The sequence below is a fragment of the Gossypium arboreum genome, chromosome 5 (genome assembly GCF_025698485.1).
Source record: "Gossypium arboreum isolate Shixiya-1 chromosome 5, ASM2569848v2, whole genome shotgun sequence".
In the NCBI taxonomy this organism is placed as follows: Eukaryota; Viridiplantae; Streptophyta; class Magnoliopsida; order Malvales; family Malvaceae; genus Gossypium; species Gossypium arboreum.
In genome coordinates, this window is record NC_069074.1 from 5317814 (window position 1) to 5461053 (window position 143240).

The 143240-nt window shown below is 31.7% G+C and overlaps 13 protein-coding genes, 4 long non-coding RNA genes and 1 other non-coding gene across 24 annotated transcripts in view; 8 read left to right on the plus strand and 10 right to left on the minus strand.

Moving 5' to 3' along the window:
* The window catches only part of LOC108450673 (uncharacterized), a 771-nt gene extending 283 nt beyond the window's left edge, over positions 1-488 (plus strand). Inside the window, exons 1-2 of the long non-coding RNA XR_001866259.2 lie at positions 1-26; positions 117-488. The exon at positions 1-26 is cut by the window's left edge and continues 283 nt beyond it. This is a non-coding gene — a long non-coding RNA (uncharacterized LOC108450673). The remainder of the gene's footprint in view (positions 27-116) is intronic.
* Positions 489-4045: 3557 nt separating this feature from the next.
* LOC128293141 (MLO-like protein 6) lies at positions 4046-4777 on the minus strand. The gene is made up of 2 exons (XM_053028666.1): positions 4705-4777; positions 4046-4621 (listed from the first exon to the last, which is right to left on the minus strand). The coding sequence occupies exon 2, from the start codon at positions 4619-4621 to the stop codon at positions 4175-4177; it is 447 nt and encodes a 148-aa protein (XP_052884626.1). The 5' UTR covers positions 4705-4777; the 3' UTR covers positions 4046-4174.
* An 80-nt stretch (positions 4778-4857) lies between these two features.
* LOC108452201 (MLO-like protein 6) lies at positions 4858-8862 on the minus strand. Its single transcript, XM_017749969.2, is given in 15 exon segments — positions 4858-4929; positions 5037-5072; positions 5289-5462; positions 5559-5599; positions 5692-5741; positions 5827-5921; positions 6019-6093; positions 6578-6612; positions 6615-6638; positions 6641-6664; positions 7013-7073; positions 7252-7368; positions 7925-8184; positions 8273-8330; positions 8412-8862. Coding segments are annotated over 15 exon segments (1254 nt in total). The 5' UTR covers positions 8544-8862.
* A 19682-nt stretch (positions 8863-28544) lies between these two features.
* Positions 28545-33021, plus strand: LOC108450752 (MLO-like protein 3). The gene is made up of 15 exons (XM_017748509.2): positions 28545-28809; positions 28907-28964; positions 29067-29299; positions 29380-29496; positions 29589-29649; positions 30738-30826; positions 30914-30988; positions 31099-31187; positions 31269-31318; positions 31474-31514; positions 31595-31768; positions 31856-31891; positions 31987-32054; positions 32315-32375; positions 32478-33021. Exons 1-15 carry the CDS (start codon positions 28678-28680, stop codon positions 32793-32795), a joined length of 1602 nt encoding a protein of 533 aa, XP_017603998.1. The 5' UTR covers positions 28545-28677; the 3' UTR covers positions 32796-33021.
* Positions 33022-39285: 6264 nt separating this feature from the next.
* On the minus strand, positions 39286-41379 carry LOC128292804 (uncharacterized). The gene is made up of 2 exons (XR_008282730.1): positions 41240-41379; positions 39286-39525 (listed from the first exon to the last, which is right to left on the minus strand). It is a non-coding gene; the product is annotated as an uncharacterized LOC128292804 (long non-coding RNA).
* A 10635-nt stretch (positions 41380-52014) lies between these two features.
* Positions 52015-57511, plus strand: LOC108450340 (auxin response factor 4). 2 transcript variants are annotated; one of them, XM_017747909.2, is made up of 12 exons: positions 52015-52934; positions 53042-53098; positions 53640-53822; positions 53910-53994; positions 54076-54166; positions 54329-54493; positions 54889-55008; positions 55120-55195; positions 55781-55943; positions 56035-56768; positions 56851-57041; positions 57200-57511. In XM_017747909.2, the coding sequence occupies exons 1-12, from the start codon at positions 52560-52562 to the stop codon at positions 57402-57404; spliced, it is 2445 nt and encodes an 814-aa protein (XP_017603398.1). In that variant the 5' UTR covers positions 52015-52559; the 3' UTR covers positions 57405-57511. The 2 variants fall into 2 exon arrangements, with proteins under 2 accessions (XP_017603398.1, XP_017603400.1); XM_017747911.2 differs by lacking the exon at positions 57200-57511 and having other exon boundaries at positions 56035-56748; positions 56851-57027.
* Positions 57512-60599: 3088 nt separating this feature from the next.
* Positions 60600-76393, minus strand: LOC108453265 (tRNA ligase 1). 2 transcript variants are annotated; one of them, XM_017751272.2, is made up of 27 exons: positions 76036-76393; positions 75624-75926; positions 75470-75520; positions 74925-75007; positions 74250-74349; positions 73550-73628; positions 72911-73034; positions 72254-72360; positions 71328-71456; positions 70553-70617; positions 70262-70411; positions 69623-69783; positions 69468-69499; positions 68452-68627; positions 68014-68093; positions 67555-67620; positions 67164-67453; positions 66050-66157; positions 65460-65557; positions 64289-64349; positions 63075-63151; positions 62922-62993; positions 62769-62845; positions 62159-62239; positions 61757-61859; positions 61463-61621; positions 60600-61373 (listed from the first exon to the last, which is right to left on the minus strand). In XM_017751272.2, the coding sequence occupies exons 1-27, from the start codon at positions 76150-76152 to the stop codon at positions 60981-60983; spliced, it is 3342 nt and encodes a 1113-aa protein (XP_017606761.2). In that variant the 5' UTR covers positions 76153-76393; the 3' UTR covers positions 60600-60980. The 2 variants fall into 2 exon arrangements, with proteins under 2 accessions (XP_017606761.2, XP_052884093.1); XM_053028133.1 differs by lacking the exon at positions 76036-76393 and having other exon boundaries at positions 75470-75515; positions 75624-75742.
* A 1496-nt stretch (positions 76394-77889) lies between these two features.
* Positions 77890-80434, plus strand: LOC108452613 (uncharacterized). The gene is made up of 10 exons (XM_017750413.2): positions 77890-78096; positions 78195-78225; positions 78311-78459; positions 78548-78639; positions 78754-78761; positions 78856-78927; positions 79033-79200; positions 79352-79447; positions 79705-79827; positions 79971-80434. Exons 1-10 carry the CDS (start codon positions 78077-78079, stop codon positions 80067-80069), a joined length of 858 nt encoding a protein of 285 aa, XP_017605902.1. The 5' UTR covers positions 77890-78076; the 3' UTR covers positions 80070-80434.
* A 409-nt stretch (positions 80435-80843) lies between these two features.
* LOC108452153 (tetraspanin-3) lies at positions 80844-82703 on the minus strand. The gene is made up of 2 exons (XM_017749909.2): positions 81978-82703; positions 80844-81374 (listed from the first exon to the last, which is right to left on the minus strand). Exons 1-2 carry the CDS (start codon positions 82488-82490, stop codon positions 81024-81026), a joined length of 864 nt encoding a protein of 287 aa, XP_017605398.1. The 5' UTR covers positions 82491-82703; the 3' UTR covers positions 80844-81023.
* A 3723-nt stretch (positions 82704-86426) lies between these two features.
* On the plus strand, positions 86427-89346 carry LOC108450756 (interactor of constitutive active ROPs 3). 2 transcript variants are annotated; one of them, XM_053027482.1, is made up of 4 exons: positions 86427-86689; positions 86808-86957; positions 87031-87202; positions 87490-89346. In XM_053027482.1, exon 4 carries the CDS (start codon positions 87643-87645, stop codon positions 89116-89118), a length of 1476 nt encoding a protein of 491 aa, XP_052883442.1. In that variant the 5' UTR covers positions 86427-86689; positions 86808-86957; positions 87031-87202; positions 87490-87642; the 3' UTR covers positions 89119-89346. The 2 variants fall into 2 exon arrangements, with proteins under 2 accessions (XP_052883442.1, XP_017604006.2); XM_017748517.2 differs by lacking the exon at positions 86808-86957 and having other exon boundaries at positions 86431-86689.
* Positions 89347-94143: 4797 nt separating this feature from the next.
* On the minus strand, positions 94144-96109 carry LOC108450522 (dof zinc finger protein DOF2.1-like). The gene is made up of 2 exons (XM_017748186.2): positions 95896-96109; positions 94144-95287 (listed from the first exon to the last, which is right to left on the minus strand). The coding sequence occupies exons 1-2, from the start codon at positions 95920-95922 to the stop codon at positions 94529-94531; spliced, it is 786 nt and encodes a 261-aa protein (XP_017603675.1). The 5' UTR covers positions 95923-96109; the 3' UTR covers positions 94144-94528.
* Positions 96110-107391: 11282 nt separating this feature from the next.
* Positions 107392-109689, minus strand: LOC108450433 (NEDD8-specific protease 1). 2 transcript variants are annotated; one of them, XM_017748056.2, is made up of 2 exons: positions 109372-109689; positions 107392-108401 (listed from the first exon to the last, which is right to left on the minus strand). In XM_017748056.2, the coding sequence occupies exon 2, from the start codon at positions 108369-108371 to the stop codon at positions 107685-107687; it is 687 nt and encodes a 228-aa protein (XP_017603545.1). In that variant the 5' UTR covers positions 108372-108401; positions 109372-109689; the 3' UTR covers positions 107392-107684. The 2 variants fall into 2 exon arrangements, with proteins under 2 accessions (XP_017603545.1, XP_017603544.1); XM_017748055.2 differs by having other exon boundaries at positions 107392-108386; positions 109372-109675.
* Positions 109690-110443: 754 nt separating this feature from the next.
* On the plus strand, positions 110444-112799 carry LOC108453687 (F-box/WD-40 repeat-containing protein At5g21040). Its single transcript, XM_017751948.2, has one exon. It carries the CDS (start codon positions 110982-110984, stop codon positions 112623-112625), a length of 1644 nt encoding a protein of 547 aa, XP_017607437.1. The 5' UTR covers positions 110444-110981; the 3' UTR covers positions 112626-112799.
* A 345-nt stretch (positions 112800-113144) lies between these two features.
* LOC108452037 (uncharacterized) lies at positions 113145-114650 on the minus strand. The gene is made up of 5 exons (XM_017749767.2): positions 114266-114650; positions 114087-114151; positions 113931-113991; positions 113579-113725; positions 113145-113441 (listed from the first exon to the last, which is right to left on the minus strand). Exons 1-5 carry the CDS (start codon positions 114528-114530, stop codon positions 113314-113316), a joined length of 666 nt encoding a protein of 221 aa, XP_017605256.1. The 5' UTR covers positions 114531-114650; the 3' UTR covers positions 113145-113313.
* A 110-nt stretch (positions 114651-114760) lies between these two features.
* LOC108452036 (xyloglucan endotransglucosylase/hydrolase protein 9-like) lies at positions 114761-116160 on the minus strand. The gene is made up of 4 exons (XM_017749765.2): positions 115765-116160; positions 115555-115655; positions 115296-115483; positions 114761-115214 (listed from the first exon to the last, which is right to left on the minus strand). The coding sequence occupies exons 1-4, from the start codon at positions 115940-115942 to the stop codon at positions 114815-114817; spliced, it is 867 nt and encodes a 288-aa protein (XP_017605254.2). The 5' UTR covers positions 115943-116160; the 3' UTR covers positions 114761-114814.
* A 12853-nt stretch (positions 116161-129013) lies between these two features.
* Positions 129014-129778, minus strand: LOC108450643 (uncharacterized). 2 transcript variants are annotated; one of them, XR_001866258.2, is made up of 2 exons: positions 129505-129778; positions 129014-129315 (listed from the first exon to the last, which is right to left on the minus strand). It is a non-coding gene; the product is annotated as an uncharacterized LOC108450643 (long non-coding RNA). The 2 variants fall into 2 exon arrangements; XR_008283476.1 differs by having other exon boundaries at positions 129014-129326.
* Positions 129779-131042: 1264 nt separating this feature from the next.
* Positions 131043-131116, plus strand: TRNAN-GUU (transfer RNA asparagine (anticodon GUU)). Its single transcript has one exon. It is a non-coding gene; the product is annotated as a tRNA-Asn (tRNA).
* An 8369-nt stretch (positions 131117-139485) lies between these two features.
* On the plus strand, positions 139486-142015 carry LOC128293306 (uncharacterized). Of its 2 annotated transcripts, XR_008283478.1 has the most exons (3): positions 139486-139572; positions 140037-140123; positions 141746-142015. It is a non-coding gene; the product is annotated as an uncharacterized LOC128293306 (long non-coding RNA). The 2 variants fall into 2 exon arrangements; XR_008283477.1 differs by lacking the exon at positions 141746-142015 and having other exon boundaries at positions 140037-140273.
* The last annotated feature ends 1225 nt before the right edge of the window (positions 142016-143240 follow it).

The window sequence follows — 143240 nt, forward strand, 5'->3', positions numbered from 1 at the left end:
AATTAATATTTAATAAGCAAGAACAGGTAAGTCGCGTTTTTGTTTTTCATGCTTTTCATTACTAAATTGTAATAACTCTCTGTCATGGATATTGAGAGCTGAAATATTTGCTGCAGAAGAGAGTCTGAAAATGAAGATTTGAGAAGATGTGGAAGGAGAAGTCAAAGGTTGGTGCCTTAATTGTAGTTGTTTCTATTATTAATTTTGTTGTGTATAGGTATTTGAACTTTGGAGAGCTGCTTCGGTTGGCATTTTGCTCTTGCTACTGGAAACCAATATATAAGAGTATATTTTAGTTTGAACCTTGACCTTGCGTTGTTCTCGCATGATACTACTAATCATCCTATACTGCACATTAATGGTTTAATTTTATAGATATATATGTGCAAGAACGACATTAAAGACTATTTTTAATTTGAAACCTTGACCTTGTTATGTAAGTTTGTAGCATTGACAAAAGCATGAAGCTGCTGCTGTTTCATTTAGAATGTGAAATTAGTTGCATTGTTGTCTATTCTGCGCAAGTCTCCTCAGTCTCCCTTTTAAACACGAAACAAGAGCAGAATACATACCATGATGATTCGTAGCTGGAACCATAGGAATTAAGGTACTCTGAGCTTGATTTTTTTTCCAGCTAAGGGAAAACGATAAACTTTGAGAAAATTTAGGGACTGTTGGTGAATTTGCCCATAAATATGATGATAAATTATAAAAAATTTTATAAACCCGTTGAAGCAAACTTTGCAAACCCCTGTTTAAGGTTTGAATTTGTATACAAACACAGCGTGGCCGCCTTGTTTGTCTATTGGCTTGCATCGTTCCTAAACTGTTGTCCGTGTTATTGACAAATGAACTACAGTTTGATTCACCTAATCCAATGGATGCTTCATTTGAAGATAACCAACTCGACATTTTTTCTTCTTTTGCTCCTCGTGGAATCAGTGCACCTGGGAATGGAAATGATGCATCTGGGTACTTGGTGAGTTTGTGAATTAGCATGTTCATTTTTGGTATTTCCAAGTCAGGCAAGCAGTAGTTAATTACTACCTGTGAAAGCTAGCATAAAGAAACAGAACACGAGAAACAGTGCAAGCATGTACAAGTAGTTGTTATTAACAAGAAACACAAAGCTTTAGAGTAATTAAGAGAAAGGACGTCCATGCAAGGGGCGGAGGCGACGCTTGGTGCATTCACGAGCATCCTCTGGCTGCGGATAAACAAAGTGAGCAATTGTGACGGAAACAATTATGACACTCAAACACAACACCGCGTAACACTGCCGACCCAGCTTTCCGATCCATCTCTCCCCCATCTTCTCCATGGCGCAGCAAATGATTCTGATTAATATATCAACCCTGCATATATGTATACTAATATACACAAGTAAGAATAGCTGGTTTTGTAAGAGAGGGAAAATTAAAGAAAACATGGGGTATATCAGCCGCTGGATATTGGATATAGTGTTGTAAAACTGTGGGAGGGAGGGATGATAATTATTAAGGCGAGGATTGTCGTTTACTGGCACCCTGATAAAATATGTTCACTGTTAAAGCGCTGCCAGACTTTAAAAACCGACTGCACCTGGGCCTGGTTTTAGCACATTTATGCATTTTAGTCTCATCCTGCAGCCTTTTTATAGAAATTTGCTCTTATAGGTTTAAAATAAATAAATTTGAACCCAAAAAAATAGTTCAACTTTAATTTAAGTTACGTATGGATTACAGTATTTGAATGGGATTGGATGACTTGATTGGATTATCAGTTCAAAAAATTGTATTAGATTAATTTAATCGCGAATCAATAAGGTTCAAAGAAATCAACACTTGAATTATGTATTTTTAATTTTTAATTTTTTAATAATTTTTAATTTATTTATTTTAATAAGTAAATTAAATCGGGCTATTTCAATCATTGGTCCAATTTTAAAAACAATGATAGATTGTCTCTAGATTGTTTTGATTTAATTCACGTATTATGTAAGTCCTTTTTCAAATATATTCTAGTTTAGCTTTAGATATATATTTCGCTTATTACGATTAATTCAAATATGTATTATTTATAGTTATACTTGTACTTGTAACTTAAAAAATTGCTAACTAAATTATAGGCTTAATTTGGATGAGCGGTGTGTTTACTTCCGATGAGGTTAAAAATAGCGGTGGCTGTGAGATTAGTTACTGTAGCGGTAAGATTGGATATTGTAGCAGTGAGATTAGAAACAATGGTGGAGTGTCAGTTTAGATTTAAACGCAGCTGTAGCGGTAATGTGAAAATATAAAATGACTAATAAGGATATTAAATTAGAAATGATATATAATAGAATTTTTTTAAATTATTTTACTTTTACAAAATTATTAAAAATAGGTAAATTTATAAATTCATTTAATAAAATATGTTTATTAAAATGTTTATTTTAATTCATCAATATTAATTTTATAATGGTAATATATATAACTACTATTTAAAAAAATCAGCAATACAAATATATATTAAATGAAAGGTTAAAATTGTAAAAAACTATGTTGATTGGGGTTACTTTTTTTTCATTGGAGTTGAAATCTCCGGCTAATTTTCAACCTTCCAGTGTGGTTGAAATGCATTCTCACTGGACTTTCATGTTTTATCAAATAGCAGTACAGTGAGGTTGGTAGCAGTAACTGCACCTCACAGACAATAACTGCTGAACCAAAGGCAACCTTAGTCACACAATTTTAATTTTCTTTTTAGAAAAAAACCCCAACTACTCAACTCTCTCAAACCAACTTTTAGCTTTGCCAACAAAGGGTCATGCCTTCGAGTGGGTTGCTAGTCGTGGCCTCTTCACTACTATATATATATATATATATATATATATATATATATATTTAATTTCAGTCCATATTATCGTAATTTTTGTTCATGTTTTTATGATTCTTGTTTTATTCACTTTGTTTTTCTGAAAGCAATAGTTGGTTTAGTTTCAACTTTAGTTTTAGTTTATGATTTTTAGTCGTGTTCTGACATATATATGAGATCTATCAAGTTATGGCTATTACTAGATTTATTGAGAACTATTTTTTGAGGGTCTTATCATGATAGAGCATAAGGATCGTGTTCGTAAAATTGGAATATGAGATGATAATGAAAATGATAGGCCATTTGAGACTTGACCTTTTGTGCATCAATGATGCGGTCAATCTCTTGGAAGTGATTCCTTGGTTAATCGGAGTTAATCGTCATGATAGTTTAATTATGGTGGAACTTGGATGCAATTTTAAATGATTTGATCAAAGCGATACATTTTTATTTGTTTTTTAATTCTTCTAATAGTATTGTCAATTTATCTATCTTTTCTTTTGATGAGATATTTATTTTGCTGCATGGTATCTGTGCATTAATTTATATAGTGTTTTATAGTTTATAATACATGTCATGTCTTTATATTCTTATTGTTGATGGTTACTTTTAATAATTATATTTTATTTAAAAATTTAAATTTAAGTTTCAACATTGAAGGTTTAATTTGACTCAATTCAGGGACAAAGCCAAAAATAAAAAATAAAAATTAGGAGGGCGAAATAAAATTTTAATTTTTAATAGTCTATATCTTTATAATTTTTAAATGATTAAATCAAATGTTTATAATTTTAGGGGGTAAAGTGTAATTTTACCTTTACTAATTTAAAATTTTAAAAAATTTTAAAGGACCTAAATAGCAATTTTCCATTTTAAGGGGGTCGGGCCCTTCCAGTCACCTAAATTCGCCTCTTACTCAATTCGGATTATTTTCTTATTTAATAATATATTTTTAATATATTGTGTAGTTTATTTTGTATGAAAAATAAATTAGTGATAATATGATGTAAGTAATAAAAAGTATGTTACTTTATCTATATTTAAATTTTATTTAAAAATAAATTATAAAAAATAATATAACTAAGTAAATCTAAATAGAATTAGGTTGAACATTTATAAGTAGGAGTGAATTTAAGCATAATCCATATTTCAAGTTATTATTCAAATAAATTTAATAATAATGTTATTATTAAACATAATAAATTTAAAATTATTTAAATCTCTAAGCCTCTTCATACACAAGAAAACAAATTATACAAAAGAAGATTTTGTTAAAAAGTCTTGAAAAAATTGAAATAAAATTAAATGCTACACATGAAGATTCAAAATGTAGATATTGTCATATATTGGTTCTTCTATCAAAAGAGAATTCTTTGGGCAAAATGTTGATGGCATGGTGTTCAGGTTCATGTTCTTCACTTGAACTCGCCTCAGTTATATCTCTATCAGTGCCTCCTTGTACTGGCTCCGCCATGTTAGGGTTGTGAGACGTTGAACCATCATCGTAATAAGGGTGGTGGGAGGTGTATGGAGAATCCGTTTCTGATGACTCGATATCAAAACTCGACCTCCTTGGAGATGTATGGACGCTGTCCATTTCGCCCCGGTAGTGTTTCAAGAGGTGAATTGGGGACGTGTGGTGCGATGGGGTGTTGGGTATGCTAGAGAATGGGGTCGCTGTAACCGAACCCTTGTTTCTAACGTGTTTCCTAGCTGTGTGGTGCCAATTTCTAAGAGCTGTCGCTACTCTTTCATTGAATATGGTGGGTTTCATGTTCGAACCCATCTGATCATAGCCAAAAAAAAAAAAAAATTACTTGGAATGTTGAAAATAATGTTTGTATGTAATGGTAAATATATGTTTATTACCTGTGTAACAAGGGCATAAAGAGGAAGAGTGACATAGCTGCAAAGAATTTGAACGATGACCCTATTTAAGAAAAAAAAAAGTTAGAAATACATTAGAGCTTTAATTCCAATAATTTTAAATAATGAATGAGAAATTTTTTATAATATTGTTTTTTACCCCATTGAAATTGAGATGACTAAATCTTCCACGTGCTCATGAAAGCAAGAGTGTATCCCAAATTCATACTGTAAAATTCAGCAATTAAGACAATAAATTTCATTACAAAATAATAATATATATGAAAAATCAATCCTCATTCATATAGTAAACAGTAAAATACATTATTACGTACCCAGGTATATACAAAGAATGCAAGTTGAAAGGCATTCTGTAAAACAGTAAACAGAAAATTAATGTGGGAGTTAAAAGAATTATTCAATAATTACATAAGAAAGAAAAGTGGTATAATAACCTCACTATTTAATATATATATATATATATATATGTTTGATATATCACTATTTACATAGCATTTTAATTTTTTTAAAATTATTGTATTGTAATATCCTAGTATTATAGGTTGGTGTTAAAAAAGAAATAATACCTGAAAAAGAACGAAGTTGATGAGAAAGAGGATGAGGCTGGGGCGGTTGAACCAGAAAAGATGGTCGCCCAATTCAACCACTGGCACTCCTTTCACCACCTCTCCTCTCTCTTGAATTCTTAGCCCCATTTTTGTTATTATCACTTGCAGCTTTGTCCCCACTAACAGGACCACCTGCACGGTTATCACCAAGTCACAACCCTTCATCCATCTCTCTCACTCTTTAAATGTTGATCATAACACATAAGTAATTAACTAATGGGTGCTTACGATCAAAGGGAGAAATGGAAGCCACAGATAGGAATACCATCCTGTACCACAAATAGAATAAATCAATCAAAATAAAGAATCCGAAATCCCTTTTTCTTTATTATATTCTTTTATATAAATATATAAGACTTACCATGAGTGTTGAAGAGTAGGAAGAGTACAGCTAAAAACCATATTGGAGGACTGGAGAATTGATTGAAAAATTGGAGTCAATTTAAGTAAGTAAAAATAGAGAAAACAATTGGAGTATATGGATAAAATTAATTACCTGATGCCAACAACAACACTGAAATCTTCTTCCAGTGATCTATTGATGTATTTTTGAAAATTAAAATGGTTTTGGCTTTGGGGTGCCAAGTGTGCCTGTGAAAACATAAATAAATTTGAAGATTGCTTTTTAGTGTGGAATACTTTGAATAGTGGAAATAATTTATATATAAGAAATGAAGGAATTAAATACCATGATAAATCCATGTCGGAGGGTCAAGTAATCAACTTTAGGGACTGACCTAATAAATTGTCTAAAGAAACAAACCTGAAAAAGGAAAGTAATAAATTACTGTTAGAATATGAGTTGGAAATAACGAAAATAAATTTTATCAATATGAAATGATTTTTCAAAAATGTCATATTTTTATTTTAAAACAATTTTATTTCAATAAAAAATTCCATCCACAGTATGTGGCTGTAACAGATGCAGCAAATATTGAATTCAGAGAGGAGGAAATTCCAGAAATTTTATTGACCATAATTGGGCAGTTTAATAATTCAAACTTAGTTTCCGATATATAGGAAATGTTTTAATTATATTTTTACATTTTCTCAAATAATGTTTTATACTTTTAATTTATCCATTTCTTATTTTTATTTAAATAAGTTGTTAACTTTAACTTATCAGTAAATTATTAGTTAATCTTGCATTTGATTTTTTTTAGATTCAACTCAAAGAATAATAATTTATTCGGATTTTTAAAAAAATGAAATAACATAAGATTTTTTTATTAAAAAAAGTTGCTTACAATCCACAGTAGAATGGGATTTTTGGTCCAAAACTCAAATGTCTTCTTCCAAACGATGTTTCCTTGCAAATCTGAACCGCTCTGGATCTGTTCAATAATCCATCACTAATTAATTGGTGTTACAAAGTAATTTGAATGAACAAAATAATAATCCATTTTAGATTATCATCTTATTTATGAAAAGAAAACTCTAAATAAATATTACTTATTGATTTCTACATATATATTATTATTATTATTATCGGTATTTATCTCTCTAACTAACCACTTAATTTAAAAATACTGGTTACGTAATCTATCTCTTCAGATAATAACAATAAAGTCATGCACATTGTACCAAATTCCTGTATATGCAGAAATGCATGGATGGATGAGGTTCTAGTAGAATATACTTAATTAAAATTTAGACTTCACTGGATTAGAATTTATACTAACCATGTGAGTACTGGTATTCAATTGTTCTAGTTTCCCTTTCCCATCTCTTCCACTTTCTCATCTGTATCAAAAAAGAAAAATTATATACAAAGAATTCATCCCTAAGTTTAGAATTTAAATTTGCTATCCTATATATATTCACGCTACAATGTTTAAATTTTGGAAAAATTATTAATTTATATAGTAAATATTTGATTCAATTATTATCAGAAATCAATTAAATTATAAATTGAGTATACCTTAGCTCTGCCCAACAAAAGCGTAAGAATACAGTAAATGACATGAAAAACGGCCAGCACAAAAATGAAATAATGGAGTTGATCCAGAGCTTCATATGAAATGAATTGTACTTTTCCCTGCAATATATACAAATTAACACATATTAACACATGACTTTTATTTACTTTTTCATACAACTTTTATTTCTTATTTTCCTTTTATCAATTAAAGATAGTTTTAGTATGATATTAACTAGAATATTCACATCGCTTTTGTATCAAGAGTTAGAACGTAAGATTGATATTATTGCATAAATTTCAAACCCCTTAAAGTAGTTTACCAACCTCTGATAATTCTTAGATACTTTCGGGGAAAAAAAAAAAAGGGGAATCTCAACATGAAAATTCAGAGAACTTCCCATCTTGTGCACCAAGAAATGTAATTAACTATCAAATCAGGCGATATTATGATTTTTTATTGTATACATTAATTACTCAATCGGATTATGTTATCACTTGATTGAATAATATAATGTATAGATGTATATGAATAATAAATAACGTATAAATTCAATACCATAACGTGGATTTTTTCCGGGGGGGTTGGTTTGCGTAAGCTTGTGCAAAACAAACTCTTCATAGTCATGGGGACGTAATTAAAGAAGAAAGATTTGGGATGGATATGCATGTATACCTTATCCGCGCATTTGTCCTCTGACTTTCCGGCCAAAGAACGCCGGAAAACTCGAACAGAATCCGATATCATAAGAAGTCTCCGGCGATGTTCGTTGTTATCTGATGTATCTTCTTCCGAAGGTGGTTCCTCTGCGATCTCTTGTCGATCATTATGGCATGGATGCCAAGTAGATCCAACTTTCTCAGATACGCATATGCTTGTTATTGAACCTTCTCCTACCGTTAGGAGAAATGATATAAATCCCAGCAACATAAGCTCTATCACCCAAACCCATGAAATGATTAGTTTTTGATCATCTTTAACTTAAGCTTTAAACTAGTGTCTAAAAACGGATGCTAGTTTTACCTGACTTAATCTTTTCCAGAGCTTCATAAAGTGCTCGTTTATGTTTCTTCTTTAACCACTGCCAAAGCAAACAAATGATTAATTAAAAAACCAGCTGAAAATCAACTTTAAAAGCAATTTATATATATAGGGTTGATACCTTTCCAATCATATGGATTATATGTTCGATGATTATTGAAATCAAAACCAAACCAAAACAAACAACGGCAACAGCCCATGTTGGTGTTTCTTCCAATGATCTTGTACTACTAGCTTCACCTTCTCCGGACATGTTTTTGCTTTTTCTTCTTTTTCTAAAACCAGCTCAAATGTTCTTCATATGTCACCTTGATTGAATGAATTGTTTCTCAAGGAAAATATATATAGTTTTGGAAACAATGTTGAAGAAGCTAATATATATAATATAATGTCAATACTAAATCGGGTGTAACCTTTGAATAAAATGCAAGGTTTTAAATGAAATTGACCGTCATTTTATTTGTTTAATGTTAAGAGAATAAAAAAGAAGAGAAGAAGAAATCAAACAAAGTTGCAGAGGAAAGAAGAATACAAGGGATAAGTACTAGATGACTTTGACATCCAACCGGCGTAAACATAATTATAAGCGAAGGAGAGGAAAGAAGAAACATGATCAAAATAGAAAAAAGTCAAAAAAAACATGATAAATATATAATTGATTATGACTTGATCCAATTGAATACATGCATTTAAGCTAACAGTATTCGTGGACTAAATTAAAAATAAATTAAAGCTTTATTACTTTAATCACATTTAAATATCATTATCACTCGAGTCAATATTTCCCTCAGGTTTAAAAATTTACATTTATTTTTCCTAAAAAGTAAAACAAAATTACGCTTCGTAAATGAAAATCAACATAAAAATCTATTTTCACTTTTATTTTTCCACTTCTTCAACAACCGAGAAATAAAAATTAAATTTTAAATAATTAAAGTAAAATATAGTTTTTAGGTTACCTATCATTCAATAATTAAATTTAAATATAATTATTTGTAATTATACGTGTGTCATGTTTAGAAAATCATTTTAATTAATAAATTTTATTGAATTGAGTACAATTACAACGCTTAATTACTTGCATGTAGTAAATAACCATGATGAACTTAATTTTTTAAATCTTAATTTATTTTTAATTATATAATTGTTTAATTATAATTTTATAATTAAATAAGACATTTAAGATGTAATTACAGCAAAACAAGTTTAGAGAATTGGAATTCATTGTAATTATAAAATTATGCAATTACTACACTAATATTCCATTTTTTCATATCTAAACACAGAAAGTTTTCTTAGCATGTATTTACTTGAATTAGAGTTAAAATACCCAAAAAAAAAACTAATCCTTAAATTTTTTTTCATTTCTTCCAAATCAATATTGGTAAAATAATAAAATGCCTTTTTTTTACGAATTTGTACTTATTCTTTTATTTCTAAAATTAAGTATCTAAAAAGAATTCAACTAAACATGATTTTTAGGATATTTTATTTTTCAAAAATATGAAAACAAAAATAGCCTATATTTTCTAAAACTAAATACTACCTGAAGTATTTCTCTCTTTTTTAATATTAGCCCTTAAAATACCTATATCTTTCCTACCAATTTATTTTAAATCAAGGGAGCTAAAGGTTTTCTATAGGTCAAGTAGAGTTTGATCAAATATCAGTTATCACTGAAAAACTCAATCTGAAGTTTTGATGCCCCATTTATTGTAGAATCGCTTGGTGGTGGTGCGCAAAGTGGAATATACATTATCACCTGCAATTTTTTTTTCCTCCTAACGCCATGGGATGGTTCAAAGGCGACCTCCTCCAAATGGTTTCGTCAATTTCAATATTGACGGGGTTGTGGGGGTATAGGAGGAGTCATGTTCGACACAAAAGGGCAGATTTTGCTTTATTTCCCTAACACCTTGGGGACTCTGGAGTCTGCAATGGTGGTTTTTTTATGCAGTTAGAGGGTTCTAACCATTTTTAAGGCATCAAGGTGGTTTAATTCTAATAAAGTGATCATTGAATTGGACGAGATCAACGTGGTCCGACAGGTGGAGAATATGATTCATGATTTTAATATCCTGTCACCTGTTATGGACCATGAACTCAAAGATAAGTGGTTTATGTCCGATCGACAAACTGAAAAGCCTCTTCTCTGGAAAAAGCAGCTACTGAGGGTAATTGTCATATTGTATCAGTTCTTTAACTCTAGGGGAAGTTAGTAGGGTGCTAGCAGAGTTTTGGTGCTGCATGTGGTGGTAAATGCAATGCCTCCATTAGCTGAACATTCATAATCAACCAGTGTAACTTTCGTGGGAGGTAGAGCTTTACTTGTACCTTTCAAAAAAAAAAAGTTTGGATGCCCAAACAATACCGAAACATTCAAAAACTAATATTTTAATAGGTTAAAAATATTCCCTGAACAAAAGTTAGACCTTCTGATCATTTGCATGCCCCGGCAGGGTATTGATTTTCAATTTCAACGGACGATTATGTAATATGATTGATAATTTGGTATTATAACCAATTATTTATTGTTAATACAAACATGATTGTTATTTGAATGGATCAATTATGAAATTTTATTTGCTATGTTATCTGCGACATGGTCATAACTCATGATCATTTCCAGATTTTTTTAAGAAAGCCTTTTTTTCCTTTTAATCATCACACCTATATGCTGCATGGATGCATAAATGTTGGCAAGTTGGTTAGTAATTATAGGTTTTCTGTACTTATATTAATTACTTGATAAATTATTAAAATATTTGAATTTACCTTAAATCTCATATTCACAGCGTAAATGGAAATTAAGTTCCCTCTAAGGAAAACAAAATTGAAGAGTATGGAAAGACCGGCAAGTGAAAACCGAAGGCTATGGATAATATATATATATACTGCCAATTTATGGGGGAAAAAATTCAGTTAGGTAGAAAACTTAGTCAACCATGAAATATTGGAAGGATGCTCAAGCAAGCTGCATAAATAATTCATTAATAAAAGAATATTTGCTAAATCCATAGAAAATCTCAGGGATGGAATGGAATATAAATAACTTTTCTAAGTTAAGTCTGTTTTTCTAAAATTAGGAAATTTATTGATAATAATAATTAATCTCTTTACTCTAAATGTTTTTTAAAGAGATAAATAATATTAACAAAGATTAAATTTTCGATTACATAATTAATCACGTTTGCGTTTTGATGGATGTATAAATTAAATTGGATTAAACTAAGATTTTGCTTTCTATTTCTGAAACCTACCTTACTTTCATTATTATATGATGAACTTTTGGTAGCTCCGAGGTATTAGTTTAGTCAGGTTTCAAACAGAACTGAACACTTGAAACAGTTGTGACAGAAACCACTTAGTAGGATGTCTAAAGTGTAGTACAACGTAAATCTTAAAAAATATAAAGTAAACTAAACAAGACAAAAAATAGAATCAATAATGTGGAGACAAGACCTGATCTTTTCTAAAACAAACCAAAAAGAGCAGAGTTTTTCCTGCTTTTAATTTAAATATGTTGATCTCAAAACGTGGAAGAGAATAGTGTCCAACATTCGGTGGCTAAAAATATATGTTAAATGTGTGAAGTTGTTTGAAGGACACATCCATATTTATGGGAACATTAATAAAAGGTTAAAAAGATGTTGTTAGGACTAGTTCTATTGATGATTTTAATATTACTAATATTAGTAATAATGAGGAATCAACTCATGAAATCCATCCCTCCACAATCATTATATATACAACTGGTTTTATGTTTTGATTAAATTATAGATTAAAAATTAAATATTACAATATGTTTATAAATTCTATATTCTTTATATATCTAGAATTTAATTTTTTATTTTAAAGATTTAATCTTTTATTTTGATAATTTTAAAATTTAAGTTCATTTGTTAACACCGTTAAAATTTTTATGTTAAATTTATTGATATAACATTTTGAAATTAAAAAAAACACTCCAGTGATATTAATGTAATAAAAATGGCATTATAATGGGTTTGAAATCAATTAAAAATTTAACAATGTTAACAATTTTAAAAATTCACCTCAACATTTTAATCAAAATAAAATATTTAAACTAATTAAGTTAAAGTACAAATTATATCAAAATTAAAATATATAAATTAAATCTCAAATTTAAACGAAATATAAATATCAAAATGAAATTTAACCATGCTTATATCTATTCTAGAAGTCCATTATATAAAAGGAAGTCCCTATGCTTTCCTTAAAAGACAGATGTCTATTTTTTTAAGAAGGAAAAATAATGGTTAAATTTAAGTTCTAATCTATTTATTTTAATGATTATATAAGAATAGTTTGTAATACCCCATATCCGTACACGAGACCAAGATAGGATACGAGGCATTACCAAGATTTTCAGAATAATTTCAATTAATTTATATTATTTAGTATTCATTTTCATGTTTCTTGTAATATCCTTTTCAAATATTCAATTCAAACATCATATAAAATACGATACAATATTTAAATTGTCATACTTACATGCTCATTCAAGATATACGAACCTACCTGACTAAATTGCAGAAATACCAAAATTTAGGGGCATATTGGTAATTTACTATTTTCCCAAATTTCACCCAATCTTAAATTGATAATTTCATTCAATTTATTAATTTAGATAATAAAACAATTCATTCCCTTCAATTTAGTCATCTTTGACATTTTTACAAAATTACCCCCTAAAGTTTTACTTTTATTCAATTTAGTCCATGAGCTTAAAACATGCAAATTAGCCATGCTAACTGAATATTCATATATATTTTCCTCCTCCTCCTCTCCATTCCACATCCTTAATGTACATATCATGCTTACAAGTAACGTTATCAATAATTTCACTATTGACTTATATGTATATTTAAAGCTATCCATCTGTGTCATAGTCACTAAATTATTTATATCTGGAGCTATGGAACTCCAAATTAAGATCTGATATTTTTTCCTGAAACTAGGCTCATATATATTCTTACCATAAAATTTTCAGAATTTTTGGTTTAGCCAATAAGTACAGTTTATTCTTTAAATTTTCCTCTGATCTGCTGTCTAATAGTTCTGACCCTTCTTCACTAAAAATTAATTATCTCCTCGTACAGAATTCGAATGATGTTCCTGTTTATTTCAATTGAAAATAGACTCATTAAGGATTCTAAACATATAAATTTAAGCCCCTAATTATTTTTATCCAATTTTTAATTATTTTCTAAAGTCAGAACAGGGGAACCCGAAATCATTCTGACCTTGTCTCACAAAAGTTATTGTATCTCATGATTTACAATTCCATTGCTTACATAATTTCTTTTATAAGAAACTAGACTCAATAAGCTTTAATTTCATATTTTATTCATCCTCTAATTAAATTTCTACAATTTTTGGTGATTTTTTAAAGTTAAACTACTGCTGCTACCCAAAACAGTTTTAGTTCAAAATGTTGACTTTCATTTTACCCCAAATTTCACAATTCATACAATTCAGTCCTTGCTCAATTAATCCCTCAATTAAGATAATTTTCTCAATTAATACTTTCTCTAGACATTATAATTCATTTCATAACTATTGAAATTCATAATTTCCACATGAAACTCTAACTTCAAACTCTTTTACAATTAGGTCCAAAACATTCACTTTCTATTCAATTCTTTCAATGAAATCAGAATATAAACAATTTAACACTCTAATTCCATGCTAAATCATCATATACTTCCAGCACTCATCCATAACAACTTCAAAAATTAGACATGGAATCAAAAACTAATGAAATAGTAAGTTGGACCCAATTGTAAAAGTCCAAAAACATAAAAATTTCAAGGAGAAAGCAAGAATTAAACTTACATGAAGATAGAGTATGAAAACCAGCTTGAACCCTCCTCCATGGCTGTTTTTCAACTGATGAATATGAAGAGAAATGAAGAGAATTCTAAATATTCCAATTTAGTCCCATTTTTATTTAGCCAATTTTGGCAATTTTCTAATTTTGCCCTTATTTCACCCATTTCCTGCTTTTTCTCAGCTATTGGCGCCCAAAATATCTCCTTTGGGCTTATTTGCACTTTAGGTACTTCATCATTTGACAATTGAGCTATTTAATCCTTTTAGTAACTTTTACACCCTTTTCAATTTAGTCCTTTTTATTTAATTAACCACCCAAACGTCAAAATTTTCTAACTAAATTTTATTACTACCTCACCAACACTCCATAAATATTTCTAAAAATATTTATGACTCGATTTATAAATTCGAGGTCTCGATACCTCATTCGCAACCCAATTTACCTAATTAATTCTTTTAAATCAGCAAATTCACTAATTCAAAAATGCTTTTATATTCACATTTGACTCATAGGTATTAATTTATTAAATTTTTAACTCACCCATCGGATTTGGTGATCTCAAATCTCTATTCCCGATACCACTGAAAATTAGGCTGTTACAACTCTTCCCCTCTTTAGGGATTTTCGTCTCCGAAAATCTTACCAGAAAAGAGGTTAAGGTTTCAGCATAATTCCTCCATCCTGTAATGTTGCCTAAGAACCTTACACTGTACTCGATTACTTTTAATTTTCTGAATGTCACTATACAATATCAATTAAGTAATCATCACTAGCAAAGTAAACAAAACTTCATTACTCAGAGCATACATATCTACATTTACTCCTCTTAAAGGTTAATCGATAGCTACTCACAATCTTTCAATAGCTCAATTCATCATTATTGTCTTAAATTCAAATTTTTCTGTAATATTCGACACTTTAAACTCTTGGAATCAGGGAGTATGTAGCAATTTTTTTTCCAGACTATCCATCTATTTACTCATGAATACATAAAATTCATTTCCAAACTCGAGGATCGATTTACATGCATATATCTCAATTTACCTTCCAACTGAATAACTTGTTCTGATTAAAACATTTTATTCCATCTTAACTGTCAAACAATAATAACCTTTCAAACAATATCCTCTTCAAGTTGTTAGAACAACTCAATCACATAATCTTTCACAATTTTCGTAACATGCTATTCAAAAAGCTTTACTAACGGCATTAGTTCAAACAAAACACCACATCTCGATTTAAGTCATTGACCTTAATCAATATTACCTAATAAAAGAAAATCAATATAAAAATTTAGCTTGAACAGTCACAATCCACACTTTGTCGATGCCAATCTTCTTAAGAAAACTCGAAGAATTCCTGATAACACATTCTTTAGCTATCATACCTGGATAAGTTGATTGTCCTCTTCTTTAACTGTGGCATCACTTAATTTGGATGATTTTCAAAATAGTCTATCATCTCTTCCAGAACCGTTTTTTACTTGCTAAACCATTCTTCTCTAACCACATTATTAATTATTCCACTTTTTGAACTCTTTTGTTTCACACTTGTGAACTTATTCAATATAAATTTCATAAACTTTATTATATAATACCATAATGATAGGGGTGAAGATTGTAAAGCCTCGACTTTTAGCTCTTATATATATACACACATCTAACATATCATTTATCAACAACATAACATCATATAAATACCAAACAACATAGGCGCGCTCATCACAAGATAAACTTTTATTTCATTTCATACATCATCACATCCATATCATGAACTCTTTTCATACCTTTCCAAGTTTCAACTCATCATAAACACATTCTTACTCAGACCCATTAGTGTCACTTTCAACACTTTCTGAAATAACTCAATTAAAAAGTATTTCTGTCTATAAGTAAAATAAAAATTTGATCGGATTATACACATCACTCTATCACAGATTTATATGGCATGTATCTCTAAACAGTTTACACTATTTTCTTTTGATCATGAATTTCATTATTTCTATAATTCTATAGTTTCTTTCTGCACATATTTACCTAGTTTATCATTTATTCCATTTTCTATCATTTCATTTCACATTTTATTTTCAATTCAATATTTCACATTTGCCTCTCAGAGTTTTTACCAATAGGAATAGAAGATAATATCATATGAATCTTATTATCAAGTGTTTTATCACATATATTAGCTTGGAAAACCAAAGAAAGATAGAGTAGTACCACTTGTGAATCAATCAGACTTGCGATAATTTCTGTCTATTAGCATATTTATCTAACCTTTTCATATATTGATTATACCATCCAAACATTAACAATTGCATATGCCTCTAAAAATATCAGTACATATAAGATACCCACATAATATCCCAAAAATTTACTATAATATACCCAATTATAACTGTTATATTCAAATATTTTTGCAATTTATTCACCAATCTATTGACTAGTATAGTCATCAATAATTTCACATCATTCAGTTCACTCAAGAAACTAATTCAGAAGGAATTTTCAGTTAACCATTCTGTAAAAACCATATTTGTACAAATCGATTTTCCTATAAATAACTTCATTATTTAACAGTGGTACTGTATATCCCAGCTAGTTTTAAAAAAAAATTGATGTTTCTATTCAGAACTCATTTTTACCTATTAACTCACTCTCAGTTCCGACTGTATTATTAATTGTTCAACCATTGAACTTTTCACTTTCCACTTCTGAACTTAATCAATATAAATCTCATGAATTTCATTGTATATAACTGTACTAGTAAAAGGGTATAGATCGCTAAGTCTCATTATTTAATTTTCATATATTTACTCATATAACATTTATCATTCTCAAGTACTATAAAACATTTATTTGTACTTTTACGAGTTCTGCTTCATCATAACTAACATTTTTACTCAGGGATAATCATTTACCTTGTAACGAAAATTGTTTACTTTTTACTTAACAGAGGCTCAGTAGACTAGATAGAACACTTCGGCTATACAGGACTTATACAGAGGTGCATTATTATGCACTAATGAACAGAAAGCACTGAAGTGCTATACAGAGAGCACAAATGTGCTAATCAGAGAGCACTGGCGTGCTAATAATCAAAGAGCACTGGCTTGCTAATATTCAGAGAGCACTAACGTGCTAATAATCAGAGAGCACTGGCGTGCTAATATTCAGAGAGCACTGGCGTGCTAATAATCAGAGAGCATGCTGAGGTCCCTTAACATCCTAGTAGTTCTAATCTTGTCTACTTGGGCAAATTATTTTATACATGCATATCACTTTTACACCTTTCGCATAATATTTTTACATGTTTTACAATTTAATCCTTGTACCAATAATTCATATACTTATATCTTCTCAGATCTTCAATACATGTAATATATTTCAAAATTCACTATTCATTCATAATTCTCTAATAATCCTTATCATGTACTTCATATATTACTTTTATATATTTTGTAATTTAGTCATCAACACAATATTTCATGTAGTAATATAATTTGCTTTTAATAATACATATAACATAATATTCATCATTGACATGTATTATAAAACATTTATTCATACTTTTTTTTTTGGTACCGATTCATCATAATCAACTTTGTACTCGTATACTTGAGTTTCGCTTTTAGCATTTTCAAAATTAGCTTGGTTGAAAAAAATATATCTTTCTATAAGTAAAACAAATTTAATTAGAGTCGAGAGATATCACACTATCATATATTTTAACGACATGTGTTTTTAGACTTCACATATACTACGTTTGGTCCGAGAACCGACTAAACCGTAGCTCTGATACCATTAAATATAATACCCCATACCCGTACCTGAGACCGGGATAGGATACGAGGTATTACCAAGATTTTCAGAATAATTTCAATTAATTTATATTATTTAGTATTTATTTTCATGTTTCATGTAACATCCTTTTCAAATATTCAATTCAAATATCATATAAAATACGATACAATATTTAAATTGTCATATTTACATGCTCATTCAAGATATACGAACCTACCTGACTAAATTGCAGAAATACCAAGATTTAGGGGCATATTGGTAATTTACTATTTTTCCAAATTTCACAATTCATACAATTCAGTCCTTGCTCAATTAACCCCTCAATTAAGATAATTTTCTCAATTAATACTTTTTCTAGACATTATAAGTCATTTCATAACTATTGAAATTCAGAATTTCCACATGAAACTCTAACTTCAAACTCTTTTACAATTAGGTCCCAAACATTCACTTTCTATTCAATTCTTTCAATAAAATCAGAATATAAGCAATTTAAAGCTCTAATTCCATGCTAAATCATCATATACTTCCAGCACTCATCCATAACAACTTCAAAAATTAGACATGGAATCAAAAACTAATGAAATAGTAAGTTGGACCCAATTGTAAAAGTCCAAAAACATAAAAATTTCAAGGAGAAAGCAAGAATTAAACTTACATGAAGCTAGAGTATGAAAACCAGTTTGAACCCTCCTCCATGGTTGTTTTTCAACTGATGAATGAATAGAAATGAAGAGAATTCTAGATATTCCAATTTAGTCCCATTTTTATTTAGCCAATTTTGGCAATTTTCCAATTTTGCCCTTATTTCACCCATTTCTTGCTTTTTCTCAGCTATTGCCGCCCAAAATATCTCCTTTGGGCATATTTGCACTTTAGGTACACCCCTATCCCGTAACCGTGCCAGAATAGGTAAGGGGCATTACCGGACTTGTAAACTCGTGTCAGAACAGTAAAATTTTGAACTTTTTCTTGAAATAAAGATCATTCATTTAAATAAGTACTAAGCACAGCCAGGGATAAAATTTAAACTTCTCTAAGTAAACATTCAAAAGATGCCATTTTCGCATGGCTTATATACATTAACCAAAATATTCTTCCGCCACTAGTCTATTCTATACATGCCATAAGATAATCCAAAACATAGCAGTACCAAGCAGTGGATAGTGATAGTGTGACAAGTTGCTGACAATCCCTGAGCAAAAGGCCAAATTCAACAATCTATAAAATAGAGAAACATAACAACAGAGTAAGCTTTTATAAGCTTAGTAAGTCTTAAAGCAAATTTAAAAAAACTATTGAACTCAAATATAACCAATTTGTTTGTTTGATTCATATATATAACATTTCATTTCATATCTATAGTTACCCTCATCGGTCAAGTCAAAATGTATATCTCCCAATATCCTATAATATTTCTCCATAACTGTATACTCACATATTCATATGGCATTTTCATATTTGCTTTCCACTTTACAATCATGATTTAATTCTGATGGGTCTAACATGTACAAGTATTTATCACATACCTGACCAACCAAATTAAAGTCAATCTTACGAATTCTCATATAACCTCTTTCTAGGTATACTGCCCTTTTTGGCCGAATATACACAATTACGTAATACACAATAAGCAGATAAATTCTCACTTGATAGTGATCTCTTATAAACATAGGTACATTACATATTTTCACCTAACTTTTCACATTGACCAAATGCGCAATAATCATAGAAACAGTCTTATTGTTTTACTCACATATGCATCACATAACAACCTTGTGATTTAATTCAAATCAAGCTTAAATATAAGCTCAGAATACATACCTGTCCAACTTAACGCATTGAACGTATTTATTAACAATTGTTACTGTGAAGTCATATAATCTTACGCTTTACTCGAATCATCAGCGAGACCTTTAGCTCGGATAATCCCCACACGTAGTCATCGGGTCTTACCCGGACATAATCTCCACACGTAGTCATCGGGTCTTACCAGGAATATATTTCCAAGTTTCATGTACATTTAATCCCATGTTACAACATTCACATCGACTATCATATTTGTAATTCATTTGCCTCATCAAATATCTACTAATACACACCTTTCACAATTTGTTATTCGGCCACAATATATATACACATCTCATACATATTTCACATTAGCCATTTGGCTTTACCACATATGCATTGCTCATACATATTTCACATTAGCCATTCGGCTTTACCACATATATATATCTTGTACATCAATTTCATCATAACAAAATTGACTAGGTATACTAGTCATTTACGGCTTATAGCCTCACTTTAATACGGATTCGGTACTTTGATTAAAATTTTAATTGATAGTTTATAAGCAACTCAAACAGTTTTATCAATGTTTACTACTTAATCACAAATTCACTACAAGCTGTTTTTCCCGAGTAATAGTCATTAAATTATTCGTAACTGGAGCTACAAAACTCAAAATGAATTGCCGTTAATTTTCCCTAAAAATAGACTCATACATATTTTATCCATAAAATGTTCAGAATTTTTGGTCCCGCCAATCAATACTAGATTTTTCTTAAAGTTTCCCCTGTATCACTATTTGACTATACTGACCACTCTTCACTACGAATCAAATTCCTCATTGTATAGAAATTAAAATATGTTCTTGTTTATTTCATTTGAAACTAGACTCATTAAGGAGTCTAAGCATATAAAGTTTGTTTTATAACAATTTTTGTACAATTTATAATTGTTTTCTAAAAATAGAATAGGGGATTTTGGAGTCATTCTGACACTGTCTCACACAACTTTAAATATCTCATTATCAGCAATTCCTTTGCTTACACAGTTTCTTTTATAAGAAACTAGACTCATTAAGCTTTAATTACATAATTTATTCAGCCCCTAATTCAACTCCAACAATTTATGGTGATTTTCTAAATTCAAGTTACTGCTGCTATCCTAAGCAGAGTTATTACAATTTATTCTTAAATTTCCAAAGTTCAAACACTTAAGAACTTACCTTGAATTTGATCGACTTAGTACAAATTGGCTATTCAACTACTTTCTCTTTTCCCCTATCCGAAGTTGGTGTCCTTTGTTCTTGAGCTAGATTTAAACAAATTCAAATCATTACTAATCCATAATTCATGCACCTTATTTCGGGTATATCAAAACTCATTCAAAACAAGAAGTATGATTATTCACTTATCATTACATTCGGAATTCATATACTCTTTAATAGAAAACCACATCAAATATTAACATCTTATCATATTTCATCTAAATAAAAAAAATTCCGATAATTTTATTCACATAGTACATACAGTACTTTCATTTTTCGCTATTTAAACACATATAAAATTAAACATAAATTTTCTAATGACTATATGCCACATAGCTCTTAAATAAATTTAGCCGAACGTCTCTATATTTACAAAGCACATACATAAGGCATATACATATATATAACTATCATAAGAACCTTAGTCTTAACTAAATTATTAGTTTCATTTAAAAAAAAAAATCATTCAACCAAGTATTCAAATATAGCTTAACACCAAACTCACATTCGGCACTCTATTAACGCAACATAACCATTTTCACCTTGTTAACACATAATCGGCAAGGTTAAATCCCATATACACAACTTAAGTCCATCCTTTAACAATCATAATTCACTCTAAGGCTGAAAGCTACCTAAATATCACTCTCAAGTCTCTTTTTACCATTTAACAACCTTAAAAGCTTACTTAATAGTCAATTTAAAATTAAAAAAAAACAACATCCAAAATTTAACACAATGCCACATAGCCGAATACCACTTGTAGTAATGAAATTCATCTTTAACACAAAATTACTAAGCCTCACTTAATAATTAACTATTTAGAACTCTCAAACATCAAATACTTCAAATTTTATGCAATCCACACCATAGCCGAAATGCTTAATGTAAGAAATTGAGTTAAATTTGAGCTAAATTTAAGCTCCCAATCATAAACTAAACTTATAACTTTACACACTCAATAATTTTAACATTATCAAGTCCATTCAACACTTATCCAGCAACTTTTAACTTTAAAAACAAATCCCTAGCTCAAAAACACATGAACCGAACTTAATACGCCACTTAGACCAAAATTAGCAAATGGGTTTCGGCTAGATAAAGAAGTGAAGCTCGTATTCATCAAAGTTTAACAAAATTACAATGAAATTACCTTAGAAATTGGCCTCCAAAAGACCGAACATTCCCAAGTCACTTTCCCCTTTTTCTTTCTTTAGTTTCGGCTAGAACCCAAAAACAATGAAGTCTCTCCTATGTTCTTATCACTCACTATCTTTTATTAATCATTTTACTTAATATAAAATACATATACACATAAATTAAGTGCAATCATGGTCGGCCACTAAAATTAAAATGGTGCATTTGACATGCAAATCCCATCTTTTAAATCATGCAAATATTTGGCCCTTTTAATTAACCTCATACATTTTCAATGTTTCACATATAAGCCCCTTTAATAAAATGCACATCTAAATGACAAAATCAATACACCAAAATTTCACACATGTAATTTCACATATAATAGACATGAAATTTAACATTTAATTATTTTTGCGGCTCGGTTTAGTGGTCCCGAAACCACTTCTCGACTAGGGTCAGATTAGGGATGTTACAAGGTCCTTCCTCATTTGACAATTGAGCTATTTAATCCTTTTAGCAACTTTTACACCCTTTTCAATTTAGTCCTTTTTATTTAATTAACCACCCAAACGTCAAAATTTTCTGACTAAATTTTATTACTACCTCACCAACACTCCATAAATATTTCTAAAAATATTTATGGCTCGATTTATGAAGTCGAGGTCTCGATACCTCATTCGCAACCCAATTTACCTAATTAATTCTTTTAAATCACCAAATTCACTAATTCAAAAATACTTTTATATTCACATTTGACTCATAGGTATTAATTTATTAAATTTTTAACTCACCCGTCGGATTTGGTGATCTCAAATCTCTATTCCCGATACCACTAAAAATTAGACTGTTACATGGTTAAATTTTAATTTCTATCCTTATATTTTGTTCAAATTTGATATTTAATTTCTATACTTTAATTTTGAGCTTAATATAACATTTGATACTTGAACTTGACACTTTTTCCTAATTTGGTACCTAAACTTTTTTTGTCCAATTTGGTATCCAAACTTGACACTTTTTTCCTAATTTGGTACCTAAACTTTTTTTTGTCCAATTTGGTACCTAATCTTTTTTTTGTTTGATTTGGTACTTGTCAAACGTTTTACAAATTACTCCAATATATTAACAATGTTATTTTTTTATGAGGTAGCAAAATAATCAATATATAATCGACATGTGATAAATGATATGATATTTTTGTACTTTATATGTTCAATTTAATTAACTAATTAATTAATTAATTAATTAAAATAATGAATTTCTTATAATTTGGGGTTTTAAAAATCTTTTTTATTTAATATTAATTCATTAAACATAGCTCAATACTTATTTTTAACATGAATTTCCTCTAATACTGGCAATAGATTTGTAGCATAAGAAAAAAATTAACATTGCTAGTGTTTTGCATAATTTGTAAAATGTTTAATAATTTTATATACCAATTTGAACCTAAAAAAGCTTAACTACCAAATTAGGAAAAATGCCAAGTTCAGTACTAAATTTCATGTACCAAATTGATATTTAATTATTATTATAAAATCTTTAAAAAGTAGAGGAATTAGAACTGTAATTTAGTCATTATTTAAAAGAAAAGAAAAAATGGACAAATGTCTAAATTATATCAAAATTAAATTATACAAGTTAAATATTAAATTTAAAAAAATATAAGGATGAAAATTAAAATTAGCGACTCTTATATAATAATTAAAAATAGAAAGAATAGAAGTGCAATTGTTATAAAAAGAAATGGACAGGTATTCCTTTCATATTTAATATGAAATGTAAGCTGGATTTTAACCCTGAACAAGTCTAATCCATAATTATATTTTCTTATTCTTGCTCGGTCGCTGTCCTGGTTTAATAAGTTGAAGATGAGTAGTTAACTAGTGAAGGTGAGTTTAGACATCTATCCCTTCCATTGAATTATAAATTAAGAGAAACAAGATTTAAAATATTCGGTCATCTTAGCACCTTCATTGACTAATATGATCAATACTATGAATAGACCGTTATAAGGTTTGATGTTGAAAATTCTAACTTTCATTCTAATTAATGCATTGTGTTGTTTTCCTCTACCGTTTATATTTGAATGAGTTGGAAAGGTTAGTTTCGTCAGACTAAAATTATTTATTGTAGTAGTGTGATTGGATAATATAGTGGTGAGATTAAAATTAATGGTGAAATATGTGATTTGACCGATAATGTTGAAGTGATAAAAAAATATGATCATCAAAATATTAAATTAAAACTTTACTTGTGTTAGTGAAAATCAATTAAATTAAATAATACATATATAAATTATTAAAATAATGTTTCGTTGAATAATAAATAATTTTATGTTTATAATAAAATATATATCATTGACTTGGTTGCGAGATCCAAGTGTATGACATTACATTATGTTATCGGAGCAACTCAAACCCTTCAAATTATTTCACCAAGTAATTGTCAATCAATCACTACTCTTTCAAATATAAGCATAAAACATAATTAATCGATGTTAAGCAATCTCATTTAAAGTGTTTTGGATTCAAACAAAGGTCAAGTATTGAGTTAAGATTTAAATCTAAATTTAGAAATGTACCTCGAGACATGAAAGACTATGTCTTGAGAAATATTTCCCTTATTTTTGTATTTTTTTTTTGAAATTCAGATGTCTTGAGACTTGACCTTTAATATCTTGTTATAGGTCTTGAAACTTAGCTCCCTTGTTTCGGACATCTAATCTCGATATTTAGGTATCTCAAGACACTTCAATGTTTACTTGTCTAGAGATAAAAGAGCACTTTTCTCAAAACATATATTATATGTTATATTAAACAATAATTAAAATTTCATTTAAAGTATAAAACAAAATTAATTATAAAAAAAAAATAAAGATGAAAGGGGCTTAAATAATAATTACACCAAAGCAAGAGAAAAAGGAGAAGCAATAAATTGGAGTAAGAAGATGATAAATGAAGGGAGTTGGAAAGATTATTTATGCTCCATTCCATCCCTCACGTATCCTTCATATTCTATGGATTTATCAAATATTCTTTCATTAACAAAAGAATTAAAATTTGGCAAGTAAACGGCATATAAAAATGAGCGGATCATAGCCCACAGACCCAGAGATATTGGAATCTGGATCACCAGTCTAACTGATATTCGGGCTGCTCCTTTTCCTTGGTCGGCTTTGTGTCTGGGTCATTCGTTGAGTGTTCCTTTTTTCTATAAACCAAGAGACTTCCCTTTTTAAGTGAGAAATCTCAAACTTTATCTTTTATTCAACTTTAAAATATTTTAAATTATATTATATCAATTAAGTTTTTTATTATTAAAAATGTTAAAAGATATGCTAAATCTTATAGCTAAATTTAAAATGAAAAAATTAAATAAATAGAACATTGTCGCATAACATTTAAAAGTAAAAACTAAAAATAAAAAATAGAGTGAACGATAAAATTTTTAAAAGCTTCAAAAACCTTAAAATTAATATTTTTAAAATATTTTTATAATATTTATTTTAATTTATGCCACATAAGATATAATCTATCATTTAATAATTAACAATTAAATTAACAATTTTAATAATGAGAAGAGCTAATTAACATACCTTGACAGTTTAATAATGTAATTAGAATTATTTAAAAGTCAAATTTAGAATGACGGTAACAGTTTACAATTAAATTTTTTTTTTTTAAATTGCTTTTGGAAATGTTGACAAGAGAACGCAGCTAAAATAAAGAAATTTTGAAACAATTAATGCAAAATTGATTACAAATAATTTATAACATTATTAAATTCTAACATTTTACATATTTATTCAAATGGTATCTTTTCTCTCAAAAGTGCTTATTGATATATTCAGGAAAGGTCGTGGCAACCAAAAGATACGTAGTGGAGTATACCATGAAAGTTTCAGGGACACCAACGAGTCAGATTCATTTTATGACTTGTTTTAAAATAGAGGCTGCTCACTAACGTGGAGTGTGTTAAGCGAAAGATAGAGTATGATAGCTCTTGTGGTATGTGTGATTATCATTCTGAAGATAAACTACATTTAATCAAAGACTATCCACAGCTAAATAAATTTGGATGCAAGTTATCCCGGATGGATCTAGTGGGAGCTTTTTTGTAGGGGACCTTCTTTAGTAATAAAAGTCCAATTTGCAGAGTCCTGCTAAATCAGTTGTCGGTGAGGTAAATTGGTCCTATTTATTTGGTTTACTAACCTGGTGAATTTGAAAAAATCATAACATTTCTTTTTCAGGGTGTCTTCTGGAATACAAGTAAGATGGTTAAGATTTCATATATATATATATATATGGGCAAAACAATTTCTTCTTTTTTACAGGGAGCACATAACTAGAGGGGAGGAACAAATTTCAATAACTGATGTACTAGAAAGCTGGATCAGTCTCTGTTCTGATGGAGCAGTTCAAATTGTCATTAGAAATGTTGCAGCGATGGGTGTCATAAGGAATGGAAATGGACAGTGGATCATAGAATATAACAGATATTTGGACAAATGCTCAATATTTAATGCTGAATTCTAGGGTAGCCTTTGATGGTTTGGCTCTCATCCAAATCAAGAATTTTGATGGTGTGATGGTGCAAACAGATAGCTTGGAGGTGATCAAGGCCTTTCAAAACTCCTCGCTATCAAGCTCAAACTTTACCCCATTAGACACATTTATCACTTGTTGGTAAAATTAGGACTTTGGATCATTCAACATTTTCCGAGGGACTGCAATAAAACTACTAACTGCTTAACCAAAATGACTTTTGATACAAACCAAGGACTAAAGATTTTTTAGGAGATTCCAAGGGAGGTGTTCGCACTTTCTCCTAGTGCTCAAGCCAATGATAGTCTTGCTCAAAGAGTTATTATGTAGTTAGTTTGCTTTGGTTGTTTTACTTTACCAAAAACAATATCAGTTGAATCTACTGATTCACAATTGATTGCACCTAATTATAGTTGAATATAGTTTATATATGAACCCTGATGGCTTAAACAAATACATAATTGAGATTACTTTTCTCATATTATTTTAAGCATTTTTTTTAATCTACAAAAATACATAAACTTTGAACCTCAAACATCATATTTTTTATTGTCTCTCCTCTCAACTGTATCATTTTCAATCAAAGTTGTATTTAGATTCAGTATCATTTTTGAATAAATTTATTATATAATATTTTTCAGTATATATTATAAGCTAATATACATGATTTCATAATTAATTTAAATAAAAATGATTTTTGAAATGCAGTTGAAATCAATTTTAACTTTACCTAATGTTCCAAGGTGTGAACAAATCTAAGTAAGGTGCAATTATTGTTTATTATGGGTCAGAGGTGGTGACTGCTGCTGCAAAATATATAAAACCACCAAATACACACTAATTCAGAACTTGCATGATTTGTTATTCAATAAAATTACACGTCTCGTTATTCTAGATTATTGTTAATATATTTTAGAATACCCTCCAAAATTGAAAACTCTAACATAGTGGACGAGTTTATCTGGTGAAGGTTTGTATAGAAAGATGAAATGGGTTTTAAATTAAAAGAGGGAAACATGCAAATTAGGTCAAGTCAACATTTTAAATATCTTAATTAATGAAAATTAAACCAAAAAAATATAGAATAGGCAATCTTGACAAAATGCAACATAACATACTTGAGATATGGAGTAGTATATAATAAGACTTGGAAGTGATGAACTTAGATATTTGCTTTTGATAATTTCAACTCAAGATGATGAATTTTTACAGTCCGAAATTAAATCTAAATTATTATTTTAATACTAAATTTGATTATAAAATATAAGTAATATAGAATTTTTATTATTTTTAAAATAAATTAAATTGATAAAAGAAGTTTAAATATTGGAGTTGGCCCAGTCCAGGCATATATATATGGACAACACAACCTACAACTAACGTTGACTTGGTTGCTCCCAAAACCCGCCAGTTTCCTCCAGCTTTGTAGCGTTGAAAAGTGAATACTTGATTCTTTTTGGGTTAAAATCTGCCATCAGTCCCTGTTTTTGTTCAAAATTTGGAATTCAATCTTTGTATTTTTATTTTCAGTAATCTAGTCTCTAACTATTTAGATTTCAAATTTTAGATCAAATCGTTAACACTACTAAAATTATTACGTTAATTTTGTTAGCGTGACATTTTGAAATAAAAAAATTGCTTTCTCAATAGCCATGTAAGTAAAAAGATAAGGTTGCAATGAATTTAAATTTAACAAAATAATTTTAATAATTAGATCTGAATTTGAAATCTAAAAAATAAAAAGACTAGATTCCTAATTTTTAAGAGTAGAGGGACTTATGGCACTTTTTTTTTTTTCTCCTTCTTCGATTGTCCTGGTCCACTTAATTACTTTGAAATTAATTATGGGTGGTGTCCTCATTTATTTCTCTTGACAGATAGTGCCCTTATTTCTAATGCGTTAATTAATGGTGCTATCTGTTCTCTATTACTACTATCCTCGATGCTCATCGAATCGTTGATGTGAAAAACCAACGAGTACCATGGCTGCCGGGGAAGAAGCCTCCACTTCTCGCTCTCTCCAAGAGACTCCCACTTGGGCCGTCGCTACCGTTTGCTTCGTCTTCATCTCCCTTTCCATTATCATCGAATACTTGATTCATCGCATCTCAAATGTAGGCAAATTAACTTCTTCATCTACATCAAAAAACAAAACCCTCCTCCGTACCACATATATAGTAATTATACACTTGTTTAAACCATGTTTCGCAGTGGCTCAAGCGACGTAGGAAAATTGCACTCTTTGATGCCGTCGAGAAGCTTAAATCCGGTAAACTAAAACCACACAAATATATTTTGATAAATTGATCATCTTGGATTCATATTTATATATATACATATATATATTTGTGGGCTTGGTTTGTGGTTGCAGTGCTCATGGTGCTGGGTTTCATGTCACTTATATTAACAGTGAGTCGGAGCTTCATCTCCAAAATTTGTATACCCAATAAAGTTGCAAATTCTATGCTTCCATGCCGGAAAACCCTTGATTCTATTAGAACTACCCAAGACTTGGGATACGACCAAATATGGAGCGTCCATGGATTGCATGAAAGAATATTGGATGATGATGAAAATGTTTCTCCAGAGTACTGTGATTCCAAGGTTCCTTCTTTAATATTGAAATTAGATAGTTATTTTTCTGACTGATTTAGATGTTTTAATAGATTAAATGGAATTGGCAGGGAAAGACGTCTCTAATATCAGAGGAGGGGGCGAACCAGCTGAGCATCTTCATCTTTGTGTTAGCGGCAATGCAAATTGTGTATACGGTGCTCACTATGGCTTTGGGAAGGGCTAAGGTTGGTCATTATTTCAAAATTATATTTAATTAATTAATCCTACTTCTAAACTTATCCTAATTAATTAAATATTTTTCGTTAATTAATGTTAGATGAGGCGTTGGAAAACCTGGGAGAAGGAGACGCGAACGGTGGAATATCAAGCTGCCAACGGTAAACTATTTCCACCTTTATCCCGTAATTATGATATTATATTCTTAATTGTTATGATTAAATTTTTGTATACTGATTATATTGCTAAATTCTATAAAATTATAAGAAAAATATCAAAATTAATTAATTTTAAACTAGAAGCTATTAATTACGAGAAAAGGAAAAGAAGGTAGAATCTATATGATTGAATTGTATAAGCTTATATTTTCTTTTCCTAATTAAAAAAAAAAGATATTTAATTATGTGGCTCCTTAATTAGTAATATTGTAGTGGGCAGTCAAAATCAAAATTAATTCTCTCCTGTTTTTTTCTATCAATAGAAAATTATTTAACACGCTTTTATTCTGAATTTTTTTATAGCCTATAATAAAATTTGAGAATTTATAATATACGCTATATAAATGTAGATGTATTTTGGGCGAAGCATTTGATGATTTTAATTTCAACTCCTCTTTATACTTAATTTCTTTAACAAAATATATTTCAATTTTTCAAATTTTTATAAATTTTCCTCATTACCTAAATAATTTAGCTTTAGCTATCCAGATAAGTATTTTATATATTTTTTTTGTGTATTTTTTCCATAAAATCATTTTAACACCACCTTTCCTATTGTCGGAATTAAATTATTATTATTTATTTTTGGAAAGCAATTTTATATTCAAATTGAAAAAACTTGTGGGTCAAATTTTGATTCATAATTAAAAGGAATGAACCGAGCATTGAGAATCACGGGGCTAAAAATTCCAATATAATATATATTTTAAAAATTAAATAATTTCCTAATTTCAATAGTGATCATGTTGTTGTCTTATATCTACTTAGAAGCACAAAATTATTTTAAAAGGATGGATTATGGATATTATATCCAAAAATAATAATTAATTTTCAACGTTTAAAATCTTCCTCTATGTTACAAAATTACAGCATATTTCTGTAAACAAAATAATTGAGACATTGTCTTCAATTTCCAACATAAATTCTCATCTTTTTAATTACATGTTTAGATTTGTATTAATATTCTTTATTTTATGTTAAATAATTTTTTCCCATATTATTACATTAATAACCAAACATAAATGTATTAGATCCTAATCGTTTTCGAATCACAAGACAAACGACTTTTGCACAACGCCATATAAATCAATGTACAGACGCATCAAACCTTTTGTGGACTGTAAGTTTCATTTTCTTTTTAAATGCATCAATTTGGGGATATATATATATATATATATAATGGTGATAAAAAGTTATATTGGTGCAGAAATGCTTCTTTCAACAGTTCTTTAATTCGGTGGCGAAAGTTGATTACCTTACTCTACGCCATGGTTTCGTCGCTGTTAGTACTATCCTTTCTCCCATCTAAACTGCACTGGATTTGGTATCATTAATTACATTTATTAGTTAAATTATTGGGTTCATATAAATACGTTTGTATACAATTTGCAGACTCATTTATCAGTAGGTAGTTCTTTCAATTTCCAAAAATACATACAACGATCACTGGAAGATGATTTCAAAATTATAGTTGGCATCAGGTACTGAAATTGTTTAATATAAAAATAAATGAATGTTAATTCCATTAATATTTTGTGGTTTAATTTCATGGAGCAATGCAGCCCTTTTATGTGGTTCTTGGTTGTTATCTTCCTACTGGTCGACGTACACGGTGAGTAGGTTTTCCTATTTACTTCAATTTAGAGTTTAAATATTCATGGGTTTGGCAAAAATATCCGATTCTACTGTGTAGAACTGACAGACTTGATTTTCTTAATCTCTATTTTAAGTAATGTGTTGTTTCAAACGATGTTTGAATTTGAACAGGTTGGAATGTGTATCTATGGGTTTCATTTCTGCCATTGACAGTAAGCAAAGCATTAATTAAAAGATTTTTAGTGTTCTTAAACAATTCTCAATTTTGACAATTTTCTCAACATGGGTTCAGATAGTGCTGATTATGGGAACCAAACTGCAAGTAATATTGGCAAAAATGGCACACAGAGTGGAAGATCAGAACAGTGTAATCCAAGGAGCCCCTTTGGTGCAACCCAACGACAACTTCTTCTGGTTTAATAACCCCAAGTTTGTTTTGACCCTTCTGCATTACACTCTCTTTATGGTACAAGTTTATCTGAAATTTGTTGTTTATTATACTATTTGTTGATTGAATTTAACACCTGATTTTTGCATTACTTCCAATTCTCAGAATGCATTTGAGGTTGCCTTTTTCGTCTGGGTCACGGTACTTAATACTTGTTATTAACCTCTTTCATTTTTTTTTTCAAGAAATAATCTCCACGTTTACATCTGTATATGTACATTTATCTTACTTTGCAGACACAATATGGAATAAAGTCCTGCTACCATGAAAACAGAGAAATAATCGCCATTAGGGTGGTGTTAGCGTAAGCTCAATTCCTTGTTCTTTTCATTTTTTTAAAATTTTTATTATAAAAAAGTTAATTAAATAGAGACAAATATTATTCAAACTTTTCATTTGTATCTTAAGCATATTTAAATATTAAATATAATGGTTCTTTTTGTAATAAAATATAATCGTATCTAATAATTATCCTTATTCCAAAAATATAAATAGCTAAATTCTTTGAATATCCAGATATAAAAATCATACGAGTTTAAATATTTGAAATATGTCATTTTACAGTGTGACGGTTCAGGTCATATGCAGTTACGTTACTCTTCCCCTCTATGCTCTTGTGACACAAGTAAGGTTTATGCATATTCTTCATATTACCTATAATCAGATATAATCATGATAAAAGCAAAATCAGCTGTGGATTAATTTCATTTTTTTCATATATTCATAGATGGGATCAAATTTCAAGAAAGCTGTGTTGGAAGAGCAAACAACCAATGCAATAAAACAATGGCACGCCGGTGTGAAGCTGAAACGGAAAAAACAACGCCTATCTTCGCAGGCTGCTGCCGATGATTTTCCGGAAAACAGCACCACCATTTCCACAGTGGATTCATCTTCTCATCAGCCTCCAACACTGGCTTCTTTCGAAATCGGTAGCGCTCTGGAGATACAAGAAGCTGGCCCTGCTATGCCTACTTCCGTGGCAGTGGAAATACAAATGGCTTCCATGGAGAAGAAATTAGAGAGAGGTTACCGGGTTATCTGACCAATTACGAAGCCTTCTTTATTATTTTTTTGTTTATTTAATCTGTATAGGAATTATTAGTAGATAATCCTTTGCAACATGATTCAATTAAGATACCAGGTACTTGTTCATATCAGAAAATAGGGAAATAACATTTAGGTGGTTCTATTAACTTTTGTTCAAGGTTAAAATTTGACATGGTGACTGAGCATTGAATTTTTTTTATTTAAGTTTATTATTTCCTTTATAGATTTTTATAATTTATTTTTATCATTATAATATTGAGAGATGAAAAATCAGGATAACAATATTAGTAGCAGAGTTTAAATTTTTGCTAATAACTTCTTGACCTAGTGCTAAGTGTATTTGTGTTATAATATGATAACTTGAGTTTAACCCCTAGCAATTTTACCTCTACCCCTAATAAACTTTTCTGTTTTTTTCTCTAAGTTATTTGTTTCTTATCTTTTGTTTCGCTCAGTAGCGGTACCAGCCTTTGGGCTAGCTATCACCTGCTTTTTTTTCCCTTCCTACCAATTCTCTCTTTCTTTCTTTTTCTCATTCACTCCACGTGTCTTTTCTCTTTTTCAGTTTGCAAATCTATTTTGTGGGTAACTTTCTTGTCTTTACAAGTTATGATGAATAGATAATGATGCTTTTTGTTTGCAAAAACTCCACTAGCCACGAGTAGTTTTTTTGGAAAGTGAGTGACTCTTCGTCAGTTTCTTAATTTGTTTTTATTTTGAGAATATTTCAGAATAATAAATGAATTCATGAGTCGATTTGGACTCATGTTGTCTAAGTTTTATATATTTTTTTGTTTGTTTTTCCATTGTTCAATAAGTCTTTAGTTATAGATAATAAGTTTTCAGTTTTAGAATTTTTTTTGTCTGTTCTTGTAGCATGGTTTTTAGTCTTGTTTATACATGTAATATTAGTTTTACAATTGATTTTAGAAATAGTTTTATTGTCGTTCTCTATAGTTTGGTGAATGCTCGATTCTTTTGTCGATTTTTGCTCGCCGCTTTGAACCATTCGGGGTTGATTTTCTTATTATCTTAAGTGCTTGCAATCACTCCAGATATGTCGTGCTTGAGTTAGGACAAAGTCAATTGTCAACATGTTAGAATATTTTATTGATGCTGATGCTAAGGCTAAAGCCTTTGCTATGTTGATGGAGCTTGTCCTTCCTCATCTACAACAAGTGTTCATTATTATTATTTCTTGAATTATATAATTTCATTCATTGAATGGATTAACGAATTTACCTTTAAAAAAAGTAATTCTTGAATATAAATTTGTTTGATAAACATGTGTTTTAAATTATATTATTTGAGGTTTTTTTGTCTATTATGTTTTTGGTTAAACTGTGATATTAGTCCCTCTACTTTGATAAAATTTAAGATTTGATCCTTGCATATAAAAAGTTAAAATTAATTCCTCTTACTTTTCTAATTAAAATCTCTATCCAATCATTAATTCTTAGTATATCCCATCAAAATTTATCAATTTAGCACGTTGAAGACATGACTAACAAAAATAAACATGTTAAGTTAACAAATTTTGATAGAAATTACTAAGGACAATAACAATTGCACAAAGATACAAGGACTAATAGCATATTTTAACCTATATTTTTTTATATAAAATCATAAAAATTAACATGAACTTGAAGTACACTAACTTTTAGACTTTCCATTTTACCATTTTAACCCATGCTTCATTTAGTTCTTTATAATTTTTTAATAAATATAATTTTACCTCATATTTCAAACATTATTTATTTAATAATTGTAGATTAATAATTGTAGAATATATAAAATAAACCATTTTATATGATACAGACAATGATTTGTGACTGTAATTATGATAGTGATTGTGAGGTAAATGAAAATTTGATACTACTTTAATGATATGAAAACATGCTAAATTTAACTATCGCAGCAATTATGTACGAATAAAGCAATTGTTGGGAGGTGCAACTATGTTTGAATTTCTATTACAACATGTAGTATCGAAACATAAAACATGTTTGATGCCACCTAGTTACCTACCTACCCCATCTATTAATCCATGAAAAATCACAATCAAGAGCTTGGGTGGCTCCATTCGCCAATTGAATCCATTTGTAGGGCTAAGATGGATTATCAATTTAGAATGACAAAGATTTAACATTGTAAGAACCATTTAATCCATACAGTAACTGTAAGCATGACATGTTGAGACAGCGACCATACAGTTGAGACAGAGACAGAGACAGAGATAGAGACAGAAACAGAAAAAGAAAAAACGAAGTAGAGGCCCATTTGGCTTGGTTCAAAAAAGAAAGAAAGAAAAAAAAATACCGGCCTGAACTGAAATCCATTGGCTTGGATCATATCAGCTTGTTTCCTCAGTTATTTTTTTAAAAAAATTAATTTGAAAAATTATATGTAATATATTTTTAAAAATTCTCATTAATAGAAATAAAATATTTATTTTATGATATAAAAAAATTAAAAAAAATGAAAATTAGGTTTGATTAAATAATGGAAAACATGTGGGTCCATCCAATTGGGCTTGGGGTGGTCTACAACAAAAGGATTTGGGGGCAGAGAGAAAATATTGGTGCCCACTTCGGCCCAATTATTATTTCAACCCATTAATAATTGAACTAAACGACACATTTTAGATATTTTGGCCATATTTCCACTCTTTTACCTTTTTAAAGTGTTTTTGACACATTTTATAAAAAAATAAAATAAAATAAGACGATCCATTATATTTAAACATAAAATATAATATTATTGTATATAGATCAAATGTTGCGAAATATTTACATGTTTTAGGCCTCCAACTTTGACAAAGAGTTTCCCTCTTATTGTCGTTTCTTGTGAATCTGAGATTTTTCTTCTTCTTTCTTCTGGGGTAGTGATTAGGCCTTCCCGATTTTAATGAATCTTGCTCTCTTCCTATCGTAATTTTTGTCATGAAAAATGTCAGTTATAAAAAATTTATGAAATATAAAAAGAAAAAGGAATCTTACTTAAAGTTGATGGGGTTTGCATGTAAAATGAGACGAAGGGAAAAAAAGGTGCACCATTTTCGAATTGAAAGCGAAGGGTAAATAAAAGGCATCTAGTTTCGACACACAAATTTGGCGTATGTGGAAGCAATTACGTGCGACAAACAATAGTGCATGGGATTTGTAAAGTCATTGTAGGCAACTCATTGGGTTCTGAGTGTGAAATTGACATATGGTAATACTAGGAGTGATGAAATCAAAAATCATGATTTTCACTTCTGTTAGTTTTAAATTTATATTTCTGATTAATGCATTCATATTCATATTCATATTCTTATTCATGTTATATTTGAATTGCTTTATATTTCTGCCAGTTTTAATAAATTATTACTGCTTTAATGGTAAAATTATTCTTATACTTATTTTGTTAGTTTTAACCTATTAGGCACTTAAAAAATTTTAATTTCAAAATATACTAAGGACTTGTGATTAAATAATCCACATTTATTTTTAACTCCCAAAAACCTTCAATGGTCTCGTTTAATTGAAGCTTTAATAAAAATTAATTACTCCATTGTCTACTCATCATATTCAACCCAAAAAACTCATAAAATTTATTCAACAAATTTCGTTCCTCCTCTTTTTTTCTTATATAATCTCTTTCACATGATAAACTTCACTTTTTAGGAAACATAAATATAAAATCTCAAAAAAAAAAAAATTCAAGACCACCCTCATGAAGAATTTATTCAAATTTTTTTATATACTTAAGAAACCAAAGGAATAAATTACTATAAAAATGTCATTTAAAAAAAAATCACCGCATTAGGCTTTTTTTTGAAAAATGACGGGACTAGCCGATTTTACAATTGGAAATATTTTCTACGGGCATTTTACAAGGGAAATTCCTTTTTTTTTTCTAAAATTATAGAAATAGGCCGACCTTTTAATTATTTACCGGACTAGGCCGTTTTCTCTGAAATCACGTCCACGTCAGCGCGACTTTATTGTCCACGTCAGCAAAATGCTTCCCCGAGGGAGCGTTTTTGCCTGTTTTTTCAATTAGTTGTTTTAGGGTTTACGGTTAGCGGTTTAAGATTTATAGTTAGTGGTTTAGGATTTTAGGGTTAATTCATAAAATTAACTATTAATTTTAAATACTAAATGCTAAATTAGAGTTTAGGGTTTATGGTTAGTTAATTAAATTAGGGTTATTCGATTAAATGAGCGTCAATTGATTAATTTAGGGTTAATTGATACATAATGGTTTACACATACTATTTTAATATTAGAAAAATAATTCGATTACTTTAGCGTTTCGATTAATCATTTGATTAAATGAGCGTTAATTGATTAATTTAGGTTAATTAAGTAGACGTTTCTGAACAAATAGTGTCAAAAACGCTTCAAGCAGGATGCACTGTCAGCAAAATTTTGGAAAAAAGCTCCCACGTGGACGCGCTTTTGCTACAATAGTTCGTAGAAAAATAATTCTGAGTAGACGTTTCTGAACAAATAGTGTCAAAAACGCTTCAAGCAGGATGCACTATCAGCAAAATTTCGGAAAAAAGCTCCCACGTGAACGCGCTTTTTCTACAGTAGTTCGTAGAAAAATAATTCTGAGTAGACGTTTCTGAACAAATAGTGTCAAAAACGCTTTAAGCAGGATGCACTGTCAGCAAAATTTCGGAAAAAAGCTCCCACATGGACGCGCTTTTGCTACAGTAGTTCGTAGAAAAACTGAGGCTATAAATGAGCCAAATTTTATTCTCAAGTTGCATAACTTACAGCAAAAAAAAAAAATTGAGAGACAAAGAAGAATAGAAATCTAAGATGAGTGAACGTATTAATGCTGTTATTTATTATGATGGTGAGGTCTGTAACACAGAGAACGGTGTTGTTTTTTATCGGAGAACAATGAGGCGGTTTTAACGAACATAGATTTGACAAAACTTCGTAAAAGAATTAAGCGTAAAATCTTTGGAATGACGCCAATGAAAGTTTTGTGTATTAAGTATCGATTTTGTGCTTCTGTTGATCCGGTGACACATGACTCATTCGACATCAAAGGTGCTCGGAGCTTGGAGGCAATGGTGCAGACTCATCTCGATAGTGGATCACCCTATCTTGAGTTATATGTACAATTTTCATCGCCAAATGATGCATTTGGAACTTCAACATTTACTACTGGTGGAGAGGAATACATGACCCCTGCCCAGCACTCCGTTAGTGGGTGGCAAAACACGGAAGTGCCTGTATTTGGTAGCAGTATGGAACACCCGACCCCTGCACGACACTCCGTTAGTGGATGGGACATGCATCTCAGTGGGTCGATGTTTGATGCTGGAAATACGTACTGGGGAATGACGTCAACTTCAAGTGGTTGGCAATCCACATCTGATTGGAGACGTTGTGAAACGTCCACAATGAGGGATGATTTACTCCCCACGATGTCTACCAGTGAGGGGACCTCTTACGTTGCACATGATGATCGGTCAGATGATGAGTCCGATGCGGATCCACCTCGAGAGGCTGGCCCCGATGGTGCAGAAATTGCATTATTTTCTGAACCAGAGACTGTTCCAACCATACCTGAAGATGTCGAAGGGGGTTCAGATGATGAAGAAGAAGATGCGCGATTCAAGGCGTACTCGCCTCCAGTCCACATGCATAATGTCGATTTATCTCAAGATGATGCGTTGGAGTTTCCAGATCTACCACATAGAAGGCGTGATCGTACAAGTTCCTCATTGGATTCGAGTGAATTAGAAGTTGGTAAAGAGTTTTCAAATAAAGATAGTTTTCTTGGTACATTAAAACAACATAGCATCATGAACGAGGTTAACTACAATGTGATCAAGTCTAAACCCGATAAGTTTGAGGCTAAGTGTGCAGTGCAAGATGGTACATGTTCATGGAAAATCATGGCTTCATTGAGGAAAAGGACAGGCTTGTGGGAGATAAAAAAGTATAAAGGTCCACATACATATACTGCCAGTATAGTACCACTAACTGTTTAGGGTTTTTTAATAGTACTATTATTGTAACACTCCCTAACCCTAAACCATAACCGGAAGAGAGTTATGGAGCATTACCGGAGTTTACAGAATAATTACACACAATTCCATTATTTTCTTATGTTCATGTCAAAGTTGTCTTCTTGAGCAATAGTCACTAAAATATTTATATCTGGAGCTACGAAGCTCCAAATTAAGTTCTGTTAATTTTCCTTGAAACTAGACTCATATACCTTTCTACCATAAAATTTTCAGAATTTTTGGTTTAGCCAATTAGTACAGTTTATTCCTCAAAATTACCCCTAGTCTGCTATTTGACAGCTTCGACCTTTCTTTACTAAAATTTAATTATCTCATAGCACAGGACTCAGGTGATGTTCCTGTTTATTTATCTTGAAAATAGACTCATTAAGGATTCTAAGAATATAAATTATAGCTCATAATTATTTTTATACAATTTTTAATGATTTTCCCAATTCAAAATAGGGAATTCCGAAATCAATCTGATATTGTCTCATAAAAATTCAAATTCATACCAAATTATTCAAATCCTATTTTATACCATAACCAAACCCTAAATTTATTTATTTCATCCTTACATTTACAATTTCAAAATGACACGCACATAAGACATCCTAAGTACATGCCATTACCCATAATTAACACACTTTACCTCATTGAATTTGAGATCGGCCTGGGATGCTGATTCAACGTTCTATCTTTACTTAACCTGCGCACGGAAACAAACCGTACGCTGAGTATGGAATACTCAGTGATATTTCCATAATCCGAACACTTAATAATATAACAATTAAACTTAAAATCACAATAACAATTATAAGTATTCATTTATTTATTTTATAGATAAATTTCATTTACTTACCATAAAAATTCTATACAAGTCATATAACAAACACAATAACATATCTGTTCAATTCTTTTCATTTACTTACCGTATAATTTCTATACAATATATTCACAATTCATTTGTATTCACACTTTACTTCTTAACAATATACCATTTAATTCATTCTAACATCAATCATCATCCATTTGAACTTCACTCATTTCATGAACCTTTTGGTTCATGTTTTCAATCTCATATCTCAATTTCAATTCTCAATTCAATTTCTCATTTCATTCCAATAGCTCAGTCAATCAAATTCACTCGATTTATCTTTTCACTTATTTACCCCTATTAACAAGACTCGGACTCGATAGATCTGGATTCCTCCCAAACACACCAGAATATCCAACCCAAACACACCCGGAATATTATAAATCCTCCATAACACACCAGTATATCATATCCTCCCAAACACACCAATAAGGCATTAAATGCCTCTTCGGATAAACCGAAGTATATAATAACAGAAACATTTTCTCGGCCGAACTACAAATCTCCTCATCATATCACAAACCCAATGGCATGCCATTTGTATCCAATCTGGTCCGATACTATTAATAGGATATTTGATTCACTTTCTCAATTTAATAAATCTTTCATCAATATACCATTCTAATAATCACATATATTCACACATTTTCACAATTTCATACATTTTCATTCAATTCAACAAATATATTTCAATTATTCACATTAATTCATAATCAATACAACTCAATTCACTTTTCAATATCAAACATTCAATTATCACAAATCTCATATATTCATATCAATTCCTCATATTTCCAATCAATATAATTTTTAATATAACATTCATTCAATATTCAAATTTTTACATAGATCATATATATATATTATAATTTCAATCAATATAAATTTGATAAATTCATCACATACCAAAATCAATCCATTTCAATTGTAAAACATCATAATTCTAACACTAACAATTGTCATATGTATATAAATATAACAAATAATGACTGAGTTCGGATCATAGAAATACAAATCGTATTTTTCGAGCTTTTCCAAGCTTTTCCTCGTCGACTTTGCTATTTTCTTACTGAGCCGAAACTTCTAGAGACAACGTTAGCTACGGAAATTAAAACAATTCATATTCATTAATTCACTACTAATTTATATCTAATTAATTGAATTTTCTATTCAATTTTCTACTTTAATTTCAATTTAATCTTAACTAATTTTCACTTACGTTTCTAATTCAATTCACATTCTATTTCTATTCAATTTTCATCCATACTCTCATTTAAATATTAAATTTCCAGCATATTTTCCTAATTTCAAAATTTCATCAATTTAGTCCCTACAACATAAAACTTATAACTTACTTTACAATTTGATCCTATTATCAATTCTAGCTTGAAATTCACTCAATTAAACCCTTAATTCACTATTTTATTCAACATGAACTATACTTGAAAATCTATAAACTCTCAAAATATCTACTTAATTTTAATAAAACCTTGTTTTAAAGCTTCTAAAACATCAAATTTAAGAGGAAATGACTTAATTGACTTACCAAATTAAACTTCAAGCTTCAAACCTTAAATTTTCCCTTTTTTTATTTCTTTTCTTTCTTTCCTTCCTTCCCTCTCTGTTTCGTTTCTACTATTCTGTTTCTTCCCTTCTTCTCTTTTTTTATTTTCTTTTGTTTTATATACATATATATATATAATATTATTTATACTTAAATAATAAGTAATACTTATTTATTATTTATACATGTGTATATTATTAATACATGTGTATCTATTTAAAACCATACATTTGTCACTTTTCTTTTTTTTTAATTTATTTAATAATAATAGTTAATAATAATTTATAATTTATAATTCAACAATAATCTAGAAAAATCTTTAGATTTTTCATTGTTTGCCCTCAACTATACTAAATGGTCTATTTTCCATTTTGGTCCTTTTATTTTCTTTTAATCTACAATTCAACTTTTATCCTTTATTCAATTTAGTCATTTTCCTAATTACTCTTAATTAAGCTAAATTCACTTAATTAAACTCTAATTAACCATTCTACTAACTTCATATATATATATATATATATATATATATTTTATATTTACTAATCAATTTTTTTAAAATGGAGACCCGAAAATACATTTTTCGATAACCTTAAAGTTCGGGTCGTTACAATTATTGTGTACTGTTGATATTTTTAACCTACTTCGTTGACAGGTGTTTCGAGAGATCATCCCAAGATGAATTCAGAAATGATAGCTACCTTAATACTACTGACAGTGAAAGCGGATCCTAGAACTACAGTACCTGTCATAATTTCCAATATTCGTAGCCAGTTGAGGTACACACCCTCTTACCGCAAGGCTTGGGTAGCTAAGCAGAAGGCGTTAGAAAAGATATATGGTGGGTGGGACGCTTCATATAACGAACTCTGGCAGTGGTGTCATGTGCTGGAGAGATATGTCCCAGGTTGCATAACAGACCTTCAAACCGAACCTGCGTATTACAACGACTAATTGCTCCGTGGATGCCAAGTATTTAAGCGTTTATTTTGGAGCTTTAAACAATACCGAGATGCATTTCCATATTGTAAGCCGTTGGTACAAATTGACGGTACCTTTATGTACGGTAGATATACCCATCGGCTATTGCTAGCTGTGGCACAGGATGGCAATGGAAGAATCCTTCCAATTGCGTTTGCAATAACACCAGGGGAGTCAGCTGATGACTGAGATTTCTTTCTTTCTAGGCTAAGGAAGCATGTTTGCCCCCAACCTAATATCTGTGTCATATCAGATCGGGGCACCGAAATACTAGCCGCAATTGCGCGACAGGGAAGCATGTGGCATCACACACACCATCGGTATTGCCTAAGGTACGTTGCGTCCAACTACCACGGGCAATTTCATTCTACAACTGAAAAATGACAAGTAACCAACATAGGTATGTAATATCTATTAATATAATTTCGTTTGTAATACTGAATTTATTTTAACTGGAAATGTGGTATGTAATTTTCGCTATCAACTTATATTGGTAGGGTATGAGATAAGTAAGGATCATTTCCATGAAATGTTGGCGATTCTGCTTTCGGATAACGAAGAAGGAGCAAACTACCTATGTAATATACCTTTCGAACAGTGGACAGAAGCATACGACTGTGGCCTACGATATGATCATATGACCTCAAACCTGGCCGAATGTATAAATTCTATTCTGAAAGGAACACGCCATTTACCAATAACATTAGTTGTTCGAGATACATATTTTCGTTTAGCGGCACTATTCCCGAAATGAGCAGCAAGTTATACAGGCCAAATCCAATGAGGACATGTATGGTGAGCAAAGGTATTGCAAGAAATTAACAAGGCGAAGGAGCGGGCGAACACCATGCACACAGTGTGTCATGATCGAGACAATCTATAGTTTCGTGTGACGGAGTTTGACAGACCGCAGGAAGGTATTATTGGCGGGCAATATCGTGTACACTTGAGAAATAGAACTTGCGACTGTGGGAGGTTTGACGCACTTCGTTATCCATGCAGTCATGTAATTGCAGCTTGTCAGAATCTGCATATAGATCCTATGAGATACGTCGACGAAGTGTACAGAATACAAACTATGTACAACATGTGGAGACATGTATTCCCACCTGTCCCGGATGAACGTAAGTGGCCGCCTGTATCGCTTGCTCCGTTTAAGCTGTTACTGGATAGAGAATTATGTTACAAACCAAAGGGTTGACCTTGCTCGACTAGAATACGTACCGATATGGATATCCGAGAAACAGTCGATCAACAGAAATTATGCGGATACTGTAGGAACCCAGGACATACAAGTAGATCATGTCCTAATCGAAATAGTTGATAGTTGTCATAAAAAATTATGTTGTATTATTTATATTTTATTAAATGAAATGTATCAAACTTTTACTTTTATTTTACAGGATTGCCCCTAAAGTTTTACTTTTATTCAATTTAGTCTTTTATTGGAATATTTCAAACTTTTATTCTATCAAACGAAACAATACCTTCTATTTTAATAAAAATATAGTAATTTATTTTATTTTACGTGATAACTATGTCGATCAAATACAAGTAAGACATCGAGACATGGTGAGGCGTAATTAATTAGCTCAAATATTACCTCAATTTTTGTTGGAATACATGTATTGATGGATTATAGTTATTAGTTATATATTTAGAATTTTTTATGAATATTTTATAATATTTATGATTTTTTAAAATTTTGAAAAAAATATTTTATTAATTTTATTAATTTTGTATAATTATATATATATATATATATATTTTAATTATCTATAAGAATGACGAATTCATCAAATTGATAAATATGTAAACCTTCAAGGTTAGCATTTATGAATGATAAAAAATTTATCATCCTCCTTTTCTTCACAAATATGATGTTTATCATTCAATCGAGTATTTTTGTTTGATTTTATTGAGATAAAAAATAGGGTTAATGTAGGGTTGATGAGAGAGGTCAAATGAGGTAAATATAGAAATAGTTTTTAAGACATATATAATCAAATAAAGAAATATAAATATAAATAAAAATTAAACAATATAAAAAGTTTGTACAATTGGGTTTTTAAGACATATAATTTACAATTGCCTTATTCAAAAGAAATTTTATTTTATTCAAATTAAACAATATAAAAAGTTTGTACACATATATTAAAAAAATTCAATGTCCGTGGCGGTTAGAATCAGTGCCACACGGGGGTCGTTGACGGGTCCGTGCTGGATTCCTCCTTGGTTCGGCTTCCGACGGCGGTTGCGGTTCATCCAGCAGGGGATCTGGTTGTGGGTGTTGAGAGCTTGACCCACCTTGATAGAATAATGACTGCGATGGTGTTTGCATCACCCATGGAGGAGGTGTTTGAACCCCGTAAGGTGATGGGGATTGGTAGGAAGAAGAGCCCCCCGATGGCGTCTCCTGCGATCCCTCATGCGACGACGGCCTATAGATTGGCAGTTGACTCGGACTAATCGGGACCGGAGATGAACCGGGCCATGGATTCCAACCTGCCACAGGACTAGGAAAAGGAAACATAAAAGGGTTAGGATACATATAAGGGATAGGATACGTACCTGGCATAGGACTAGGAAAAGGCTGTGATATGGGTGTCGTCTGTTGAACTGTTGGGCCCGGTGATTGTGGCGGCGCTGTTGATGAGCTTGCTGATTGTATGGGCGCTGTTGATGGGCCTGCTGATTGTGTGGGCGCTGTTGATGGGCCTGCGTCGTCGTCCATTCTTCTTAGATTTAAAGGGCCCCGTCGTTTCATTTGAACACGAATTTGTCGTCGCCTCTCCTCTTTCGACAATAAATATGGCTTGCCATGGATCCTAAACCATGGCATGTATTCTGGTACGCATGCTAACTTTGGAACGATAATCAGTTCCCTAGTAGGTATATAATCATACCGATTTTCCCACTTTTATATAGCCTGACCAGTATCTTGGCCAATCCATATTCAATAGCCGTAAGTCGACTTTATGCTCTTCATCAAACACCTCGGGTGCCACGGGAATCGGTTGTCGAAATCCAAATTGTTGCAATACTCTGTCTGATTGGTGGATCTCGACCGTAGCATAGTTCACCAATGGGACCTTCACATGCCAAGCATTCGAATTTTAAACGTATTCATCCGGAATTACTGCCCGAATTGTCGAATCGTCGTATGGTGTCCATTCAAACTATATGAACATGATAAAAATATTACTTATATACATAATACTAAATACTAAATATGAAACGACTATTTTATTAATTATATATAATTTATTTAATACTTACTTGTGTATCCGATCGTTGGTCTAATAGAAGCCGTATATCTTCGAGAGAGTTGGGTATTCCGACATAACTCGCCTAACGGTTCCACCTAATTAAATAATTTTTTAGCATACAACAATTATATACTAAATCTACGTAATAATTGTAAAATATAATACAAAATTTACCTCGTTATTAGTGGAAATGTATATGGATGGTCCACTTGAGGACGTAAAAATGGAAAGCGAAACCGTGCCCATGATTGCAGTAGTGATAGACAACCTCTTATTTTGGCTTTGTTCGGTAGCGTCGCACCGCACATTTCCTTGTACAACTTTGCCAACACGGTAGACCCCCAACTCAATTTGCCGACTGCTCTAAAATCTACGAGTTTCAACAGCCATCTCAGATGTACAAGGTTTCATGACAAGTCCGGCATCAGATAACCTCCAATAATCTCGAGAATGTATGTAATGACCCGAATTTTACCGATACTGAAAAAGTGTAATTTCGGATCTCTGTTTATCAAAAATGGATTACTAAATATTTATTAAAAATATTTACGAAGTAAAATGAGTGGTTAATTAGAGTTTAATTAAGTGAATTTAGCTTAATTAAGAGTGATTAGGAAAAAGGATTAAGTTGAATGAAGTGTAAAAGTTTAATTACAGAATTAAAGAAGATAAGGGGGACTAAATAGGCAATTAAGCCTATTCTAAAGAATGAGGCGGCAAAACATAAAAATCTTTGATTTTTTATGTTGTTTAAGTTATAAATATATTATTAATGTTATTATTTTATTATATTACAAATTAAATTAATTATATTATTATATTTTGAAATAAATTAAGAAAAGACAAATGTATGGTGCATATGGATATGGTGACATGTGTAATATAAATATACATACAATTGTAAAATACATGTATATTTACTTATCATATAAGTATATTATTAAATTATATATTAGTATTAAGTAAAAGATATTTATATAATAAATAGATTAAAGAAAGACAAATATAAGGATATAAGTGGATACAAATATTAAATAAATTTTAGTTATTTAGTAGATTTTTATTGTTATTATATTATATATATAAAACAAATGGAATAAAAGAAAAAAAAAGAAGATAGAAAAGAAACAGAATGAAACGAAACAGAGAGCAGGGGAGAAAAAGAAAGAAAGAAAAGAAAGAAAGGGAGAAAAGGGAAAATTTAAGGTTTGAAGCTTTAAGCTTTAATAGGTAAGTCAATCAAGCCCTTTTACTTAATTTTGATGTTTTAGAAGTTTCAGAACAAAGTTTTGATGAAATTAAGTTGATATTTTGAAAGTTATTAGATTTCTAGATATTGTCCATGATAAATAAAATGATGAGTTAAGGGCTAAATTAATAGAAATTTAAGTTAGAAATGATATAAGGATTGAATTGTAAAGTGATTCATAAGTTTTATGCTTTAAGGACAAAATTGAAAGAATTTTGAAATTATGGTTTTATGATGAAAAATAGATAATTATGTCTAAGTTTGGTTAAAAATTGAGTAGAAGTAAAGTATGAATTAAGATAAAAATGTAAGTGAATTTAGTTAGGATTAAATTGAAATTAAAAGTAGAAAATCAACATTTTGCACTAAGACTATTTTGGACAGCAGCAGTAGTCTAAGTTTGAAAAATCACCAAAAATTTTATAAATTGAATTATAGGATGAATAAAATATTGAATTAAAGCTTATTGAGTCTAGTTTCTTACAGAAGAAACAGTATAAGCAATTGAATTGTAAATTATGAGATATAATGAATTTTGTGAGACAAGGTCAGAACATATTCGGGTTCCCCTGTTCTGAATTTTAAAAATCACCAAAAATTGGATAAAAATAATTAGAGGCTTAAAGTTATATGTTTAGAATCCCTAATGAGTCTATTTTCAGGAGAAATCAATGGAAACATTATCCGAGTTTTGTACTGTAAGATAATTAATTTTTAGTGAAGAAGGGTTGAAACTGTCAAACAGCAGAACATGGATAACTTTAAAGAATAAACTGTACTTATTGGCTAAACCAAAAATTATGAAAATTTTATGGTAAGAAGATATATGAGTCTAGTTTTAGGGAAAATTATTGGATCTTAATTTGGAGTTTTATAACTCCAGATATAAATAATTTAGTGACTATGACACAGATAAATAGCTTAAATATCCATAAAATTAAATAATAAAATTATAGATAATGTTACTTACAAATGAGTTATATACATTAAGGATGTGGAATGGATAGGAGGAGGAGGAAAATATATATAAATATTCAGTTAGCATGGCTAATTTGCATGTGTTAAGCTCATGGACTAAATTGAATAAAAGTAAAACTTTAGGGACAATTTTGTAAAAATGTCAAAAATGACTAAATTGAAGGGAATGAATTGTTTTATTATCTAAATTAATAAATTGAATGAAATTATCAATTTAAGATTGGGTAAATTTTGGGAAAATGGTAAATTACCAATATGCCCTTAAATCTTGGTATTTCTGCAATTTAGTCAGGTAGGTTCGTATATCCTGAATGAGCATATAAATATGACAATTTAAGTATTGTATCATATTTTATATGATATTTTGAATTGAATATATGAAAAGGATGTTACATGAAACATGAAAATGAATACTAAATAATATAAATTAATTGAAATTATTCTGAAAATCTCGGTAATGCCTCGTATCCTATCCCGATCTCAGGTACGGGTATGGGGTATTACAATGTATGCCCGAGTATATTGTATTCTTTCGAGTTCTGTCGAATCATTATCCGGCTCCAGGAATGTGTCTCATAACCAGCCCATCTGGATCCGACCTCCGTTAATATAATTCGGTATAGCACCCAAAAGCTCGTAGCATACGGCGCTCCAATCGCTAGATGATGCGGATCCGGTGATTGCGTACCCATCCACCGACAATCCCAATTGCAAATGCACGTCTTGCAGAGTGATAGTACATTCTCCGCATGGAAGATGAAAAGTATGCGTCTCGGGTCTCCACCTCTCTATCAACGCACTGATTAGTTTCGGGTCCAACTTGCACCCCCGACCTATCGTGGCCACATGCCAGAATCTCGCTTCAGGCAAGTAATTCTAGATCAAGGGCGATGGAGGATTAGGCATATTACGAATGTAACATTCTAACACCCGATCTACAGACTATTGTAAAAAATTATAAAACAAAAATTAATTAAAATTGCATAAATTAATTAATGCAAACATCATAACTGAAAATTAAATTTGCATAAATGAAAATTAAATTTGAATAAATAAATTAAAGTATCACTCACCATTTTCATTTGCTCAACGGAGATGTACTTATTATCAAGACGGATTAGCTCTTTGGCCATTGCTAGCACGATGGTATTTTTTTAATTTAAAAAAATTAAATTTAAAAAAAATTTTAAACAGAGAAATTTGGTAAAATTTTGATGGAATTTTAAGAAATTTTCACTAAAAATTGATATATTTTTTAAGGGAATATTGAAAGAAAATCGAGATTAAACAAAGAATTGTGTGAAAAATAAAGGAGGGGATTGAAAATTTGAGAGAATTAGAGAATTTGAAAGTGATTTGTGTGAAAAAATGAATTAGGAGGGCCATTTTATAGTTTTTTTTTTTTATCTGACCGTTGAACGGGCAAAAACGCTCCCCAGGGAAGCGTTTTGTCCACGTCAGCAAAGCGCGCCCTGAAGGACACGATTTCTGTTGACATGGACAAAACGCTTCCCTAGGAGAGCATTTTGCTGATGTGGACAATAAAGTAGCGCTGACGTGGACGCGATTTCGGGGAAAAGGGCCTAGTCCGGTAAATAATTAAAAAGTCGGCCTATTTCCATAATTTTAGAAAAAAAAGAGATTTTCCTTGTAAAATGCCCTATTTTCTGCACAATATATTTTTTTAAATTTTTTCTAGTGCTACTTCTTGTGAAAATAAAATTTACAAAACATGTCTTTATATAGACCCCAAATCTCATTTTTTTTTATTTTTAGGAATGTGAAATATGAGTATATATAGACTCATAATTCATTTGTAGCTTGTTCTTAGATAATGTGAGATTAGTTACTTTTTAAACTAACAACATAAGATTAAAAGCTACACTTAATTTTAAAAATTAAAGACAAACATTTATACAACATTAAACTCTAACAAAATAAAACATTATAAACTTTTATACAAATATTATTGTTATGGAACAAGATCAATAAAAAAGAAAGACAAACTTACACATATAATAACACATAATATTTTATATATAGATATTAAAGTGTAAAAATTAATAGAAATAATATAGTGACATATATTTTAATTTTTTAAATATGTTAGATATAGTTATAATTTTTCAATAATTATAGATATTATTGTATTAACCCATAGAGAAATGTAAATATTAAAATAAAAACTAAAATAATATCTATATTTAACATATTCAAATACAAGTCAATATGTTATTATAAGGATTTAAAAGAATATACTTCATAATTATCGTTATTATTATAAATTATAAGTGAAAATTTAATATAAAATATTAAATAAAATATAAAAAGTCGATTAATTTTTTTTGTTATAACAAAATATTAATATAGCATATGAATTTTATAGAGAAAGAGCGGATTATAATTGATTAAAAAACATGAGATAATATGAATGGCTTAAATTGGTAAATAAAGTGGGAATAGAAGGATGGATTGGGTAGGAAAAATTGAGGCGAGCGAGTGGACAGTGGTGGGGGCCATGAAGCAGCGCCAAAGGCGCAGGCTATGTGATGCCATCACTCTCACTTCCTCCATCCCTTCTCGCGTGCATTTTACTTTTTCTTCTTCTTTTCCACTCAATTTTATTATTATGGGAATTATTTCAGAGAAAAAAACAACCTATAAGATTCTTTTATGCCAGAATTCGCTTTCATTAATATACCTTCACATGGTCGTTAGGATTTATGTAATCCATTTAAAAAAAATAAAATTTTCAAAATAATTTACAATTTGATGAATCAAAATTATAACAGTTTAAAAATTAAATTAAAATAAAATACATCATAAAATACTAAAAAATGATATTTGCTCATTCTAAATCTTAACCTTTACCGAGAAAATAAGGTCACGCGCTGAAGAATGTAGTGGGGAAAATAAGAAGACAGGATTGAGGAAAAAAAAAAAAGATAGATGATAAGACTAGAGATTAATCCCAAAAACAAAAAAAAAAGTGAAGGAGCAGCAGTTGCAGTCTGTCTGACTGACTCACTGAGCCCTAACAACTAACAACACGCCCACGATAGTTGCTGCCAAAAGCTCCTTCTTTGGTCCCATGTTTCTTTCCTCTTCCAGCTACTCCTTTCTTTCTATTTATTTTTACTTATTTATTATCCATTTTACAATTATTCGGGCTTAGCTTCAACCTATTTGAATCGCCTTCGTCACTGTGGATTTCGTATATTTTTAATAATATTTCTTTTTTCCCCCTCAATTCTAGTTTATATGAGAATCAACTTTAATATCTACTTTACATATTTAATTATTTTTAGTCTCACACTTTTTTAAATAAAAAATCAAACCCAAACACTAAAAAATATGATTCACAAATAAAATATATAATAAATAAATTGGATTTAGATATTTAAAATGTAACTTTAGCTTTCACACTATCATCTACACCTTAAACGGTGTAGAGAGATACTATATTAAGGTGATACTTTGTCCTAAAATAAATAAGTTGTAGTCAATTTAGTATTATTTTAAAAATATTTTATGACAAAAAATATTTTAAATAAAAGTATTATTAAATAATATATTTTTAAATTTTATAAAAGTAAGAAATAAAGTTTTTGAACTTTTACTCAATAAAAAATACTTTTAAAAATAATATTAAATTAAGTCTAAAAATATGTAATGATTTCATTCTCGTCACACCTAAAATCTACTAACTTATATTTTTTAAAACAATTTGAAAATTTGAAGTTTACAGTTTCTTTTATTAACAAAATCAATCGCTCTATTGATTTTACTTTAGTATTCATATGCTACATTCTAATACATTGTCTTGGATTTATCAATATTTCAGATTTTCTATATGTATTCTTATGTGTATTTTGTTAACCTAGTTTCAACATCACATACATTTAAATTAATTATACGTAAATTTATAATTTAAAATTATTTTTAAAAAAATAAAAATAAAAACGTAAAAATATTGTATCTCAATGTATATGAATACAAGTTAGTAATAATGTGTTGATATTTTGAAAGGAGATTTAGAATTAGTGATAGTAAATTTTATATTGGAATATTATTATATTTAAAGGTGTGAATTGTCTAAATTTATTTAAAAGTTATTATTGTGATTGAAAATATAGAATTAAAAAGAAGGGTTAAATGTAGAAGAAGGAATGATAACTACTAGACAGGTTATTAATAATCATCAGTAATTATTAATATTGAACCCCTCTGCCCACCTAAACAGATATTTCATTGGAGGAATATAGATAGATATTTTATTTGTTAACCCCTCCACTAAACACAGTTTTCCCTTCTCTTTTCATTGGATATCTTGTTAAGTTCGAAAGCCAAAAGCCACTACCCCATATTGCCTTTTTCTTGCCTTTTCTTTGCTGTGCTTACTACTATAAGCAATTGTCTATGTTTGCTGTGCTGCTCCCCCTTATCACTACCTGCTAATGGGAGGGAGGAATTTTGCTTTGAATTCCTTCTTCTTCTTCTTATTTCAAATAGCCTTTTCTTCTTTCTTCTCTGTCCCTCCATTTTCAAAAACATGACTGTCTTGTTCTTTTCCTATTCTTCATCTTATAGCTTTGCGGGTACCCCTTAAAAGGAATATCAGAATTTTCTTCCCAATGATTTTGACTTCATTTCCTAGTTTTTTTTCCTCTAGTTATTCAGCTTTCTTGGGTACCTTTTACTCTCATTCTAGTTTTTCTTTTTTTTCGTAAATTTTCCTGTTATTATTCCGTTTGGTGGAGGTAGTTGGTAATTCGGTTGAACTTGCACTGTGGAGAAGAAAAAATAAAGTAAAACTTGGGGGGTGTTCATGGAAATTGATCTGAACCATGCATTAAACGAGGTGGAGAAGACTGTACTTTGCAATGGCAGCTGTGAAAAAGCTAGTGCTTGCGTTTACTGTTTGTCGTCGTCGTCGTCATCATCATCGTCATCATCATCTTCTTCTTCTTCTACTTCATGTACTTCAAACTCAGGTTCACCTCCTTGTTCATCTTCCATTGACTTGGAGCTTTGGCATGCTTGTGCTGGTCCTCTCACATCACTTCCAAAGAAGGGAAATGTGGTTGTATACTTCCCTCAAGGTCACTTGGAACAACTTGCCCTTGCTTTTCCTTTCTCTCCCTTGGACACCTTTGATCTTCCTTCCCAAATCTTTTGCAAAGTGATGAATGTCCAGCTTCTGGTAACTAATTCAATTTTTCTTTTTTAATTTGACTTGTACTATAAGTTAGCTTTCTCCTAAAGAAAGATTGATTCATTTGAAGTCTCCTTTTGTTTTCTGTCGTTAAGGCCAATAAGGAGAATGATGAGGTCTATACGCAAGTTACTTTACTTCCTCAACCGGAGGTATTATTATAATTCTTAACTTAAACCATACCTGATTGAGTCCTTTACATTGGTTTAGAATATACTAGTATAAAAATCTGTGATTTCTTTGGTATTATTTTTATGAGGAAATGGGAGTTTCACAGTGCAAATGTTTAGAATTTAGTGACTTTAATGAATGAATGAATGAATTCCTGTCTCCATACACTAGTTTTCCTATTACGAGGCACTTCAAATTTATGGTTTTGGTGATTTCCAGTTTGGGATTTTCTATTTTTGCATGGGATAAAAAATAAATTTACAAGATCAATGTTGTTTCTACAATAATTTTTTATAGAAAAATTTAAAAACAACAGAAGTTTGAAAAAGTTTTGGTGTATCAAATAAATGAATAATTAAGACTCTTTTGTTAAGTGATATAACTTTTCGGAAACAAGAGAGATAACTCATGAGTATGAATAGTGACATAAGACTTCAATAATAATTAATTGACTTAACTTTTGGATTACCTATAACTTTTCACTTATAACTAAGATTATAAATATTTTGAAAATGTTATCAGTTGAGAGGGCATAATTTGGGGAGCAAGCAGCTGGATGAGGTAGAGGCGGATGAGCATGCCGATGGGTCGCCTTCGAAACCAACCTCTCACATGTTTTGCAAGACACTAACAGCTTCTGACACTAGCATCCATGGAGGGTTCTCTGCTCCTCGTAGAGCTGCTGAAGACTGTTTTCCTCGGCTGGTGCAAATTTATACTTATAAATCCTCGATGTAATATTCACCATGAACCTCGCTCTTGTAGACATAATGGTGTTTGCCTTGATTTCAGGATTATAAACAGACAAGGCCCTCACAGGAGCTTGTTGTTAAAGACCTCCATGGAGTTGAGTGGAGGTTTCGCCATATATATAGGGGTAACCTTAGTAGAGAGTATGGCATTTCTGATAGTGTTTAGAAAGAACCAGTGATAAGAGCTTAATCTTTATTATGTGTAGGTCAACCAAGGCGACATCTCCTTACTACCGGCTGGAGTGTTTTTGTGAGTCAAAAGAATCTTATTGCTGGGGATGCAGTGCTCTTTCTGAGGTGTGTATAGCTTTTACCAATATACAAAGTTTTGGAGAGCACAACTTCATATTTGTAATTAGAAATTGATCATAAACTGGAATATTCTATCCTACTTGAGAATCATAATAGTGCACCTATGTCTTCCCATTGCCTAGTTATTCATTGATCTCCACATTGTAGGGGCGAAGATGGGGAGCTGAGGTTGGGAATTAGAAGAGCTGTTCGACCAAGAACTGGTCTTCCAGATTCAATTATTGCGCAACATAATTCATATCCAAAGGTTCTTTCTGCAGTGGCTAATGCATTATCCACCAAAAGCGTGTTTCAAGTCTGCTACTGTCCAAGGTACGTATCGGCTGGTATTTAGCCAAAAAAAATAAAGAAAAGAAATAAGCTGGTAAGTGATGTAAACCACAAAAAAAAGTAAAATTCACCTAACAAAATCTAGAATTAATAGTATTTTTTATTAGGTTATAAATGTTAATGCAAATGGTCTTTACAGTAAGTAAATGTTTCATTTGAACATATGAAGGTCATTTTCAAACTGATTGCAAAGCATCTTTTAATGTTAGATTTTAGATTATAAGTAGCTCTTGCAAGTTGCATTCAAGGAGCATTCTGAATGTTGGAATGTAATTAAGATGTTGTGTTGCAGAGCTTGTTAGTCTATTTAAAATTCCGAGTGTTATGCATTTGATGTGAAATGAAATGGTATGTTTGTTCAAATTGCTGTAATGCAGGGCCAGTCATGCCGAGTTCGTCATACCCTTCCAAAAGTATATTAAAAGCATCACAAATCCAATGTGCACTGGGGCAAGATTCAGAATGAAGTGTGAAATGGATGATTTGCCAGAGAGAAGGTCTTGTTTAATCAAACCGCAGATCATGACAAAGATCAATTGCTTTCTTTGTTTCTTTTCCCTTTTAATGGTTTAATTTTGAGAATATAATATAGTGCTACTCTTTTATAGGTGCAACGGTGTAGTGACAGGAATAGGGGACTCAGATCCTTATAAATGGCCTAACTCAAAGTGGAGATGCTTAATGGTGAGCCCCTAATATTGGGCTCATGTAACTATTGCTTTTATAGTTTAACTCGTGTAGTCACATATTGCTCCGACACATATCCAAACATGGGAATAGAGATATTCATCCAAGGGCTTTCCAAATACATGGAAATCTTGGAAAAAATATTCAACATACCCATGTTTACCCTGTGTTAAACACAGCTGAGTCCTAGTGACATAGGTTTCACAACTAGGCAAGTTAATATGCATGTTATTTTCATCAAGGTACTTCACATATGTGCATAAACTTTTGTGCTTCACATGATGAATGTTGATAAACTATTTTTCCGAATGAAATGAAAAATGGTTGATGAAACAAAACAACTAGGAAGGTGCCCTGAGTCAACTAATTGTTCAATAAAATATAACTCAGTAGCTTCATGCTGAGAGTTCCTTTACCTGTCATAGCAAAAACCTCTTTTTAATATCCAACTTCTCTTACTTGAGTTCATTTCAGGATATCTATATCATCAGACATTGAAGCCTTTACTTTTAATATTTATACATGTGCAAAAATATTATTGAGAGGATCTTGTATCACACGCTTGAGTATGACATATAACAGGTTAGGTGGGATGATGATATCGCAAGTGATCACCAAGAGAGAGTTTCACCTTGGGAAATTGATCCTTCTGTTTTTCCCCCACCCTTAATTATTCCATCTCCATTCAAGTTAAAGAAACTGCGGACAGGTCTGCAGACTGCTGCACTTGACACCCCTGTCACTGGTATAAATCTTTCCGTTAGAATCGTATTATTGTTTATTTTTAAAACAAAACTTGATAAATGTACTTGTCCATCAAATGTTCTTTTCTTCAGGAGGGGTTGGATATTTGGACTTTGAGGAATCGACAAGATCCTCTAAGGTCTTGCAAGGTCAAGAAAATGTAGGTTTCATATCACCTGTATATGGATGTGGTACAGTGAACCATCCCCTCCATTTCGAGATGCAATCTATGGCACATCAAAGTCTTGCATCGACAGGACTTGGAAAGAGTAACATTAGTGATTTTATGAGGGCTCACTCCTCTTCTCACACAGGCTTTGCGGAAACAAATAGGTTTCCGAAGGTCTTGCAAGGTCAAGAAATTTGCTCATTGAGGTCCCTCACACACAAGGCTGATCTCAACCTTGGTGTTTGGGCAAAAACCAATCATGGTTGCAATTCTTTCAACATGAATCAAGCACCCAACACCAACTTCTATCCAGAAGGACTTCGAAATATATATTTTCCTTATAATGAGTTTTACAGAGCTGGCCAGGAACCTAAAATGTGTTCTTATGCATCTACACTTCCAAGGGGCAATGTTTTGTTCAATGCTTCCTCAATTAAGCCGGGGGTTAGTGTGGACGACATCAGGAAACCAAACCCTCCGAATGACCATAAGCCAATGGAGAATATCCCTAGTCCCGGTTTTGGAAAAAAATTGAGGAATCAACAGGATGAGTGCTACAAAGGAAATGTGTCTGGATGTAAACTCTTTGGATTCTCCTTGACTGCGGAATCACCTACTCTGAACTCACAAAATTCTGGTAAGCGGAGTTGTACAAAGGTAAGTATGTTACAGCCGAAGTTGAATTGTAACTGCATTTCCTACTTCTGTCCTACTGATACTGTAACATGACTGACTACAGGTTCACAAGCAAGGCAGCTTGGTTGGAAGAGCCATTGATCTCTCAAGACTCTATGGATATAAAGACTTGATAACTGAACTAGAACATCTTTTCGGTATGGAAGGTCTTTTAAGTGCTCCTGATAAAGGGTGGCGGGTTTTGTACACTGACAGGGACAATGATGTAATGGTAGTTGGAGACGACCCGTGGCAGTAAGTCTCACTCTCCCTCCCTGCTATCAACTATGAAGTTTGTTGCATGATAGCGTTTATCATGTTTACAAAGTTTCAAATGCACATAGAAATTATTACTGGGCTTGTGCTGTGTGAAAAATATGTTACCTATGATGAGTTTGACTTGCTGTTTGCAGTGAATTTTGTGATGTGGTATCCAAGATCCACATATACACAGGAGAAGAAGTGGAGAAGATGACCATAGGAATGGGTAGTGATGAGACTCAAAGCTGTTTGGAAGAAGCAGCAGTGATAATGGAAGCATCAAAGTCGTCCTCGGTGGGGCAGCCAGATTCCTCTCCCACTGTAATGAGGGGTATGAAGATCAGTGCTTGCTTTTAGTGTTATTGAATCCTGAAACTATATATCAAGTATTTGGTGTAGTCGAATTAATATATGATTATTGAAAGCTAAAAAGTGGGCTCTTTGGCCATATGGTGTTTGACAAATGAATGTGGTGTTTTACTACTCATCAACAATGTCTGCCACAAAAATTCATCGTGCATTGTCGCTCATGGGTCATTTCAGAATGCCAGAAATTTGGAGATAATCCACGTGCATATCAAGTTGATGTGCTTCTCATTTACATTGTCATGTCGTATTTATATTATGTTCAAGCAAAAACTTATTTATCATACATTTTCAAGCTGGTTTTAAGTTGTAAAATAATTTGAAAATAATTTTAATTTTTTTTTTTGAAAAAAAAGGCATACGATTGGGAAAATCGATTTAAGATATTCCCCGAGGGAGTCTGAAGCCATATTTTTAACAATGGCTTACAAATTGTTATTATCCATGAATGTGTTTTATTTTAAAATACTTATATATATATTATTCACATAGGCATGAATATTTGAAAATAAATAACAAGAATTCATGTAAAATAAATACTAACAACTTTTTTAAAAGAAACCTAGATTCCGGTTATAAATCTACCATTAATGAAACTATCCTATTTTTATATTGGTAGGCATCTCGAAGAAGAAACCCAATCCTGCACTCATTTGCATCCATTACCAATAAAATTTATTGACGATGAATTATGCCCGCCATTGATTCATTAGATCGGTTTGCCTTTAAATTTTTATAAATCGATTCTCAGTGGATTTAATAAATTTTAACAATTTCAAATATATATATATATATATATATATATATATTTATAGATTAACATTAAGTGACTTTAATTACAGAGATATGATATATTTTAACAATTTTTTCACTGAATGTTATTATAATTCTAAATGTATCACACATATTTAAAATTAACATACAAAGATATGACAGTTCAAATATGTGCAAAATTTAGAGAAAAAATGACTATACATTTTTATTTTGAACACATATTTGTATATCAATTGTAGAGTTGGTACTTAGGTGTTTGTCTTTGTTGTTATGTCTAATATCTATGAAAATATGTTATTTTAATTCCTAATGTATGATACATATTTAAAATGAACATATAAAGATATAATTGTTCAAGTAAATACAAAAATAAAAATAAAAAAGATTATGTATTATTGTTTTGAACATATATTTATATTCGACACTTTACTTTTAATCAATTCTAAAAGAGAACATAAGTGACAAGTTGATAAAGTAATGTTCATAAAAATAAGGGCAATAAGCTAAAAAAAGGGTTCTTGTATGTTACCATTGGCTTCATACATGCTCTCCTATCACCATTGATGTTGAGCTACAAAAGATCCGAAACATCAAACCCACAAAATCACCTTTGCAATTTTACTCAATTGCTTATTCCAATGCTATGCAGTGATACGAGTTACCAACCCCAATTCTCTATATTTCTCTATAAGAGAATCACAAATACAATAAGTTTTAAAAGGAAAAGCTAACAAAAATTTATTAATAAACGCGTAACACTTTTTTAATTCTTATTATAGAATTGAAAGAATTCTATTGCTATACAAATCATGTAAAATATAAAATGAATTCACGATATAAAAAATAATTGAGACAGAATATGAGATAAAAATTAATATGAACACGACATGAATATATTAATATATAAAAATTTATATGAAATAGATTACTAACATATAAATAATTGTATAAATTTATAGCCCTGTGAACACAAAATATATAGCACAAACAATAACAAGTCAACCTATATCATTTTATGTAAATTGAAGTATTCTAACAAATATGCAAATATGACATTATAAAGATACAACACAAAATTTACACCAAAAAACAAAATCATTTCCAATTGAATTATGTTTATAAACCATGAAAAATAGTAATATGAAATAAATTGAAATATTATATGAAAACAACATAGAAAAATACAATGTAAAATGAGATGAATAATACACAAAACCAGATGCATTAACATACACAAAATTATAAGGTACACACGATTTAAGTGAAAAATTATATAATAAATATATTTCATATAATTTTATTTAAGCCTTGGGCTTACTGTTTTGTCCTTTTTTGAACGTTATTGTATATCTGATCCTATTGGGGCTTAATGTTTTCATTTTTGGGCTTAGATTAAACTGGTCAATGAATTAGAAAACCCTTGTGAGATCACACCTATTTATTCGTCGCAATCGGATAAATGACTGAAACCTTGTTGTATGGTGATTATTCCTCTCCCAATTTCGAAGGACAATCAATCATTTTTTTAATTTCAAGGATGCTCTGTGTAGCTTTTTGCCACTACGATGGCTTCTTGTTTTATGTTTCCCACTTTGAATATTTTGTATCTTCTTGTTATGATGAAATGAAAAGTTTCTTTATGACCAAAAAAAATGATGAAAATATTAAAATTATAATGTTGTTAGTTTAAATCCTATAAAGCATTTTTTTAAAGTTTCGCATTATTTTAAATGATAAAAATATCCCTACAATAATATTCATTTTTATAAAAGAAAAATATTTGATAATTACTCAATTGAATTAAAACTCGGTAAAAAGTGATATCAACACAATAACCCTCAAAATATAATGTAAATATAGATAAAATAAATCAATAACATGTATTGAATTTAAATGACAAATATTCCCAAAACTTATGTTTAGTATTATATAAAAAAAATTCAACAATTACTCAATTAAATTAAAATCCGATTAATTTATGATATCAACTCAATAAAACCCTTAAATAAACTTTAAATATATATATATTAACAACATTTTAAAAAAATATTCCCACGGTCCTCCCTCCTTCCCATGACTAAAAACTACGACAATGATAAATTTCCATTTTCATACATGTCCTGTCATTTATAAATAATGAGTCAATTAAAGCCTATCAAGTAACTGGGACAGCTTTTTCAATAAAATTATGTAGGTAGGTATATATGCGTGTAAATCAATCATTTTCAAGCCAATATTTTCCACGATGAAACCATCTACTGTCAATAACAGAAAGTGAATGTCGATAGGCATCATATGGCAATATCATTCGAGAATATAATTGCATGTTTATTGATCACGAGAAAGTTAAACACGAGCATCATTTGAAAACACGATCGTCTCAACCTATATAATAAAAATCATTAACATATATTTATCTAAATTAAGTAGTATTTATCGTATTAAAATTTATAAAAATATATATATTTGTGAGGATAACATAACACAAATAGAAGTAAACCACAATCGCACCGTTTTTTTCCTATGCCAAATTTGTACATGAATTTACTTGTTATGAACATAAACACTCTCGTGTTATGAACATATGTTTATTAGAAGCCAAAATTCATTGAACAAAAATGTGGCACTGCACTATGCCCATTCCCCTTTATTGTGTATCCGCAAAATCTCATGAAATGGAAACTCAGAGTAGGCAATTTTATTTCCTTTTTTGTATACCAATTTGATCCAATTCCAACCCGATTCATGAGCAACTCTCATGAGCTAATGAAGAAAGGGTCATTTACAGCGTTCTCAGTAAAATTCCACCGTACCTGATACGGTGAGTGGCGGGTTGATTTCAACAACAGTTGCCTTCCCTTCTGAGAGCAATTGAGGTAATGTGTTGGCCTCCTTGGGCGCCACTCCTTCCCCAGTCCATATGGTAACATGGGGCCATTCATTTTTCGACACTATCTTTTCGTCGTCAATGGAACCAAGTTGGGCCTGAAGTGCGGCCATTTTATCAGTGAACAGAAGAGCGTTCAGTTCCACAGGAACCTGACGGTGGAGGTAGAGACCATAACCAGCCACAGCTGAGAAACCATGACTTTTCTTGTGAGCCAGAGTCACATGAGCCTTCCTGAGGAAGTTGTCCATAGGTTTGTCCTCGAGGAATGCTTCAGCATTGGAGTTCATACCAGACAACTGTTCCATTTAAAGGAATTATGTCACTCAGATTTCTGTTGAAGAAACTCTGGGAAGTTTTGTGGACGAAAAAGAAAAGAATTGATCACCTTGTTAAGAAGCCCCTGGATTTCTGCAGCAGGCAAGTCGACAGCAGCAAAAACAACAGTTCCAAGCTTCCTCTTCTCAGTACTTGGTATAGTGTAGTCACCCTTTGCTATCTTTCTCAGCTGTTCCAACACTTGCTGAACTGCAAACTCGAATGGAACCTGACAAGAAATTGCTGTGAGGTGAGCCATAAACTAAGAATCTTTTAAGAAAATAGAAGTGGCGAAAGCCTCCTACTTTCTTATTTTTTGTTTCTGAATGCTAGTAGAAGAAGAGATGATGATAATGATCTTGACCTGAATAGAATTAAGATATTCAGCATTGGCAGACAAAGTGTCCCTTAATTTCTTCTCCCATTTAGCCCACTCCTGTACATATGAACCCTTATTCGACTCCAATCTAAGGAAACAAGAAGAAAAAAGCGGATGTAAATATATGCATCACTAACAAGTAATAATAGTGCCACCAATAAAAAGCCTATAATAGAAATCGACATTACTATGATCGGTTCAGGGCCCACTTATCGGGAAGCACAATTTTTGCAACCTACATTTATCTTGTCTTTTTTGATCCACTAGTTTTATTCACAGGCATGTTGAAAAAGACTACTAGTCGGAGGAGACGATACGTCCTAAAGTTTTTAAAAAAATCAAAACTATTTTGAGCAACCGTATAGTTGTATAGACATTTTTACCAACCTTCCATGTCTCTTAGTGTGAAGATTGTATAGATTTATTCCCTCTTCCAGAACTGATATCAAAGAAGCAGGTAGGGGACTCCTGCAGTTGGAAGAATATACAAAACATTAGTAAAATAAAGAAAGTGAGAAATAAATGTCATTCAGTTTCATTTCATAAGATGAGAGAATTTTATCATATATTTGGTGAAGGGAGGGATCACAAAAAAAATACTGTAAAGTCAATACTAGAGAATAGTACAATCATACAGTTCAAAAATAGCTGGATAATTACAATAGGTCCGTCCAAGGTGGAATGGAATGAGGTTACAATCTCACAACCAAGCCTCAAGTGTCTGTTCACTTTCTTTGAGTCTTCTGGACACTTTATTCTTTTCCCTTTTTATTGTTAAAGAGGCTGGTTGCCACCACCTTTACTTTGCCATTGCCTTATTTTTTGTTTTTTAGATGACTTTTTATCAGTTTCTCTTAAACTTTAAATATATGTCCTTGTTATTAATATTCATTTTATTTCTATCTCCCTCAATCTTTTTAATGGTAGCTTCATTTATTAGAATAAAATACATCGAATTATTAAAATAGATAACTAGTATAGGGGCCAATATTCTCACCTGTCAGGTTTCAACAATGGTATCTTGACAAGAGAGCCAAAACGTTCAACCAATTCATCCTCAAAATAATTGCGACTCTAAGTATTTGAGCAGTTGTTAGAAAAGCTTTATGCGAAAGAGAACCAAGACCATATTTTGAACAGTATAAAGTACCTTTCCATCATAAAGGTGATAAAACATTAGCATCACATAGCCAACATTTGGAGATGACTTGTCAAGATTACCCTAGAATTTAATGAATTGAGCTAGTGTAAGATAGAGGGTAACAATTGGGAATGTGATGTTTAAAGAAAGGCCATTGAGTACCGGATGATTGACTCGTTGAAGCACACGAAACATGAAAACAGCTAATGCATCAAGAGCAAATGGATTTGAGTCGGTCCCTGCAAGTTGATAGAGAAACTCAACTAAGGCTGAGATAATTGATGAATAAACATAAGTTGCTTGGGCTCCCAACTTTTCTAAGGACAGTAAATACAGAGTTATCTTTTGCTGTCAGTGTGCAATGCATATCTGAAACCTCTACAACATCATCAAACAGGTAATAGCTACCTTGCGAACACAATGTTGGTTCAATCTTGGATTTGCTTCACTTCAATAACTTGGTTTTGTTTTTCTTCTACTTAAGCTTTAGCTAAATGCCAGTTGGCACCAAAAATAGCCGAATTTAGAACAAAAACTAGAATGAGACTTAAAATGACTTACTTTTTGAAAGGTGTCAAGTATTCTTAAGCCTTAGCTAAATACCAATGGACAAAAGAGAGATACGGATGCCTTTCAAGCTTATTCTTTCAAATATTGCAAAAAAAAGTTGAAATCTTATAAGTCAAAACTCTAATGAATCTTGGCATAAAAATTAGTCAAATTTAGAACTAAAAATAGAGTGAGACTTAAAATGACTTACTTTCCAAAAGGTGTCAAATATTTAGACAAAAATTATAACTTAGATGCAGATACTGAAAAGGAAAACAAAAATGGTTTGGCGTCTTATAACTAATCCAAATAGTCAGTCTAGTGAATATAATAATCTTCTAGAACTTTAATTTACTTGTCCTACATAAACCCTTTAGTTTACTTAATCTTATATGCCAAGTATCTTGGGCACCGCAATCAGTAATATACATTAGTACAAGTATATTAAGTCAGACCTCTACATGCATTTTTCTTAAGGGGATTCAACCAAGATGTAACAACATGGCTCAAAAGTGACAGAAACGACTCAAATCTAAAAACTTAGAGACAACATAAAATGAAGCTTTGTTCTTTTCCTAGGATGGGGAAACTAGCTTATATGTTGAATGACCCAAGACCCAACCCATGCAAAACAACTTGAGTGATAAAATGACCAACTCTTAACACATTTGTTTTCCTTTAGGCCCCAACAAAAGAAACAAGGACAATTTTAAGACAACCATATGCAGACAAAATAAACTAGCAACCAAAAGATGAAATGCACCCGGAGGGTTTAACTTTCACAACAAATTAGGGGGGGGGGGGATTATTGGCAAAAGATATATAACCTTCAGAATCAGGTATGACTGGAACAGCTGAAGCTCTGGTGCTATGGCACATGTTCTCAATCTGCACATACAAAAAGGACCATGAAAATAATTTTTGTAGAATCCTAAAAACCTAACACTGGGAAATTATAGCAAAATCAAAAAACAAAATATCCAATAAGCTCACACTTTTCAAATTCCAGGCATTTCGGGTCTTTACATCCCTGCTCTTTTTGGGAGTGATACAATACTAGTAATAAGAAAATCCTTACTATCTCCAGAGTCAAGCATACAGACTATGACAACCCAAAAAGAATTGGAGATTTGTGTCCGCTACTGTTATAAAATATACCTCGTGCCAAACTAAATGAACTTCTGAACTAGCTTAAATATGTAGTCAGATCCACAACCTAGTACACAATTCCTATGAAACACTTTGTAATCAAACCATAACATTCATGCAGCCAATTAGGTTTTGAGAATCTAAAAACTTGATCATTTTCTCATTTCACTACTAGAGGAGGTTTCAGACATGAACTTCTAGTTGGACACAGATCAAATCAATTTAACCTTAAGTTACTTAAGAGGTAATCATACTGTTCCAACCTTACATTCGTCTAGTAGTAAGCAAGAAAGCAAAATCAACCATAACTGTCGAATTGGCTTACTTTACTATTAAAGGCGTTCCTCTTATATGCACGAGTTCTCATTCCCCTTTTCCCTATGTAAATCTATCATCTCAACAAGTACAAAATCCCGTCTAAAATAATTTGAATGGCTATCTTTTCCATTAAAAGGCATGGATACCATCTACAATATATCCATTTATGACTAATAGTTCTTTTGTCAAATAAAAGACATATCAACATGTAATCACTTTCGCCATATGTACAGAACATAAATGTGTATATATATATTTTTTTTGGGGGGTTTAATCTTTCAAACGATGTGTCAACTTCATCCATATGACCCTTTTGATCATTAAAATAAGAATCAAGATATACCATCACTTGCATATAGGGTATGAATATTCAGTAAAAGTAGACGACTTAGTACTTTTGAGTGCAGCTCCCAAAAGTTGACAATTTGGTGTACCAATACAGCTACTGTCAGTCTAAACCCTCTTCTTATTTATCTTTTGTAAACTTCATCGAAACAGTGCATGGAACATGTCACAAAAGATGAGAATTACCTGTTTCCAAACTTCTTCATTTGGTGCATTCTTATCTGCAAGAATTATAGAATATGGCTTTTTCCGGCGCTCATCAGCTATTTTGGGCCAATATTTTCCTGTTAATACAAAAAAGCATAACCTCAATTACGTCAAGTAATTCTTAGCAAATCAATAACACACATTACTTTGATCAAACCCCCAAATAAAGCTTCCCTTCCTTTTGAAGCACTAATGTAAAATGTGACAAAAAAAATTCCAACAAGATACCTTGCATATATCAACAATGTGAAAAAAAAAAATTCTAACAATTTAGCTAATTTTTTCAAGAAACATTTTGATAGACTCTACAAAACAAATTGCTTATTACTTTAACCAATAATTGATATACTGATCCCGAACAACCATTGACATACAAAAGTTAATGCTGCCAACACCCCAACCACTTCTGCATTATCAGAGAAGAAAGAACAGAGAGAAAGGTCCTAGATAGACATAGGCATAAAATGTTCAAGTAAGAAACTCATGTTAACTAAAGAGGAATGTTTTCGAACCACCAAAGGTTACAAATACAGAAAGTATTATGGGTCAATTTCACATTTATTATATACCTTTGATAAGGTCACCCATCAAACTCTGAACTGGTCGATCATCTCCAAGTCCTCCTGGGGTATTTAATAGTTCTTTGCAAAATGCAGACTTTGCACAACCGGGTATTCCTGACAATGGTAATCATATTAAGATCAATGCACAGACAAAAATTGAAAATAGTCAAAAGAATAAAATATGAAATCTTGAATCACATATGACAAAATCAATAAATCTTCAATAAAACTTCTTAGGACTTCTATTCAAATAACATATTATGTCAATTAAAATGCCTATGGACACTGAAGAGAGCTTCTAAGCAGTTTCTTGCTTTGTGGCAGCTCAGATAAAATTTGAGTTTTTTCCTCCTCTATAGCAACTAAATCACACTATTGCACGCATGAACTAAATAATCCACATATTTAGCGACCTATTACCTATCAATAATAACTACTCAACCATGTACATAGGAAACTGGTCAGAACAGTTCCTTATACATTTGTATCAAGCATTTTCAATCCTTTTACAATTTTCAATCTCACATTCTTCGAACTTGGTAATTAATGGAAAATTTGAAAATATTCAACCTATTTTACAACACAAATGCAAGAAAATATATATTGAATGTTCTACATTTTAAACTTGAATTCTGGTAACAAAGGGACAAAAGTTTGTATGTTATATAAGTTTTCTTACTAGCATGTTATTTTGAATAAACAATTATAATAAATCATTGATCACACACACAGTCTATAGCAGGGGAAAAAGAAAAGTTTGCCAAAAAATAAAGAGTCTTGAGTAAACCAAAAGGACTCTGGAAGGTACAAAAGACAATCATAGTTTATTTTCTAAAAAGTTCGTCTGGACAGCATGAGCCACTAAGTTGAGTCTAAGAATGCACTTTTTGACGAGTGTTAAGGAATTCCAGGATCCTATGATCTATTCTAAAAGAAGCCTTTTGCCTTCAACAACATAAAGTCCCAACTTTTAGCAACAAAAAGAGAAATATCATAAAACTCAGATATTAAGGCACCAAATTAGTGAGCTTCGATGGATGCAAACTGCATCAATAACAGTAGAAGAATTATCAACAAGAAAGAGAAGTGGGGCTACAGCCAATTGGAAAATTCATATTACCTGGGAAAAATACAATCAAACCCTCCTTTTTCTGAATAGTGTCCTTGACTGAGGGGCTAAGACTTGCTGCTGCTTCCTCCCGTTCTGTCGCAAGATCACCCTCTTCATCCATGCCTCCTTCAACAACTGCCAAGAAATCTTCAGTCTTTACCAAGTTCCCAGCAGATCCAATTAGAACCTGATTCTCTGGACTACGTTTTGCATACTGTTCAAGAAATGGCTCGGCTTCAGAAAGGTATATTGCTGATGATAATTGTCTGTTTCCACATTTCCTTCGAATGTACACAGCCCTGGAATTAAGGCTGGAAATGTAAACAAAAGCCAAAGGGGCGTACTAGAGAATGAAAAATGAAATCACATCCAAGAACACAAAATTATACTTTCACATTACCATTCATCAAGCATCTTGCTGAGTTCTCTCTGCTTTCCTGCTGAAGTGCCCCAAATCTCCATTTGCCTAAATACCAGAAAGGGATAAGTTTTCCATAAATGAGCTTAACTGAAGTCCACTACACAGATTTTATGGATTTACTTGAGGATTCAAAAATGAAAACATCATGAGAGGAAAAACTTTGTAGCTTATATGTGTATGTATATCACCAGAAAGAACGAACAGTTCATAACATGTTAGGAATTAGAGAGGAGGCCAGAAAGTTAATGCTTAACATGGGAGAATGAGACTGTGAGAGAGAGATGCCTCAACATCTGAGCATGATTACCATCTAAAACCAAGAACCAATGCCTCCTACGTATCATTATACAACACACCCCCCCCCCCCCAAATTTTTTGCCACTTACTTTCAGTAAATAGTATAGCATCACACTATTTAACTTTCCTTTCAAACCTTACCTGAGATAGTAAGCCCTGTAAGCAGCTGGACCATCCTTGAAAAGAATCGACAACCCATTGCGGATCAGAAATGTTCTCAACTGGTAAGGGCAAAGCAGGATGAAAATCAGACTCTCAAGGAATATCACATGAAAATTACTAATTGGGAGAACTGTAAAATTAAAACCAAGTAATAAATGGAACTTTCTTGAAACAAATGTTCATCCCCTGGCAATTCATCTCTCATACAAATAATACAGCAGAAACACCTTGCTCTGATAACCATTACATAGTATTACTATGTTGCGAGCAAAAAAAAAAAAAAACAGAATTAGAACAGAGGAACACTTCATAATGCTTAAAAGGCTAAAGGATCATTGCAGAAGGCCAAATCATAACCCCCTATCCCTTTAATAATTAAAGGGAAGCTCATCTAATGAAGAGATTCATAAAGTATACCTTATATGTAAGAAACTTCAGTTTAATCATTAGATTTGCATCTTCATTGGCTAAACCATCTATTGTGGATGTGCTACTTCCATTATTTACATGTCCTACTATATCATTGTTGCTTTTTGCAATTCCAGCAGCTCGTTCCTTGTTTGCCTTGAACAAATTAACATCAACAAAAAAACCTAAGAGAAAACAGAGAGCATGAGAATAACTAATTTTTTTCTAACTTAGGGTAGTTTTCTTCAATGCTTTTAAAGGAAAGAAGGAATGGAAAGTAACATCATCACACAGGTAAAAGATTAACATCAACATATAGGCCAATTCAATAATTTGATACCATGCTGTTCTTGGCCCTCACTGTAAATTCAATCAACTTACATCTCTTTCCCAAAATACATAGCCATTTTTCTCAATTATTTTGGTTTTTTCCACCATTGAAAGCCAATACATTTCTAGGATTCCCATGGTAAACAAGTATACCATTCAGGTGAAGACTAACAGTAAAAAGGTTTACAACAAAGTCAATCAAATTCCACCCCTCGTCTTACCATCAGTCTGTTTCATGTTACCATTGCACAATTAGAGATGAAAATATTTTAACTGATTAATCAATTTCTGGCTAAGGTTTCCTGAACTGCATAATACTATTCACTTTATCAATAGAGTAGTTCTTCCAATAATAAGATTGTCAAGCAATACTCTACGAATAAAAATTTTAACCCTAATCATGTAAACTGTTACTCAGCTTTTTTTTTCCCTGCAGACAGAACATATAGGTACCATTATCATATGAGCTGAAGTTGCAAAAATTATTTTATTTTTAGGCAACTTGCAAGAAATAACATATATTACAAACAGAAGGAAAAGCTCATGAAGCATGGAGACAAGATGTAGCAAAATGCTCCAAAAATTACAATCAAATTCTCCTAAATTTCGGAAGCACCAAACACTCACAATCATGTTCCTAAAGACTTCAACATGAATCTATCATTTAAAATGGTATCTAGATCAATTATCTTTACCTCGATAAAGAGGCCACAATCCTGGCTTGTGCCTGAAACATTCCAATTTTTTGCTCAATAAGAAAATGCAAAGGAACATGAATTTTAAAGTTCCCATACAAAAGAACAGAAAAAAGGATGTCCAAAAATAAGGAAATTAAGGATTAAAGAAATACCTCATCTCCTTTTGATAACGCCTAAATCCTGAGTCACTACGGACATGAATGACCATTTTATAGAAAAGGTTGTCACTTGACATAGATTCAGCTTTGTGGAAGTTATGATAACATTTGAATGCAGCTGGAAAACGTTTTTCTTTCATCAAACGAATCATTTCCTGGATTAAAAAAATCATATTATTATTTTGCATGTAAATTATACCTGGAAGCACGATATGAAAACCAAAATTCAATGGATGAAGGAAGCTAAATTGGCTACTCAAAGGAAATGCTTGCTGCCACCACAAGAGGCAGAACCATAGGGCTTCAATTTCTGCTAGGTCGGTTCCTAAACGAAGATGGTAACAGTAGTTTGCTGCTCTTTCACATAGATAATAAAATATGAAGGGAACATGACATACAGTCCACTTTTAGCTCAAGTTTATTGGTTTGCTTCACTGCAGGTTTTAGGCTGTTCAGTGTTGACTATTGGGTGAAGTAACTAAATATAGGAGGTTATTCAGGGTTCACTGCAGGTTTTAGGCTGTTCAGTGTTGACTATTGGGTGAAGTAACTAAATATAGGAGGTTATTCAGGTGGGTTGAATATGCACAAGCTGTACATGTGGAAGAAAGGGAGAGCAGAGAACAGCCTAACCTGCAACTTAGCAGTTGAATAATCAGCAGGATGAGCTTGCAAAAAATTTGTAAGTACAGATCTGTCTGCATTTCTTGAATGTGAATCATACCAGTCTGAATGATCAGGACAAAAGGAAGAACCAACTTTTTGAAGGAGAGCCTTTATTTGCTGCAGTGGTGATTTCAAGAAAAGAAAAAGATTCACAATAAAAAAAAATCCTAATTGATAAGAATTTATTTAATCAAAAGTGTGAAAAAAATAAAAACAGAATACAAAGTACAGCATTTGATTAAGGAAATTCCATCTCACCTGTTTTTCATCCAACCTATTTGCAGCACAAATTTCCCTTAGACTTGGTCCCAAATCCATGCCAGCTGCAAGAAGCAGGGAAATTCCATAATTCAAAAGCAGAACTAAGTAGTTTTGACCAAAGAGATACACATCTTTTAACAACCAAAGTAACAAACTACTTATCCATCCATGATGAAACAGAAAACTCAACTGAAGGGGGTGAGAAAGAGAAATTCATGTAACCATACAAAGAATCAATAAAAAATGCAGGGAATGACACCGCAGTTAAGAATAATAGTCCGCAGGTCTTACTAGAAGCTAAGGAATCAAGAAATGAAGGAACAGCCCCTATGAAGAATGCTTATGTAGGCATACATAAGGGTGTACGTAAGATCAGGGTTTAGACCAGTTGGTTCATACAACCACCTTTACGACGTGGCATCTTGCATGCTTGAGGTTAATTCCAGCACTAACAACCAGTTCTCTATCCCCAGGATACAGCCTCCTTGTACCAAAAAAGGGTAAGGCCATCACGATGATTGCACTTTTTGACAAGGTATTAAACCATTTTGTTGAAGCATATCAGTCATCACTCATTATTCGCTTTCTAGATAGTTCAGTCAGCTTCTAACGATAAACCAAGATGTCCTTTTCTTCTGAATGTATTAAAGAGTGGCTTTTTTTTTTTTTTGAAAAGAAAGGAAAGGGGATAAAAGACATAGATATCTTCGCAAGAGAGTTACTTGAGCAACAGAGAACATAAACAAAATGCATGAGAATTACAGCATCATACCTCCGTCAGCAGGTGGAGGAGGGTGATCTTTCAAGACCTCCTCCATATGTTTTGAGCTCTCATGACTTACAATACGAGCAACAAGACCCTCCAAGATTTCTCCCTGCACCTTAATATGATCTTTAGAACCTGCACGTCAATAAAATAGGGATTAAATAATGCTCAAATGCTTCACAATAAATTCATTTGAAGTTACAAGAGAAAAGAACTCCAACATGGAACGCTATAACACTGCACCTAACTTTTGAGTATGCTAAAAAGAAAATTTTGAAAAACGTAAAAAAAGGTACCATTTAGCATTCGCTAGGTGATAAGACTCCATATTGCCCCGGATAAATGTACAAAAATATGCTCACCTCAGCTAAGTAAGCCACAATTTTGCAAAAAAAAAAAATTCTATAACAAAGAAATTCTAGGTATCATGCCTAGAAATCTTGAAGTATATGATCATTTAATAACAATAAAGAGTTCATCACATCCTTAATGTGTTTTAATGATCAATTGTTGCATGATTAAGCAAAAGTCATCATTACATACTAGCCGATAGCAAACAAAGAAATTAAAGGGATATACTTAAGTCGAACATGCCCTCCATACGCATCTTACCTTATGACTACATATAGTACATTAATTTCCATCTATTCCTTCACCCTACTTTCTCATTTCAATACTCCCTCTGGGTGGTAACCAATGGACTTGATCCATTTAACTTGGAATTAATTGTTGATATGATTCTTTGATAGTAAGAGAGAGAGAGAGAGAGAGAGAGAGAGAGAGAGGAGCCTGTTGCTTCCATTTTTTAAACTATTAGGATCACCCAAGTAAAGTTTTCGTAACTGGCAATATTCCCAGTATAATTGGTTTAGTTGAAGAAACAGAATGAATTGACCAGCTAACTGAAAGACATTTTAAGTGAAAAACTCTACCAGGTGCAGATATATCTGCAACTTCATCAAGAGCCCTACATACAGAAGTCGCCGTTCCTTCTTCACATAACAGATCATAAGCAGCGAAAAATGATGTAACTGACTTCCTACATTTATAGAAGAATAATCAGAACCGGTAACTTGCAGTTTCATATTTTACATGTATCTAAGAACAGAACGTGTTAAATGAGGGAGGCCAAAATCAAGAAATTATATTTAAAAATAATAAGCAAGAAATGCATTTGTACAAAGAATAAGTGCAGCAACGAAAAAAAAGATGCTGAAGAATGGAAAATAAACTGGTAATGGCACAAATTAACCACAGTTGATTGAAGAACTTAGCAATAAGCCATGTTAAGAAACTCTAAACTTTCAGGTCAACCAATATTGTGAAAGGGAACAAGGAAAGAAATGCCATTTATAACAAAGCACATAAAATAATTCATTCCAACCATGATGAGTAAAACTTTGATATAAACAAGTCTCCAATAATCATATAGACAAAATAGAACTGAAATACCAGCATAAATATCTGATCCTCAGTTATCACTATAAAGAACCTCTTGAGACCATAAATTTTAGGACGTACATATAGATCTAATACAATGAATCAAACAACTTTTTGAATTATGGTATTATAAAATCCAATGCCATCACCTTGTTGAGAACAACCATACATGATTAGTCGGTAGACGCCATTTACGACAAAAAGCAATCACTTCAGGAGTGGAGTAGAACTTTGGCTTTCCATTGCCCAATTCAGTGACAGCTGTTACTACAGCTGAAGGAAGCAATAGCATGTAAACATCAGCATAATGCAAACAATTGTAAATCATGGTGCATACTAAGAAAGATAGTTACATCACAAACCATATAAAATAATTTTTTAACTCGTAAAAATGAAACAAAAACCAGCATTGGCCCTCGCATTTCATTAACCAAGCTGAAAAGGCCATGTTGTTCTGACTTCTTTTGTCATTTTTCTTGAAGTACCCATGTCTAACACCATGTCCGACCCATATCAAAATATGGCCTAATTCCAAAAACTTGAAAAGCTGAACATACATGTGTCAGACACATACAAATACAACACTCACAGCCAAGTCCTAAGTAGCATAGGGGAAATAAATATCCCTATGGCCCCCTTACCATCTGACAATACTAGTAGAGACTCTACATATTAATAAGAAAGTATATTACTTTTTCTTACTAACGTTTCAAGTAATTTCTTGATCATCAAGAAAAATAGATTGACATCTAGTTAAAGACTTCAATAATAAGAGACAAACACTTAACTATAGTCTTCTCGAGGGCGCTGTCCATGGTCTCCAAGAACTGCAGTTACCAACTCCATTGATATGCAAATACGATTCCGCTGGAAAATATTAAAGATAATAAAACTGTCAATTAAGAAGTCAAGATAAATTTTAATAACCATTGAAATTGAAATTGGTAGAATATCCATCTAGAATAAAGAGAACTAGACAACCAAAAGAGAACCGTGTCCTAGAATACCTTTTTGCAGCAGAAAAATGCTACGAAAGAGTGAAATTCAATCAAGCATCAAATGCACTTAAATTGCATCTTACCATATAGTAAAGCAACCACTTATAATCAGTTCTTTGATATTCATTTCAGTTTTTAATGTCTGAGAAACAAGCCCCAAATTGAAAGGCATACAAGTAAGAAGTTACCACGTTTTGCCTGTCTAACAGCTAATTAATCAAACAAAAACAAGTTCATAACATATTGCGTATCCAACATCTGATTAATCGATAATCACTTTTAAATTAAACCATCACCACATCATCAACTTCCACTGCATTAGCAATATTTATATAGATATATGCAAATTAAAAGCTGAAATAGCATGCAGAAGATAGATAGAGATAAAGCAGACTCTAATTGGGTAGAATAATATGAATTAATATAATTTTCATTTTGCAGATTTCCTTGGCACTTTATGCTCATCCACACCAGTTACTTAGAATGCTACCTCAATGAAATCATTGAATTGCGCTTGCTTCTCTCCAGCTTTACTTCCCCAAGCCTCATGAAACATGCGCCCAAGAACAAAAACACCGACAGCAGTGTAACTGCAGCATAAGAGTAACTCTATAAGCTGCAAAGAACAGAAGAAACCATAACAACAAGGGAGAAAAATAATATGCAGATTTTACTCAAGAACTCCAGGGGCCCAGGCACTAATTTCTGCTGCTTCAAGATGATAGAAGCCCCCCCCCCCCCCAACCAAGGACCTCTGGCACCTATGCTAAGCATGCATTTTTCTAAAGGAGAGAAACACCTAAAAAGCAATCTCATTGACAAATCCTCCCATGCAATTTTTATATTTGAATAAATTGTACTTTGCAAAATGGGGCATGCCTATCTCTCTGCAATCTATATTATAACTAACAGTTTCTCTTTTTCAGCAATACATCGTGCATGAAATTCTGATTTTTACACTACGTCATAAGTAGTCACTGGTAAAGAGAGAGAGAAAAAACAATGTATATATACCTCAAACGTGTAACAATACCACACCCACTGGTTAATGAAATATCTAGAGTATGTGCTTAAAATCATTAAATAAGAAAAACAAAAGAAAGAACAACAAATTAAATTTAAAATTAAGAGATAGAGAAGAGGATCCAAAATTGTTTGAGCATACATATTTCCAAAGCTGTTTTTAGCATATGCTCCACCCTCATTGCCCGCATACATAAAAAGAGATCCAGAGTGTTTAAGTGAAACCTGCAGAAGTTTGAAATGTATAAGAAATACAAATTTATACGCTTTTCAGCAAAAAGGATTAAAATCTAACTTCCCATTTAGTTGTTACTTTCTACGTTCTTTTTGCTTTTGGAAAATTAGAAACTAAAATCTTGTGAATATACAATGTGAAATTAATTTAATATAGAACAATGTAGTTAGTATATGTACATCTATAAGCATTTGCGCACTTTAAAACAAAATACCATATATAATTGTAATTTGTTTCTACTCTTTTCATTTCCATTTTAGTAGCTTTCCAGGGAAGCAGAAAAATCAACACAGAAGAACTTAAAACAAACCATCTTAAAGTTATTATGTCAATGGCCTTTTTGAAATGATCTACGAAACCGTAAAAGCTCAAAGAAGCATAAAGAACTTTACAACTATTCTCTTCTCTTTTTTTTATCCCAAACAAAGATTAAAAAGTAGCGTGTTCCATACCTCCAAAGTAGCCAAACCTTTAGACACCATCTCGATCATCCGTATCCTAATCTAAATACATTATATATCAATAATCAAAAGTAATAAACAGAGAAAGAAAATCAAATTGTTCCGTTATCCAGAAAGACGGAAAAATTTTAAATAAACAGTCTACCTCTTGATCAGACTTTTCGTTTTCGAATTTCGGATAAAAAGTAGCTCTGATTTGTGCAAGTGAATAAGTCGAATTATCAACTTTGAAATTTTCTAACAAATTAGGATTCAAAAAAATTCTACTCAAATCAACATTGTTCTTCTCGGTTTGAACATCAGCGGCGGAAGCGGCGTTGGATCCAGTAACGGTTCCATAGGACTTCGGCTTCCAAACGTGTCCGTCAGAGATACTCAAACCACCGAGCTTGGAAGTAACAGCTTCATCGACCGATGCGGAAGCAGATGTAAACGGGTTCGGCTTTGTCTTCGGTTGCCATTTTTGTATCAAAAAATTCAAAACATAAACTTATTTGCAGCAAAAGAGCGAAAAGAAACACTTTCTCACAATTAAATTCTAAAGAAAGTTATATTACCTGTTTTTGGGACATGGCTAGAGTATAAAAGTAGCGAGAGCGAGAGAAAGGAAAAAGAGTGGATTTATGAGTAAAGGAGTGGGATAAAGTGCAGAGAAATCTCCGCGATGCCGACATTCAATATTTGGAAAAGGGGTGTTTTTGTTAAATATATTAAGCGTAAGCCTAAGCCTGGCGCAAGCTATTCAGTTGCACCAAATTCTCTAGAAACAGCTCTTGAATATCAGGACTGAGTCACCCGTTGAACCGGGGAGAGGTGGAGGTGAAGTAGGGTTGATTTGGTGTGTCGCTGGCGCACTGTTATTTGTGGGCATCCATCGTAAACTGTTCTCCAGGTTTTTATTATAAAATAAGTTAATTGCACAAACATCCAAAATATGACCGATTGTTATATAAATTAGTTCATTTTTTTACTAAATGACGTGTCCATAATTTGAAATAAAATTGAAAAAATAAATATTGTAAAATGAATGTTTTAAAAATTCAGTTTTGAAGTTTTGAAATTTTCATGACATGATAATTGAGATATCATATACAATATGAGATAAATTGAGACATGAGGGAACATAAAAATTATTCCACTAAAGTAAATAATTATGATAAATTATATAAAATAGGATAAATTTTGCTATTAGAACTTATATTTTGTGTAAGTAACGGATTTAGTATTTATATTTTTATTTGATATCTCTACTCCTGTACTTTTAGAATTTAAAATTTTTAATTACGATCAAATAGTAACTATTAAATTTTTAATTACGTAAATCAAACATATTATTATTATGTCAACTTTTTATTTTCATATATTAACTCACAAAAATAGTTAATAAATTTAATAATTATTGTTTGCATTTAGATTGAAATTTCAAAAATTTCACAAAATATATCGCAACCAAAAATATTTAGTTAGAGAACATAGACTAAATTTATAATTTTACGCATAATAATGGATTAATAATAAAATTTAACTAAATAAATTTAACTACATCATTTGATTAAAATTAAGATTTTAAAATTCAAAAATAAGAATTAAAAATAATCAAATTAAAATATAAATATTAAATTCATAACTCGCACAAAATATAAAATTGAATAACAAAATTTAACATATAAAATGTATCGCATTATAAAAGTTACATAAACATGACACAACATATATTATGTCAAAATATACATATGACCAAAATTTAATGTGTGAAAAACATAATATTTTTGAAAAAAAAAAAAAGAAAAGGAAATGGACATAACAAAGCCTTGTTGAATATGTGAATAATTGATACATAAGACAAGCCATTGAAATCAATCAAAACAAATAACATGAGCAGGCATCAAAATATACATCAAACTAATTATTATCGTGTAAAAGTCAAACAAGAATATAAAAACATATATGTAGTTAACCGGTAACGTTTAGGAAATAGATGTAAAATAATAATACAAATATCTTAATTAACTCCTAACATAAAATTTTCTTAAAAGACCATAATTACCCATTTTAAAATCTTTAATCACATATGGTTGGTTTGACTTAAAAAATAGCCATCCGATTAAGCTATCCATGCATTGGGATATTATCTAATTCAACCATAATAAAAGTATGTAAATGAACTATTTTTATTTAACAATTAAATAAATTTAAACATTTTGTTTTAATATTATCTAACTTGAGTTTGAACTTCATTTGACTTAATTATTAGGAAATAGGAATATTAAAGGGTAATCCATCTCTAAAAAAAGTCAAACACCAAAAAAGAAAAAAAAAAGTGAATGGTCGTGTTTCCCTTGGTTTTCATCTTAAAATTAGAAAAATTCCAAACTGGAATATAAAAGGGCAATGACAACGTAATTTGGAGATGACCAGTTGTCGACGCCACAATTCATTTGTCTTTCTCAACCTAAACCCTTTATCTTCCTCTAATTATAACTTACCTTCACCACCTGCCTGTTTCTCCAAGAAAAAAAAAAAAAACCCTTCTAGTTTCCTTTTTTCTTCTTTGAATCTACCTGCAGCTTGGCAAGGAGATTGACAATTGAAGAGAACATGGTTCAAGTCAAGGAATTGTATGCTTTTTCCAAACATGGGTTCTCTCTTTAGTTTGTTTGTATTTTTTTTTTCATTAACTAATGATTTTTATTTTCTGTGTGGGGGTAACTTGAAGTCGAATTGTCATGCCTATGTCTTTAGAAGAGGTAAATTTTAGCTAAAAAGTTTCAAAATTCATGATTCAAATAAGACATTCTTTTTTTCCTTCATTGATCCGCGTTTGATTTGTAGTATCGGGTAGCTCAAACATTCATGGTATTGAAGATGCAACAGCAAAGTACAAATGAGGCTGAAGGTGTTGAAGTATTGGAGAATAAAGGTTTTGAAGATGATGTATATGGAAAAGGTCAATATACTTCTAAACTCTACCGTTTGCAAAGGTAATTTCTTGTTCCGCTTGCTACTTAAGGGTGTTTAATTTTCACATTTGTTCGTTAAGATGATACATTGTGTTGTTAATTTATATAGCAAAGCACCTTCTTGGCTTACAACTTTAGCACCGAAAGATGCCCTCATCATGCAAGAAGAATCTTGGAATGCATATCCAAGATGTAAAACAGGTGTACAACGTTGTCTTCTTTTTATTTTCCACTTATTGCTCGAGTTCATTGTATAAGTTGTATTAACATTTGTCATTCTTCTGTTGTGTACAAAATGGATATCATATTTCTCAGTGATCAAGGTAATTATTCTTGTTTACTTCAGATTCTTTTTTTGAAAAAAGATATATTATGGTTTTCTCTCAAAGCATGCTCATAGGTCTCAAATTCTTGTAGTGCCCATACTTTGCCAAGCTTAGCGTCACAATTGAGACTATCCATCTCGAAGACAATGGGAAATCCGAAAATGTAAGTTCCTTTGGAAGTCATATTAATTAGGTTTCTCGTTTGTTTGAAATTTTGTTATTAGGTCCTCCTCTCCACCCCAAATTCTAATATCAGGTTTGCAAACAGGTGCATGGATTAAATAAAGAACAATTGGCAGCTAGACAGGTAGAATTCATTGATATCACTATGCCTACAACAGATTACTGGAGTTATGCAGTTGGAAATGGCAATTTTGACTTCTCCACATTCAAATCCGAAAAAACTGGTCGTGGTCCACTTTTGGAAGGATGGCAGGTTGGTATAATTGTGTATAAGCAAAATCTTCAGTCTCATGGAACAATAATGTATCTAATTAATTGAATCTTTCTGGTGATATCTAATTATTTGTTAAATCTTAAACAAAATTTAGTTTGTCAATAATTACATGTTATATCAATATTTACAGGAAAATTGCAATCCAGTAATGACGGCGTATAAGTTGGTTACAATAAAGGCACCATATTGGGGTTTTGGTGGTAAACTTGAACAAGCTTTGCTAGCGGTAAAATTTCTTAGACTTAATCTTTAGATGTACTGTAATTGGTGAATTTGAAAAAGTAATCATAATTTTGGCATATAAGAAGCATGTCAATCTAGTTTATATCATTTTATTAGAAAACCATTGAAGGAAAATCAACCGTAGGAAACAAAACGCAAGGAACTGAAAATAGACATTTTGTGATATTAAAAATTGGTCCGGATATTCATTCTCGCTCACTTATATTCAAAGCTGTTAACAATTTTATATCATGCATGTAGGGTGAAAGAGCTCTCTTCGTGGAAAGTCACCGGAATTGTTTTGGTTGGATTGATGAGTGGTATGGTATGACAGTGGAACAATTGAGTGAACTTGAAGAACAAGGAGATTGCTTACTAAATCAGGTAGCATTCCTCTATTTTTTGGTCTTCTTCCTAAGCAAGGATGGCCTCCATCAATGATTTTGGTGTGCCATTTCTTTTCACTTTTAAAATCTTTTCATGTGGAGTTTCGCTCGATTTAATTACTATCCTTTGCGTTATAACAGAAAATTAGCAAGCCACTTTTGCTGACAGACACTGAAGATCATGAGTCAAAGTTCACCGATAATAGCAAAACACATCTACAGCAAGGGGTAAAGACATGATTCTGAAGCAAATTACAGTGTTTCTTTGTTGAGCGATACACAAAGGATTGAAGAGCAAACATATACAAAAACCCCAAACCGAAGTTTCAAATATTGTAATAGGGATAAACATTGAATTGTCGTTCTTTACATTTTCCCAAGAGTTTTTCATTAGGTTTCAACAGAATTTATTTCATGGGTAGTTATTTTATCCCTTGTTAGTAGAGAAAAAAATCTTCACAAGTGAATTTAAAATAATACCAAATATTTTTTTAATTATTTTTTTGTTATACACTAAGAACAAATGACAACTCACCCATTTGTGAAGGTTTTTTTACTTTACTAATTAATAATGTATAGGCTAATAATTCGTCTTTGATTCGTAATTTTTGCTCGCCATAGAATTTATGCTTGTATCAAAATACAAAAAACCATTATCTTGTTCAATTTTAATCATGCGATGGTTGAAAAGTACAATTTTTTTATGCCACTTGATGAATGGTACTACATGCTTACATATTTGCATGCAATATTGTCTTCCATCACAAAGCTGTAGAGACAGTATTACAGATTCCAATGAGTCATGATTAAAGGTGATCACTGAATTCAAATTAATAGAATCTAAAAAGTTGAAAGTAGACTCTTTTCTTTTACTAACAATAATCCAATTTTGTTTTAGCAAATCCAAAACTTTGAATGGCAGATTCGAATGGCTTCTTTCCTGCTATGTTATGTGGACTTTCTTTGATGTGCTAATATTCAATATTTTGTATGCAACACATTAAAAATGAGAGATTGTTGCAAGGAGAATGGAATACTACGAAAACCAAGATATACAGAAACCCACACTCTTAAAACAAAACCAAATTCAAGTTCATTTGTCAAACCGACCATAAAATATGGATCCAAAACCTAAAACATACATACAAACATATCTTCTAAATAAAAGCGATGTCCTCCATTACCATTAGGTTTCTATAACTGAATCCTACTAGGTTGTGCTTTTGTCATCCTTGCCTCGCCATAAGTTTCATCATTATCGATGCTCTTATTGTTTCTGAAAGCGGCACAGCCGATGACATAGAAGATGACGAGTAGGATAAGGACAACTATGTTGATCACCGAGACCTTCCTCCAGCTCTTCTTGAGGCTGTCCAGCACCCCTGCCTTGCAGGAATCGCATTGATAGCACAATTGCTGTTGGTCATTGCTCCATCGAGGGCAGTCGGTGTCTGTTCCGAGTCCGACCGTACCTCCTTCTATGTTCCATAGCGTCTCGTTGACGTAAACAAAGCCGCAGTCTGTTGGGGGCTTGCAGCAACCAGACTACAAAACCATGGTGAGATGGAATATTAGGGAATAATGCTTTTTCATTGCACTGGTTTTCTATTTGGATGGCAGATGGTGAGGTGCGTTTGAGTATCATAATCTCACTGAAGCTCTTATTTTAAACTAAGATTATCTCTGTTTAAGCTTTAATTCAAATTAAATAAATTTATTATTTAATTCGAGAAATTGATTTCAACGAGTAACGATTATTCGCAGAAGATCCAACAACATATAAAGCAACAAAAAATAAATGAATGATGTCCTCACCCACCAAACACTGCCAAAACTCACACACACTTTATGCTATCATTAAGTCTTATTTAATTTCATTTCAGTAGCATTTATTAAGATTTTTTAAATATTTCTATGGCATTTTAGTTTCTACGTACTCTTTATGATTTACTAATTTAAGAAAAATAAATTAAATATACTTTTAAAGTAACAAAATAAAAGAAATTATGATTTTAAGTATCTTTTTATCATTAGTTTTATAAAATAATTCTACTTAATGTAATTTTCTAAATAAAAATTTAACATTTTGATTATACCAAATGTCATGAGTATCTCAAAGCCGAAGAAGAAAGAGGAAAAATATCAAACCTGGATAGGGCTGAGCTTCCTCATAGAAAACATTTCAAAACTTTCAGGGACGCCATTAAAGCTTCTTCCCATCTTGCTACAAACTTTAGAATCCCTAAGACAAGACCTAATGTTAGCCCAGTAGTCGTCATCCACCACTCGGTCTTTGAGCCACCCCGAGTAGTCCCGCAAGTAATACTCCAAGTAACCTTTGTTCATCACCGGGCGACCAGACCCTTTATCAGTCACCGCGTAGGCAAAGATTATGAACCCGACGAGCGCAGCGATGATGAAGAACATGGCGAAGAGGTAAAGCCACATCAAGAAAGTGTTCCTATAACAGGCGCCGGCGAAACCCGCCAAGGAAACCACCATGATTGCGGCTCCGATGACTATCAATGGCCACTGTAAGAACTTGAGACAATCGATGTTGTTGGCTCTGCTGCTTAGCCATATTCCGCCACCCAGGATTACTGCTGATAACAAAAATGTTAAGAAGTTTAGTAGCCCTATCAAATGATTGCTGGCCCTCATTTCTTTGCTTCTGATTTGATCTCTTTGGTGGTGTAACCTGTTTCTTTTACAGTTTTTTTTTTATTTTTTTTTATTTTGAGTAGTATTTTGGGTCTTCTTCTTTACTGAGAGAAGAAGCTGCTTAGAAGCTAATCCAGTGATTTGAATTTGTTCGATGCAGGCGTTTCTATTTCATATGCCTAGAAGTTAATGTTATTACAAGTAAAGTGGTAGCTTTAGATTTTCACAAGTGCATTAGTTTAAAATTACAGTTAAACCCTTGGGTATATTTTTGGCCAAAGCACTCCTAAGATTATCTTTACATAAAGATTTTCTTTTTTGAGATTTTAAAATGTCATAAATTTAAAATATTAAAATTTTAATTATCTTATTTGGGTAAATAATTAATTTAGAAAATATAGGTTATTAAAATTTTATAAATTTAAAATAATTATATTAAAATAAATAATATAAAAATATTCAATTTGAATATTATTATATTTGAAAATTTTATAAATAGTTTTAATAAAATAAAATTTAAAAATACATATCATAATTAAACAAAAATAATTTTTAAATTTTAAATTTTTTTTGTATTGAATAAAAATTACATGAAAATTTGAAAACCATCTATTTAGGGCTATTAAAATTCTCTCTAGAAATTACTCACAAATTTTTGAACTTAAAATCTTATACAAATTAAATCTTTCCAACAAATTTTTCATCCAAATACACCCTTAATTTTTTTTTGATACTTTTATATTCATTTTATTGTTTATATACTAATAGTGTCGTTTTGACTGAAAAATTAACAGCAGAAGCAAAAAAGTTAAACGGGTGTTATTTTTGGATTATCTGATATATTGGTTGGGTGCTTTTTTAAGGTTGGTAACTTGGTTTGATTGGATTACTTAATTAAAATTTAATTAAATATTAAATATAATAATAGTTTCATTTTTTAAAGCATAAAGATTTATTTGATTCTTAAATTTTATAATAAAAAAGTTATTTTAGTTCCCTTTATTTAATTTTTTTATCTTTTTTAGCCTTTTAATTTATCAAATCTCCTTAAAATAGAATAGAAAAGTTAACAAGCTATAGGCGTTGCATACTATATGTATGTCACGTTAGTAATTAATAAATTTTTAAAATTAAAAATATTTATAATATTTTATAATTTTAATTTTAAAATAATTTTTGAATTTTTAGAATATTTAAAAATTATTAATTGATGATATGGTATCCACATGTATGTTACAACAGTAAAATTAACAAATATTAACTTTTAATCTATTTTTTTATGATTTGACAAATAGTATAATTTGAAGGACTAGAAGAGATAAAAAAATTACATAAAAGACTAAATTGACTTTTTCTATATATGTGGAGGGCCAAATAAAACAATCTACGTTTATTTTGATTATAAAAGATAGTTTTATTGACTTTTATAGTTAACTTGTGATGTAGATTGAGTGAAAGCTAGTAATGTCTTACGAAAGAAACGTTAGGGAGTTGCTAGGAAATTGCTTCAAGGATCCCATCCCATGTGAAGAAAATGGAGATTTGAAACTTAAAATGATGTATTGTTTGATTCTTAATTTTCCTTCTAATTTTTTTTTTCTGTATATGCTTTTACTTTTTTTGTATTAATTTCAATTCGAAGCTTCTCCTCATACCCATTGCTTTGAACATTAAGATTGAATTAGGAAGTAATTATAGGATATAAAAATAATTAATAATTTATATGAATATGAATATGTTTGTTTTTTTTTTAAATTATATCCATACAAGTATATGGGTGTCACATATGGATGTTTATAAGAAGCTTACAATTAGGAGAGTATTACTAAAAAGGTAGACATCAATTTCCATCTATACTTTACTCACATGGAAGTGAATAATAGAATCCTAGTTTCATTGGTACTATTCGTAATTCTGAGGACTTTGCATTTTGGTTAGAAATAGGAGCACGTTACATACAATTAATATAATTTGGGGGTTACTTGGAAGTATGAGAAAGTTGGAGGGTAGACTTACAAAAGGTGGCAGTTTGGACGGTTAAGATTCGGATGTTATTTGGATGAGCAAAACAAAAAGCTGATCTGAATAAATACAACATCATATAGTCATCAGATGGCGCGGTGGACCCCTTTCCAAACCTACCCAACCAACATTGTTTTTCTTTTCCCTCTTCTCTTTTTAATTTTTTCAGGATCAAACTCTATTTTTTCTCCCATGCCGTTCTTCCTAGAAGTAAAAGGCATTGCAACTCGTAGTGATAAAATTAAGGTTTTGAAGGAGTTTTTTTCCTAAAAAATAAAAATCCATCTAAATATTTGTTTTCAATAAAGCTTAATAACCCCTATGATATATGGGTATAAAATTAAGATAATTGAAGAAAAACTCTGAAATTATTTAAAAATATATTTTCATTGCTAAAACGGCATGCCCTTTCTTGAACTGGAAAGCGAAAAGTAAAACATTCAAAACCCAGATCTACAAAAAACAAAATTTGAAGGCCCATTAGTTTCTTAAGCCCACTCTAAAGTGTCAACAAAAACTAAAAAAGAAGTCCATAAATCCCAAAATCCAAAGTTCATTAAGCAATAAGCATTTGTTAAATGTTTAGATTTACGAATTATTTATTTCCCGAATCGGGAAAAAAATTAAAATTGTAGTAATGGTTAGATTTTGGGTCACTCGTTTAACACACAAATCTTTAATCTGATTGATTTAAATTAATTTTATTATAAATAAATTAAATGTTAAATCATTTTGAGTAATTTTAAGAAAAAAAACACACTCTTCAGGAGGCATATGAAGAAAAAAAAAATTACTCTTCATGCTGGTCAATTCTGTTTTATTTTCAAAGTAGTAAAGATATTTAGAATGAAATGAATAAAAAAACAAATATCTAACACCCAAATGGATTAATCTTAATAACACCTAGTTTTTCTTTCTTCTTTTTTTTTTTTTGCTAAAAAATAAAATTAAATCTGAAATCACTATTTCAACCATCCTTAACTATATATATGTAGCATAAGTAACCAAATTAACAGAAATGTCAATGATGTGATCTCGTTAGAATTACATGAACACAACATTACTCTAACAAAGCTTTAAACTTTACTCATTCCCTTAATTACTTCGCTTTGCAGTAGTTTTTTAACTTCAATCACTACAGTTGGTAAGTTTACTTTATACTTTTTGTTTGTTCTGTTCTTTGGGATTCCCCCAAAAATTGCTGTAAAGAGAGACAATTATTTTCCTTCGTATATTTGAAGTGAAAGTTTTTGTCTCTGTTGATTTGTCCTTTTTTTTTTTCCCCTTCTCCTTTGAAGAAAATGGGATCTTAAAAAGGTTTTCGTTTTGGTGACTTTAGCCCCTCGTTTTTTCAAATAGAAAAATGAGTGGTTTCTTAAGCTGCAGTAGATGTTGTTTTGAAGTTACCAACAGTTAATGTTTTTAATCTTAAAACTTGTTTCTCCTTTTGCTGAAATAGTTTTCCCAAAAATATTGATTTCCTGAGAAACAAACGAATTTCATACTTCATAAATGTGATTTTGTGTTTTGGTGCAAGACGAACAAAAGTTTGACCAGCATTTGAAATCATTTTTTCTTTTAATCTAGTGTCCACGTTTCACGGCATCAATGGAGGACTTCATAGATGACAATAATACCCCCTTTGTAGTATTTAATACAGTTAGTTAAGAAACCATGAAAAGAAGGGTACATTAGTGGAAATTTATTTGTTTCCATTAGTGTAACTTGTAGGACCCTTGTGACTATAATAATGTCTTGTGGATCATGAACCAGGTAAAATTTGCGGTAGCATTGAATGTGGCAGAGATTTCTGGTTTGACCTTTTATTCAACATATTCTTTTACCTCTGCTTTAGTTGGTCTTTTTTGCCTTTATTGCTTTTATGTGAAAATCTAGGTTATTAGGACATCTAGATACCGAGTATTTTTATGTGTTTGGAAGTTAATATCTTTAGGTTTATGTCGAAAATGGAGTTATATAGGAATTTCCAAAGAAGAATTAGAGCCTGTGTCTTTCAAAATGAGCCCATTAAATTCATTGACATTGGATTCTTCAGTCTCAGCTTGTGGTCTGTGGGTCAGGGAAGCATTGAAGTTGTGAAGGATAAATAAACTTGACTTGCTATTTTAACATTGAGATTAAGAGTTAATTAAAATTATGCAGCCATCAAAAGGAAGGTAACTTGTATTCCCATTTATGACTCTTCATTCTCCATTATCACAGGTTTCTCAGGTGGTTCTTTTTATGGATCCATTTAGGCAGCAAATTTATGTTTTGTTTTTTTTTCCTTGAAAGAAAGATGCTTAGTTGGAAGTGGAGCTTCTTCTTCCATTTAAACAAATGCATATAGGTGCAATGAATGCTTATTCTTGTTTGTTACCCTTTAATATCACCCGGGCTGCCTGGGATTTAACCACTGCTTGAAAGGCATACAAATGCATATAGGTGCAGTGCATCCTACTACTCCAAGTTTTTCAATTTTACCATGCACTGTTCATTAACTACCGATGTTTAACAGAAATGGATCTTCGGAAGTGCCTCCAAGGGTCTATCCTCGAGCAGTTCGTCGACTCAAGCCAACCACACTAGACACCGAAGCAGTTTCTACTTCGAATCGGGCAAGCAGAACTTCAAAAGAGAAAAGCCCTAAGGTTGTTGAGCGCTATTTACCTAGAAGCCAAGCTCCAGAGGTATACAAAAGGAAACATTATAGACTTCACGCATGATCATCTTAGTACTTATAACCCATTTTCCTCCTTTTATAATAGCAGCATGCCAATAGGCAACTTGTTGATCTCATTAATAGGGATGGGCTTATTTTTCAACCTTCCCGATTAGTTGTGTTGATGCAGACGCATTAGCCTCCCATAGATTTGTCTTTTTCAAATTAGAAATTCGAGTTTAGCACTTAAAATCATGGCTCTTTCGATCCTTCGCGAATCTGAATATCTAACCTTTTCTGCTTTTCTTGCTTCAGAAGAAGCGCCCCAGCAGAATATCTGAACTGGAGGTACGGAATTCACAGCTTCAAGAAGAATTAAAGGTGGTGAAGGAGCAGTTAAATTCATCCGAATCATGCAAGAATCGAGCTCTGCGAGATGCCAAGGAGTCCAAGAAGCAACTGTTGGCCATGTCTGCAAAGCCCGAAACGTGTCGAAAACAGTTTCTTGAGTCTGCCTCTGAGGGAACTCGTGTTGTTGAACTCGAGCTGCTGATATCACAAGGACGGGATCAAGCCTTGCAGCCCGAGCTTGAAGCTACCCGAAAGCAGCAGTCTCTTGACTCGGCTGTGAATGAGATTCAACGACTTAAGCATTATCTTGAAATGGTGGCTGAATCTGAGGCTAAACAGACCAAGCAAGTGGAATCAACGATTTTGGATTTTAAGAACTTGAACGGAAACCTGGTCGAAACTCTTTCTCTTGTATCAAACATGAAAAACTGGCTAAAGGATGGCCGAGAATCGGAACCTCAGGCCGAAGTATTGGCCAGTGAAACTCTGCTACAACTTGAAGCTGCGAAAAAGACTGTTGAGGCGCTTAGATCCGAAGGTATGAAGGCCGTCGAAGCTTACAATTCCATTGCTTCAGACATAGATCAGTCAAGGGAACGTGTTTATTCACTGGAAGGTCTTATTAACAAACTTAAGGCAGACCTGATCAACGCTGGTGGCATCATCTCTCTTGATTCTGATGGTGGTCGTATAGTTGTCGAGCATCGAACACGAGAAACTGAGAAACCTGAGGAATCTCAGCAACTTGAAGCAGAGATTTCTTCTTTAAGATCTGCTCTCGAAACAGGTGAGATTAAACGCCTTGAAGAACAAATCCAAAGCATTATACAGATAAAGAGTGCTCATGAGCAGATGGACCGGATAAACACCAGAGAGGCAGAGTTGTTAGCGGAACTAGAGAAAGCAAACTCTTATATTATTGACTTGAAGGCGAATCTGATGGATAAGGAAACTAAGTTGCAGGGTATTTCGGAGGAAAATGAAGAGCTACACATGAAGATTGAGAAAAACTTGTTATGCCGGCAAGAAGTGGAACTCGAAAACAAGCTTAAGGCATTGAAGGAAGCTGTAGTTGATCTGAAGGCAAATATGATGGATAAGGAGACAAAACTTCAAAATATATCCGATGAGAACGAGATGCTCCGGTCGGAAATCCGTAAAAGGGACATGAACATAGTTAAATCGAACGATAAAGTGGCTGCTGAGCTAGAGTTGACAAGGGCTGCAAAGCAAGAAGCTATTATGAAGCTTGGACTTGCAATGGAGGAGGCAGATAAGAATAACAGGAAAGCAACCAGGGTGGCTGAACAGCTTGAGGCTGCACAGGCGGCCAATTCGGAAATGGCGGCCGAGTTGAGAAGATTGAAGGTGCAATCGGAGCAGTGGCGCAAGGCTGCGGAATTAGCTGCTGCATTGCTTTCAGCAGGTAATAATGGAAAGAAGTTCATTGAGAGAACTGGTTCACTAGACAGCAACTATAATCCAAAGATTAGCTCATCTTATACTGAAGATATGGATGATGATTTACTGAATAAGAAAAATGGGAACATGCTGAAGAAGATTGGGATCTTATGGAAGAAGCCACTGAAATAGAACACCTATATTATATATATGTATTGCCAAAATTGCATAGAATCTATATTTTGTCACCCTATTTTCCTGTCGATGTCATATCGGTGTATGCTTGCTGTTGAAAATGCAACTTTTGGTGATGTTGGATTTGGATTCCATTGTTGTTTCAGCTAAAGCTGCTTGCTTAATATTAGGCCATCACTTAATCGGCTGCTGAGTGAAAATATGAATTACCATTTTTCTTAATAACTATGATTATGCAGGGTGATAATATGTTGCTGTCCAATGAATTGAGATTTTCATTGATGATAATGGATCAAAGTTGCTCTGTTTTATGGATTCTTAATGAACTTCATTGAAAATAACAGCAACTCTTACCTAATCAACTTCATTGGAGAAAATGTAAAGAATTTAATCTAAAAACCCAAAACTAAATCAAAAGTTAGTCCCTTGAAAAGAAATTGTTACCTATCAGTATCTTGCTTTGTGTTGATGGTACGACCATTGGAAGTTTTGTGATTTAAGATGGACTCCAACTTTTAAGTTAATAAAAATTTTAAATACGGAGTAAAATAATCGAGAAGTAGATGATTAGAGGTGGACATTTCAATTTAAAATTTTGAAATTAATACAAAATATTTTTTACAAAAATAGAACATATATTATGACAAAACCTCAATATGTACTCAGAAAAATATTATCATAAAAGTTAATAATATTTGTTAATAATATTATTAGCAATAATATTGTTAGTTCATTTTACATATAAAATTTTAAAATTAAAAGTATATAATTCATTATACTATCTAATTCTTGTAGGTACCGTTTCTAAACTTTTATTAGTAAAGTTTTTATAATAAATTTTCAAGTGTTAATTATATAAGAAAGTTTTTATTCCTCTTTTATTGCTAATAATTCTTTTCATATATGATATATTAATTTCATTTGGTTTAAACTTTATCACCTTATTAAGGTAAATAAACTTTTGGAATTTGATTAATTTTTATGATTTCGAGTTTGTTTTAGACCGGATAAAGGGTTTATCCTTGTTTTAAATTTTCATATAATCTACTTATTTTTCGATAAGTTAGGAAAGAAATTTCTTCCATAATTAATAATTCCTAAAAATTGTTGAAGCTGCTTTTATCTTCAATTTTTTCATGAATTTTTTATTTTTACTATATTATGATCTTATAGTTTAAGACTATCTGTAGATAATTTTAATCCTAAGAATTATATTTCTTTTTTTCTAGCTCTATTTTCTTAGGTCTTAGTATAATTCCATGTTTTATGAATTCTTGAGAAATGATATTTAAATGTTTTCTATGTAATTCTTATGTGTCGAAAATATTAAAATATCATCTATATAAACTACACAAATTTTTTATATTTATTAAATATAGAATTCATCTATCTTTGAAAGATTTGAGGTGTATTACCGAATCCAAATGGCATTACTTTCCATTGATAATGTCCATTAGATGTACTAAAAGTTGTCAAAGGCTTGAACTCTTCTGTTAGCATGATTTGCCAGAATCTTGATTTACAGTCAAATTTACTAAAATATTGTGCTTGTTTAGCTTGATTAATTAAAACATTCTTTCTTGGAAAAAAATAACCATAAAAATAATATTTTGATTTAATATTTTATAATTAATAACCATTCTAGCTTTTCCTCTTTTTATTTCGGCATGGTTTCTAACCATAAAGGCTGGACTATTAGTTGTTTCTATTAATCATTTTTCTAATAATTCTTTAATTTGTATATCAAATTCATCTATATCTTGTTTAGTATAGATCATTGGTTTAACTCTAATAATTTTGTTGGGATTTTCTAATTTAATTTCACAATATCTAGAGCTATTTTGCTATAATTTTAATGGTTCTTCGCTAAAATTATTTTCTAATATTTTAAACAACCAATGACTTGTTTCAAGTTGATGAATTTGTTCTTTTCTTGGTGGTGTAAAGTTTTTATCACAAACAAATTTATGATTTTCTACTAATGGTATTTCTACAGATGTTTTATCTACGATAACATAATTAAATTTTATCAATAGAAAATGGTAAATGTTGATATATAAAATTATTACCTAATAATATACCTCCATGCATTGCTGGAAAGCATAATATTTTACGTATCACAAGCGTTATATTATTTATATAGATTGGTATATTTTTAACTTTATATTAAATTATGATTTCATTACCATCTATTCCTATGATTTTTATTGGATGTTTGATAAATTCTCATTTCTCTAAAGGAATGGAAAAGTTATATTATAATCATGACCTTTTTTTTCAAATTTGTAAAAAATTGCTAATTTCGTATCTGCACCATTGCTATTGATAAAAATTGGTTCTCTAAATAATACATTCAATACTTATATTACTATATTTCACCTCATTTCGTCCATAATGGCTAGAGCTAATGAAATTAAATAATTTTAATTAAAGTTTAGGTAACTCGATTTCATCCAATTTAAATGACTATTATGATAAAAATGTATTATTTTATTTAAATTTAATCATAACTTATTATTTTTAATTAATAAAATAAATTATGAGATGACGTTATTATTTAATATGTTGCTATTTTACATTTGTTGAAATACGAATTGCATTCTTAATTTTAAAATTTATTAATTAAGATTTTATATTTAAAAATAATTTAATTTCTTCATTTGACATTTATAAATATTTGTCATTGATGAAGCTCCACAAGGATTGAATCGTCGGTGCCTGTTTGCTGATAGTTTGGGGGTCTATCTTCCCCGTCTGTGTTTAACTAGTAATTTAGGCTTATCACTGATACGGACTACATTGCTAATGCAAGTTTTGAACTTGTCATATTGTATTTTGGGCTGCCTATTGGGTCTCTATGGATATTTATTATCTTGGTAGCAGACTTTTTCCAAACCTCCATCTCAATTTATTTTTTTGGTTTCGGAAAATTACATTTTACTTCAAACATATTAGTTTTTTTAAAATTATGTATTAAAATGTTATTTAGGTTAGATTAGTTGGAAATCAAAGTATTCTATTTTTGAGTCCAAGAAAAAATTAATTTGTTATTCAATTGAATGGAGAGTCCAGACTTGAGTAAATTTAGTTATACAATTGCTAGAATTACCCGTAACTTCTCAATTTTTAAATAAAAGGATAAATAGACTTCAACGTATTTTAACTTACGTCTTCATATAGTGACAACAATGTCAATACTGACAAAGTTTAGATTCTATTGGCAACTATATATATAATTAATTATTAATAAAATCCATAAAATATATATATATATATATATCTTTATAAATTTTGAAATTTAAATATTTAACTTCTTAACTTAATTACTTATCTTTCTTAATTAACTATTTAAATATTAATGTTTATTTAACATTAAAATGATTTTAAATATTTAAAGTATTCTTTAAAATGAATTCAGAAATCCAACTGCTTAAGTAAAGTTTAACCGACTGGGCGAGGAGTCAGATTGATTTCAACTTGTGATCCAATTGAGTCCAATTTGCAGTATGAAAGTAGCTTCAAATTGTCGGTCATATAAAAATAAAGTTAAAAGTAAAGCAGGTGTCAGTTCCTTCATAATAAAATTAGTGCTTAATTTATAAGCTGGTATCTAAATTATATTATTTTTATTTTGATATTTAAAATTTTTTTGTTCTAATTTTTTTTCTAAGTTGATATTTCCATCACTCAAACCTTTAGGTTTATTTAGAAAAGAAGATTTAACTTATAAAATGATACTTAAATTATATATTTTTCTCATTTTGATATCTAAACATCTAACATCTGCTCCATTATTGAGGCTGAGGTATGGGTATTGCACAATGGGCTACAATATGCTTGGAATATTGGTGCAAGGAGGATATTATATTGAAAACAGATAATATAGAGGCTGTTGGGTTGGTAAATAAAGTAATATTGGGGATTCATAATGATGTTGTGTTAAGAGATGTATGGAAAACGATGAGATGAGATTGGGTGGTTGAGTTCTACTACGTTCATCGTGAAGGAAATCGAGCAACTCTTTTAACTTTCAAATATAGCATCGGTGTCCAAATTTATAGCTATCAGAATTATTGATTAAGACTTGGAGGATGTAGAATGACTAGGTTTAGTTTTAAATCTTCTTTAAAGAAAACAAACCAAAATTAAATATTTATTTATACAATGAATAATTAATTACCCTACTCCCGTTTGCTTGTTGAAGGAGTGAAAGCATAAATATTGTCAAAAATTGCTGCTCTAAGTGGATACTCGACAAACAATAAACATGATTTTTTAATCAAAGTGCATCACAACGAATTAAGTTGGTTATTTTATTGGATTAAAATAATAAATTAAATCCAAAACTTGGATTGCGTTAAGACTCAATTTGTGTGGAGGAATTACTAAAAAGATGTGTATTGTCCACACTCGTATTTCTTTTCTTCCTACTCCTGGTAAGATATCATAATAAATATATTTTAATAACACCTTTCACAAAATAAATAAATATTTTAATAACTACTCTTATCTACGGTCACTTAATATGCGATTTAAAACAATACTGTTATTTTAAACATGATAAATTTATTTTGTTGACAAGAATATTATTTAAAGTGATTTTAAATTCTTTTAAGAAGTAAAATAAATATTGTATAAAAATTATCATATTAAATAATAATCTTTAAAAATTTTATTGAAGGCATTATTTAATTTATAAAAAGCATAGTGAGGTATACCACCATAATCCCACTGTGATTCAACGCTGAAACAGTATTTTATTAGCCGTAGAATGTTTAAGCTAATTTTCTAACAATTGTTCCATCAAGGTGACAATATCTTTAAGTAAGATTTTGTCTGGGATTAGTGCTTTTCCTTGTCTCACTGAATTGAGAGAGATCATGATCTATATATATTTATTTCTTATTACTGACATGTGAATTTAATAATCTGTTTTTATTATTGGAATCTACAGGAAGCTGAAAGTAATAAGTTATGATGACAGAATATCTAGAAAACATCAACTCATTCAAAATCCGATGGTTCTGCAAATGCAAATTAACCTAACATTAATAATATATGTTTTTCAGACAGTTCAGACCTGACAGACAAATCCATGAAACATCTCTCTCACTCTTTCATTCTTTTTTCTCTACCATCTTCTGCAAATTCCCTTAATTGGTTACCAAACAAATTTCAATCATCATTTGCTTATCATCCAATAATAGAATGAAAATGGCAATTCTTTTTAAAAAAGAAAAGAAAAGAAGGGGAAAACACTGATGATTCTGATGAATCAAATCTCCTAACACAAAAAAAAAAAAAAAAAGATTAACAGCTACTGAAATATGCTGCTTTCAGACATTAACAAAAGACAAGAACAAGGAACAGAAGACTTAAGTCTTTTTTTTTTTTTCTTTTCTTTTTACTACATTAGAGGGCTATTGAGAAGTCCATGCCAAGATGAATTGAAGCCATTCCAGGTTCCTCTTCCAGAATCAAAGTCGGCAATGGACAGCTCTTGCTTCATTGTTGTAACTGTACTTGCGTTACTCATTTCTTCATTATGATATGGTACCATAAGTTCCCCGTTAAACCCCATATCTTCTACCTCCCCCATATTCTCATTTCCAAACCCATAGTAAAAATTCTGCAAGTTGTTCTGGTTTCCAAGGAAACTGCTTCTTAGTGCATCAACAATGGCAAGATTGGGTGGTGAAGTACTACTGGTACAACCGTTAAGGCTAGGGTTTCCAAAATCATCAAACCCTAAAGGGAAACCGGATTGTTTTTGGAGCCGAGCAAAGGCCAGGCTTAGGTCATTGGTGTCGTAATTCAAAGGTGGGAGGTGACCAGAAATGAGTGGGTTAGTACTATTGGATGTTAATAGAGGTTGATCTTGGCTTCTCTTTGATGATGATGATGATGATGATGATCTTTTGTTCTTCCTGCACCCACCGCCCACCGGAACATTTCTCAATGTGCCTCCTTTGGTCCAGTACCTCCTGCATGACTTGCAAAAATACCTTGGCTGAGAAAGGCTGTAGTTGTTGTAATAACAAAATTTGGTGTTGATGGAATCACATCTGGGGCACTTGAGTGCTTGTTCATGTTGAGGTCTTGGCTTTCTCTCTTGTTGTCCTTTTGAGTTAACCGACATGTTTTCCATTGAAGGGTTAGCCATCTCCTGAAATTTTTATGAAAAATATATATTAGACCAAATTGCAATAAATAAATATTTGTTCTTAATCAGGTTTATAATCTAATACTTGGTCATATCTTGATTGATCGGGACAATTGATATCATTAATCAGTGGGGTCATGAAGGGATAGTTCAGAATTTAGAGCCTTTTTAATCAATTTGTTTTTTTTTCTCTCTTTAATATTCACTTGATTATAAGAAACAGAAAAAGAAAGAAAGAAAGAAAGAAATCAACATTAGTTCTAACTTAATTCAAATCAGAACAACTGTGACACAGAAAAAACAACTTCTATAAATTTGTGAAAGAACATACATAAAATAAAATAAAAAAACTATAGCTTATGTTGATATTCAAAATTTATTTTCCTTTTCCCTTTTATAATTTTGATCTTTAGAAACAGAAGACGATCAACTCCTAATTATATTAGCATAACTGAAGTTAACACATCTTTTCGAATTTTCAGATAAAAAGCAAACCTCCCAAAATTCACAAAGCTCTACCTACATCGCGAAACATATATAGAAACACTTGTTCTTTATCATAAATACTATATACATATATAACCCTTATCATAACATATATATGTATATACCTGGTGTTGTCTGGTAGAAGGATCCATCCATGCAACAGAAAAATAAAACAAAATATCCAACACAGCTAAGGAAGCTCCAACTTTGGGGGGTTGTTTTAACAAGAAGAGATCAAGTGCAAAGAATATGAGGGAAGAGAAGAAGAGAGATGGGTTTTGTTTTTGGTAACAACTCAAAGCGAAGCAAAGCAGCTGCAAAGGTGAAGATATATAAAGCAAAAGCTAGGCCCCTCATGTACGCCTCCCAATGAGAGAGTGAGAGAAGAAATGAATTTAGTTTTTTTTTTTTTTACCTATCCCATAGAACTGTAATGATGAGTTTCCCGTACGAGATAATGATATGTTTGTCTTGAAGGTAGATAAATATTATATTATTTATATATTTTTTGTTTATTCACATATTATTTTATTTTCTCTGTCTTTTTAATATAGTATTCATATTTCAGTCATCAAACAAAGCTTTAAATGGAAAGAAAAACCTAGCTAAGATAGTCTATGGCTTTGGGGGTGAGTACATGTGGGTCCTTTCTCGCGTGGATTCGACTATACCGTGGGGTCCATCTGACTCAGGTTCCTCACACTCCTTTGCTATTCATACATAATTCTGCATCTGCCTCCTACTTTTTTTATATGCCATATTCGAATTTAAGTTTTATAAACTAATTATTGTTCATTTTATAATTTTTAACGTATTAACAATTTATTTTTATATAGTTTTAATATATTTTAAAATTTACACAAACATAATTACATAAAATATATATGTGTTGAAATCAAATAAAATAAAATTTAAAGACAATTTTGCGAGAATCAAATTTGAAATACTATAGTTTAAATTTTGTAATTTTTATTGATTTTTGACCCAAATAATATAAAAAAATTTATTTATCTAATATGCCATCAATTAATTATCAAAATAATATGAGAGTGTGATATGTGAGGGCAAATCGTCACCTAAAATGACAAATTGGGGTAGGCCGGTCTGCGTGAAGGGAGTAGGATCTTGTTCACAAATAAGCCCTTTCATTGTGGGAATTTGGGAGCAAAAATAACTTTTTTGATTTAAAGCCACACTTTGAAATTCAAAACAACCGTAATAAAAAAATCCCACTTAACTGGGAAAAAAAAATCAATAGTGAAGATCTAAAAAAAAAAAACCGTGAAAATGGTGAACGATTTCGTTGCATATGTATACTACAAAGGTCAAATTTACCTATTTGAAATTGGTGCCGTTTTTTTAATCGAATCAACAGGTCGATGTAAGGTTCACTTGAGATGCTAGGATTAATGAAGTAAGATAGTTGACGCAAAATCATCTTGCCATTGTGGAAGGATGATATCAAGGCTCTTCTTCAGATACCCAATGTCATCCAATCATTGTATTTATCATCTATTGGAACTTGTTGACAATGAAGATGTGAATACAATGGCATATGCACATACCAAATACACGGACCTACATGTTGCTAAGTTGTATGCTGAGTTAGAATGCAACAATGTTGAAGCAAAGGAGGATATTCAATGAACATCATCAGCGGATGTTGTAATTGACGTTACTCCAATAAATCAATATAATTTGGGAGCTCAATGTTGTTACAACTTCGATCGTAACATCAATTTGGTCAATCTAACTAAATGTGGTGCAACATCGACATCTAGTTGCTACCCTAACTATATCTAACCATCGATCATTCGGTTTGAAAATAATATAGGGTTACAATATGGTATAGAAGAAAAATAGGAGCAAGATGAGGAGGTCCTAAATGACGATGTTGATGAATTTAGCGACCAAGATTCATATATGAAGTTTTCAATGATGAATGTGATGAAGATCAAGTTCAAGAATTTCATGAGTTCCCCTAGACTGGTCGAGCTTTGGGTGGCATGGTAATCCAATTCCAGCCCACTGAATATTTATCGACCATAATCCTTGATGTTGCCCATGCTGTTGAGTTCCCGAAGTAACCAAAAATAGTACCCAGTCATGTATTGCCAAAAGATAAGGAAACAAAAGAGCTTCGTGTTGGGTTGCAATATCTAGATAAGGAGTTATGTGTTTTTGCAATAAAAGATTACAGTTTAAAAGTGCCGGTGGACTAAAAAGCAGCCATTTCAAACCCGATGCTATACGTGGAAGAGTGTTGGAATATAGCTGGTGGGAGCAGGTTGAGGGTCAAAGTTGCATTTATTAAGCAATCTCAAGTGTGGGAGATACAGAAGTATGAGGGACCACATACTTGTATTGTTGCAAGGTTGAGCCAAGATCATTGAAAATTAGATACAAAGTTAATCAACAGATGTATCAGGTTGTTGATTGTGGCGAAGCCCACTATTTCAATAATTGTCTTGGTGGCAGAAATGCAAAACCAATACGATTACATAGTATCATATTGAAAAGCGTGGAGTGCCAAACAAATAGTGATGAAGGACCTATATGGTGTAAAGATGTTCCACCGTATTTTTTGGACATTATTGGCTTTTGTTAGATGAGCCCGTTCCATGTGTAAAGATATTCCACTGTATTTGTTTTTTACTTTTCAGGGCGTTACCTCATTGTAAGCCAATTGTCCAAGTTAATGACACTTGGCTTTATGGGAAGTACAAGAAAACCTTGTTAATTGCGGTTACATTAAATGAGAACTGAAATGTTCTATTGATTGCATTCACATTTGACAAAAAAAATATAGAGTCGTAAGAGTTTTTCTTAACTTGAGATGTCATGTTGTTACTCAAGGCACAATTTACTAGATATTTGATGAAAGGAGTAGTCTTATTGTTGCAATGAGACATTCTGGTACCCCTTAATGGTATATCAACTTCATCTGCCATGTAGTGAATAACTTTCACCAAAAGTGCAAAAATAAATCGTGACATAAACAAGTGATGAATATGGGTAATAAATCTGATCCATTCTAATAATTTTATGTTATTATTTATTTTCATTTAATTCAAATGATGAATGTAGTCTTCACTTCAAGACTCAAGAGGTTACAAGTTGTAAAGACACAGGTTTAACCAACAGATAGAAAGGCCCTGAATTTGTCCCTGACCTGATGGAACAGTTCACAGCTGGCCCTCTTCCTCATGCCACGTTAATTTCAAAAACCCCAAATTTTGCGTTCAAATGTTATGGCGTGTGAAAACAATACAAGCTGCTTGTCCTGATCGCCTGAAAATCTCTGTGATTCAAATCACTCCTAAATCCTAATACACACAAAAGCATGAGCACACATAGCATAAACCTCGTGCTCCGAGCACATCACGACAAAACAAGGTTTGAATTAAACATCCAAGTAACTTTTTATTATTATTAAATATTACAAGTTCCTTTCCTAATCACGTCATTGTTATAATGGTAACCATTTGTGTGTATTTAAGTTTATTCAATTTGTCTATTGATATTATAATAGCAGAAAAATATATAAGTATTTGGGATTTGTCTGATTAATATAATCAAATTTCAAATTCAAATAATCATCTCTCATTACTTTATAAATAGAAAAGTATTTGGGATTTGTCTGATTAAATATTATATTAATATTTGTAATTAATTTAAATGAATTTTCAATTAATAAATAATGGATTTTAAAAATTCACAATCAAATCGTTCAAGGACAAACAGATAGTCCAGTCTTAAGAGAAGAAAATAGAAACCTAATATATGGCCATCTAAACAAGTTGAATTTTGATATAGATTGACTCATTAATCACGTTCATGAGCTAAGTTACCTCTAAAGTCAAACTTCAATCCCTATCAAAATAAATTTCATTTATTAGTGCTTTTATTGCGACTAATACGTGAATTTCATTCATCAGTGGCGTTTAAATTTCTGAACTTAAACTTAAAGCCACTCATACTATGAAAATACATTAAACATATTATAAATTGTGTTAGTGAGAGGGGACGGTTGTGATGATTGGGGGCTAATAATGATAGCTAGCAGTGGGAGTGGTGACAGTGACAAGAGGAGGATCTTCTATCTTCATTTGCCCATTGTTGAGTAACATGTGGAGACCGCATATTCAATCCTAATAATGTGGTCTGTTTCTTAAAAATATCACCCTTTTATCTTTTATAGAAATTGCTTAGCAAGTAAGAATTTAAGTACTTACGTAAAGTGAATCTTTAAAACTTTTTTAATATCGGATTTATTAACATTTTACAAACTCTTGTCGTGAAAGTTAATTTTATATTTTCATCATACTCAACACGCAACAAATATAGTTAACATCGCACCAGTTTTCTTTTTCTTTTTTTTTTAATATTAAACTTTCAATTTTATATCTTACATTTTCTTTCAAAATTTCCATGATTTTTAAAGTAAAATTACAAAAGAAAATACTAAAAGAGAAATTAATCAGAATTTTTTCTTAAGGTTAATTAAGATGGTGTAGAGAGCAATTTCGATGAACGGATTCGCAATCTTTTTTAAATATATATCAATTTATAAATTCAGATATATTTTGCGCAAAAGCAATAAGATAACTGATTGTTTGATAAAGACGACATTAGGAAGCTTAAATCAATTAACTCTCTTCGAAGAACCACCCGTTTATATTATACAATTGCTTGAGGAAGATGCTAATAACTCTCTACAGGAAGGATCCATTGTTTCTGCCTACTTCTAATTTTTAGGAGTGTATTTTATTTATCAATTTTTATTATAAATTTTGAATTACAAAATGTGCTATAATCTTTTTATTTCTTGAATTATATCCTCCTTTATATATATATATATTCAAAGAGGATAAAATTATGAGTAAAAATAATTTTACTATAACGGCAAAAGAACGAATAGAATAAAATATGGAGATAAAAATTAAACCCTAAAATAAAGAACCCTCAAAACGTAAACACAAAATTCTCTAAATGTGTTATGAGTTCTAATCTCTAACAGGTGTATTTTCTAAGGTTATAAAAGAGCCTATTTATAGGCTAAATTCATAAGTCAAATAATAATAAAATAATCTAGACTAATCATAGTTTGATTAAAACAAATAAACAGAGTTTAACTTAAAGATTATTTCTCAAATTTGACTGAAATAGGAGTCATACTCAACAAATATCCACCTTAACTCATATTTCCACAACGCCTGTAACGACCTGATAGTCGTTAGTGTCGGAAAATGCATTTTTGAGACTTCATTACCGTAAACCGGACTCGTAAATATTTATTAAAAATCTCCACCTTAATTCATATTTTCACAACGCCATCTTTGCCAAAGCTCGCCACGAGCCTATCTTGAACTATGCAGGAAATTAACTGAGTCGAATCTGTGCTTAGAATTTGGAAAACTTCTAGCCATCGACTTGTGCACTACCAAATCAAAATTAACCCGGGTCTGATTTTCACAAAAACAGTGCCCTAACTTTTCAAAAATTGCATCCAAAAGAGAACCTCTCTTCAACGAAACGGTCATACTTTTTTCCCTCCTATGACCAAGTTGTCTCCGTTCTAAACGACTTGACTTCGACTTCGTAATGGACAAGGGACGTCCGATTTCACCGACCACTATAGTACCTTCCAGAATATAAAGAGTGCCGGTTCTTATACCTTTTAACAAAACGAGAGCTCTACGAGATACTTCAATGTCGCTCTACTCGATGTTGATTATGCATCCTTTCAAGTCTAAAATACTCAAGGAGATAAGATTCTTTCGTAAAGCAGGTACATAGCAGACATTTGATAGTGTCTTAATCGTCCCATCGTGTATCCTAATTTTAACAGTACCAATACCAATTACCTTACTAGATAAATCGTTTCCCATGCGCACAAGTCCACCTTCAACCGAACTGTATTTGGAGAATCATTTTTTATTGGAACACATGTGGAAAGAATGTAATACCCCATACCCGTACCTGAGACCGGGATAGGATACGAGGCATTACCGAGATTTTCAGAATAATTTCAATTAATTTATATTATTTAGTATTCATTTTCATGTTTCATGTAACATTCTTTTCATATATTCAATTCAAAATATCATATAAAATGCGATACAATACTTAAATTTTCATATTTACATGCTCATGCAGGATATACGAACCTACCTGACTAAATTGCAAAAATACCAAGATTTAGGGGCATATTAGTAATTTACCATATTCCCAAATTTCACCCAATCTTAAATTGATAATTTCATTCAATTTATTAATTTAGATAATAAAACAATTCATTCCCTTCAATTTAGTCATTTTCGACATTTTTACAAAATTACCCATAAAGTTTTACTTTTATTCAATTTAGTCCTTGAGCCAAAAACATACAAATTAGCCATGCTAGCTGAATATTCATACATATTTTTCCTCCTCCTCCTCTCCATTCCACATCCTTAGTATAAACAACACACTTGTAGGTAGCATTATCCATAATTTTCACTATCTACTTATGTGAATATTCAAGCTGTCCATCTGTGTCATAGTCACTAAATTATTTTTATCTTGAGCTACAGAACTCCAAATTAATATCTTCTAATTTTTCTTGAAACTAGACTCATATACCTTCTTACCATAAAAATTTCATAATTTTTGGTTGGGCCAATTAATACATTTTATTCATTAAAGTCTCCCCTGTTCTGCTGTCTAACAGTTCCGACCCTTCTTCACTAAAAATTAATTATCTTCTTGTACAGGATTCGAATGATGTCCTCGTTTGTTTCTATTGAAAATAGACTCATTCAGGATTCTAAAAATATAAAATTAAGCCCCTAATTATTTTTATCCAATTTTTTATGATTTTCCAAAGTCAGAACAGGAGAACTCGAAATCATTCTGACCTTGTTTCACAAAAGTTATTGTATCTCATGATTTACAATTCCATTGCTTACATAATTTCTTTTATAAGAAACTAGACTCAATAAAATTTAATTTCATATTTTATTCATCCTCTAATTCGATTTCTATAATTTTTAGTGATTTTTCAAAGTTAGACTACTGCTGCTATCTAAAACAGTTTTAGTGCAAAATGTTAATTTCCATTTTGCCCCAAATTTCAAAATTCATACAATTCAGTCCTTGCTCAATTAACCCCTCAATTAAGATAATTTTCTCAATTAACACTTTTTCTAGACATTTTAAGTTATTTCATAACTATTGAAATTCAGAATTTCCATATGAAACTCTAACTTCAAACTCGATTAAGCAACAAGTAAAAAAAATAGTGAAATAAATTGAGAAATGGAACACACAAATTAAAGTGGAAAAACCCTTCCAAAGAGGATAAAAACCACGGGCAAAGATAATTTGACTATAATGGCAAAAGATCAAATAGTACAAAATATGGGGATAAAAACTAAACCTCGAAAACAAAGAACCTTCAAAACGTAAACACAAAATTCTCTAAATGTATTATGAGTTCTAATCTCTAATGAGTATATTTTCTAAGGTTGTAAAAGAGCCTATCTATAGGCTAAATTCATAGGTCAAATAATAAAAAAATATATTTAGACTAATCAGAGTTTGATTGAAACAAATAAATAGAGTTTAGCTGAAAGATTATTTCTCATTTTTTTTTCTCAGTAAAGCTATTACAAAATTGCAAATGAAGTAAAAACTGACAAATGCAAATATAACCAATTATTTCTCCATGTAAGGTAATTGATTCATCCGCTAGTAACACAATGTTCTTGGTGGAAAGCAAAGTTACATATTTTAAAGAAATGACTGCAAGACTATCACTTTGATTAGGATTTTCGATCAACACCGTTGTTGCTACTTAAACACAGAAGAAACACATAGATTTAACACTCGAATTTGCTGAAAATAGCCATGGATCATAACTCTGATACCATGTTGGAAAACTAATTAAATATGAACAACAAAGTAAAAAGAATTGATAGAAAAAGAAAAATGAAAGATGAAAAGATAATACTAATTTCCTTGCTCAACAAATAGAGATTAGACCAACTTATATACTTAAAGGTATATCCAACTAACAAATAGACAAAATAACCATTGTAACAATCTCATACCAACTAACAACTAATCAGTTAGTCGACATCAGTTGAAACACAACGGTACAAGTACAATAGCTTCAATAAACTCATACACATTAAACATGTGGTTTATTATCTAATATTATAACGAAATTTCAGAAAACAACAATTTTAATTTATCAAGTGTTTATTTATTTTAATATTAAAATTCAAAATTTTAAATGTTTTAATCACTCAATAGTGTAGTTGAGTGACACAAGAAATTAAAAGAAAGCAACTCCAAAAAGAAAATTCCCCTCATGTAAATCAATTAGAAAAGTAGGTTATATTTATTAAAGCATGTGTATATTATATATTGTGATCTATTTGTGGCGATAATTGGAGAAGGTCATACTTGGGCAACAGTACAATCTCATATTTATAGATTTTTTTGGACTGCTTGAAGCTGCTTAAATTGGTGTTGGTAATATTAGTTGATTCATTTTGATGACTGATTGAGGTGATAAAGATTGTAGAAACCTGTTTAACAGTGAAACATCGTCAATATCATTTCAGTTTTAAAAAATAAATTTAAATAGTAAAATGAAACAAAATCTGAAGTTAATTAAGTAATAGTGGAATTCTATGTATAACATCGAATTAGACAAAGCTCTAATTCTCGTTCTTTTAAAAGATAATGATTAAATTTATGGTAAAAAAAGCTAATTATCCATTTAAAAGGAAAAAAAAGAAATGAAGCTTGGAATCCACATGCAATCCACTGAAAATGATGATCAATAGTTGTATCAAATGGCTGGACAATCTAGATACAACCATCCTAAATTATTATATTACCAACCAAAATTCTAACTTGTCATTATCTGTCAGACACTGGAAGACAATAACCAGACAATGATTGACTCCTCCACTTCTCATCCTTTCCCTGTCATTTTGGATATGCTAATCTATATTTATGGGTTTTTAATACGTAATATTATTATTATTTTTGAATAATGTCTAACAAAATCTACTTCTATTTTAATTTATTTCTTCAATTATATGACAAAGTAGTAAATTATGGTAATTAAGTAGGATTTAAGGATAATTTTGGGGAGACAAGAATGAGGAGCTAAGGGTAGGGTAAGACAAGTGGAAAGATCAGTCAAGTTAGTTGACTGGTCAAATTTATATCAGTCAAACAATACTCTTTAATAATAAAATTATAATAATTGTAGTAAAAATAGTAATAATTTTAAATGAAAAAAGTGAAAGGTGTAATCAAAAACTGTGCCAAGGTGGAGAAGGGTGGCATCTTGGGTTAAGCTAAGAATCTATGAATCACCACTCCCACTCCAAAGAATCTCTATGGCTAGGATCAATATTATCTTCTCTTTTTATAAAGATTTCAACTTTTATTTTTAAATCAAATTAATATACATTTTCAAATAATTATTTGAAGTTTATAAAGAAGGTTTCCACAACATATTGTTATTTTTAAGCATAATGTTTTTTTCCTATCAATTTTATAAAAAATATTTTAATCAATAATTTAAAATTCATTTTTTAATTTGTAAACTTGTTTTATTAAATCACTTTAAAATAGACGAAAAGTAAACATTTAATTTTACTGATATGACATAAATATGGATTCTCATATAAATAATAAATAAGCATTTAATTGATTTTTTAAATATTTTAAAATATTTTAAAAATTAATTAAATATTGAATGTTATCCACGTGACATACACATTGATAAAATTAGAAAAACTTTAATTTTAATTTATTTTGTAAAGTTAAAAATAAAATGTAAAACTGAAATAATTTTTTAAAAAGTGAGGGAAATGAATTGTTATTACTTTTATATATAAAAAAGAATAGGAGCGAATGGTTAATCATAGTGTGAAATGTTGAAATCAAAATTAATCGAAAGATATAAGAAAATCAGTATAGTACTAACTACTAAATTAGTGAGTGAGTTGTATCAATGAAAAATAAATAAATAATAATAAATCATTTAAGACGGTAAAAAAATTGAAACTAAGGAAGTGGGAGATTGGTCGTTGGGGCGAGTGGCGAGTGGCGAGTGGGGTCCAAAATGACAGAATCCTAGATTAGATTGTATTGTAATAAGACCAAACACGTGGCTGGGTTGGCTGAGGGGAATTAATGCGTAATGCAAAGCAAAGAAACCTCGACTCATCCAACTAGCAAATTAGTTTATAGGTACGATACTCTTGGATTATAAAAAATACGATACTCTAGGATTATAAAAAATATGTTCGCCACCGCCATTGGAGTTTCTTCAATCCCAAGTAAAAATGCTGATCTTAAAAGAACAAGGCATGTTTCTGTCTCGATAATATATAATTTAGTAGTGTTTGTAAATCGGATGGGACCAAAATTTGACCCTGTACCGGGTCCATTATGACACAGGATCTGTAGCCTAGAGTTTGAGTAAATGAAATGTTGTGTTGGGACTAGTCCCAGGGGGCTGGGGTTAGCAATGGCATACATGCAGTTGTCAGTTCAAAATGGACTACCTGCAGGAGGTGGAAGCTGGACCAGCAAGCCCAACCCCACGCCAATAAGGGTCTGGGACCTCTCACCGTGCCTGCTTTTGTTTCAACCTCATGACCTACTCTTGATTCTGCTGCTTGTTTAATCTGATGGTCTGTCAGATTCTTGCCGCCTTTGTCTGCTCGCCTACTACATATCCACTGTTTCATAGCTTTACCATTCAGACTTTTGTTTTACCAAATTCATATGTTTAACTATCCATTTAATGGATTCGGTACACCATATTTTTAATACAAAACATGTTAAATCGATATAGAAGAAAGGTTTTGCAAATAGGTTTGAATTTAAACTTGCCGATGGTTACAATCTTTAAGAAATCTCCACTTGTTGAATGTCAATTATGGTATTAGGCTTGATCACGTGCCCTCCTCAATTTGTACTTTACAGTAGAATTATTATTGAAATTTTTATACTAAAATTCAAATTATATTTTGTTCTTTTTACACAAAAAGCAGATAAATTAATCTATATACATTAGATTAAAAAGTAAATTGATAATTTTTATTAAAAAATTGATGTAATTGATGGAATACCCAGACAATAATATGTGATGTGTATCTCATGCTAACATACATGAAACAGTTTTTAACAATAGAAATAAATGTAATTTTTAACAAAAAGACTGAGTTGCCCTTTGATTTAATCTACAAAAAATAATTTATTCATTTTTTAAGTAGATCGGGTAAGATACAATTTGACTCTTAATACAAGAACTTTTATGGTACTATTACTGAATCTGTCCTCATTTTGCTTTATAATGAAGTGTCTACTCATTTGGTTCTGGTTTTGGAAGTTTTCCATTGATGACTGATACAACATATTTTATGACATTAATTGTAAGTTTTATAAACCTCCCCTATAGTTAATGACATTGTAATTTTATAGCAAACAAGTAGATGCAATAAGTATAAATCTGTCACAACAAAAAAAAAAAAAAATTCTTTTCTTTACCATTCATCCCTAGCCTTGGATGCCTTCAAATTTCCTAAGCATTTTGTGATACACGATTTTCATCCTCAATGTGGATGCGAGCATCGAATTCATATTTATGTCCGACAAATAGGTGTAAATATCGGATCCATATGAAAGTTAGAACAACAAAGTTTTCATTTAACAAATTGAAAAACAAATTAATCAAATAAGCATGCATGCGACTGCCATACATTGCCTGCTTAAGTTGCTATCCAGAAAACAGACTAAGTCCCAGATTTTGAAAGGAAACTTGAAATACAAGATCCATGAAATGGCAGAACTTCATCCTCTTGCACACCCAACCTGATACGTCCCCATTCAATATCTCTCATTGCTTGGCCATTAGATCTTTGATCAACCCCAGTATCTCTTTCCTCATTTCACCAACCACCGACGGAGTCACCTGCTCCTTTAGAGAAGAAAACCACATATCAGTGCCATCTTTGTTTTCACTGCTTTCATACCATGAGCATATGGTTCTTGCAGTAGCTGTAACGTATAAGCCACAATCGTAGCCATTAACTTGCTGAGGTGTGTCGATGCATTCTTGATACTTGTCATTACTGGTTGAACTTGGACCACCATTATAACCAACCACAGATTTAAACAGCTTCATAGCATGCTTCTTATTCATTTGCTGATTGCTATCGTGATGGACAAAGATATTAGCACTTCGGTAATATGCAAGTAAGCTCCAGTGACTTCCGCCTTCGGGTAAGCTTACATCATCGTTGTTATTGACTGGAAAAATCACGAGGTTCTTGTCCGGCAATTTAAGGGGTTCCAGAAAATCTTTAAGACCATCAACATCGGGGCAGTTAGTTATCCAGAAAGCAATTGATGGTGGAACCAATAGGATGTCCTCTGAAGGATGACTTGAAGATAGGAGACTAAAATAGAACTCGATGATTCTATCATTCAGATAATACGGACCACTGAGGATGTCCAAGTCCGATCGTCTAAGCACAACATCGTTGTAACTGAGAATCTTTTCATCTGCAGCAGATTTTCCCATGCTCTAGATACTAATCTGTATTTCCGAAAACTAAACTTTCAAAACGAGGAAAAAAATGGTTTAATTTACTAAAAAAAAGAACTAACAGCTAATCATAAGCTAAAAGAATGGTTTAATTCTACTTTCTTGCAATATAACAGTTTTCGAATCCTTGAAGTTAGACCATCAAGTGCCAGTAAACTGGAGTAGATAAAGAGATAAGAGACCCTCAATCACTTAGGCTCATCAATTTGTGTTCGAATTTTATCATAGTAGAAAGCAGCTTTATTCGACATAGGATTTGCAAAACAGTTTACTAAAATTGAAAAAGGATGGAAGCAAGATTTTAAGACTAACATGCACAAACATGAGGCAGTACGATGAACAACAAAATCAACTCTGGTTCAAGCTGTATCTCGGTTTCGTGGCGTGTGGCCTATGCTAAATCAATGCTACAACACAAGGATGATGAATTGCAATACGAGTTCCATAACCAAGTAAGTAATCCAGATTTAAAATTCAGGGGCAGCCCGGTTAAGATATCAACTCTAATGTGCTGCAATAACTTCTTCATGTCCAAGGCAACTGACAATAAGAATCCTAGTTTTGGATTCATCGAAAACACGAGACAACACGAACTGTGTCAATATCTAAATGACATTTACGATATACCATTTGCAGTGTATCCTTCCCCTAGTTATACGCTATACCATTTTGAACTTCAATCCTTGAGCGAAAGGGTCAAATCAAATCCCACAAAATAACAAACTCAATGAATCAATAGTTTTCAATATAAAAAAAGAAAAACCCAAACCAAATAAATATTTCTCTGCAATTTAATCCAAAAAATAAGTTCTCAGCAATTGATAGTCAAGATGACTAAATAGTTTGGCATACTCTGTTTAAAAGAAGACAAGGAAACCTCAAAACTCCAAAAGATAACTAATCATAAGCAAAACAAACAGTGGAAGCCTAAAATCAATAAAATCCACTTAGAGAAAAAGTAAAAATGATGTCTAACCTTGAAACGAAAATGTTCTTCTCCTTCTTCTTAGATTTATTGTTACCGACGGAACACAACGCCTATTTTTCAAGAACTTTAGGTGGATTGTTCTTTCCCGAATTTTAAAGAAAAAGAAGGGAAAGAACATGAACTACAGAGACAGTACCGCGGGCCAATACCAAAAATTAAATAGCCCAGGTTTGTAGGTTTTGTTGGGGCTTATGAACCCAACTCGCCCAGGGCAAACTTTTTCCCTTTTTTGACAAACCTATTTAACTCTCCGTTTTATCATCATTCTCATCCATTTTAACTATCAACAATACTACCGCCAAAGGCTTTAACTGAATTGTAGTTTGAAACTCTATGGGTCTCAAATCTCAATCAAATTTTTATATTTTTAATTAGGTTATTTTTAATTTTTTCAATACATGTTTCATATAAAATACAATGATTAATATAAAAAATTTCTAATCAATCTAATATTACTTCTTTATTCTAGAAAAATATCTTACCAAAATTTTTCAAATTAATAAAACTTTATTCACTGTAACACCTCATACCGACCAATATCGGTCTATTACATTCTTTCATTTATCAAATATTTTCTTTAAAACTTTCATAACCTTTAAATTAGTTCCTATTGTCATAAAAATTGTATGTACTAGTTAATCATGTTAAATCAATTTTCTTTCTCATTGCATTCTAACCACATAATTTATCTTATTAAATTTCTATGTATTTCGCTTCTATTATTTTATTTGTATATTTTTCAAGTTTAACAATTTAATCCATAACATCATAAAATTCCATATTTTTCATATTATTTTATACATATTTTCTCATTTTATAACGCATTTATTAAACTTTTATCATAATTTTCTCACTCAAATATTAAATTATTTCATATGTATTTTTCAATTTAGTTCCTATTTGCTTGTAATTTAATTAAGCCATAAATCGATTATGAATCATAACAATGTAGAAGCATCTTTGTGCGTGACTCATTATCATCCAACGTCCCACAAAATTTCTATGACTCTTGGTCCATTAATCTCCACCGTTCGATCCTTCCTTTAATAGTACCGTAATAAAATAATAATAAAAAATCCCCTCCTCCAAACCTTCCCACCGCTTCGGCGTTCGGATCCAAGAAATATTCCCTTTCCCCTCCTCAATTTCCTCCATATTCCTAATTATCTTTTCTCGATTTCCCATTTACACTTCATTTATTTGGAAAATTAAGAACAGTTCTAACAACTCTCTTCTCCAAAGAACGAATTTTTAATCTTAGAGGTACCTTTTTAATTTCAATTTTTTTTTCTTTTTGACTTTCTGGGTTTTGGTTAGATCCTGCGCACCTTCTATTAATTGTTAACCCTTCAAATTTCTTCAATTCATTGGATATTTTCTGATTAGTTTTATTTCACATTTTGTAGTTTGATTTTAATACTTTTGGGTTTCAGTTTTTAGGGATTGTTAGATTTAGGCATCTTTGTTTAAGGGTAAGTTCAGATTCTGGGTTTGAAATATTTCTGGTTTAAATACTTTTTGAGCCCTTGAATTAGGGGATTTAGGTTTATAGTTATACCATTGAATTAATAGTTCCAGGTGAAATTTTCATTCATTTTATGGCATTTGAATGCCAAGAAAGCACTGAGATTTCTAAAAATCTAGCAAATTATTCTGAGTCAAACCATTCTAGTTACAATTCCGCACCTGAAAATTTCGAAACTTCAAAACCGGCTTTGGATTTTAACCCTAAGAAGGGCATTTCAAGCTTTTATGGTTCAAAACAGTTACCTCCTAATGATGTTTTTACGAATGCCCGGCGGTCAATCACTGATCTCCCACCAGCCTTAGTTTCAGAAATTTTGAATTGTCTCGACCCTAAAGAGCTTGGTATAATATCTTGTGTGTCGACCATTCTCCATAATATAGCATCCGAGCATCACGTTTGGAAAGAGTTTTATTGCGAGAGGTGGGGTTTACCAGTTGCCTCGGGACTTTTGGGTGCTGGGGCTTCCGATGAGAAGTCATGGAAAAAATTGTTTGTGGAGAGGGATTTTAGGAGCAAGACATTTTTAGGACGGTATAGCATTGATGTTTTATATGGTCATACTGAAGCTGTTAGAACTGTGTTTCTGTTGGCTTCAGCCAAACTCATTTTTACTGCTGGATATGATTCGGTTGTACGAATGTGGGATATGGAGGAGGGGCTGTCAATTGCATCATCGCGGCCCCTTGGTTGTACTATTAGGGCTGTTGCAGCCGATACTAAACTATTAGTTGCTGGGGGTACTGATGGTTTTATCCATTGTTGGAAGGCAGTAGAGAGTCTTAAGCACTTGTTTGACCTTAAGGGTGTTGAGAAACAGAACAATGAGTTTCGACTTTGGGAACACGAGGGGCCTATAACTTCTCTTGCTTTGGACCTTACTAGGATATATAGTGGTTCTTGGGACATGACAGTTCGTGTTTGGGATAGGTCATCACTGAAGTGCACACAGATATTGAGGCATGGTGACTGGGTTTGGAGCCTTGTTCCTCATGACACAACTGTTGTAAGCACATCAGGTTCTGATGTGTTTCTTTGGGAGACAAATACCGGGACTTTGTTAAATGTTATTCACAATGCTCACGTTGGTAATACTTATGCCTTGGCTCGGAGTCGCACTGGAGACTTCCTTTTTACTGGTGGAGAAGATGGAGCGATACACATGTTTGAGATAATGAGTGGGTCTGACGAATCTAGTGTCGTGCAGGTTGCAACATGGATTCCTCACTCAGGTGCTGTTTACTCCCTTGCATTTGAGTTTCCCTGGCTTGTTTCAGCTTCCAGTGATGGTAAACTTGCGCTAATTGATGTTCGGAAGTTGTTGAGGGCCAGTAAGCGCACCTTGGGGAAAAGGGTTTCAAGGGATAATGACATGGAACAAAGGAACATAGAGCCACCCCAGAGAATGCTCCATGGATTTGGGTGCAATTTGTTCTCAGTTGGTATTGGTGCAGATCGAATTGTCTGTGGGGGTGAGGAAGGTGTTGTTCGTATCTGGAACTTCTCAGAAGCTCTAGAAATTGAGCAGAGGGCACGTGCACTAAGAGGAATACGTTTGGAGAATAGGATGAGGCGACGCAGACTTCAAATTGAGATGAATAATAAGGGTGGTCGAACTGATCAATGTTCTGTTGCAGCCAAGAAGAAAACAGTCAATGGTGATAGGAATAGTGTCTGGCACAGTAAACGTAGCATAAGCTCCAAGGTGAAGACATAACGGCTGTCAGATGATTTATGATTATACTTACTTTATGCATTTAGGCTTCCAACATATTCATCTTTTTTTTATTATGACAAGATTAGACACAATAACTTTGTGACTGTATCGTAACTATGATATCTTTTAGTTATCCATGGATTTTAATCTCATTTGTATGATCTTGCATTTCAATCTTTTAGTTCTTGTGATATTTTTGGTAGCTGGGCCTTCTTCTTATGGTTGCCTCCATAGAGAAGCTGGGGTTGAGCGTTGTTGGCATTTTATTGGAACTCCTGCTTCTATTTACATGCCTTTAGTTTTTTATGATTCTCAAATAGTAGGCATGTGCACATTTCTTATCCATTTACAGTTCCAACTATATGCAAATTCCAGTGGAGTTTAGTCAGTGTTTCAAACTTTCATGTTACCTTTTCAGCATGCATCTAAAGTTGGAATTTAACTTATGCAGTTTTTAAACTACTCGTGTTTTCATTGCATTAAATTTAAAAATGGGAAAATTGTTGGTTGGTACACATGTTGTAGGTTTTTGGACAATTGACATGCTGATAAAGAGAGTATATTAATGTATTTCGTTCCATGTTGAATGTATGTGGAAGAAATTCGGATTACATAAAGAGAAAACATTTGAAGGAAGAAAAATCTAATGACAAAAATTGAATGCCTCCTCAACAAAATCCTGCAATATTTAGTCCATTGAAGTACCCTCAGTTGCAGTTTCACTTTCTACTTTATCAGCAGATTCCTCTGGTTTGCTTTCGATGCCGGCAACATTCTCAAGCTTCGAGACACGAAACATTGCCAAATGAATGTCCCCTACATCAAAAAAGAACCATTGCATAGACATAACTCAAGAAAACATAGTCATGTTTGCCTCAGTTACAATGCAGAATTTGGGATACTTTTCCGGGGTTATTGGATTGAATTGAAGTTGAAGAGTTGGGTGTATTTACCGAATATAAGAAAACTTCCGGGTGGCACCTTGGAAACAACTCCTGGTCTTAGCCTCTGGTCATTGATGAAGGTCCCATTTGTACTATCCAAGTCTGTCACCAGAAGATTCCCTCCTTTCTTCTGAATCCGAGCATGAATTCCCGATACTACAGCATCCAGAGATGTACGTATGATTCCATATCAAAGGTATTAGCAGTATGAAAATAATCTATTTCATAGCTGAAACAAATATTATCCCAATTTTACATTTTCATTAAATTTTGGGATACTTGGGATAGGATAAAAGAATTTAAAATTAAAATATCGAGTATAACGGTAGTCCAATCAACTGTTGCAACTGGAATAACTTACCTGTTGCAACTGGAATCACCACATCTGCCTTATCAGGGAGGCGACCAACAGTCACTTCGCTCTACAAAATGACCAAATAAAATCCACCATGGATGTTATTTTCAATGCAAAGATAGAACAGTGACACTGGCAACATTCTTCTTTTATGGTACTTACGGAAGCAATTTCAAAGGCATCTGGCATTAGAACCTTAAATCCAATGTGTCTTGAATCTCCATCACCTAGTTCAACAATGCATCAAAATGTTGGCGATTTCTTAAACTAGCTATCCAGATTCAGAAACCAGATAAAAAAAATTTAACCCTGTAACAGCATAAAAACACTGACTCACTGACCTGCAGGTTCAAGAAGCCATCGATCAGTGACATCTGTGGAAGTATTACTTTCACTTTCAGAAGCAAAAATAACCCCAACATTTCTTTGTTTCCTTAATCTGTTTCTATCAAATTTAAGCCTGACACCATAGTTTTTGGAGGACTGAAAAGGGACCACCAAATTTGATGCTGAAAGAGAGGCTTTTGACTGAAGGAAGGAAGGTGAAAGATTAGCCGAGCAGCTTGGGAGCTTTGCTTGAGACAAAGATCGTGCAGTCATCTCCATTTCTGCAAGAGGATTCAAAGTTGCAGTACGGGTGTGAGTTCGGTTCTTTTGGATTGTGTGGATACAAGTAAAAGGGTGTTTTTGGGAAACATGTGATATAATTATTATGTGGCATCCATTTATTGCGTTGATAGGGATATGGATAACAGTGTTATATATGCAGTGGCTTCTTGTCTTTATGGGGTGAGGCGTGAGGCACTATTTTTATTTTTTTACAAAGAAGGCCACACTTGAGTAAGGCATCACAAAAATCTGTGAAATGCTTAAAAGTTATTGCAGTAATTTTAACTGATACACTCCCTTGGTAACTCAGTGAATCGTGCTTTATCTTTACAATAGTCATAAACCAAATGCTTTCTGCGAACCCATTTAAGTTGATGGCTCCTATGCCTGTTTAACACAACGAAAGCTGGCTTATCCCACCAGAACCGTCCGAGTTTGCCATATTGGGCCATAATATCGTCTGTTTCAGGCAATAATTCGCAAGCATTGATGATGAAAAACCGAAAGGTTGAAACGAAGGGAGCATTGGTCCAGTTGGTCTTCACCTTCCCACCTTGCGTGGCCCAATCATCGGCATTCCACACTGACCCTCGGATGCTCATCGCCTGCTGTCTTGGAAACCACGCACCCTTGTCTTCTTTGTTAGTGAAAACCCGTATGGGAATTCCATCAACAAGAAACCTGTTTAGATTGCCAACGAATATTAAACATGATATTTCAAATAACTGAATAACATAGATTTGAGTACAGTTTGTTGCTTACACTTCCACAATGAAATGGCGATTCCAGAAAAAAGAGTATGTGTGGAAATCAAGTGTGGGATCGAACCAAAGAGTATGCCTTTGCTCTCGATTGCCGGTGCCATTAGTTTGGACTAGGTATGGCTCTCGCGATACATTCCCAAGAAACTCAAAGTCCAGTTCGTCATGAACAGGCCCTTCCGATGCCATCTGCATTTCCCATTCTTAAATTTCTCAAACATAATTTTTTTACACTCATAATCTAGTAATACTAATCTTACATAAAAGGCGGTGACGGTTCCAGTTGAGTCTCCTTCAATTAGTTTGATCTGCACACTTGCTTGCCCAAACAAATACTTCTTCTTAGACTCAAATCCACAACCTATAATCAATCACATCACCATTTATTTCAACAAATACATTACTAATCATTTTGATTACAACAAAAGACAAAACACTCATTACCCAAAGCAAAGAATGGTTGGCATTACCAGAAACATTGTCCAGAGTTAGCTTGATCTGGTCTCCTTGAGAGATAATGTGATTAGGAGCCAAGTTGTACTCAAACACTTCACTAATGTTACCACACATTGCTAACACTAAATTCGCACAAACGAATCCCACCATAAATATTGCAATTTCAAGCCTAGTACAAATATTTGAAGCCATCACCACAACTCCAAATCCAGAGGCTCAACTCAAAGAATGAGACACAGGCATGCATGCATTATATAGCCCATAGTTTGTAATTGGAGCCATCTGAGTCTGAGCAAATGGAAAGGATGGTTACATCAGAAAGTGAATCAAAGTGGTGGGGGGAGGTTAATGGCCACTAACAGGAATGGGAAAATCCATTACCTTAGCTAAATTAGAGAATAATATGAGTTGTCATCAACTTTCTTACTGCTAACTACACTTTTAATGGTGTATATTTACCACTGCAAAAATGGCCCAATGTTTATATTTATGGTGGTTTGTAAAGGTAGCTAACCCAGCAAAAATAAATTTATTATAGCCTGAAACGAGATCAATTTTGGTTTATAATATACTCTTAAACATACTTTGAGGTTTATGCCCTTGTTTCAAGGTTTAAACTTAAGTTTTTTTTTATTAAATAAATAGAGATATAAAGTAAATAAATTATAGTATTAAAGGAGGATCCTTAAACAAACCGTCTTGGCAAAACCATTAACAATCATTCTGTGTTTGGGTATATTTTGAATTTTCTACTGCTTTACTTTTTTTTTTTTTTTAGAGTAATGAAATTTTTTGATTGAAGTAGGGAGAAAATCAGAGTTTTTTTAATTCATTCCATTATTTTAATCGATTTGACAATTATTTTTAAATTTAACTGATTAATCAATTAACATATATTTTAACTAACTTGATACTGGCCAATGAAGTCGATTAATTGACTTTTTATTTGTTTTGTTTCATTAATTAAGTTTTATTAACTTAATCAAGAAACACCATAATTGTTGAATGGAAAGGTAAAATTTTGTGTACGTAGAACTAGTTTTAGCCTTTAGGGTGTTTTATTTTAGTTTTTGTGGTTAATTAAAATTTAGTTTGAGTTAAAATAATTTGAGTTTAGGATTTAATTTATATTATATATTTTACATAGTGTTAATATATTTAAAATAAATAAGTACATAAAAATATATATAACATCAATCAAGTCGATGAACTTGATTATAACTTTCATCATTTTAACTCAATCTTAATTGATTTATTCAAAATAATTAACAAAATCGAATGTGTTAATTAAATTGGTTAGGTCAGTTTGGATAGACTTTTACTCATCGCATTGGTGTTCTTTTTAAAGTTAATGTTATTGTTATAATTATCTTTTATATTACATATTTATTGTACCTCAATTTATTTTAGATTTTACATACTTTATTATGTTAGCGCTTGTGTTACATACTAATCTTAATGTATTTTGAATAATTTGTTAATATGATACAATTTAGATAAAATTAGTATTTTATTTTTATGTGATCAAAGTGTTATAAATATCAACAAAAGCCCGTTGTAATGGTAGAATACATTATATTTTTAAAGAGAGACATATATTTAAATATTAGAGATAATATTGTTGAAATAAATAGCTTGGACTACTTAACATCAACATTAAAACAAAAATAGAAAATATAAAAAAAGTATTATAAATTCACACAAATTTTTATATGTTAATAATTTATTTTATATCTTGAAAAAATCGTTTTAGATAGATTTTTAGATTTATTTTAATGGATTTGTATTATGTCTATATTATTTTTCTTATCATGTTATAAATTTTTTATTTTTTATATTATTTTTATGTCGTGTATTTATAAACTTGAAAATTGAATAATTTTATACGCCATACATTGATATAATGAACATGTTGAAAGATTAGATCTAATTTTTCGAAACGTTCTAGTTAGATGATGATGATGATGGAATTATCGGATTAAATATCGATTATGACTCTGCCTCCTGCTCTAAATTTGTTGGGCTGTGAATTAAAGGCCTACCATCTCATAACTAGTGAGGACAAGCCCACTAACAAAATCTGGTTTTGGTAGGCATTGTGTTTCAGATATGTTCAAGTGTAATTTATTATTTTCCATAGTAAAATGAATTATATAATATATAAATCTTAATTTAAAAATATTTTTATTTTTTAATATTAAATATGGGTTTTTCATGTCAGCTTCACCGAACTCGAATGGGTTTTAGATAAAGAATAGTTCAAACGTTTTTTGTTTTTAGAATTTTAATTAAAAACTATTGTTGAAAGATTTTATAATAGAGTATATCCACAAATATAAATATATGCTTAGGGGTAACTACCCTATAATCAAACCACACTGGATAAACAGCTGGACAAAATTGGAAAGAATTAAAAATATATATGCATATAATAAGACTTACTTGGTGGAACTTAAACATGATTGTTCAAGGAATAAGAACATTCACCTCAATCAACAATGTCAAAGTTTCAGTGATTAATTAAAATTGTTTTTAAGGTACAACTACAATTTGTAATTACAAGTATTATGTATAACTAATTATTAGACTGAATACACAAAGATAATTACAATTATAATCAACATATTTTGTGTAAGTACAATTAAAATTAAACAATTACAAGTACAATAGATAAAAATAATAATCTAAATAAAGCATGGCACGTATGTAATGAAATTTAAAATATGATAAAATCTAAACTGAAATCCTATAAATACGTAAATATATATTAAAACCTCAAACTTATAATATTTTTTTGTATTCTGCTTTGCTCTTTTGATGGTTGTTTTAGGTGATATGGATTTTATTTTGTAGGAAAAAACTCGAACCTATTAATTTTAATTCAATTAATTAAGTTTGTAATTTATATTGGGGTTGATTCTCCAATTTTGGTTTACATCCAATCACTTATTAATAACAATCCACTTTTTGTCAATGATTCTTATTAACTTTTTCTATATTTTGTTTTACTGATGGCACAATATAATACAAACAATAGATGGGAGATCTTTGAATCATAATCTTTAATTTCAAATGGATAGTCAAGTTCCAACGTGCTTTGATTCTTTCTCATCCCAATGCCATAGCCCATATGCCATACAAAATAATTTTATAAAACAGGTAATAATTTGTGGATAAGAAAAATAAATAAATTGAAATTTCGCTTCACATATGTTAAATATCATTTTAGAAAAAAATATTATATAAACTAACTCTAAATTCAAGAAACAAATTAAAAAGCAATGGACAGAACTTGCCAAAAATAAATCATACCAAATTCACATGAAATAATTTCCAAACACAGATTTATATCTTCATTTTTTTTTTCTTAATATATATATATATATATATATTCATAAATGGGGATAACAATAGGCTATTGGGAGTGGTAAAAAGTCAGCTAAGAGGACTCACTGGTATTGACATTCCTTTTGAAATTCTTTCACCATTATAAAGCTCCAAAATCCAAAAGAACATACATGGAACAGAACCTATTCTTAAGATAAGGAAAATAATGTGAAGCCAGGTCACATACCAAGTCAAAACATTTCATACCTCTATAAATAGAGACTTGAAATCAAAGGAATAAACATCCCACCAGAGATTGGAAGAGAGGTCTAATATGGGGAAGCAGAGCCTTGTTTCATAGCCAAGAATGACTTGCCTACTCATCTCTCATCATTGGCTGGGAACTCACAAGCAAGCAGGCAAGCCAATCTTGGCTAACTTGACAGTCTCTTTTCTCTCATGCTAGCTCTTCTCTTCTTTTAATACATCATCACCTACCCTTTTCTAAATCTTTTATTAACAAATGCTACTTTTGATGGTTGGAGATTTATGATTTATTCTAACTGTTTTTATAGGATTAATTATGTATACTCTCTGGAATTTATGAAATATAAATCGATATTTTTGTATTCATATTCCACCTTTATGCTTTTGTTTATATGTAAATATCTTCTTTTAGAAAAATGGGCTTCTTTTCCTTTTATAAAATAGTGAAAAGAATAGAAATGAGATGTTAAATTCGAAAATGATTTTTTAGTGGTAATAGTTATGTTGTGAGTCAATATAATTAGAATTCAATTCCTAATAATCTGTCTTTACACTTAATTATCAAAGTAAATAAATATTATATATTTATATTATATTAATATTTTAAGTTTCAAGATGAAAGACTAGGAGGAGATTTTTCCCATTCAAAGTGGGTTGCATAAGATAAAGCATACGAGCCACTTTATTAGTTTTTCGACCTGTATAATAGGACGTTTTGAAATTAAGAAGCAAGCGCTTGACAGTCTGAAATTAACATACCCAAATCAGAAATATCATTACCATCAAACTTTAAAGCTGAAATCACTTGGGGACAGTTACTCTCTATCATAATTCCGTCCATACGAAGAGTCTTCAATCAAGAAGGAACTTCTCGGACCGCAAAGGCTTCAACAACCTTCTGCTCCAAACAAACACGATAATGACCTGAAAGACCCTTAATGAACACCGCCGGAGTTCCTTACAACTGCCGAAAAGTTGGTCGGCCGATCCCTTACAAAATTTGCTGCATTGACTTTACATTTATACCAACACAGAAGGGGCTTGACCTGCAAAGGAGATACAACAAAGGATAAAACGACAGCCGTCGACGCATCTATATTCTTCCAACGGTACCTGTTTCTATAAAACCGTATACTTCATGGCACTATCCGGCGAGTGAAAAAGCGAAACAATCACATCTGAAACAGAAGAATTTGAGAAATCAAAGCTTGCTAACTGCCAAACTTCAAAAGCTTTAATGATAATTTTGTTTATTAATAAACACATTTAGAACTAAAATGATAGTTCAGTGTTGCTTTTGAAAAATACAGTAGAAAATAATAAATTTATTATTACGGTATTCCAATAAAAACATAAAAAATAATTTATTATTAAAATTTTGATATATAAAATATAAATTTTAAATATTTTTAAGTAATTAATATTAATTATTTGTAAAATTCAATTTGAATATATAAATTATTACAAATTAAAATACATAATTTATATATTTGAAATAAATTTTAATAAAAATAATTTTATATTCAATATAAATATTATATAAAATACATTAAATTATAAATAAAGGTTAAAAACATCATTTTACTCCAAAATTATTTTTCTCAAACCCAAAAACTTAAAAAGAGAAAAATTACTTTTAGCTATTTTTGTTTAAGTTTAAAAGTACTTTTAATTTCAAAAATTGTAGTGAATAAAGCCTTTGAGTTCATAGCTAAAATAAGTTCTAGAGATAAAATATCATAATGATAAGAATTTTATTTAAATATCATATTTCAAGAAAAAAATCTCCTCACGATAGATTTGCTTTGGATGAATAACAATTTTGTACCATTAATTATGTGGTGCAATCGGAGTTTTACTTTAATTATATAAATCAAAGAATAGATGGGATTCATGTGTATACAAATAAAAAAGGTTACTTGGATGCGTAAATTTTTTTTTCAGATTAATACGAGTTTTGATTTTTTTTTTAAATGAAGAGTTTTTTTGGGAGCTGATTGAAAAAAAAAATTTAACGACCCATGTAATTATTTGTCTTATGAATGTTATTTATGAAAATGTTTGAAGATAAAATGAATGTTAATATATTTCTTGGTGGATGTTTATAATGTGATTGTACAGCTAATCTCTAGTTGTTTCAATTTTTTAATGAATTGTAAGTAACTATGCAAAGAAATAAATTAAAATTTAGCAAATTTTATTTTCTTCAATTTTTTTAAGGTAGTGAGTAACTAATTAAAATTTTTAATTACATTTTGGTATTTGAATCTAATCATTATGGTTTATTATGATAATTGGATTGTTATTTTCTAATTGCTAAAAAAGTAAAAAGAAAGAAAAGATAAATTGTTAAAAAAGTAGGACTAGCTGTGCAAATTGATTTAAATTCTGGTCCGAAATGATGTATAAGTAATGGTAAGAAGTTTGGGGCGCTGCAACCGCAGTCAGTGAAAGAGCAATTAGCCGAAGTTTCCTCCTCCATGACGTAAATAAATCAGTCTCATATCTAATTTTTTTTCTATGCGTAAACTCTTAGTTTAGCAGTCAATTTATTTGTTAGTTATCACTTATCATTACTTCTAATTGGTTTCTGATCTATGATTACACAGTTCCTAATTTTCATGCATATTGGTGCTTCTTTTCGAACCCAAAACACTTGGGGGTTTACAGTTTCTATATTTTATGCAGCTGAAGCAATTGTATCGGTGGCATCGATGTTTTGATCCCAAGCATAATTGTTCCTCAAATGCGCGATGGAAATGTTTATACTGTATTGTCGTTGATAATTTTAACGGAAAAATATTTACATCATATATATATATATAATACGTATAATTATATGTTAAATATTAGTCTAAATTAAAAATGATTTAATTTGGTTAAAGTTTATTTTTAGAAAAATGAAGAATCCAATATTAAAAAAAAAATACATTAATATCAGTAGATTTGTTGGAAAAGTTGAGATTTCACTGATAATCATGTAGTTATTAGCCGTATATTGGTACATTCCTGCAGCTGCAAGAAATGAAAGTGCTACACCCGTGCCACCTTCTGTTATTAGCCATGGTGCTGACTGACTCTGTGACAACTCAGGTTCAAAAACATCTCCTTCACGTCCTCATACGGATCGCGATTTATCCATTGCCCCGCCTGCTCTTCTGTCAAATGTGTTACCCTTTTTGGGTACCTATGAGTCCCACGCGGCTTTGTTGTATTGTGGAAAAGTCTATCACATCCTTGGTTCGAGCCAAGTGAACACAATAAAGGGACTGGCGTGTAGGATGGTGCGGGAGAAATATCCTGAACCCCAGGTCGTTAGATAATCAAACTATACTTCCCCAGTTTTGTACATTTACTTCGATTTTCCCTCATTTTTTCAGGGAATTGGGGTTTTGCTCATGGTGCACTTGGTTCAGTTACAGGCACTACTGCATCCGTGTAATAAAACTTGAAACTTAGCAATTAAACATCATTGAAGTTTAGTTCATTACAGGGACAATATCAGGTAGACTTTGCTCTTCAACACTAAAAACTTAGGCCTGCTGGCATTGACAAGTCAAATATCAGCTGGATTTATGATTTTCTTCTCTATATTTGATAAGCCAGCAGCTCAGCATTAACACTGTGTTTGTGTTTGGTAGGAGAGAAAATGGAAGGAAAATTGTCCACCTTTTCATTTCTTCCCCCTCCAAATCCATTCCTCACAATGAAGGAAAAATAAATTCTTCCACTTCATATCAAGAATACATTAATCTATATAAGATGAACGTGCATTCCATGTTAAAAGCAGGAGCTTTAACTACTTTTTTCATTTCGCACTTCTTCCACTGAGGCAGCACTACAATTTCTTTCCTTTAATGATTACCGATCTGTGGCTATTTTACGTCATTTTCCAACACAATTTGGATAGCTTTCTCAATTCTGTAACTTGAATAGTATTTTTCTTTCTTCATGGGTTTATCAGTTCTGCAGTACTTCAGAGAATATTTTTATGGTGGTTGGAGATCATCTCATCTTACCGGTTTGGTAAGATTCCTGAAAAAATCACTCAACTCGTAATTTACTTATATATATTACCTTCACTAAAATAGTTTTCCTGAAAAACTAAAATTGTTTACATGTTATGAATTTCGTTTCCTTTTCTTAACGTTATCAGTTATGCTGTAATTATTTTTTTGCTTTTCTAAGTTATATATTTTTCCTAATTTTCATTTTCATGCTGCACTAGTATTCGAGTTTTGAGTTCCAAATAATTCAATCCCAAATTTGGCCTTACATTAGTCATTAAATTATTAGCTAATAACACCTTTAAATGAAAAAACTCTGCCATATTAAAAATGGGCCTCAAACAACAGTTTTTTTTTTTTTTTACTCATTTATAAGATTTGGTTTCAGTAAAATCTGTCGAAATTTAAGACAAATGAAAACAGGCAACTCGAGTGAGTGTCGGATATAGCAACGCGTAATTTCCTTCATTGGTATCGAACGAGGTTATATTAGAAAACAAATGAAGCATAAAAAGAATATCAGACCAAAGAAAGAAAAAAGATGGCAACTGAAAATTTATATTCTGCAATTTTCTCTTTTACTTCCATTGTTGCCTCTGCATAATTTTCAACTTTACTTAAAAGGAAAGAAGAATATATTCCAATAGGGATTCAATTAAAAGGGTAGACCAAAAATGGAAAGGCAGAGATATTGGACTGGGATTTTCATTTTGTAAAGCTAATTGATGATTGCTCAACTTGTCCACTATCAACCCCTATTTTCTGTCACCAATTAAAAGAAAAAAAAAAGAGTCAGTGATTTCATCAAAAGATGTGGCTTTTCATTTGATATCATAGATGTTTGATCCTATTTTAATTAATAAAATTCATCAAAAGAACATTTTCCTTGTGCAAGAATTCTCCATTCAAGACTACCAGAATATATTCCATTTATATGGACAGTGACATAGCCATTAACAATGTCAACTAGAGTTTGCTTTTAAAAATATATAAATACCAAGAATTGTGTTCACCATTGGTGTGCATAAAAACTGAGAAGGAGAGAGGTCTTACATGATGAAAAGAGTCGTGTTTGGTAGCCAAGGATGACTTGCCTGCATCTTTCAAAGAGGTTCAAAATCTTTGTATCAACCATGGAAAAGAAACCAGAAGCTCTTTGTGAGAGTGCCAGGCAGTCACCTTGGCTAATCTAACAGGTTCTTGTCACTCATGTTAGACTTTCTCTGCTTTGTCAATTATCTATCTGAATTTATTTTATTTTTTTTATAAAAAAAAGGGGTCATAGTCTGATATATGAACAAACTGGGAAGATTCTCAGGTACTCAAAACTTTGGTATAATATGAAGTGATATGTATTTTTGAGTATTTGCGTAATCCAAAATAATAGTAATACATTGAAGTGATTTTGATTGAAATGAAGTTTTTGTGTGTTCACTGATCAAAAAGTTATGATAATGAGGCCTTGGCATTGGATCATGATGAAAAGGTAACACTAGTATCATACTAATAAATTCTGCAAATTTACATCTTGTAGATGCCATCAATTATTGGATGGCTTTTTAAATATACAGTGAAATTCTGCTCATTATAAATATTATATACATATATATTCTGGGGCACGGCTGCTTTGTTTGGATGGTTATCTTGACAGTGTACTATGCTAAGCAAAGACCGAATGAGTGATAGGAGTTAAATTCCCATTGCTTGCTAACAATGTTTTAGTATTCCCTGTTGAGATTTGGAAAACCCAGGGATCATATATTGTTTTTTTTGTGAATACACGAAGTTGCTTTGGAAGCAAAGTTTTCAGCTATGTTGAATCCAAAAGCTGGTTGGAGGTTGAGACTCAAAGGGGAAAGGCTTCGTTGCAGATGAATGCTGCTATGCTATGTTGAAAATTGGAAGAATAAAATTCTAATTTTACTTTTTTTTTTTTTTTGAAACAAAGTTATTTAGTTTTCAATAAATCGTATCAGGGAGTCATGAAAATGTAAACCCAACCATTTATAGATTTATATTTTCTTAAACATTTATATAGTTATTATAATTTGTTATGTCAATGTATTATTATACATTTATATAAATTTTAACGTATTAGTAATTCATGTAATATAAGTTTTGATACAGAAAAGATGAAAATTTCACTTCCAACAAAGAATCAGTGATGTGTATTCTTTTATTGTCCTTTCAGTTCTTTTAAATACTGTATTCTCTCTTATGTTAGCACCTACTTTCACACTTCAGTATATTTGTATACAGAAAGTATGCAGTTAAATCATTTGTATGTAAAATTTCTTTCTCAAAGGAGTTAAGTGTCTCTTTCAAATAAAAAGAATACTAAAGCAAGAAAAAAAGTTAATTAATTTTACCACATGCGAACAAATATATTGTCAAGTGTAATATCATATCAATTAATTATTTTTATATAATTTTTAAAAATCAAATTATTTTAGGTAATAAATATAATAACTATCGTAAATTAAAATCAAAATTTTAAAATATAAAAAATTCATAAATTAAATTCGAAATTTATATATAATACAGACTAATAATAAAATTAAATTAAAGAGAAAAGATGAAAAGTATAACCAAAGAACTTGGGAAAGATTAACTTGCATATACAGATGATTTCTTTGGGAATCAGGAATTCTAGGAGTGACCTATTGTTACCCTTTACTTAGACCTAATTCTACTAAGGTCCTAAGAAAAATTCTGAGTTAACTAATTATGTTATTCAGAAATGCTTTTAAACATATAAATTTTTTTAAAAAATTAAATATACTATCATATAAACTCGAGTAAAAATACATGAGCATTATTTTTCAAATAAAAAATCAAATATGCTCTAACACGACATATAACCTTACTTTAGTGCACGTTATATTCACTTTTGTTTTTGGCACAATTCAATATAGCAAGCCTTACTGGGAATTAAATAGTTGCTGAATAGACTGAAGCAAATGTAGCAGCTGATATTATGACGAAATCTTTTTGCAGGCCTGCATTTTTCGAGGAGACCCCAAACATGCTTCAATCGGCTATTCTTTTTTATTTTGCTGGACTAAACTTCCAATCTTACACATCTCTAGTTTGAACTATCTTCTCTTCTTTAATAATAATAATAAAAAGCCTGAAAAGATTGTCTCAACTCCCAATAGATTAAGTTAAAAGCTTTTTCTTTTTCAAGGCTCCTGGAGAAGATAGAGAGACTTCTTATGATAGCCCAATTTGGTTTAATCTGATCCAAAGCACCAAAAGGGGTAATTTAATGAAAATTAAATGGTGTTTGTTTATGTTTGTAATTTAATCGACGGAATACTAAACGATTTTCTTTTGCTCTTATTTTAACCCTTTGGTGTCCCTTCTTTTTACTTTTCAAGTAACTTCGTTTTTTTTTTTTTTTTGAGGTTTATGGCAGCAAATGACTCGTCGTCTCTCCCCCGCTGAAGCTCAGGCCGTAATTACTGAAGCATCAGCTCGGATAATCGAGCAAGGTTTCGATGCCGCGATGTTCACCACCGAAACCGTCATTGGTGCATTCCTTCCAATAAAAAGCTACTTGAGGCTGGCGAAGCAATTCACGAGGCACGAGGATCGCCAAATCAGGGATGGTCTCTTGGACCACGCCATCAGTAATAACATCATTGAGAAACCGGGCTCCGCGACTTTTGCTGATGTTGTAAAGTTCCTCAAATACCTGATATCACCTGTGGGACAGCAAGTGCAGTACTTGGAGCAGCAGAAGGCTAAGCTGCGCAGAAAGCCAAGTAATTAATTCTCTTTCATGTTGGCAGCTGATCTTACACTTTGTATATTCGTACACAATTTTTTACAGGGGATAAAATAGTTGCATAATAGACTCAAGAAAATGAAATTAAACTACAGAGTTCGAAAGCAATTAAAGCTTGTCAAGATAATCTTAACTCCCAAAGGATTTACTCTAAAGCTATTTTTTTCACGTTTCTTTGTATTTTGTAGGTGGCTTCTCCCCTGACCAAGCTCAGGCGCAGATCACTGAAGCATCAGCTCGGATCGTCGAGCATGGTTTCGATGCTGCATTGTTCACTATTGACGCCGTTTATGGCGCAGGCTTACCCATCAGTCAATTCCTGAAGCTTGCAAAGAAATTCACGATGTTCGATCGCGGTTTCAGGGATGAATTATTGACCGAAGCCATAAGAAGTAACATCATTAAGGCACCAAGCTCCGCGACTTTTGCTGATGTTGTCAACTTTCTCTATTACCTGAGATTACCGTTTGAACAGCGATCGAAGTACTCTGTGCAGAAGGCAAAACTGTGCCGCAAGGTCGGGGATGATGGAGTAGTACAGGAAGCCGCTGTAAAGATCTTTAAGCCTCAAATGGATGATTTTGCCACACCTCAGAAACGTGGGAGTATCCTGGAATTAGCAGGTGGGGTTGAGGTTCCGCCAGTTGTTGATTCGCTCACTTTTTCACCTAACAAGCGAGCTAGAGGCGACTCGAGCTGAAGTCAAGTGTCAAGGATGGCCGATGGCGTCGAAAGGCGGCAGCTTGAAATCTATGTTTTTATCCTACTATTTAATTTTTTTGAAATATTAGTGTTAAACAAGTATTAAGATATGCTCTTCTAAGAATTCTCTAAATACATAAAAAAAATTGAACACAAATGTTGGCTACCTACAAGTCGACACGCCTAAAATGGAATGTGATTTGGTGAATCAAGTTGAAGATTTACCAATCTGTGCACTATCAATTTCAACCTTTTTTTCTGTCAACCCTTCAAAAAGAAATCTCCATTGAGGACTGACCAGAATATATTCCATTGCATTGACAGCTACAAGATACAATAATGAGATGCTAATTAACAGTGTCAACCTTTTAGAAATCTATAAATACCAAGCATTGTCTTCACCATTGGTGTGCATAAAAACTGAGAAGGAGAGAGGTGTTACATGATGAAAAGAGTCGTGTTTGGTAGCCAAGGATGACTTGCCTGCATCTTTCAAAGAGGTTTAAAATCTCTGTATCAACCATGAATCTTTTTCATGGTGCCAGGCAGTCACCTTGGCTAACCTGACGGCTTCTTTTCCCTCATGTTAGACTTTCTCTTCTTTGTCAATCGTCTATCTCAAATTATTATTTGTTTGGGTATAAATGAAATATGAGAAGAGACGTCTAATCTCTAATTTACATTTTCTTCAGCAATCCAAATTCTTAGAGAATCAATAGTAAGTGAATGTCTAGTATGTGCTATTCTCTTTTTTAGGCAAATTATTCAGTGAAATTGGCATTTGAAAATGTTTCAAATTTACAAATTGACTCCGATATACCGGATTTATGCATTTAATTACTTTATCCATAAAATTTATAGTAGTTGCTCATTCAACTGTTGGATATTAGAGAGTGAATCGCATGGTTAAATATGGCAGCTAGGGTTGAATTTGCCAAAGAATATCTCTAAATTTACAGCTAGATATGAATCGTATGTTTAATTATTATTTACAAATTAATTTTCACATTTTTTAGTTATTAAATCATAAGTAGGGTCGGACCCAACCTATAAACTCTCATGCAATGTTACTGCCTACCTCTGTTTTGTTTGGATAAAGAGAAATACTTGTTAAAAGAAAATTAAAAGCTTAACTTTTTTTTTTTAATTTATAATTAAAATAGGGCGATATTAAAATTATTAACATGACAAATCTAATCAAATGTTATTTTCCATTCGCCTTCATATACAATTTATTTGAATAAAAGAATCAGAGTATGCATACATAAATATATAAATCGGGGTCAAATTCTCTAATTTGGATGGGGAGAATTGATCTAACTTTGTAGGTATAATAAGAAAGAATCAATCAAAACACTGGTCTTCTCTTACCCAGCCTTTTGGTCCTTTTAAACCTTGTACTCTTCCTCTTTATCATTGAAACCTTCTTTTTACTTACTTCATCTAACACCTTTCCACATATTGAACAGGATCTGCACTTAAACTCAAATTTATGCAGTAAATGCATATGTAAAAAAAAATTATTTTCTCAATAAATTTTCAAATGAATTAAGCATTTTTTTCCCAAAAGCAATATACGAAAACTATACACAAACAAACATATATAAAAAAATTGATATATTCATCGATATTATGGTTTATTGGATGGAAAGCTTACTTACATGAAGCCATGGTGGACAGCCATCCTGCAAAAATTAAGGCAGTGAGAGCACCAAACATAGACCATGCTGCTTTGTTAGTTACAACCCTTTTTGTTTTTGCTCTGATTCGATGGTATTGAGAACTATGGATAGAGTGGAGACCAAGAAACTTTTGTTAAACAAATTCAGACTATATTACAAGTTACAACAAAATACTAATTAGCTTTTGTATTTTTATACATGGAATTTCCTTGGGATACAAGAATTTTAAGGCTGACCTAATTTTGCTTTTTAATTGACCGATTACCTTTGCTTGTTTTAAGGGAATATGCATAGATGGCATTAATAGTTCAAACTGAGTATTAATAAGCCACGCGTCATAATCATGCCACGTGTATTAATATAAATTTGTTTTACATTAAGTTTTGCGTCGGAAATGGGAGATTCGTATTCGACATAACCCGAGAACTCTTAATGGTGTTGCTGATCACATGACTAAATGTGCTGATATAGGTAGTCCTTTGATACGTTAATTTAGATCCTCACTAACCTCGATCATAAATTTATTGGGAAGAGATCGAAGCATGTCTATTTACTATTAACTATGGTTTTATCTAATGTAATCACTTAATGTTGTCTTTTTCTTCCAATATATATATATCATAATGAATATGGATGGTAAATTTTTATTAAAGATTACGAATAATAAATATGATTTTTTAATGTGGTCGATAAAAATGAATACATTATCTAATTAAATTAAACTTATTGTATATATTGTAAGTGAATTTACGAAAACATTTTAAATAAATTTAATATAAAATAGAGAAATTGAGTATAATTGTAAATATACTTTTCTTACTAGAAAAGTCATAAAACAAAATAAAAATATTGTCTTACCACGCATACAATTGTATTTATTATAATTTTAAAAAAATCTACACTAGATAAATCGATCATATCGACAATAAATAATAAAAGATAGGGATTATAAGAAACATTAATGTTAAAGATGCAATATGTACGACAAGTATAATCAAATACAAATTGAGTAATAATACCAAAAAATAAAATACAAATGGAGTAAATTGTGATAATTTTTTAAAAAAAATTAAAACTTAAATAGTTTTATAAACATTTTTTATTTTAGTTGTTCAATTAATTTATGACAGTAAAAATATAGAAAAATAGCGTACATACTTTTCTTTGGAATGGTACTATATACCATGAACTAACAACTTTCAATCTTTGTCCATAAATGGTTAAAATTTTGAGTTGACTTTGAAAATAAGAAAATTTTCTTCTTATTACGAACAATTGAAAGAAGCGAGTAATATTTAAAATAAATTATATAAAAAGAAATAAAAATAATTAATATTTTACTAGTAATAACAATTTTTTTCCCTGCTTTCAATATTTTTATTTAGGTTCATGACAGTGATGGTGTAGTTTATATGTTTTTTTTAACGAAAGCTATCCCGAAAATGGAGGCAGGGAGAAGTCTTTTTAGGAAGTTTTATATACTTTATAAATATTATTTATCCTTAAGGGACAAGCGTGCTGGAATAGCTCAGTTGGTTAGAGCGTGTGGCTGTTAACCACAAGGTCGGAGGTTCAAGCCCTCCTTCTAGCGTTTTTTCTAGACAACCTTTTTTACCTTGCGTATCTTTCATTTTTAATTTTTATATTTCGGCCATCACGCTCCTTACTTTTCCCAGTTCCTTTGTTTTGCAGGTATGGCATTTCCTCCACCTCCAGGTTTTACCATCAAAGCAGAAAGGCAACGGTAAACGACCTGCAAGCGAACAGTTTGATGGTCGACCTCCGCCGGCCATGTCAAGCACAAAAATTGAATGGAATTGAAATTGCATTGATTTCATAGAAAATTAACCAAAATGGGAATTCTCAGCACATTTTATTTTGTATCATATGAAGATTTTAATCTGCTAAGCGAAAAAGGAGTTGCATCCCACCCAAGACAAATTCAATTCAATGTTGCATGTCTAAGTAGCCATTCTTCACAATCGAGAGGGAAACTATAAAAAGAAGATGGCGTAAACAGAAAACAGATGCAGTAGCCAGCAGGTATGGATGACAAGTTACGTTCTCGTCGCTCGCCAGTAACAAGCTTATGAACTCGGTAAATATTATAATATAGATTTTATTTCGGCAAGTTATATCGGTAAATATAAATAAGAAAGCCCAAAATCCAAATAATAATAATAAAAAAAGTGAAAAAATAGGAGGCAGGTAGAGGTGGGGATGGCAACGACGGTGGTGAAGAGCGCGTTGCAGGCGATCCGAGAGAGAGGTCTCCGCTCATTCCTAAGGGATCTCAAGGAAGATGGCTTCACGTTCGTAATATGCTCTCTTCCCTTTTTTTATCATTTGGACTTCTTAAAACTTGCATTAATTCTTCGGTTAAGGAAACTACACCCCCCCCCCCCCGGGTTTTCACATTATTCTTCCATTCATAGTTTGACATATTTTAGTTACTATTATTCCTTTTTTTTATCCATTAGGAAATGCATCTTCGATGGAAACCTTCTGTAAGTCAGATTCTCCTTTTACTTGAAAATCTCTCTCCCAAAAATAAGAAGAAGAAGACGAAGAAGGAGGTAGAATTAGAAGGTAATTGAAATTGAAGTTTTAATAAATTTATAATTAGGGTAAGTGGATTGCAGCCATAAGTTCAATTGGATCTGGAAATGATTGGCAATGCACTTGATTTGTGGAGAAAAAACATGAAGCTAGCAATATTGTCCGGTTTCCCTGAAATGTTTTTGATCCGAAGATTATAAAGCTACAACTTAAAATGGCATTCAGTGTCTGCAGGAAAGAAGGGAAAATATTTTGTTCTTAGATACTGAATTCACTGGTAAACCAAGTATAATAAATTTCTTTTAACCCTTAATTGTTTAGAAATTTAAGGTTTGAATCCGAGCTCCATTGGGTCTATTCCATGTTACTTGCTTCACATTTGATGGGAAGAAATGGTTTGCCCTTGGTAATTGTCTTGCTTGTGATGAAGTTTCTATTGCTGACTTGGATTTGAGTTTCAGTGGTTTTCACTGAAAATTTTGTGCTTGCATGAAAGAAGACTTGCCATGTTTCTGCCAGCTATTAACTATTTCATCAGTTACAACTAAATGCAATCAGGTCCATACTCTTAGTCTGACATTGTCCCTTGGACATTTTGGAACCTTGTGAGAATGATAAAATGCTTGCAGAACTTTCCAGTGTCAGCTACTAAACCTTCTCGATTTTATATAATTTGAGATGTAATGAAATGATATTTTTTCCAGTCCCATACAATGTCAAGATATTAGATCAATTCTGAGTGCAACATGCTGAATTTAGAGACATCTTACTTTCGTAGTCTTTCATTGAAAGTGACATCTTAGGTTGCTATTGCATACATTTGTTTATACTAGCCATAGTATCTATTGGCATGTAAATCTGCAGACTAGCATCCTTAATCTTGCATTGCAGTTCAGTTGCCCTTAAATGGGACCAGATGCCTTATTCATCATCATTTCTCATCTACCTTTGGTCTGAATTCGTGAAATGTGCATGCCATTTTTGTGAGAACATTCATATCTAATTAATCTCTTGTATTTGCTGGTCTCGCATGACATGTTTATCTGGTGGAATGCAAGGTCAAGAAGCATTGCTTTGAGTTGTGATCAAGGCTTGAATAGCTTATGCAATTTTATTGGGCTAATTAGGTTTCTTCTCCTCAAGCTATACCATTCTTCACCTAGAACTCTTCTTATTCTTTGCACAGACATGTAGCTATATGTTTCTGTTAGATAAGAAGGGTTTACCCTGGTAGTGAGTTCTTAATGACAATTGCTTTCTTTACCCTTTACACTAGCAAATGAATATTTGTAATCTTTTTCTTTTTCAGAAAGAAAAAAAAAAAGAAAAGAAAAGAAGAGAAGATGTGCTTGTCTTGATCATAAAGGTCAAGTTCCCATAATGTTTGATAGTCAATCTGCTTATGTTGGCATGTCATTGTTCTAATTAGTGGGACAAGCTAAACTTGAATGAAGCTAACCTTTTAGCTCGTCAATTGCTTTTATTTGTTTCCAGCTGAAAACGAGGTTCCATTTTTCATCTTCTGCTATTTTTTGACTAATTCCATTTATAAGGGGCTTTCACACACTTATATGGCCTTGACAGCCATCTTTTCCTTTAGATTAGGTGCTCTGTATTTTGGTATTCCTATTATACTACTTTTTATAGTTTGAGTTTTTTCTTTTGAAGATCAAAATAAATTTTGTTTTTATTTTATTCTTACCAGTTCTTCTTACCTCTGGCTTCTATGTGTAGTTTTTTACTTTCAAATGAGCCTTGAGTTCTGAAGTTAGTTTGCATATATTCATCATTATTATTTATTGCATCTTCAAAAGCAATTTGCTTGATTCATCCAGGCAAACTAAAATCCATAACGTAGGGGCAACAGTTGGGGGTGTTGATAAGTTTGGCAACAAGTATTATGAGAAACTGGGGGATACTCAATCTGGTTAGTTTCACTGTTCCTTCTTATATAATGTACATGTTGAAAATTCACCACCAGTTCCATATCAGTGGTGAAAAAGAACTGTGTTCAAGAAATAATTGCTAGAAGTAGAGACAGCCTCTTTCTCTTTCTTGGTCTTGATTTAGCATAAACATATATCGAGCCAGAGAGAACTTGGATTGTTTTTAGTGCAGATTAAGGTGATGCTTCTCCAAGTTGTGGCTGTGGAGGTGGGCGATCTCCTCCTGATAAAGGTAGAACTGGATTATGTTTTTATGTGCACTTGAGCTTTGAATACTTGAATGCCTTCAGTCAATAAAAAATATTGTCCCTCCCACAGCGTTCCTGAATTTTCAGATTTCATGTTTCCTTTTCTTGCATGCATGCATGATGTATTTAATTTTAACAACCAACTTTTTGAAAGCTGTAAATACTTCCTCCATGAATGTACTTAACAAGAGGCTGTTATCTCGCTTTATGTTTATCGCTGATGCATACTATTTAAGGCATTTGTAGGAAGAAGCAGGTGGGTTGAATATGCAAAAAAGGATTGATATGATGCATCTCAGGTACCCCCAGAACACGGTTGGCTTCAGTGCATAACTGATCACACAGGAGATGAGGCAAGTCCTGTTCTCTGTTCTATGTTACACGCATAAAAAGGATTATGTGCTTAAGAACTAGACCCAATAGTAATGGACCAAACATGATTACATGTCAGGAGAAAAATAACTAAAACACAATAAGCTATGAGAAAATTACATAAACAAGATGCAAATATATGAACATATCAGAATCTACCTAAGATGAATTATTAATGTATCATAAATATATTAATACTTCAACAGAGATACAAACGACAGGTCTATTAAGAGATTTGTTTTTTCAGCTTTTGATGCTAAAACCTAAGAGGTATGGGTTGAGCACAAGGAAAACTTATCTGGAAAGGGGAGTGAATTTATCTACCATTCTAAAGGACATGCACTTAATCCTTGTCAGAGAGAGTGGACTAGGCATCAATCATGGCAACCCACGAAACCTGAGTAATCTTCCAAAACCAATCTTTTTTTTTTTTTCCTTACTTTGCAAACACTTTTTTTTTTATGAACGATACTTCTATTCGTCTCAAAACAATAGCAATTATGCATTTATTTGCTGCAAAACTATCTACTTGATATTTCATCAATTAAAACCAACTTGGATGTTTCAAATAATCTCTCTTTCATCTGATTCTCAAATTGTTCTGTAATCCATGATTTATATTCAGAACTTACTAAACAAGCTAATTTCAATGTTTAATCTCTTGGATCATATTTATGGTGACCAGTTAGTAAATAAATTGTACCCATTAAAAAAAAAGAGCAATTCACTTCCTGTTTCATTTGATTAAATGAAATGAAAAGAAAAAGTAACTCCGTGAATATAAAAAGAATCCCAATCTATTATCTGCTGAAAGCAGATTTTAGGAGACAATATATACTACAAAAACGATTAGGAGATGCTAAATAGTTATCACTATTATATTTGACGTTTTGTTTGGAAATTTAATATTTTAATTCACAACGTTTGATTTTTGAAAATATTTTTATTTTTATTTTTATTTCTAATTTGTAAAAAAATTTATTTTATTTTTAAAAGAATACAAAAAATTCAACGATGAAAACATGTTTATTATTTATTTTCCTATAATAAAACATGAGAAATAAAAAAATATATACATTTTCATGGGATTTGAGCCAGGGTGACATTTGATATTTAATAACTGTTTGATTTTTTAGGTTAATTAATTTAATGTTAAAGTCAATTTGATTTTTAGTAAAAACGGTGAAAATAAATTTTATTGTTTTTAAATTTTAAAATCTTTTCATTCTTCAAGAAACATTTTTAAAATTTTCAACTATGTTTCATTCAATATTTTCTATATTTTAAGAAAATGAAACCAAAAATGACAAATATTTTTTGAAATCAAATGTCGTTCATGACACGCTCTTTTCTTGTTTCTTTTTTCACCTTTCGTTGTGTTACTGTTTCTCTGTCTTTTGTCGACTTGTGTTTGCTGATGCTCTAGTCACTGAGGTTATTAAATTGCTTACTGTTTTGACTAATCGATGGAGAGGGATATGGCGGAGTTGAGTTTGGATGATGGAGAGGGGGAGGCATTCTCTATACTAAAGGATGCTGAGGAAAAAGTTGATGTTTATAGTTTTTGTTTGGTGGGTTGTTTTCTTACCGCCAGTGTGGTTCACTTTCCAGCAATGAGAAATACAATGGCAAATATTTGGCATCCTTTGGATGGCGTGCAAATCACAGATCTGGGAGAGAAACGTTTTCTCTTTAGATTTTTTAATGAGGTTGATATTTCAAGGGTTGTTATAGGTGCTCCTTGGACCTTTAATAGTCATCTCTTGATTTTACATAGGATCTTTAATAGTCATCTCTTGATTTTACATAGGATTGGGGAAAATGAAGATCCAATGTCTGTTCCTTTGGTGTTCTCTAATTGGTGGATTCAGATTTATGATTTACCCCTAGGCTTCTATAGGGATTCCATGGCAGTGCAATTTGGAAACTTTATTGGAAGATTTCTGGAGTATGATACGAAGCAATTGGCAATTGGTAATATGAATTACATGTGCATACGTGTTCAGCTTGATGTTCGAGTGCCCCTGAAAAGACGAAAAAAAATTATGATCTCGACAAGTAAATCCACTTATGTTAATTTCAAGTATGAAAAATTAACATTATTTTGTTTCTTATGTGGATGTCTTGGGCATGGGGATAGTTTTTGTCCGAAGTGGCTTCAATATGGATTGCAGGAAGTGGAGTTGGGTTGGGATTTGTTGTTAAGGGCGCAGGGGAGGAAAGCTTCCATTGCAAACAGTGTCTGGTTGCAGGGGAGTGGAGATAATAGTAATTTTGGAAAGTCAAAATTTGGGCATCAATCGAGCCAACACTCAAGCTCTAATTGTGGAAGAAATTATGGGGGTAATTTTAATTCTGTTTTGGGAATTAATCTGGAAGGTTTAAATTTTTTAGCTACTTTAAATGAGTCCCAGAAAGGAAAGAATTTGAGTGATAATGGTGGAGAAGATTTGACGGGTGGAAAAAATCAATTGCTGGGAGTTTCAATGAAAGGTGTTGTTACGAAAACAACTTCTAATGGGCTGGACCGTTTGTCTGGATTGGGGGTGGCACATATGGACTGTGAATTGGAAGAGGAACCTTTCTCCCATGACGACGAAAAAAAAAGACAGCGAGTTAATATACTGGGCTCTAATGTTTCTACGAGTCAAGATTCATTAGAGGCTGTGGACGGGCCTTCAGTTCATTTCAATCAGATATCGGCGGTACCAAAGTGGGCAAGCCAATCGACAAAGAATGGAAATCTTGTCTTTGCAATGTTCATGATTGGGAGTCTGCGAGTAGTTAGAAGGCTTCAGTATATGCTGAAGTTGTACCATCTCCAAGTAGTCTTCTTTATAGAGACTAAATTAAGTAAGTCAAGAATGGATGTTGTTAGAAGGCGTTGTGGTTTTTTCAATGGTATCGATGTTCCATCTGACGGTTCCCGAGGTGGTCTAAGTCTTGGGTGGAATGGGAGAAATTCTGTTACTTTAAAGAGTTATTCAAGAAATCATATAGACGTCGAAATTCAAGATGATGAAGATGCTCCCCGTTGGCGTTTTACTGGGTTCTATGGGGCTCCGGAGGTTAGAAATAAACAAGAAACTTGGGATTTACTTCGAAGGTTGGGAAGAGATAATTCACTCCCTTGGTTAGCAAGTGGAGACTTCAATGATATTCTTTTTACCCATGAAAAACAAGGGGGGTTGCTAAGAGAAAAGGCTCGGATGGAGAGTTTTCGTAGAACGTTGGAAGAATGTTGCTTGGAGGATATTGGTTTTTCGAGAGCGTGGTTCACTTGGGAGAGGGGACGAGTAATGGAATATAACATTCGGGAACGAATCGATCGAGGAGTGGCTACAGACGAGTGGATTCAAATGTTTCCATCATACTCTTTGCGACATTTGCCACACTCTTTTTCCGATCATTGCCCGCTATTAATTGAGACGAAGAATGCTGTTTTGGGGAAAAAAATTGGCTCAATTTCGTTTTGAATCTTGGTGGGCTTTAGAGGATTCCTGTGAGGAGGTGATTAAAAAGCTATGGGAGGAGAGTTCTGGCTCATACTTAAATCGCATGGATAATCTAGCTAATGGTTTGAAAGTTTGGGCGAACAAGTTTAGGCATAACCGATGATGGGATGTGAAGCGTCTTAATAGGAGGCTAGATGAACTAAATTGCAAAGAGCGATCAGAGGAGATTTTAGAAGAGATTGTCGAGGTCAAACTCCATCTGAATATGGAGCTGGATAAGGAGGAAAAATATTGAGAGCAACGAGCCCAGACTAACTGGTTGAAAATGGGAGATAAGAATACTGCTTTCTTCCATAAACATGCATCCCAGAGAAGGCGTATTAATCGAATGCGAGGTCTTTAACAAAACGATGGCTCTCTAGCTATGGAAAGTAAGGAGGTGGAATCTATTGCTAGGGAGTATTTTTCAGAGCTTTTTACGTCTTCTAGGGTCGAAAATATGGAGTACATATTATCTGGGGTTCAATCGTGTATTTTAGAGAGTATGAATCACCTTTTGTTGGCTACCTATGCTGAGGGAGAAATTCTTGAGGCGCTTAAAGGGATGGGTCCTACAAAAGCTTCGGGTGCTGATGGTTTTCCAGCAATTTTCTACCAGAAGTACTGGCATATAGTTGGTAAGGATACTTGTAATTTCTGTTTAGATATTCTGAATAATGTAGTTCTTTGGAAGATATCAATAGGACGCATCTGGTGTTGATTCCAAAGATTGCTAATCCTACCAATTTGAAAAACTATCGCCCTATCAGCTTATGTAATGTTATTTACAAGATTATTGCCAAGACAGTGGCTAGTCGACTCCAAAAGGTATTGGATGGGTGTATAGATGATGCTCAAAGCGCGTTTGTTCCTGGTCGTCTTATCTCAGACAACGTTTTACTTGCTTAAGAAGTTCTTTATTCTTTTAAGAATAGAAGGTTGGGTAGAAAAGGTTTCATTGTAACAGCCCGAATTTGGGCCTAGTCGGAACAGTGGTTTCGGGACCACTATTTCGAGGCCAGAGAAAATTATTTTAGTATTATTTTATGTGTTATAATATAATTTTATAAGTGCATGTAAATTTTGGTAAGTTAATTTTAGCAATTTCTAGTCTAATTTCGAAAAAGGACTAAATCGCGTAAAAGGTAAAAGTTGTGTTTTAATACCTAAAGGTGTTAAATTGCCTTGTATCTTAAATTGGGGGTATTTAAAGTAAAATTAGGCCATTTAAAGTGTGATGGCCGGCCATGGGAGACAAAATTTTTGAAAAGTCAAAATTAGGTGAAATTTGGTCACTAATTTTGACTAGTTTTATTATTAACAAATCAAAAAGAAAAAGCTATCATTTTTCTCTTCTCCTTCACCGAAATATGCAGCAAAGAAATGGCTTTGAAGCTGAAAAATTTCAGCAACATATTTCCCTTGCTTGTAAGTGATTTTAATGTCTTTACTTGATGATTTTTGGAACCCCTAAAGTATGAGCTTTCATATGAGGGGTCTATTTTGCAAAATGATGAAGAGTCTAGGGTTTTTCCATGAGAGTAAATGTGTTGTTTGCTGTGTTTTTATGGAAGTTTATAAGTCCTAGTTGTCTAATAAACAACTTTTGTGAAAGAAATTGCATGAAAACACCTTAAAAAGGGCTAGATTGCTAAGTTGTAAAATGAGTTGTAAATGTGTGAAATAGTTGAAATTATGAGTTGCTATAGTTATGAAAATGGTTCATCTAGACTCAAGGAGTAAAGAAATATGATAAAAATTATTTTACGAGCCTAGGGGTAATTTGGTAATTTTGGAAAAATATAGGGGCAAAATTGTAAAAATTGCCCAAGTTTGTCAATTGACTAATTTGATCAGTACATTGTTTTAATAAGTTGAATGTGATATTTTAGATGATGAAAATCGAGATTTGGACCTAGAACGGAAAGAAATCGATTAAGGGATAATTACGTCTTTTTTTTCACCTTTGTGGTATCGAGGTAAGTTCATGTGTAAATAATGTAGCATAATTGTTATTTTTAAGTTATTGATGTTAAATATATGATATGCTGATTTTTATCATGAAATATATGCTTTGTGGTTATTTTCGAATAAAATGCAAGTTATGTGTATTATCTGTTAAATATAAAGTGCTACCGAGTATTGGTTTCGGTATTTTACGGAAGATGGCAAGGAGATGTGTTCGAGAAAAATCCCGTTTGAACCTTAGGAATAGATTAGGATATAAGTGACATGTCACTAGGATGGTTGAGCATCCGAACTCGTTGAGTTGAGTCCGAGTTCACTTATGGATGCGAATGTTCGAACTCGTTGAGTTGAGTCCGAGTTCGTGAGATGTAACTAGGCATCCGAGCTCATTGAGTTGAGTCTGAGTTCACTTATGGATGCGAACACCCGAGCTCGTTGAGTTGAGTCCGAGTTCACTTATGGGCGGGTTACATGGTAGCTTGGCTACATATGTGGCACTTATGTGCAAACTTTCCATGTATCCGAATTATATTCCGATGTGTTCAACGGGTAAAATTCTACTCAAATGGAGGAATACTCGAGATGAAAGGGACGTATTGGTAAATGTTGTGAAATGGATACTTTGAATAGGTATGTACTTAACCCTCAGGTTGAAAACTCGACATAACAACAATATAGTAAGATGATAAATGAAAATGTGATATGAATGTCTCGGTGATGATTATACAAACGATGTTGTATTAATTTTGTGAACAATGATCATGAATGAGTAATTTAGCCTTGACAGATTTGAGTTACTGCAGTAGTGTAACTTTAAAAATACACTAAAAATAGTGGAAAATGAGTTAGAGGCAGAATAAAATATGGGATTAAAGCTTAATAAGTCTATTTTCACATGAAAGAAACAGGGGAAGAAAAAGATTCCATATTGTGTGATATTTGAATTCTTGTGAAACAGGGTCTGAATGAATTCGAGATCCTCTGTTCTGACTTTAGAAATTCACCAAAAATTGTACAAAATTTATTAAGAGTCATACCTTACATGCATGGATTCCTTATTGAGTCTATTTTTAGGGGAAATAAAAGCCATGGTCGTTGGAATTTTGTACAGGGAGAAATTCGGTTTGTAGTGCACAGGGGTTAGAGTGGTCATACCCTGAAACAGGGGAGACTTTAACTAATAAACTGTATTAATTGGCCCAACCAAAAATTCTAGAAAAAAATTAGTAAGTAGACATATGAGTCTAGTTTCAAGAGAAATAGACGGGAACATTATTTGAGTCTTATACTATGAGATAATTGAACTTTAGTACAGAAGGGTCGGAACTGTCAGACAGTGAATCAGGGGTAACTTTGAGGAATAAACTGTACTATTTGGCTTAACCAAAAATTCTGAAAATTTTATGGAAGAAAGGAAAATAAGTCTAGTTTCAGGGAAAATTAACGAAACTTAATTCAGAGTTTCGTAGCTCCAGATATAAATAATTTAGTGACCGTTGCTTAGAAAGACAGCTTGTAGTGAACTTGAGAATATGTTGTAAACATTGATAAAACAAGTTAATGAGTGCTTATTGTTTTCATATGAACTTACTAAGCGAAAGCTTACCCCCCTCTTCTTTCCCATGTTTTCTAGAGTTTCTAAGTTAGCTCAGGTTGGAGGCTGTCAGAGATATTATCACACTGTCAAGCTAACTCTATTGGTGTAGTGATTTCAAGTACTTTGAGCCTATGACATGTATAGGAGTTTAAATATTAAAGTATGTGATATGGCTTTAACCATATGTGTTGGCCTATTTTGATTATGGGGTTGTAAATCTATTTTAATTATGCATGCATGTGCTATGGTATTATGTGATGAGTTTATAATGATTATAGTATGAATGTGGTAAAGATGTGAGTAAAATCTATGATATCTATTGCATGTGAAATTGCCATAATCATGACATGTTAGGAATGTTTAAGTACCTAATTTTGCCATGTTGTATGTTATTGTATAAGTATGCGTGTACCTATTGTGAGTGTGACAAAATGGCTTGGAAAATAGCCTTGTATTTGTCCAGGTTTTTGGACACGGGTTTGGGACACGGGCGTGTCCCTAGCACACGGGCGTGTGCTCTATACCCACATGGGCATATGAAGCCTTGATGCAAGAGATTTTTTAAGTTTTTTATGAGTTCTCGGTTGGGTCTCGAACCACTCCAGATGTATGTTTTGGGCTACGTAAGCCCGTATATGGGACAGATTGTATGTGAAAATAAAAGTTTTTAATTATTTGAGATTTCATGGCCCTGTTTAGTATGGAAGTGTTAGTAAAAGTCAGGTAGCACCTCGAACCCCGTCCTGGCGTCGGATGCGGGCAAAGGGTGTTACATTCATGGCTTTAAAGTTGGACATGAGTAAGGCATATGACAGAGTGGAGTGGCCTTTTATTAGAGAAATGATGGCTAGGATGGGTTTTGAAAACAGGTTCATTAGTCTTATCCTCCATTGTGTCAATTCTGTCCAGTACTCAATTTTAATTAATAGGGAGGAAGGGTCCAATTTCAGGGCTTCTAGGGGTTTGCGCCAAGGGGATCCGTTGAGTCCTTATTTATTTCTTTTTTGTGAAGAAGGGCTTTCAGCATTAATGAGACTTGCAAAACAGGAAGGCAAATTTTTTTTTGCTAAGGTCTGTCGATCAGCTCCACCTATCACCCATCTCATGTTCGTCGATGACTGTATTCTGTTTGGAGAAACTTCAAGAAGGGGGATTTGTCTGCTGAAAGATATTATTGAGAAGTATGAGGATTGTTCGGGGCAGTGCGTAAACTTTGAAAAGTCAACTGCGTTTTTCAGTTCAAATGTGAATGACCAGGATAAGAATTTGGTTTTTCAAATTCTTAACGTGCGATGCTCGACGAATCCTGAGAGATACATTGGTCTTCCAAATATGGTGGGGCGAAAACAAAAGTTGGCTTTCCAAAATCTGAAAGATCGTTTAAAGCAAAGGGTTAATAGTTGGAGCTTAAGACATATTTCACAGGAAGGCCGAGAAGTTTTTATAAAGGCTGTTTTACAAGCTATTCCTACTTACACAATGGCTTGCTTCCTATTGCCAAAATCTTTGTGCATGGAATTGGAAAATATCA

What these genes read in the sequence shown, in the direction of transcription:
- LOC128293141 (XM_053028666.1), bottom strand. Translation starts at nt 4,621, where the DNA reads ATGGGTTCGAACATGAAACCCACCATATTCAATGAAAGAGTAGCGACA.
- LOC108450752 (XM_017748509.2), top strand. Translation starts at nt 28,678, where the DNA reads ATGGCTGCCGGGGAAGAAGCCTCCACTTCTCGCTCTCTCCAAGAGACT. An exon ending in GGAATATCAAGCTGCCAACG is followed by an intron (nt 29,650 to 30,737) that starts GTAAACTATTTC and finishes TAAATGTATTAG; the next exon opens with ATCCTAATCGTTTTCGAATC. An exon ending in AAAATTATAGTTGGCATCAG is followed by an intron (nt 31,188 to 31,268) that starts GTACTGAAATTG and finishes GGAGCAATGCAG; the next exon opens with CCCTTTTATGTGGTTCTTGG.
- LOC108450340 (XM_017747909.2), top strand. Translation starts at nt 52,560, where the DNA reads ATGGAAATTGATCTGAACCATGCATTAAACGAGGTGGAGAAGACTGTA. An exon ending in CTTTACTTCCTCAACCGGAG is followed by an intron (nt 53,099 to 53,639) that starts GTATTATTATAA and finishes AAATGTTATCAG; the next exon opens with TTGAGAGGGCATAATTTGGG. An exon ending in GATGCAGTGCTCTTTCTGAG is followed by an intron (nt 54,167 to 54,328) that starts GTGTGTATAGCT and finishes TCCACATTGTAG; the next exon opens with GGGCGAAGATGGGGAGCTGA.
- LOC108453265 (XM_017751272.2), bottom strand. Translation starts at nt 76,152, where the DNA reads ATGTCGGCATCGCGGAGATTTCTCTGCACTTTATCCCACTCCTTTACT. An exon ending in ATAGGTTGGATGAAAAACAG is followed by an intron (nt 70,412 to 70,552) that starts GTGAGATGGAAT and finishes TCACCACTGCAG; the next exon opens with CAAATAAAGGCTCTCCTTCA. An exon ending in TCCAGGGGCTTCTTAACAAG is followed by an intron (nt 61,374 to 61,462) that starts GTGATCAATTCT and finishes TAAATGGAACAG; the next exon opens with TTGTCTGGTATGAACTCCAA.
- LOC108452613 (XM_017750413.2), top strand. Translation starts at nt 78,077, where the DNA reads ATGGTTCAAGTCAAGGAATT. An exon ending in ATGGTTCAAGTCAAGGAATT is followed by an intron (nt 78,097 to 78,194) that starts GTATGCTTTTTC and finishes GGTAACTTGAAG; the next exon opens with TCGAATTGTCATGCCTATGT. An exon ending in CACTTTTGGAAGGATGGCAG is followed by an intron (nt 79,201 to 79,351) that starts GTTGGTATAATT and finishes CAATATTTACAG; the next exon opens with GAAAATTGCAATCCAGTAAT.
- LOC108452153 (XM_017749909.2), bottom strand. Translation starts at nt 82,490, where the DNA reads ATGAGGGCCAGCAATCATTTGATAGGGCTACTAAACTTCTTAACATTT. An exon ending in GGAAGCTCAGCCCTATCCAG is followed by an intron (nt 81,375 to 81,977) that starts GTTTGATATTTT and finishes ATGGTTTTGTAG; the next exon opens with TCTGGTTGCTGCAAGCCCCC.
- LOC108450756 (XM_017748517.2), top strand. Translation starts at nt 86,670, where the DNA reads ATGCAGCCATCAAAAGGAAG. An exon ending in ATGCAGCCATCAAAAGGAAG is followed by an intron (nt 86,690 to 87,030) that starts GTAACTTGTATT and finishes GATGTTTAACAG; the next exon opens with AAATGGATCTTCGGAAGTGC. An exon ending in CTAGAAGCCAAGCTCCAGAG is followed by an intron (nt 87,203 to 87,489) that starts GTATACAAAAGG and finishes TTCTTGCTTCAG; the next exon opens with AAGAAGCGCCCCAGCAGAAT.
- LOC108450522 (XM_017748186.2), bottom strand. Translation starts at nt 95,922, where the DNA reads ATGGATCCTTCTACCAGACAACACCAG. An exon ending in CTTCTACCAGACAACACCAG is followed by an intron (nt 95,288 to 95,895) that starts GTATATACATAT and finishes TAAAAATTTCAG; the next exon opens with GAGATGGCTAACCCTTCAAT.
- LOC108450433 (XM_017748056.2), bottom strand. Translation starts at nt 108,371, where the DNA reads ATGGGAAAATCTGCTGCAGATGAAAAGATTCTCAGTTACAACGATGTT.
- LOC108453687 (XM_017751948.2), top strand. Translation starts at nt 110,982, where the DNA reads ATGGCATTTGAATGCCAAGAAAGCACTGAGATTTCTAAAAATCTAGCA.
- LOC108452037 (XM_017749767.2), bottom strand. Translation starts at nt 114,530, where the DNA reads ATGGAGATGACTGCACGATCTTTGTCTCAAGCAAAGCTCCCAAGCTGC. An exon ending in ATGCCTTTGAAATTGCTTCC is followed by an intron (nt 113,992 to 114,086) that starts GTAAGTACCATA and finishes GTCATTTTGTAG; the next exon opens with AGCGAAGTGACTGTTGGTCG. An exon ending in CGGAAGTTTTCTTATATTCG is followed by an intron (nt 113,442 to 113,578) that starts GTAAATACACCC and finishes TTTTTGATGTAG; the next exon opens with GGGACATTCATTTGGCAATG.
- LOC108452036 (XM_017749765.2), bottom strand. Translation starts at nt 115,942, where the DNA reads ATGGCTTCAAATATTTGTACTAGGCTTGAAATTGCAATATTTATGGTG. An exon ending in GAACCGTCACCGCCTTTTAT is followed by an intron (nt 115,484 to 115,554) that starts GTAAGATTAGTA and finishes TGGGAAATGCAG; the next exon opens with ATGGCATCGGAAGGGCCTGT. An exon ending in CGCCATTTCATTGTGGAAGT is followed by an intron (nt 115,215 to 115,295) that starts GTAAGCAACAAA and finishes CAATCTAAACAG; the next exon opens with GTTTCTTGTTGATGGAATTC.